This window comes from Symphalangus syndactylus, chromosome 18 (assembly GCF_028878055.3).
Source record: "Symphalangus syndactylus isolate Jambi chromosome 18, NHGRI_mSymSyn1-v2.1_pri, whole genome shotgun sequence".
Taxonomy (NCBI): Eukaryota; Metazoa; Chordata; class Mammalia; order Primates; family Hylobatidae; genus Symphalangus; species Symphalangus syndactylus.
In genome coordinates this window covers 93,221,219-93,365,397 of record NC_072440.2, presented here as the reverse complement: position 1 = coordinate 93,365,397, position 144,179 = coordinate 93,221,219, and the positions used below count along the sequence as shown (strand labels likewise).

General features: G+C 39.5%; 1 long non-coding RNA gene across 2 annotated transcripts; it reads right to left on the bottom strand.

Annotated features, from left to right (window-relative positions):
* Nucleotides 1-25,605: 25,605 nt before the first annotated feature.
* LOC129468465 (uncharacterized) lies at nucleotides 25,606-95,130 on the bottom strand. 2 transcript variants are annotated; one of them, XR_008652669.2, is made up of 6 exons: nucleotides 72,706-72,782; nucleotides 71,024-71,111; nucleotides 70,347-70,554; nucleotides 69,663-69,727; nucleotides 65,356-65,509; nucleotides 25,606-27,856 (listed from the first exon to the last, which is right to left on the bottom strand). It is a non-coding gene; the product is annotated as an uncharacterized lncRNA (long non-coding RNA). The 2 variants fall into 2 exon arrangements; XR_010116956.1 differs by lacking the exon at nucleotides 72,706-72,782 and adding an exon at nucleotides 93,948-95,130 and having other exon boundaries at nucleotides 70,347-71,111.
* Between the last annotated feature and the right edge of the window lie 49,049 nt (nucleotides 95,131-144,179).

Here is a 144,179-nt window from a genome sequence, read left to right as displayed (position 1 = left end):
TTATTGCAAAAGTCACAGAGTTAAAAAATTAAGAGGTATATGAATTTAAAAAGTTACAACAAACTAACGTTATTACTGAAGAAAGAATTTTTTCATGAATTTAATGTTGCCTACATGTACAGTGTTAATAAAGTCTACAGTAGTGTACATTAGTGTCCCGTGTATTCACATTCACTCACCACCCACTCACTAACTTACTCAGAGCAACTTCCAGTCCTATAAGCTTCATTCATAGTAAGTGCTCTATGCAAGCATACAATTTTTTTATCTTTTATACTGTATTTTTACTGTACCTTTTCTATATTTGATATGTTTAGATACACAAATGCTTACCATTGTGTTATATTTGCCTACAGTATTCAGTACAGTAACCTGCGGTCTAGGTTTGCAGCCTAGAAGCAATGAGCTTTTCCATATAGCCTAGGCATGTAGTGGGCTATGCCATCTAAATTTGTGTAAGTACACTCTGTAATGCTTGCATGAGGATGAAATTGCCTAACAATGCATTTCTCAGAATGTATCTCCATTGTTAAGCAATGCATGACTATATTCCTAAAGCTTTCTCTGTTCCCTTTCTGGTACAATACCTCCGCAGAATCTAAAAATGAAGGTGATCCAACGCCCTTTATTTGTGCCACAGTGTTGCAAGAGTATCTAAATGGGCCATATGGCTTAGGAGATAGGAATTTTCTTGGCCTTCATGCATTTTGGTTAGAAGAAAACAAGAGGTGTCAGAGTCCCGAGCACCCTCTCAACACAAAAGCTCCCTACTCTAGGGTTACATCTGGTATCACTGAATCACTCTTTCAATTATGTCTTCTTCCTGCCTTATTTGACCTTTTCATCTTCACACATAGATGGCTTTCAAAGCACTTGTAAATTAAAAATTGGTAGGCAAGTATGAACTGGATTGTTATTATAGTATTAAAATGAGATCCTGTCTCTGTTTCATCCAAGACTTTCAGACAAAAATCTTAAGAACAACATTCTAGAGAAAGTTGTGAAGCAACCCAAACAAGACTATGTGTGAGCTACTGGAGAGAGTATTAACCTGGGATTGTCTTCAGTCCTGCCCAAGAGGCCACCCGGAGGGAAAGGAGGCTCTGAGGACAGAGGCTGGAGGTTTTCTTGCAGATGGCCTCAGGCTGAAATGTGAGGTTTTAGGTACCAGCCGGAAGAGAACTGCAAGGAGAGATCATTAGTGATGGGAGAAGACCCTCCAAAGATCCCACGGAAGCATCCAGAAGAGAGAATCCAGAGAGTATTGACAGCAAATCCAAGAATACCAGTCGAATAAGGCCTTTCCTGCCATTTACCTCACATCTCTTTCCTCTCTCCATTCCTGGGGGAAGAAATCCATAGCCTTGGCTCTCAGCTAGAGGAAGAAGGGTACACACAGAAAGCAGGAAACTAGAGAAGACACCCACCACACTTCCCTTTCCCACTGCAAGGCCTTGCCTGCCAAAAGCCCAAGCTGGGAAAGGATAGCTGCAACTTTAAGTGAAATTTGGAGTTTTGACTACTACAAATGACTTAACATTTTACTTACTGAAACAATACTGTTTTGTGGCTAGCAGCAAATTAAGGAATTTTCATTAATGACAAGTGCATAAGGAAAGTCATGGGCTGTGCCAGATTTCATGAAAGGAACAGGGAAGAATGAGTCCTGGGGAGCAGGTGTGTCTGGGCTGTGTTGGGTGGACTCTCATGCCGCCTAGTTTAGAGCATTGTATAAGCACCAAGGGTTGTAAATAATGAGCAGAGCAAAGACATGGACTCAAATGCTCCCTGTCTTCTCTCTCTCCAATGGCACAGAACTCTTGCTGCCCTCAGCACAATGATTAACAGCAAACCAAATTGGTTAGGAGATCTGTGATTACATCTGCTGATGGTCCTTCAAGCAAATGAATGACAGGTAATAAAGCTATCTTGCTCACCTTCAGGAATGCCTCCTTTACATGGAGGCTCTCATTTGATATTTTAAAGATTGTCTGTCCCAGAGAAATAATTCAAACACTATCCGTTGGCCTTAGAGAAATAATTCCTTTTGAAATGATTTCACAAATACCAAGGGAAAGACTTCATTTAGATGGAGTAAAAGCTTCCCAAACCCTAAGGGAACATTCCTCGCAGGGCTGTGATTTCTGCTGAAGAAAGGGAGGTGTCTGAGATAAGCAGCGCAGACTGTGCTGGAAGAAACAAACATGTTTGTTGTTCCCCTGGCGCATATATTTCCTAATATAGTCCTGGGCCTTGAGAACTCTGGCTGCCCCTGCGGCTACAGAGAAGCCCAGAGCTATGTCCTGAGGAACCCCGGGGCCTGTGCCCACTGAGAATCCCTGAGCTGCCAGGAAGACCTCCTGAGAACAAAAGAGATGATCCAGAATGGGCCGGCGCAGGGGCAGTGCATCGCAGATTCTACGTGGGTGAGGACCACCGTGGCTCTCAGCACAGCTGAGGTTGAATTGATGAGATGACCATCTTGCTTTCTACCCCTTTCTTTGGGCCTTTAAAGAGGAAAAGCTTACTGCATTGAAATGCATTCCTTAAAAACTGTTCTGCACTTTTATCAACTTTCAGCAGTGGGATGTGTTCAACACTCATGGAGCACCTGGGCACTAGATACAGCAAGAGAGGAAAAGGAGTGGACATTGTTGGTAGATAATTTTAATACAACATTTTTAAAGATAATGCTTTTTATTCTTGCCTTGTATCAGCAATTCTAAGCTACAATGGTGATAAAATACCCCTTCCTGAAGCAAAAATTCTCTGGGTCTAGATTCTAAATAATTGCTGTGATTACTGTCGGATTTTAATTATATATACATATATAATTATATGCAAATTGCATATATAACTATACATTAATTATATGTTTATAATTATTTACAATTTATATTTATTAAATATACAATATGTTATATAATATTTAATACATATTAGTCATGTATGGTATACATAATATATATTGTAAAAGTTTTTTAATTTTAAAAATGTAAACCACATAATTAATATTTATTTACTTAAAATAAAATAAAGCTTTTTAAAAATAAATATATGACATGTATAACTATATTATAAAGTCCACTTATATATAAAAGCTTAAAAAGTGCATATTTATATTAATTTTCCTTGAATAAACATTCCATTCTATGTACCTTAATTCAGAGAATACTCAGTTATAAGTTGGTGTTGATACACATACATTCAGCTATATGTGTTTGTTTTGCAAATCTGTGAATAGAGACTCAGAATTGTTGCAGTTCATTTTAGGTATAATTTGTATCCATCTCCTGTGGTACTAGCCATTCTTGCATTTAAATAGCAGATTTGAAATAAATAATGATAACCAATGATTTTTATTACTTTTTTTGCTTCTTATTGTCTTTTTTATTACACTTGAAGTTCTGGGATACATGTGCAGAACATGCAGGTTTCTTACGTAGGTATACATGTGTCATGGTGGTTTGCTGCACCCATCAACCCATCATCTAAGTTAGGTATTTCCCCTAATGATATCCCTCCCCTAGCCCCTTACCGCCTGGCAGGCCCTAGTGTGTGATGTTCCCCTCACTGTGCCCATGTGTTCTCATTGTTGAACTCCCACTCATGAGTGAGAACATGCAGTGTTTGGTTTTCTGTCCATGTGTTAGTCTGCTGAGAATGATGGTTTCCAGCTTCATCCATGTCCTTGCAAAGGACATGAACTCATGCTTGTTTATGGCTGCATAGTATTCCATGGTGTATATGTACCACATTTTCTTAATCTAATCTATCATTGATGGGCATTTGGATTGGTTCCAAGTCTTTGCTATTGTGAATAGTGCTGCAATAAACATACATGTGCATGTGTCTTTACAGTAGAATGATGTATCATCCTTTGGTTATATACCCAGTAATGGGATTGCTGGGTGAAATGGTATTTCTAGTTCTAAATCCTTGAGGAATCACCAGACTGTCTTCCACTATGGTTGAACTAATTGACACTCCCACCAACAGTGTAAAAGCCTTCCTGTTTCTCCACATCCTCTCCAGCATCAATTGCTTCTTGACTTTTTAATGATCGCCATTCTAACTGGCGTGAGATGGTATTTCATTGTGGTTTTGATTTGCATTCCTCAAATGACCAGTGACAATGAGCTTCTTTTCATATATTTGTTGGCTGCATAAATGTCTTCCTTTGAAAAGTGTCTGTTCATATCCTTTGCCCACTTTTTGATGGGGTTGTTTTTTTCTTGTAAATTTGTTTAAGTTCCTTATAGATTCTGGATATTAGCCCTTTGTCAGATGGGTAGATGGCAAAAATTTTCTCACATTCTGTAGGTTGCCTGTTCACTCTGATGATGGTTTTTTTTTCTTTAGTTTAATTAGATCCTATTTGTCAATTTTGGCTTTTGCTGGAATTGCTTTTGGTGTTTTAGTAATGTATTCTTTGCCCATGCCTATGTCCTGAACTATATTGCCTAGATTTTCTTCTAGGAAATCCAGGAGTTGGTTTTTTGAAAAGATTCACAAAATAGATAGACTGCTAGCCAGACTAATAAAGAAGAGAGAAGAATCAAATAGACACAATAAAAAATGATGAAGGGGATATTACCACTGATCCCACAGAAATACAAACTACCATCAGAGAATACTAAAAATGCCTCTACACAAATAAACTGGAAAATCTAGAAGAAATTGATAAATTCCTGTACACATACACCCTCCCAAATCTAAACCAGGAAGAAGTCAAATCCCTGAATAGATCAATAACAAGTTCGGAAATTGAGGCAGTAATTAGTAGCCTACCAACTAAAAAAAGTTCAGGACTAGACGGATTCACAGCTGAATTCTACCAGAGGTACAAAGAGGAGCTGGTACCATTGCTTTTGAAACTATTCCAAACAAGAGAAAAAGATGGACTCCTCCCTAACTCATTTTATGAGGCCAGCATATCCTGATACCAAAACCTGGCAGAGACGCAATAAAAAAAGAAAATTTCAGGCCAATATCCCCCATGAACATCGATGCGAAAATCCTTAGTAAAATACTGGCAAACCAAATCCAGCAGCACATAAAAAGCTTATCCATCATGATCAAGCCGGCTTCATCCCTGGGATGCAAGGCTGGTTCAACATACGCAAATCAATAAATGTAATCCATCACATAAACAGAACCAATGACAAAAACCACGTGATTATCTCAACAGATGCAGAAAAGGCCTTTGATAAAATTCAACACCCCTTCATGCTAAAAACTCTCAATAAACTAGGCATTGATGAAACATATCTCAAAATAATAACTATGACAAACCCACAGCCAATACCATACTGAATGGGCAAAAGCTGGAAGCATTCCCTTTGAAAACTGGCACAAGACAAGGATGCCCTCTCTCACCACTCCTATTCAGCATAGTATTGGAAGTTCTGGCCAAGGCAATCAGGCAAGAGAAAGAAATGAAGAGTATTTAAATGGGAAGAGAGGAAGTCAAATTGTCTCTGTTTGCAAATGACATGATTGTGTATTTAGAAAACCCCATTGTCTCAGCCCAAAATCTTCTTAAGCTGATAAGCAACTTCAGCAAAGTCTCAGGATACAAAATCAATGTTCTTACATTTTTTTAATTTTTATTTTAAATTGAGTCAGTAGACATGCAAATGTTTTATCTGGGTATATTACATGATGCTAAGGATGCATTAATAATGATCTCATTGCCCAGGTAACTGAGCATAGTACCCAATAGATAGTTTTTCAACCCTTTTTCCCCTTCTTTCCTCCCCCCTCCAGTAGTCCCCAGTTTCTACTGTTGCCATCTTTATGTCCGTGAGTACCCTATGTTTAACCCTCACTTATAAGTGAAAACATATGGCATTTGGTTTTCTCTTCCTGCATTAATTTACTTAAGATAATGACCTCCAGCTGCATCCATGTTGCTGCAAGAGACATGATTTCATTCTTTTTATGGCTTTATAGTATTCCATGTTATATAGGTACCATATTTTCTTTATTAAATACAGGGCGTCTAGGTTAATTCCATGTCTTTGCTATTGTAAATAATGCTGTGATGAATTTGTGAGTGCATGTGTCTTTTTGGTAGAATGATATGTTTTCTTTTGAATATATACCCAGTAATGGGATGGCTAGGTTGAATGGTGATTCTGTTTTAAGTTCTTTGAGAAAGTTCCAAACTACTTCCCACACTGGCGAAATTAATTTACAATCCCACCAACAGTCTATTTTTTTTTCCCAAAGCTTTGCCAGCATCTGTTGTTTTTTGACATTATAATAATAGTCAGTCCTACTGGTATAAGATGATATCTCATTGTGATTTTGATTCTCATTTCTCTGATGATTAGCGATGTAGAACATCATTTTTTCAAACATTTGTTGGCCAGATGTGTGTCTTCTTTTGAGGAGTGTCTGTTCATGTCCTTTGCCCATTTTTTAACGAGGTTGTTTTGTGCTTGTTGAGTTTATAAATTCCTTATTAGATTCTGGGTATTAGACCTTTGTTGGACTAAGATCTAGCTTGTGAATATTTTATCCCATTTTGTATGCTGTCTGTTTGCCTTGTTAATAGTTTCTTTTGCTGTGCAGAAGCTTAGTTTAATTAGGTCGCACTTGTCAATTTTTGTTTTTGTTGCAATTGCTTTTGAGGACTCAGTCGTAAATTATTTCTCAAGGTTGATATGTCCAGAATGGTATTTGCTAGTTTTTTTCTAGGATTCTTGTAGTTTGAGGTCTTACATTTAAATCTTTAATCCATCTTGAGCTAATTTTTGTATATGGTGAAAGTTAGAAGTCCAGTTTCAGTATTCTGCATATGGCTAGCCAGTTATCCTAACACCATTTATTGAATAGGGACTCTTTTCCCCATTGCTAATTTGTGTCAACTTTATCTATCAGATAACTGTAGGTGTGGTGCTTTATTTCTGGGTTCTCTATTATGTTCCATTGGTCTATGTGTCTGTTTTTATAACAGCACCATGCTGTTTCGGTTACTGTAGCCATGTAGGATAGTTGGAAGTAGGATAATATGATAACCCCAGTTTTCTTTTTTGTTTTTTACTTAGGGTTGCTTTGATTATTTGGGCTCTTTTTTCAATACCATATGAATTTTAGGATAGTTTTTTCTAGTTCTGTGAAAAATGATATTGGTAGTTTGATAAGAACAGCATTTTATCTCCAGATTGCTTTGGGCAGTCTGGCCATTTTAACAATATTGATTCTTCCTATGCATGAGCGTGGGATGTTTTTACATTTGTTTGTGTAATCTGTGATATCTTTGAGCAGTGTTCTGTAGTTACCCTTGTAGAGATCTTTCACCTCCTCCATTAGATGTATTCCTAAGTTTGTTTTTGTGTGTGTGTGGCTATTGTAAATGGGATCACGTTCTTGATTTGGCTCTCAGCTTGAATATTATCGGTGTATAGAAATGCTACTGACTTTTGTATATGGGTTTTGTATCCTGAAACTTAATTAAGTCATTTATCAGTTCCAGAGCGTTTTGGCAGATTCTTTAGTGTTTTCTAGGTATAGAATGATATTATCCACAAAGACAGATAATTTTATTTCTTTTCCCATTTGGATGCTTTTTATTCCTTTCTCTTGCCTGATCACTCTGGCTAGCAGTCCTTGTAACTATGTTGAATAGATATGGTGAGAGTGTTAACTTGTTCAGTTTTCAAGGAGAATGCTTCCACTTTTTCCATTCAGTATAATATTGGCTATGGGTTTATCATAGATAGCTTTTATTATTTTGAGGTCCTATTGACACATAGTTTCTTGAGAATTATTATCATGAAGGAATTTTGGATTTTACGGAAAGCTTTTTCTATGTCTATTGGGCTAATCTTATGATTTTTGCTTTTAATTCTGTTTATGTGAAAATCATGACTTTTAAAAGCAAAGAGACAAAATCTGAGTCATTCCTGTGACTGCTTGGAGTATTTATTTATTTATTCATTTATTTATTTTTAAAATTTAAGGCCATGGTCAGAATACAAACTGTGAAGTGAGACATGATATTTCTGTTTGATAAGTACACATTAGTTCACATATGAATATATAAATATTTTACTGAATTTAAATTGTATCTTCATAGCTAAACTTTATTCTTTAACATTGTTAATTGTTGCAAAACTAAAGAATATGTCCATAAAATCAAACGTTAATCAATGGCATGACTTAATTGTACCTTTTAAGATATTTTGTTTTTCTTAAAATTCATTTATTGGTTATTAGATAATTATTTACACAATATTTTTATATCAGGCTGCAACCAAAGAATCAAAGTTCAAACTCTTAGTTACATATAATAACTGTTAAATAAATAGTTATGCAGAATTGGGTTTTTTGAACTATAATATTAATTTATATTTTTAATAATATGATTAAATATATGAATGAAATAAATGAGTCAGTGTCTGCTATTTTTGGCTCATATTATCATTTGCCTTATTTCCTGACTATAAATTAAAATAATTTTGTCATACAGAGGAAATGGATCTAAAAAATGATCTCTGTGTCTCAAATGCACTAGCCATGCAACTGACCACAATATTATCAACACTGACCAATATTTACTAAGCAGCTTCTGTTGGTTCTAGGGTTTATTCTGAGGTTTCTGATACAACAGTAAACATAACAGACAAAATTCTTATCTTTGTTGAGTTCACATCCAAGTGAATGGGGGAAAATAAATAATAAATACAATAACAAGATACATCACGTAATATGTTAAGAAATGACACATGCTCTAGAAAAAAAGTAAGGCCGGGAAAGAGGATCAGCATGTGTTCTGGTGGGGCTATGATTTCAAAAAGGGCCAAAGTAGATCTCAATGAAAAGCTGACATTTGGCCAAAGAATGAAGGAAGAGACAGAGTGAGACTCCACTGTCCTCCTCACAGATCTCATGGTCAGTGTCCCATATGTCATCTCATTTACCAAGCTCATCCTGTTTGCTGTAATTGGTATCCATGGATAGGACTTAGCTGAATAGCAAAGTATAACTATATACTATACCAAAGGAACACAGTGCTGTAAAGAGCAGAAGGAAGACTAAGTTAAACCTGGCATCTAGACATAGGAGGAGGCTTTGTGAAGGCAACTGTGTTTTGGTCTTAAAACATACCTAGGATGTGTGTAAACAGCGATTAGTCCTGTGTAGAGGCTATTTGTGCTAAAGCACAGAGGTGGGAACCTTGAATATTTAGGAAGTCAGAATAATGGTCTGTGGATCTTCAGCTGAGACAGAGACAGGCAAGTGATTAAGATTTGGGAGAAATCAAGGACTCTTGCTAGGTTGTTGGCATTAGGTCTGAAAAAGATAGATTAAATCAGAAGAGTGTAGTGTTCATTGTATGGTTTATCACAAGTAGACATGTGTTTACTCACTGATGAAAATCAAAGGGTGGCTGTGTTGAAGTTGGCTGAAATACGCTAGATTTAAGGAGGCTGAGGATAAATGAGTTGGGGGCAGGGGTGGCCATCAATATGGAGTTTAAGTTCAATGAAGAGGACACCAGAGGAAAGGCGGGAAGAGGAGACTGCAAATCTAGCACTGGTGTAAGTGAGAAAGGTGGAAAAATATCCTAATCTTTTTATGAGTAGTGAGAGTGAGAAAAAGAGATAATTATATTTCAACTTTTAATTGGTGGTTCCTTATAGGGTAAGACTAGTGACCAACCTGCTTTCTTTAGTTTGGTAATTCCACTGTGTTGATTTGAATTGGGAGGGAGAAGAAGGGGAGGGGGAGAAATTGGGAAACATACATTGTTCACAATATGAGATTCAGTAAATGTAAAACTCAGAGGTGAAGTGGTGCCTGCAGTTAAACACCAATTGACTGAAAAGCGCAGAAACTATCAAGACGCAGTGTGTGTTCTCAGAGATCCCCCAATATGTGCATATGATCCAAAGCCAAATGACAAAGGATGTGTTTCATAAACCAAAAATAGTCATTCTCCACAAATACGACCCTCTAGGGAAACCCCAGGGGACCCTTGCACAGGGCAAGGTTTACATAAGAGGCTATAGAGTCTCTGCCCTATCTCTTCTGGAAAGATGTGTAAGGAAGGATTGTCTCTGAACACTTGAGTACATTCCCTTGGCAGTACACACTACATGCTCTCCCCAAACATATTGTTCTTCTTCCAGGACAGTTTAAATATTGTAATTTTCTTATCCAGCTGAATAATATCATTTAGGAGGACAGAGTAGGGGCTCTTGAACTGAGAACAGATGTATTAGGCGCTGAATTCTAGGCCAGCCCTCTGCAAATTGGTAGGGGAAATATCATCTTATTTGCAGAGAGACCATTTATTTAGAAGTCCACCATTTGGTGAAGCATCCAATACGCTCAGTATATAGATGTTTTATTAATATTTCCAGGCTCTATCAAAATAGCTCTTTCAAAGCAATTCATGACCAGGTTAGAGGAAAGGTGTCATGTTATGATAAAAAAAATAGAACCACATAACAATGACTTCAATGACTTTGAAAACTGAACTGTCACTTGGCATGAGCAGAGGCCTCAGAACATATGGTTAAAGGAGAATGCTCTTCAAAGTACCAGCTCTCCCCACCGCAACACACACACACACACACACACACACACACACACACTCATCTCTTTTCTCTTCTTCCTTTATTAAGGCATGTAATTTAAGTGTCCTTCACAGAAGCAGAAATGGCGTTTGGTAGGGTGTCTCAAAACCTTTTCAACATTTCTTCTCTTTGATGTCAGGATTAGCACCTCAAATATTAGATGTGTAACATTTTCATTAAAACCAGGTTCAGAATTCAGAACAAACAAGAGCAAGTTCCCTAGGGAAGTCCTAGAGATCCATTTTTGGAAGAGAATGTCTGTGTTTATACTTCCAGTTTATAAAACATTTACCAATCACTTGGCCTCAGAACATGTTTACAGAGGAAAAACGCACCCACAAAACAAACAAACTGCTTCTTTCACAGTGTGGACCAATAGTCCTTGGCTCTTCCCTTTTGAGCATTATTTTTTCCTGCCTGATAGAGGGATTCACTGTCCCAGTCACGTGGTTTCTGCACAACATCCATTCTTATAGCCACAGTTAGGTTCTGATTCCCTCCTGTCTTATGTACTGACAACTGGTTAAAATTAGAAAGAAAGCTTCTTACCGATGAGTGCCCCTCACCAACTAGCAAACCTTGGATGTTTCACCCTGAGGCGGCATCCTGGGCAGTGTGGACAGTTCCCTGAGGCTGTTCTGCAGAAGAACGTGGAAGCCCTATTATCATGGTTCCAGCTCTCGGCCTGGTCCTCTGTTCAGATTAATAGATAATTGAATTAGTAGTGCCCACTTTGATGCAGTCCCTCAATAGGAGCATGGAATCCAATTTACCAGTAATTTCAACAATAAACTTAAGTCCTACTTTGTGGGTCCTAGCGAACAGATTGTTGGGGGATGCATTAAGCTGGTCTCATCCAACAGTTAGTTTATAAAAACAAACAAAGAAATAGAAGTTAACCTGTTTCTTTTCTGTGAGCAGAAAGTAAAGTCAAACCAAGATGAAAACTTGTGAGAAGGAGATCAGGAATTAGTGACAATTAAGTTATGGAGGTCAGAGAGTAAGGTTGAAAGGGAGAGCTGTGAGGACTAACTACAGAGTAATCAGAGTTGTGCACAGGAAAAAGTGAGGATGCCCCTAGCCTGGGTAGTTCACAGGTCTTTCATGTCAGACTCAGCAGCTCTAACCTTTTCGTTAACCTGAGTTAGAATTTTGAGCTTTTAGCATGCAGCAATCAGCAACTCCCCCAAACAAATTGCAAGGAGTCATGCTTTATGCAAACCTGTCACCTTCATGAGTCATTAGGAAAATATCTTGTGTCAACCTTGCCAGCTGTATAGCTTCATATGAACTCACAAATCTGTATTATTTGAGACCAAATCTCTTCTGCAGTCATTGCTGCTGGGGCATATTGTTAAAGTTTGAGTAACAACTGTTTAAGACCATTCAAATTCAAGCACAGGGACTCATGCATAGTTGGGATTCAGTACATGTTTATTAATAAATTCATCAATTAAAATAATTTCCTGGTGCTGGAAGAGGAGCCATGTGTAAGTGGTGTGAAGTTGTTACCAATGTCTTTATATTTTCTATAAATATATCTTCTGAGTGTTGGTTTGGTATACTATGCTCAGGTACCTATGAATTTGTTATTTATTATCAACTTGGATTTGTTTTACAGAAGTCCTGCTGAATTTACAGGTTACACATAGGAAGACATTTAGGAAGACTCTTTCTTTCCATTTCCAAAGATGAATGTTATTGTCCTCATTAAGATAGAAAAACTTTTTGAATCCTAGTCTTCTCCAGGACCTTTCTCCCATTGTAATACGAGCCTTTTGAGGGTTAAAAGTCATGTTTGTCTGTTCCATTACTACCCTTATACTTATCCCAGTGCTTTACACCTAATCAGTGCTTAATAATTTTTATCACTTAACAGCATTTAATATATAAATATTTAATACTATTTGTTGAATGAATAAAGGAATAAATGAACTGCCACCCTTGTGAAACACAGCTCAGTTGGGTCTTGAAATTGCTTTCCTACATACTAAGAAATTATCTTTCTAAATCCTATGTTCCTCATTTTCTTGCTATATTTTTATTACATCTCTATATATTGTTTAAAATTCTATATATTTTTACTGCATCTGTATATGTTCTTTATTTAGTTCAATAGCTTTTAACTTCACAGAAATGTATCATGCCATGCTATAAGAAAAATTTAGTGACTTATTTAGCTTCTGCTTAATATCTTAATATTATATTACTAAGGTGAATCCCTATTGTAAATTGCTATACTTCATTTGTTTGGATTGTTGTGTGAAAGTCCTTTGCTGAGACCTTGTGAATTCTTCTGTTGATGAGTACCTAGGCTTTAACTGTTAAAAATAAGGCTGTCGTGAACATTCACACCCATATTGCCTCTCGTGTGTGTGCAAGTGTTGTTGGGTACGTATCTAAGAGTATATTTGTTGTGCCATAAGATATATAAATGTTCAAATTTAAAAGGTCATGTAAAGCTGTTTTACAAAGTGGTTGCACCAGTTTTGCAATCCCATTAGCAAAGTTTAAAATCTTCCTCCAATTTATCCTTTCAAACACTCGGCAATATCAGACTTTTAAAACACGTGCTAATTGCAAAATGTATCTGTTTGTTAAATAATACCTCAGTGTGGTCTTGATTAGTATTCCCCTAATCACGAATGACATTGATCAGCTCTTTATGTGTTGATGAGTCAGGAGATTGATGTCGGTGTCAATGCTTCCTTTCTGGATTCCCACGATTTGCAAGGTTTTGGTTGCTTTTGGTCATTCTTTCTCCCAGGTCGTCCTAGCCTAGTTGATGATTGTTTGCCTGGGACAGGGAACAGACTTGTTTCAGTTTCTTTCTCTTGTGGACAGTCCTTTCAAGTTCTAATTTCTAGTCTCAGCTCCATGACTTCTAGCTTGAGCATCTATGACAAATGGACAAGATTTGTTGTCTTAGGTTTCTCATCTGTAAAATGGGGGTAATAATAAAACCATCAGGGTATATGATGGTCATATACTTATATCAAATGACATTTCTATCAACACTAGGTCTGTTTTGTACTTTGCTTCTCCCTCATTGCCAAGCTCTTAGATTTGACTTCTTCCATCCCTGCTTCTAGAATGGCCTGTATCAAGTTTCTACTGGCCTGCTCTACCCTATGTTTGTAACTGCTAGAAAATAATTAAGATACTATAATGATGATGATACCTAACAGTTTGGCAATTAATATGTGCCAAAGATAGTACTAAGCATTTTATAGATGTTACTTAATTTAATGCTTATAACCACTACATAAAGTAAATACAATTAGTATTCTTATTTGTGTATTTTCCCTAGAACAGTGGTCAGCAAATTTCATGTATAAAGGACCAAATAGTAAATATTTGGGGCCTTCAAAGTCCTTGGTCTCTGCCATTATTCAAACCTGCTATTGTAGTATGAAAGCAGACATTGACAATATAAAAATGAATATTCCAATAAAATTATTTACAAAAAGAGATGGTGGCAGACAGACTTCGCCTATGACCTATAACTTGCCTGCCCTAGAATGTTGCCCTTTATGCAGGAGTGAGAGCTACATCTCAAAATTGTCATCATGCCTGTAGGCTTACCTAAGGAATGGGATGATTTTTTAGAACCTGCAGCAAATGTTCTTGTTTAACTTTGTCAAATATGTATTGAGTATTCAGGGCGTGCTAAGCACTACACCAGGTGCTAAGGATACAGAAATAAATTAAGGCACATTCTGTGTCCTCTAGGCTCAAAGAATCATGGTAGGAAATTCAGGTAGACAAACATGGAATTCATAAGTACTATAATATACATACACAGTCAGTGCCACAGGAAAACAGACAAGTGGCTCCATGAGTTCACAGTCATCACAGGGCACCTACTATGTTCCAGTCACTAAGATGGACCCTGGGGATACCGAATACATGAGGCAGACACAACCCTCACCCTCACTTAACTAGGAGTTTAGTGGGAAAACTCTGTTTAAACAAATAATTTAGCAAATATTTACAAGTGTGCAAAATGCTGAGAAGAAGTAGTAAATACTATGAAAGCATATTGAACATGTGGAATCTGGGACTAGGGAATTTGTCTGGTATGACCGGATTATGAGGTGGTGGAACATGAACTGAAAGGTGAATTAGGGCCAGACCAGAGGGTTTTGAACACCAAGTTTAAGAACTTGGGCTTTATTCTGGAGACACCTGGTAGGCATCAAAGATTATTGAACAGGTGAATGACAAGACTAGTCCTTTTGAAAGAAAACTCTGGCAACCATATGTAGAGTAATTTGAATGTAGAGAGAAATGAAGTCAACAGACTCAGTCTCACCATAGCCTTAATGGAAAATCATTTAATGAATGCATGAAGATAGCAGAAGAGAAGATGCTGACAGTTATTTGGCTGTTTAATAATTCCAAAAAGAGAAGTGGGTGCTCCCTATAAAGGCTTTAGTAAACATTTTAGTGAGTAGCATATTAATTGTCTGTATTATTTTTGGTATGGTAGTGGGTCATTACTTATCTATAAATAATATTATTTGCCAAAATACACTGAGCTAAACTTTTAATCTTTTAAATATCTCAACATAATACTTGCCGAGTATTGGCCTGTTAATTTTCTTCAAATCTACTTTCTGCAAGTACTGTTCAAAACCAAAATGATCATAAGTCAGTGTAATTACAGACCACAAGGTAGTGGCATCCAAATCATATGAGATTTGCCCTATGACATGACTATTTGTTATTCTGGGTCAAATACTTTATAAAAATGATAACAATGGTGTGTTTTCCTGCTCTATCAGACTTAATAATGGAAAAGATTTCTAAAGGTGCTTCTCTAATTCAGTGGCTTCACCATTGATACGATCACTAAAACTCAACCCTTAGAGTAACATTTGATTCTTTTCTACATTTATTAACAGTTACCAAGTGTAGTTGATGGCCCATTTAAAATGTTTCTCCCCTTAATCTTTTCTGTTCCATTGTTACTTCCACTATTTCAAAGGATTCACAAATTTTGTTTCAGGAGCATGTCAGAAAAAACAGATAGTGAGAGACAATAAGAGTCTTGACAAGGACAGTGGCTTCTGGAAAAAAGGCTTTGGCCCAAGCAACGCCAAGGCTGTCATCTGCCTGGTGACACCAAAGTTTCATTGTAAATATATAGCAAAGCAGGAATCCTCTTTGGAAGCCAAAATATCTCACAGGCAGCAAAACAGATGGAAGAGCTGTGAATAATAGAAGGTCTTACAGGACTGAATCCAGGAAAGGGAGGATGCCTGTAGGTGAGGAAAGGGTTACAGGTCCTCCACGGCTCTGTTCAGCCACACATACAGGAACAGGGTATACACAAAAACACCATCCTAACTGACAGGCAGCTGATCATTTCTGCAGCAGACATTGGTCTTAATATCTGCATCCTAATTTATTTGACATCTGCAGAACATCCAAAGACAATATTCAAGTTTGGGATGGGCAATCCGGCTGCTTTCTGAGTTCATCAAATATCTCACACTCCTTTTTCAAATGTTTTCAGTTTTGAAAAACTCAGAATGCATTTTGCCAAACATGTTCTCTGTTAATGTTTATTTAGAAGGGAATTTAATCCGTATGCTGCTGGTACATTTACACTTAACTCATCGAAATGTTTTACTAGAGTCATTTGATGTCCAAGAAACCTTTTGAGTCTTTTTTATAAGCCTCTTCAAGCCCATTTTGCTTCGAAACAGGAAGTCGCCTGTTACTAACCATAAACGAATGCACTCCCCAGAGGATTTGGCTTCATTTAAGACACTGAGAGACCACAAGGTCTCAGCCTACCCTGAACTCTACAGAAAAGATTTTTTCCTGAACCTACCGAGAATGGGCCATGCACAGATGAGGTGCTGTTATTATTTTCCAAAACAAAATCCTTTATGAAGAGACATCTTTCATACAACTCCCGGGAAAGACAGTTACCGAAACAGAGCGCTAAATCATTGGCTTTGCGAGCTGCACCTGGTCAATGTCACTGTCTCCTATGAATCCACTTACCATTCAGAGCTCTTTTGCCAGTATTAATAGAACAAATAAAATGGAATGGGAGATAAAGATACCGGCCTAGTGATTTCTTGCTTCAGGAAAACCTTCCTGAGTTACAGACCAATACAATGTTCCCAGCCACAAGCCAGGGAGCCAAAGCTGATATAAACACAGCATCCAAGCCACAGAACATGACTTGTTTAAGGCTTAATTCTGTGAAGTAAGGCAGGAAACAAGATTTATCCTTCTGGGAAACTTTTGGCATTTGCCTCGGGCTGGGCCTGATTACTCTCTGCCGTCCTCACCATCCGTTACAGCTATCTGAAGGACATCAATTTTTTGCCCAAACTAAGGCAAAAGAGAAATGTCTCCATCTGAGTCCTGTAGAAATCCTTGTGTTTGACGTGGCATTAAACAACCAAGAGCAAACTGCCCTGTTGTGTGTTGCTGCGAGGATCATCGTTGCTATCTTAGGCCTTTTGGCTGTGAAGGGGAGTGAAATTAGTTGGGCTAAAGCCATTTTACAAACATAGTAAAAATAAATTACTACACTTAATAATTGAATCTTAAACTTGTCATTATGGCAAACTAAATTATTCCAAGAGCCTTCACTGAGACTTGGCAAAAATATTGGGTGCTGGAGGTCAGTTTTCATGTATGAAATCCAGCTTAGGTTATAACTGCACAGGCTACAGAGTAAACGTTCAAAGGATGAATGGGCCATTGAGAAGTAAATCAGACTCCCCGAGACTCTTAAATGAGTGCTGGAAGATTTCAAGCCATCAGTGTGGTGGGCTACCAATAGAATTGAGTTGTTAATAGAAGATAATTTGGGGCTGTTTAATATCAAGCTTTTTTCTTTGTCGTGTGTGTGTAAGAGTTTGTTTTTCAACGCGTCTTGTGTCTTTATGTCATGTTATTTTAGTTGTTTTAACTGCATGCTGATTGGGCACCGAAAGCTGTGAGTTAGTCCTTGGCCCACACTGTAATTCCTGGGCACAAGGCTGGAGTGTTTACACTGCAGGGGGATGTTCAGACTCTGACCCAACTGGGAGACATTTCAGTTAACATTTGGCTTTACTTACTTGTCCTAAATACTACATTATTAATGGGATATTAATATTAGATCATTTCATTGGTTCCTTTCTTTTCTCTTTAAAATCATATTTTAAAGGCCACTGTCCTTAGAATAAGGTTTAAACCTCTCTTTAATGTCACTGCGTCAGAATTTGGCATACATAAAACTTCTCAGGACGCTCAAGAAAAAGAATTTAACAACTCAAGCAGAAAAATAAGAAATAAAAGACAAACAAATATATATCTTTTCAGTGACGTTGGAAAAACAAATGAGTTCATTCTTCAAATTGCTTATGTAAAAACTTTTATATCCAAATTCTGGTGTCACTGCTAATAGTTCATTAGGCCCTGAGAAGTGACCTGATTACATATAACTCTAATGCAGTGGCCAGAAGTAAATATTTTACAATTATTTTCCATTTTGGTCTTATGAATTATTTTTCAAAACAGGTCTACACAGTCTCAATTGCCTTATTAATTTATGTAAGATCATTTGTGGTTCAAAGCTACATACATACATATTTATTGATTCAATGCCAGTGTACTCTTGCCAGAATAAGTCATGGAAACATCATGCCTAATGGTAGAAATGGTCTCAACTGGGAGACTATTTTATGAATTTACCAAGTTCATCACAAACACATAACCATGATATCTAAATGTAACAGCTTCAGAAAGCATGTGAGTGTCTTACATCATGGCATAGATGGTATATATTTTACTACCTGGGTATGAATGATTAGAAAATGACCCACTTCATTTTAGTGCCATTTTGTTACCAGAGAAATCATTGTTTGCTTTGGGTGCTACTAGCAATTCAAGCTTGAATGTGTAATTTTGTCCCCATATCTTCTTCTCCTATTGTGTCTTCAGTTTTTGTTAATGGAGGTATCAATGCTGCCATTAACTTTGATGTCTCCCAATTTGAAGGTCAATAAAAGAAATGGTTCCTGTTGCATAGAATATAGAATCCAAAGACACTTTCTAAGTGGCCCCATTCAACATTTCATTTTCCTTAGTGACCAGAATTTCTATTTTATCTCTCACTAGCATTATTAGGTAAGCAATTTGTGTATGGGTATATTAATATATATTATGATTTTTATGTGCATTTAGAGATATATGTGCATAGAATGCTATACTTGAGCAGCTTTTTATGAGTGCACTCAAAACAGCAAACCAAAATTATCAACAACAAAAATAATAATAATAACGAAGTGCTATTCAGTGTTGTTTTCTTATATGTAATTCTAATCAATCCTCATTTAAAAAATCTGTGATTATTTTCTGCTTTTCATTCCCCCCTCCTCCTTTTGTTTATTTTGTGTGTGTGTGTGTCTTCTCATTATTATTCTACAGCTTTGCCAAATAATATATAGAGGTTCAGTTAAGATTAGGTAGCGAGAGTGAAGTTAGGCTTTGATGCCAATTAGATCTGACTCAGAGCCAAGTTCTCTTCACCAAAGCCATACCTTCTTTGAGGTTGAGGAAGGAGGTGGCATCTTAACTCTACTATTTTTATGTTTTTGTCACCATTGTAGAGGGCCATCCTGGAGGAATTAGCCTCTTAGTATGCATACACACATGTGGCTCTTGTTTATGAATAGCTATGGGAGAAACAAAGTCAATGTTTATTTCTATGGTGGAAATACAGATTTTGCAAACATGCTTCATAATACCATCCAATTATGGCAGCTTCTAGGATGAGAGGAGCAAAGCATCTGGGACACAGTTTAAGGAGGCACTCACTCTCAGGGTCCTACAAGTGCAGGGTCCACAGCTGAGAGTGAGTGGTACCTTAAATTTTATAGGCTAAGTACCTCACTTGCCTCACCCCTAGTCCTGGGCCTGCATTCACGATTACCATATGCTCCAGTTCCACTGAAGTTAACGCTAACAACTTGGAGATGTATTAAACATCTACCATGTGCCCTCTCTTGTAGGGAAAGTAAAAATAGTTCCAATCACATTGCAAAGGACTGTATTAGAGAAAAATGTCATCCAACTGGACAAAACAAGGCTTGCACTTAGGAAACAATCAAATCAGGTACGTCATCAACTCCATAAACTAGCATGACCACATGAGATCACAGAATGAGGGAGTCAGTATGGTGGGATGTGGAGGACTTTCTTGAAGAAGTCCTGAAGGAAAAGCCATTATGCTGCAAATTGGGGTGAGGCAGAGCCTTGCTGGGGAGACTATGGATCTCCAAGCAGAGGCTGATTGATGTTGGCTGTAGGAAGCCATTTATATGTTTGAACAGGGGAACAATGTGCAGAAAGCTCTGAAATGGATTATGCATCATTTTGCTGGAGTGGGTCAGGGTAATGAATGGATGGTGGATCCATCCAAAATAAGAACACTGTTTTAGAGTGGGCGCCTATTAGTTTAAAATTCATTTTAAAGTGATTACTGCTACGAAGTGGTTTTGATCTGTTACAGGGAAATTGAAGTTGGAAGAAAGGAAACAGTGGAGGTTGAAATATCCAAATCAGGCATCTTATTTATACCATTTTGTCATATTCCCATTTCTCTTGAAGTTGGCTCTATGATGCACTTAGCAGTTGCTGTTGGCTCTGAACTCTATTGTCTGGACCACGTGGCTGGCCACTCTGTCACAGGCTGCCTGTTCACTGAGCGGTTTGTGTGGGTGACTCTCGTCTCCCAGACTAGCTCACAACCCTGTAAAAGCTCATTCTGGATGGTCTGTGTCTGTAAACTCTGGCAGCAACTGGGTACAGAGAAGGCAATTAATACAGGTTTCACAGCTGTCTGCTTTAGAGGAACAATGTGAAGAGAAATTGAACTTGATTACCAAATGTGGAAAGGTCTGCATTTGTTGTACTTCGCAGCGTTTAGACTGACCTGAATGAAATTTCCAATGACTAATTTCATTTCTAAGCTATACATGAGCCAGAAAACTCCATCTGCAGGGGAATTGTTTTTAATTGCCTTTCTTTTGAAAAGGGTGAGCACCCCATTTCCTGTCAACAGGAGTTGCAGTAATAAGCAGGGATTGGCTACTTCTATGACAGTGGTGGTTGCTTAGGAAGAAGCCCCAGGACTCAGGCTTCTGTAAAAGGTTTTGGCTTAAGGTCAAACCAGAATGAACAATGCGAGATCCACATGCCTCTTGATATACAGATATCTGAGCTGGGGACACCGAGGCCCAAGACAGTTTACCAAAAAGGTAGAATTATGTAATCCTGTCCCTCAACAGGGCTTCTTTCCAGTTCAAGGTATCCTGGGACTAAACAGTACACATAGCAACAAAACAAACTTAACATGGACACTCTTTGCATTGTTAAATAAAATACACTCCCCGTAGTAGTGTGCAAATCAACAAAAGTATAATGGAGTGATGTGTCATTTATTTACCATCACTAAGAAGTGGACAATTTATTACAGATCAATATTACAAATAACTAAAGCCTGTGAATTTAAGTGCCAAAACTTCCAAAAATGTTAACCACATATGATGAAAATCATTCTAAACATTCCCTAGTGTCTTAAACATAGTCCTCACAATATAGTTTGGCCTTCAATATGTTTACAGGAGAACAAATGGAAAAAGAAATGGCCAGGCACATGGCCAGATGTTTTAATGCTGAGAACTAACTAGGAGAAACAAACTTCTTCTAGTCTGATTCCATTTCTTATTTTTATTTCAAGAGGAAGGTATCCTTCTGTTTTTATATTTATTCTTTATTTCTCTCTGCTCTTAGCTCTTCAGTTATTCTCTTTCTCATTGGTGGTTTTCCTTATACATTAGATGATTCCTGGCTGTCACTTCCTTCTTCTCCCTTCTCACAGTTGAGATTCCCTGCTTGTCTGATTACATATACTGTTTTTATATTGTGCAAGTAGTTCTGATATTTTGCGAAAAAGGCAGAGCATTCTAAAGAGAGGGCAAATCAGTAAGGCCACCAGTATAAAGCTCCTGCTTGTAATAAATCTCTTGAATAATGTCTCATGGAATGTGTTTCTCTGGTCTCTGAACTGGCACCGGAATGCTCATATCCATGAGCCCAGTTTCTCACTTAGACACTCCTTGCCTGCACCCTTCCTCCTCTCTGATTCCTCATGGTCACTCAGAGTTCCTGATTTCAAAATATCAGAGGAGAGTTCTGCAGTTCTGATCAGCAGGCGAAACAATTGATCTTTTCCTTTATATGCCTCACTTACTGCCCATTATGAAGAGACAGAAAAGGGGATGGATATACAGGAAACTTACGCTTGATATATAAAAGTGTACGCTGAGATGATTTCCAAAAAGTGAGCACTCTTACTAAATAGACTAATTTATTTTTTCCTTTTAGAGTTAAGCTGCATGCAGTTCTTGTAGGTATGTATACAGTGGCCTTCTCTGTCTCCCTGTTACAGGTTTTAATTCTGGAGGACTTCTCAAAACCTCTCTCCACAGGTATCCTCATGTGTCTGAGTGATTAGGAACATTGGCTCTAGAGGCAGATAATTTTAGACTTAAATCTCAGGTCTGCCTTTAACTCATTATATAGCCTTGTGCAGGTCACTAACCATTCTTTGCTTCAGTTCTCTTATCTGTTAATTGGAAAAGACAATATGTCCGTGCCTACCGCACAGGGTTTTTGTGAAGATGAAGCATGAAAATGCATGTAAACTGCTTAAAACTGATTAGAGTGTGACAATTGCCATGGAAATGTAGATGCCATTTTTATTTTTTATGTAAGACAAAGAAGGGGGTTAAAATCGTATATTATCATCTAAATAAAATGCCAAGTGGTTTAAAATACAATAAAACTTTTATTTTTATTGAGAAAATCTTAAATATAAAATATACATAAAACATGATAAGTAATACTTTACTAACCTGACAAACTTCACTATGCTTAGTTGTGAAAACCTAAATGATATCCATTATATTTAGAAACAAAACACGCATACATGCTCTGCCCTTTAGTACTCAATGGTTATAGAACTTGTGGCTGTTACTATAAGATATTGAACACAAGTAGGAATACAATTTCCATAAGAAATAACAACTAGAAAACTCAAGAAAATTAACTGTAACCACTTAACATTAGTAAGAATTCAGTAGAATGTGTGGATACTAAAAGTAATCAACAAGAAAATATAATGAGAAAAAATTAAAAGCCATCCAAAAACAGTAAAAGCATTGCAAAATCCAGAATATTAAGGAAAAAACTAAAACATCTAGAAACATAAAGGCAATTTTAGTAAGTCCTTAAATGAACCTTGCAAAGATTTTGAGGCAGCTTAGTAACTTTCAGAGGCAACATATCTCAGTGGTGACAGAGCCCCAGATTTCTGAAGATAGATGGACTAAAGTCAAAACTCAGTTCCAACTAAATACTGAGTGTTGGTAGCAAATTACGTAACATATCTATGCCTCTTGGATTCTCCGCAAAAAATGGTGATAATAATAGCACGTACCTCATAAGGCTGTTGTATGATTTAAGCTGATGAGTTACGTCAGTCAACTCAGTGCCTGGCACAAAGCAGACACTCAAAGAGGTGTAGCTACAGGGTTTTTTTTTTTCTTGTTTTTGTTGTTATGATTGCCATCGATGTTGTTGCACCAGTTATTCCCAACTTCACGTGTAGGTCTTCAACTTTCCTATGCAAAACTCCTACAAGACTTTTCAAGATATAGTACTGAAAATTTTACTAAATATTTCATGAGATGTTCACTTAAATCTCAAAATCATTGTCTATGCAATAGTTGAAAATCAAATAATAAAAATTTAAATAAAAATAAATTAAATACATCTCTGTACAGAGATTTATAATCGTATACTTACAAAACAGAATTTAAAAATAGATGTGAAGCTAGGAAAAATATTTGTAGCCCAATATGATAGATAAAAAATTAAGTTTCTTCATGACGGTCTCAAATATTGATCAATTTATGCTATATCTGAATGTAAAAAAATACACAAGTGACTGGAAAGTTCGGTTGTATCAGTTTTACTAACAAGCATAGAAATGAAAATCAATAAGCAGTCCTGTTTCCTTCCTTACAAATTTATTGATGATAATGATGATGATGATGATGATAAGAAAGCGAAGAAGACTCTGCAGAAGATGGTGTGATAGCACAGAGCCATTCATCTCCTACTTCTATGAATGAATAGTAAAGCAATATTAAATATCACAATATATGGCAGGAGTTTTAAATGTTCATTCTGTTAATTTCACTTCTGAGACTCTATCTTAATCAGAAACGTAGACAACAAATGTACAAAAATAGGAAATAAAACATTACTTACAAAAGTACAGTAATTTAGTCTGAGCGCCAATAATTTGCTCACACCTGTAATCCCTGCACTTTGGGAGGCTGGGGCGGGTGGGTCACCTAAGGTCAGGAATTTGAGGCCAGCCTGGCCAACATGGTGAAACCCCATTTCTACTAAAAATATGAAAATTAGACGGGCATGGTGGCATACACCTGTAGTCTCAGCTACTCAGGAGGCTGAGGCAGGAGAATCGCTTGAACTCAGGAGATGGAGGTTGCAGTTAGCCAAGATTGCACCATTGCACTCCAGCCTGAGCAACAAAGTGAGACTCCATCTCAAAAATAAATAAATAAATAAATAAATAAATAAATATTTTTTTTAAGTATGATAACTTAAATATTGGGATGTGGTTAAGTAACCTATGGTTTATTTGTATTATGAGCCCTCATTGAACCTTTTAAGTTGGTATTTCGATAGTTAAAAATGTTTTTGTCTTATATTTGTTATAAAAATAAGGCATATTATTATATAATGTGATCTCAAATATATAAATATGGCATAAAATAACTAAATATATTAATATACCTTTTCTGATGTTATTTTATATATTTTAAAAACTTTTTCTTTATGTGTATTTTTATACATTTTTAAGTGTAGAAAGAATAATATAAAATAAAATACTATCTTAACCATTTTTAAGTGTATATTCGGTAGTGTTGAGTATATTCACATTATGGTGCAATGTATTTCCAGAAATTTTTATTTTGCAAAACTGAGACTCTACATGCATTGAACAACTCCCCGGTACTGCCTCCCTGTAGCCCCTGAAAAATCACATATTATTTTTGGTCTCTATGAATTTGACTAATCTGGATAGCTCATATTAGTGAAATCATACAGCATTTGATTTTTTGTGACTGGAATGTTTTACTAAAAATAATGTCCTCGAGGTTCATCCATGTTGTAGAATGTGACAGATTGCCTTCCTGTTTTAAGATTGGGTAAGATTCCATTTCTTATTTTGTTTGTCCATTAACACCCTGATGGACATTTGGGTTTTGCATCTATAAACAAGGGCATGCAGATACCTCTTCCAGACCCTGCTTTCAGTTCTCTTGGATATATACCCAGAAGTAAAATGACTAGATCATGCCAAGATTCTATTTTTAAATTTTTGGAAGAACTGTCATGTTATTCCATAGCAGTTGCACCATTTTACAAGCCCACTAACAGCACACAAGGGTTCCAGTTTCTCCACATACTCACCATTCGGTAGTTTCTGGTTTCTGCTTTGCTTTATATTAGCTGTCCTCATAAGTTTGAGGTAATACCTCATTGTGGTTTTGATTTACATTTAATGATTCTTCAAGTTATCTTTTCATGTGGTTGTTGGCTCCTTTATGTATGTTTGAACTTGTCAAAATGTTTAGAATTAACATGTACTACTTTTATATCATATAAACATAATTGGTATCAGTTTTATGATATAGTAAGAGTAAAGAAGCTTCCTTCTTCTGGTCCCTCAAATCCCCATCTGTGAAATAAGGAGGACAGACTAGCTAATAATCCCATCTGTGAGTTTTTAATAAAGGAAATATTTCCTGATTGCTATCAGTGTTGTAAAGATAGTACTTACAATTTCCTAAATTTTGGAATTATTCTGAAAGGAACAAGCGGGTGGGTAAATTAACGATTTGGTGGTGATTTCTCAGCATATATTCTTTTACTTAATATTTCTAGAGCTCCAACTTTGTGGTAGGCATTGAACCAGGGGCCCAGAATACAAACATAATGCAGTCTGGATTTTGCCTTGTTAAGTTGCAAGTCTATTTGGGGAGGCAGACTTGTATGTAAATAATTACAATAAGGCTTGAAGTTGATATAGTGCATGTATAAATAAGGTTTATTGGTGCTGCAAAGGAGAGGACATCTGCTTCTAAGTTGCTAAAAATATGAAGATTCATCTAATAGTCAGAAAAGGGTCATAATGGTTTTCCCCCAGACCTTGTCGTTTACAAAATCTGTGACATTTAAACTTAGTGAGAAGAAATTTAATATTCACTAGCAAAGACAAAGCAGAATGTCCATGAGCATTTAACCATTATATTTTCTTTTAAACTAACAAATGGCTAACCTGTTTTCTATTCAATCAAATGGTATTTTAGAAATTGTGGTCTACACAAAGGATGTCTCTTGCTGGGCAGAGTAATATAATACATTCTGTGTGAAGTAGGAAACTTTAATGATATATGCAGTTTTGTTATTAAAACTGAGTTATATATTTTGCTCTGCTCTGGAAAATTGTGACCCAGTATAACATATCTTCACATTGTTTATAACTTGAGGAAAATCAACATTTTGGGTTCCCAGTTCACACAGTAGGAATTACATTTGTTTTGGCCAAATATAATTTATATAACTGCAAGGAACAATAAAACATGAACTCTACAGTGTTTTCTTACCTAAAAATAATATAGACCTTGTAAAATGGAAAAGATTATTATTATAAAGAAGAAGACAGTAACTTAAAAGGCTGAAGCTCATTTTACAATACTTTTTAATGCCTGTGCAAATAGGCAGACACCTGTGTCCCCATTTTTCTTGACCCCAGCCACAGGAGTGAGATTCCACACAGTAATAAATAACCTTGCAAGTAAAACTTTGAAATAGAATTTGCTTGATCAAGCCCAGTCCTTCCATGTTCAAAAGTCACTTTCTATGTGACTTCTTAAAATGATTCAGTACTCTTTATTGCTCTGCCTACAAAGATTTTTTGGAGGTGATAAAAGTACCTGGTCCGTCTTATTAATATAAGAACCCCAGTTAGTGAAGGGGCCATTATGGATTTAAGAGTTGAAAATGAAATGAATGAATGAATAAATGGTTATTTCTCATTAAAGTCAACTAGCCTATTCAGGAATTGACTCTATTACTTCATTATCAAAATAAAACTATGATCCCATTCTCAAAGATATGTGAATGATAAAATGAGAAAAATATTCAAATTTATTTTTATGAGATACATGCAAGAGTCACATTGAATGCATATTATAAACCTATTGAATGCATTATTATTAAATTGCTGATTGCAAAATCAATCACACAACTAGAAAAATAGTAACATTTTGGGGGCAAGTACTTTGTTCAAGGAACTAGTCCTTTGTATCCTATGTAATCCTCTAAAGTCTAAACAATTCCATTAAGTTGGCAAAATCATCACAATTTTACATGTGAAGAAGCGAAGGTTCATAAATCTTTTGTGATGTATTCCAAACCACATGGCCAAATGAGTAGTAGAGCTGACTCCAGACTTTGAGTCTTATGATTCTACATACCATGCTCTTTCTACTGCACCACTTGATAATTTACTGGGTGAAAACTACAGGCTAGTATCAGGCACAGCATAATCAGATGGCTGATGGGTCTAACATTCCTACTAGACAACCCCTATCTACTCTTGCTAGTCTTAATTTTCCTCAGTTCAAAACCATTTCACATACAAATCAGGATTTTTCTTCCTAAGATTTTAAATTTTGCCAATTCCAGTGTAATTTTCAACGTGTTATTTTAAAACCTATTGTCTATTTTAAAATGGAATTTAAATTGCATTCAATATTATCACTGTTTGTATTACTTTTTCTACAGCAATCCATTTTTAATCCTTATTTAGAGAGACATTCCTAAGGCATCCTAAATGATGCCGACTTGCTTCTCATGAGCAGACATGAGTCTATTTTACTTTTAAAAAGTCTGTAGCTTCTCCAGGCGTTGAATCATCTGGCTTGGGGCCAGACACTAGAGGGTGCTTTAGAAATATTATTTGATGATGAACTCAGATGTTAGCCACTTGCTTTTCAGAATTCATTCCTGTAAATCATGGCTTTGAAAACTTGTCAGTATTTTGCTTTTTCTTTTGTGGATTTCTTCAAAGGGAGAAGGAATGTCTGAAAAGTAAATATTCAACAGTCATAACTACATCCCAAGGAAGGTGGAATAAAAAAATATTATAGAAATTTATAGATATATAAATATTTCTGTGAGATAAAAAGAGAACCCCCTGGATAACTCACAAAGAGCCTACTGGAACTTTATCAGTCGACAGGGCTTTGTCAGAAGAAAGTGGGTTCGTGAACGGACAGGAGAATATGTGTTTCTCCCCATTCCAAACCCTCCTTTTCTGGAAGCTTGCTGTAAACAACCATTCACATTTGTATGAGACATTTTGTTTTTTTTTTTTAAGAGGCACTTTTACATATATTACCTTAAGGGATATTTACAACAACCTATGTGGTGAGCATTACTATTTTTATTCTATAGATAAAACAAAAACAAATGACAGGTTTAGTGACAATAATTAACTCACGTAGATCCAGAAAGCAATTTGGCAGAGAAAGAATTTAATTATAGGACTTTATTCTACAGTGTGCAGCAACCCCATCCTTCCCTCATATATGATTGATGTAACTCTATTTCTTCCTTTTCACCTTCAGATTTTGTCACCAATTGTGTCCTTCTCCCCTTTTTATTCTTTTATTTTCTCTTTAATGTCCTCAAAACGTAAAAAAAAAAAAATAAATAAGTAAAATAAAACACACAAACAAAGAAGAAAAACCAGAGGTCATGAAATATGAAAATTTCATGCTTCCCCTGACCTCAAAAAAATAGCATAACCAGCTACTGGAGCAAAAAAAAAAAAAAAAAAAAAAAAAAAAAAAAAAATTCCTCTGAAGACTTACATTTTGAACTCAGCAGTTCACAATTTTTTAAGGCTTATCTGCTCATATATGCTGTGTTCGAATGACTGGACATTCATTGCATCCAGCTCTTGTCACTGAAGCAGAGCTCTGAGTGAAGCACAGCTGAGGCACAAAGTGTGCTCTCAGATTCCAGAGGAGTCTAAGCTCTCACTGGGAAGATTAGAAAAGGCTTCTTAAAAGAAGGGGAAACAATTCTTTATTCTAGGCCTTGAATGACAACTGGATTTCAAAAGAACTCTTGAAGCTTTGGAAATAGCAAAGCCCCCAAGTCAGTGAAGCTCAGAATATATGCAGAAAACATTGAATATTTAACTTATTGGAGGCTGACTTGCCTGAGGAAACCATGGGGAGAAGAGCCTGGCAAGTGAGCTTTGAACTGTGCTTTAGAGCAGATCTATCTCAGAGCTTTCTGAGTCAGTAGAAATACCAGCATCATCCACCAATAGCAGCCATGGGTCGTATATGGCTATTGGGCACTTGAAAGGTGACTGGTTTGAATAAAAAACTGAAAGTTTAATTTAATTTTAATATTAATGTAAAAGCCAGATATGGCTAGGGGCTACCATTTTGGACAGTGCCAATCAAGAGAGACTTGAATTATAGAGTGGCAGGTTAGTATAGAATTGTAGATCTACCCACAGGAAGCAGAGAGGAACTGAGATAATTTGGAAAGGCCAAGGTGAGAAAAGTATAAGATAGATGAATTGGAAGTTGGGATCAAAGAAGATGTCAAGGTTGTAACTGATAAACTTGTGAACTGCTGAGTTTAAAATGCAACTTATGCTCATTTAGCTTGTATGACAGATGTTTGTTCTCCACCAAATTTATGAATTTTTCCAATGTCAAAATGATGTCCATTCTTTCATCTCTCAGTCAACATCCAGAACCCAGCATCATGCCTTACACAAATATATGTTGTGCATGTGATATTTTCTTACAAACTCAACCATAGCTCTCTGTTAATGTTATAGTTAAATTAAATATCTAAGATGGATGAAAGCCACAAGAGTTGGATGTAGTGAATATTCATTTAAACACAATATATGTAAGCAGATAAGCCTTAAAAATGTGTTTTTTTCTATATGTGTGTAAATGTGTGTGTGAGTGTGTGTGTGTGTGTGCAGGTGTGTACTGGTTTATTCTCTCTCAAATTTTTATCTCCAAAGCACTAGGAATTAAAATATATTACCTGTATTATTTTAAGCCCATGAGAAACAATGTTCTTATTTCAGCTTCATTTCTTAATTATGGATAAAATATTCTGTAAAGTTAGCCAGTGTCCACTCCTTCATTCTATAAGCTAAAACGATTGTTAAAACAAAAACAGAAAATTTGACTTCTCCAACTGTAAGGAGTTGATTACCCAAAGGCTTGGGATCAAAATATCAAAATCACAAGTAAAATCTCACATTAAACTTGGTTAAAAAAATTATTTTCCTACAGTATTTTGCATAAGAGCAAAGAAAAAGAATAAAACAACAGCAGCAACAGCAATGCAACTTCTCATCTCCAACGCAACCATTCTAATCACTAATATCTTTGTATCCACAAATGGACTCATCACTTGGGTGACTTCTCAAATAAATCTTAAATTGTTTTTGGCTCAGTAAATCCTCATATGAAGACATTCTGGGAGTGACTAGGCACCAAATAGCCTTCCATAAAATGTGTTATGGGCCAATATTCACTCAGTGACCTGGCTTCTCTTCTACATGCTCATATGACATGAGCAAATGCACAGGCAGAGTTTCAGGAAAAAAACATCAAGAAGTTAGTTTTTCCTTCACATTCATTCAAATGATGCCTGGACTAACCATGTTTCATGAATACAGAGTGGATTTATCCAGTTCTTCAGGCAAGGGCTATGCGTATTCTGTCTCTCTAAAAGTCTCATTTTGGAGAATCCTCAATTCGTCAATAACTCCTGCAGCTATTGCCAAAACCTTCCCCCTCCTTTTTTTAAACCTGAAAAGAAAGTGAAGCCCAGCTGGTGGGGGTGATCAGGTTATCTGGAAGAAGAAACTATGGAGATTTGTATTCTTATGCATTTTTTGTCTCACAAAAATGGAAATCCTTGAACTTCCAGAGATATTATGTTCTAGCATCTTAATCCTCTTAAAAACTCATCTGCATTATCTAACACTTATTTGAAATGTTGGGAGCAGAACTTTGGAAAGGTTTTAGGTCTGGATCTTCCATTTTAACTTTATTGTGTTTTTAAGACTCATTTTTGAGTTTTCTTACACACACATACAGCTCCCACATTTTTCTACATATATATTTGAATATAGGCAATTAGCCATATAAACTCAGGAAAATAAAGCAGTTATCGATATTAGTATATTAATGAATTATCCCTTCATTCACGGAATCCTAAAATCCTAAAATTGACCTTAAAGGAAGCTTAAACCATTCTTACAAACTACTGTACTATTACAAGTATTGAATGCCTGGGATCAGAAATGGGAAGAATGCTTCCTTTTTTCATGTTTTGCTCCTTTTATTTTTTTTCCAAATGTCCAAGTAGCCAAGTCTCTGGTATGTATCAGAGGAACAGTCAATTTTCAGAGTGAAGTCAAGTGAAAAGTATGCAGATGGCAGTGTAAATGTTAGGAAAGTTTGGGGAGAAATATGCCAACTATGTGCTGTTTTGTTACAGTAACTATAGAACCGTCTCTCCAATGCCACGGACAAGACCCTTGCCAAATGGAATACCCTATTTATAACCCTATTGGGAAGAGGAAATGGTGCCAGGAACAAGATAAAACTATTATCTGTATTAGGAAAAATACTTAAAAGCATGTTTGTATTTGAAAATAAATGTTAGTGGTTAAGAAAAAAAATAATGGTAGTTGTAGATCTGGGTGTTGAAACCTGTTGCAAGACTATTAATTAGTCATCATCTTATCTTCACTGCCATGTCTCTGCCAACTTACCTGTTTGAAGTCATAAATGGAGCTCATAAGTGGGTTCTTTGGGAGATATGTAGAAAATAAACAATTTCCCCCACTGGGTAAATAGTTAAGAAATCTCCCCGGGCTCATATGTTTTCCTCCTGTTGGCACTGTTGACTCAGTGTCCATGTGGGATGTACTCCCAAACTGTCCTGCTGCTGGCAATGTTTTCAGTGCCAACTATTTAGCCTGCAGTCCCAGAGGCAACGAAAAAATAGCCAAGTCCAAGGGAGTGCCATGAGCATATGGACCCTGGTCACAAGAGTGTCACACTGGGAGGGGCTTGGACATATGCCATGGGCTGCATCAGGACATATGCCGTGGGCTGCCACCCCAAATAATTTCCTCTTCCCCAGGACCCAGAGGAACAGCTTGTTGAATAAACAAGAGACTGAGAGAGTGGTTGAACTGGCACCAGGCCAGCATCCCTTGCCTTCCCCACTGAATCAATGAAAACTTGGCATATACTACATTTTCAAGGAGCAGGGAAGCATGAAGGCATAATCTCTTTGTCCCTCCTGTGTTTTGTCACTTTGTCTTTTCTCCACCTACTTATCTGTCTTGGTAGAATACAAACACTGTATCATTTGGAATAAGACAAAATAAGGGTTGATTCCTGGCTCTTTTGCTAGCTCTGTGCCCCTAAAGGAAAAACAAAAAAAGAATATTTAACTGATATAAGCCTCAATTTCTTTTCAGTGAATGGTACCTACCTTGCAGGTTTGTGGAAAGGTTTAAAAAGGTGATATGTAAAGTGCTTTGCACTGTTTCTAGCACATGGTAGGCAATAAATGTAAACTTATGTATGGCCAGATGCACACATAAACTCTGGATAGTCCAGTTAATTACTCCATAATATTATTAGTTAATAATCAAATTTATTTATTGAGTTATATTGTAATATAGAATATTGTCCTCTAAGGATATATTTATTAAAATAATCTAATTGTTAACCCTCTATCAAAATTTCTGATAATTCTGTAATTATACACAATTATTAAAGACATTTCCATGTATTATATATCATGTATTGTGTATTTTATACAAACACATTACATATATCACAATATTATGTATTATATGTTTTATATGTCATGTTATATTATGGCTTATATTACATATTATGGATTTGTATGCCTCATGTATATGTCACATACATATCACATTTAATATATATTTGTACTATTATCAACTTATATCAATTACAAATTGTGATATGTAGGCTTATCATTACATGTAAATAACTTAAACTATAAACATATGATTAATATACTATCTATTAGGGGCTTATTAGATTATCATACAGATAGAATTATTTAAAATAATGTAATTTTTACTATTATATATGCTATTTATATAAATATAGGTGTAAACATGCACACACGAATTTAGTTATTTAATGATCTTTGGTGTGCTTAAGCCACAATTCTCCTGGTTTAGAATTATCACAAGGGAAGAAAGTGAGATGTCATGGGAAAACCATGTGTCTGAATAAGAAAAGTTTCAGTTGAGGTCCTGACAGGTGTGTGACCCTGGGCATGCCATTCACCCTCTGTGAATCCTTATTTTCTTACTCTAGTAAAAAGAGGAGGGAAAATTTACAGATTTAAATTGAAATAATATATGAAAATATTAAAATAATCTAATTGTGTCTGCAACACAATTGTTAGTTCATAATTAATCAATAAGTGGTAGATGTCTTTATTATCAAAAACTAATTATCATTGTTGTTTTCATGGAAGTCTCAGAAATAACATCTGAAAAGCAGCCATTCCCTTACTGAGGATTTCTACATGCAGAGTCGGCTACTGCGATTTCTGTTTTGCTTGGGCCTGATTTGGAGAACAGGGCCAGTTGTTCTCACTTTCTAGTGGTTGGAGAATATTCAAACTGATATCCCTTGTGGGATAAGATCTTGGGGACAAATATTTCTTCTATTTCAAGGTTTCTTAAATTTCACATGTGATTTTAAAAAGCAAATAAGCCCCTTAATTGCTTCGTTAAGCTAGTCAACACTAATTAAGAAAAGTCAAGTGGAAAAATATTAGAAACTGCTGTGCCTGACTTTAAGCCTCTTCTCTTCCTCCCAGAATATGTTTTGCTTTGCGGAGGAAAGGGAGTTTGTGATTTTCTGTGATAGAATCCACTCTGACCTCCTGGGTTCTGAGATTGAAATGGAGCTTCAGTCTTTGGGGGTTGATCCTGTTTATTACTAATGAAACATGATTTCCCAACCCCATGAAAAAATGCCTAAGTGCCTTGTAAAGTAGCACAGGGGGTAACCCAAACTATTTTGATGAGTTAGAATTCAACAAGCTTGAAACATCAACAAGCTTGTTGTATCCTTTGATACAGCATAGGAGCTTAAGAACAGTGGGCAAGGGAGATAGCTCAGCCTTGGAGTGGGAGCTCCGTATGTGAATATGTGCACGTATGCATGTGTGTCTGCACCTTTGTGTTTGTGCACCTCTGTGCACATATGCGGTTTTGGGTATGCGGTAGGGAGCTTCTACTTGTCTGTAAGACAAATAGGTCCTGAATTCAGCCTTTTGCTCTTCTCCAAACTTTGGGGCAGTAATTTCTCTTAGTTCTGCTGAAGCTTATAAGAAAAGTGAGTTTTGTTATAGATTTTCCTAGAACTAACTAGGCCATATGTCTGGTTATATCAGCTCCTTTGGAATCTCTCAGATCTAGAGAAAATGATAAAGTCATTCCAGTAACCTGCCTTAACTCTCCTTTATTGTAGTAAATAGCTTATATATATTGAGCGTGTACTGTGTACCAAATGTTGTTTAGATATTTTATAACCATGGCCACATGTAAATCACACGGTAACTCCTCAAGATGCATATTATTATCTCTATTTAATTGATAAAGATATCAAGGCTAAGAGAAATAAATGGCTTATAGCCCCTGAGTTGGTAAGTTGTTGAGCAGAGATTAAAACCCCAACATGCCTCCTGCAAACTCAGTCTGATTTCTTCTTTACCCCATTATTGAAAAGGCTCTCTTACTGAAATCCTCTGAGTCATATCAGAATCTTTCCTGGTCCCAGATGAGAAAAACTCAAATTCCTCTTCACTCTAAAAACACTGCTTGGTACGGTGTCTCTGCTAAGCCTGCTCAGCATGCAAACATCCCCTGAAGCTCCATGGTTGGCTTTACCCACAGCCTTCAGGAGCTCAGCACATGTCAAGCCCTTCAGAGGATTTTGGGCTGCTTAAGGGAATCTTCTGGAAAAGCAAGAAATATGGAGGACTTTGGGATTTGAGTCAGAAGGAATTTTGCCCATATTGACACTTGTGCTGGGGAGACCAGACCTGAGTTATTTAAGGTAATAGGTGATCTGCCCTTGGGGCATCAGCTCCTGTGGATGGCCTTTCTCATTGACTATGGATGAATGAAAAGGATAAGAAACTTGCCTTCATCAGAATAAACTCAACAGAGCCAAAACCATAAGACTCAGTCTATTTTGCAGGCATTGAAGCATGCTGTGACACTGTCATGCCAGACCGCTGTTAACTTCAGTAGGGATGGCACTGGGTTCAAGAGGCTAGAGAAGAGACCTAGAGCCAGCAAAAGAGGCCTATGGTTTTATTTGGGCGAACTTACATACAGGGATGGTCCAGTGGTGGCAGGCTGGACAGGAGAACCACAACTGCTGGCAAAAAAAACCATGCAGTTTATATAACATCCTCACTTAGCACCCTCTCCTCAGCAGCCTCCACATGAGCACCCTCATTTCTTAAATAATTGCTGTCAGGTCCATCTGCTGTACAGGGTCATTCTCAGGGTAGACTTAAGTTATTGCTGTCAGATGTGTCTACCATACAGGCACCAATTGCATGGGCTTATTTGAGGGATAAAAGCTCAGTATGTCTTGAGTGAGGAAAAAGTGTAAAAGCCCTTGTTGGATGTATTGAGGAATCCGGTTGATAGGCTGCAAAAGGGTTCCATTAACTCAGCACTGACGAGTCCTATGAGATTGTGAGTGTTCAATCGGCTTGGTGAGGGATAGCAGCGGGCATCTTCTGCCTGTGGTGGGCATGCTTGTAGGGGTTGAGAGACCTGCCATCCATTAGACTCTTGTGTACTGAAGAGCTACCTCAGTTTCCTTTTGGCCCAGGACTAGTAGGCAAGACAATTCTAGATTTCTTTCATAATGGGTCTGAGCCAGTGGATAGTTCCCTTGCCTTGGACTGAGCAGGATGAAGTCTGCAGGGGTGGGAGCAGCGCCTCTAGCTCTGATGCTTCAGACACATGTACATTCTTATGAAAACAAATGCTCTCTGGCCAGGAACTGAACACAGATAAACTAAGGCACAAAGTGTGCACAATTAAAAAGACCACAACTTTTGTGAAAATGCTGACTTTAATTAAAATAAGCAAATAAAGGAACAAACAACGCTTACATATTTCCTTCAATTTCTCAGTGTTCTGGAGGTTCAGAGCAAATGATTGTGAGGCTAAAAAATTTTATCAGGCAGTTATCAAATAATTCCCATCAAGAATATGAGCTAGCATCATGAGATTCTTTCCCAACATCTTTAATGAGAATAGAATGAGGTCTTTGTAATAACAAACAGCTTTTGATATTTCTGTGGGGGGTATTGCTCTAACTGCTCACAAACCAAGGACGAGAAATCAAGTTTAAGTAAGAAGAATATGTGATGAATGTTTGGGGAATTGAAGCATGCAACACAAATGAGCCTAAGGATACAGGTGTGAGAGGCTGTTGCAACCTAGGTCATAGTTCAGAAGGTGATCTACCCCAGAGCACCTGCCAGTCAGATCAAGAATCCAGGCAAGCGCAAGGCAGGATATTAATACTCCCAGATAAATGAGCTGAGAACTGTGGTCCTGGGGGGCCTGAGACACTTAACAAAGTAGGGGCTCATGACTAAGAAAAATACAAGGCCAGATCCTAGTTCTAGTGACAAGGTCAGGGAGAGTGGAGATGTCAGCAGAGTGACCTGGAGTGTACTAAGCCTCAGACCTCACTGTGGCAAAAAGTGATTAGAATCTAATGAGAGTGCCTGGGTATCAAACCCAGTCAATGGATACTAACAAGGGTTCATGATAGTCTGAGCTCCACTGAACTTCACTGTCCCAAAGATTGAAGTGGTGGAAAGCTCCTGATAACTTTGCCAAGAGCAGAAGTGGTGTGAGTCCTGGGTACCCTTAGGCCTCCTGGAAGCTCAGAGGATTGAGCCTTAAGAATATGAAGAGGAGAATGGCGTGAACCCGGGAGGCAGAGCTTGCAGTGAGCCGAGATCGCGCTACTGCACTCCAGCCTGGGCAACAGAGCGAGACTCCACCTCAAAAAAAAAAAAAAAATAGAATATGAAGAGGGGGCCAGGCACCGTGGCTCATGCCTGTAATCCCAACACTTTGGGAGCTGAAGTGGGCAGATAACGAGATCAGGAGTTCAAGACCAGCCTGACCAATATGGTGAAACCCCGTCTCTACTAAAAATACAAAAATTAGCCAGGAGTGGTGGCACACGCCTGTTGTCCCAGCTACTCAGGAGGCTGAGGCAAGAGAATTGCTTGAACCCTGGAGGCGGAGGTTGCAGTGAGCTGAGATTGCACCACTGCACTACAGCCTGGGCGACAGAGCAAGACTCCACCTCAAAAAAAAAAAAAAAAAAAAAAAAAGAATATAAAGAGGGTGGAAGATTTCGTATGTTAACACCCTGGAAAGTCATCACTCCTAGATTCTTTCCATGAAGGCTCTCTCGAAAGCAGAATGACCCCCATTCTAGAAGCAGAAGGTGAGTATGGCAAAGGCCTGTGGAGGAGCTAGTGTAAAAGGACTGACATGAGGACAGCTACCAACTGGAGTGAGAAAGTCAGGTCTCAACTACAAGAGCACTAGCTGGGCAGGTGAGACCAGTAGGGCCCTGGTCAGAAATGATCCAGATCAGCCACCTATTTTGACATTTTGAGTCCAAAAATGTTCCTATATACTACACTGAAGTGTGTCCCTGAAGGTGGCCCCAGAAATGGCCCAGATGAAGTCCTGGGAAGGCCACGGAGGTCCTCCTCTTTTGTTTCCTTCTTCAACTTGCTCCAATTACCTTGCTCTCCCATTGAATTTCAAATTAGGCCTTGTATCTTCACACCTCAGGCCTTTATCCTAAGCCTTCTTTTGCCTGGAATGACCTCTTTCCTCTCTCATCATTCAATTTCCATTCCACCTTTGAAATAAAGCCTACCTTTCTTGCTATTGTGATTACTTTAGCTGGCAGTGACTTTTCCTGGCTTTAATATCTGAATCTTGTATTCAATAATCATTCTTTAGTAGGTTTTCCTAAGAAAGCCCACGGACAAAAGTCAGATTCACATTAAACTACAGACTAAAGAGCAGGAAGAGCCCCTAGAGATCCCCTAGCCCTATTATTTCTGTTTAGGTGAGCAGGTAAAAATGTAGAAGGAAGTAGTGATTTCCTTAAAGTTACAAGAGAGTCAAAAGCAGAGAATGCATAAATCCATGTCTACTGACTCAATCTGGAATGTCTTCCATGCATTTTTTTAAATTTTTTTTTTATGCCTAAGTAGTTTAACTTGAGATGAAAATACAATTAAGAATCCCATTTCCACAGAAGTGATAAGACATTGGTCAGGGCTCCTTTCTGATGTTTCAGCATGCTATGAGTCTCACTGAAGGTGCCTGTTATTGCACCTCGGTGTGAATCATGGATTTCTGAATGGGTAGGAGGAAACTGAAGCTAAGTGAGGCTACCTCTGGAATCACTGGAAGTCCTCCCAGGAGGGAAGAGAAAGAGACCTATGGCATCAACCTTGAGCTTTCCTTCTTTGTTCCTTTTATGGCCTTCCTCACTTTACGTGAGTTCTGGGATATGAAAGTGCTTAGGGGTAGGGAAAGCTGTAATCCCCAGGGCCTTGCACTATAAACTTCATTTCCTCCCTTTATTGCAGTCAACTGCCCATGAACTCTATTAATATTTTGCAAATTGAGATCCCTAAAACACATGTTACTCTTAATTTTAACCTCATGCTAACTAGGATGTGGTCAAATTTTCACAACAAATTCCAAGGATATTTTGATATGCCTTGGAAAATGCATTTAAAGGTGGCTCTGGGGTATATACTTTTTCTAAGTCTACACATTTTCTTTCAATTCTTGCTGTTTAGGAGCAGGCAGAAGTAAACTGTCTTAGGTGAGGAGGAGCGATAATACAAAGTGATTCACTTATGATACAGGAGTGACAGAAAGAAGCCTCTAACAGACCAAGAGGAACAGTCAAGGAACATCAACTTTCTGAACTTACCATAGTAAAAATCTGATGTCAACAAAACTGTTATACACTTTTGCATACAGGATCAGTTTACTTAGAAACACTTCACCGTTCTATAAACACAATTCTTCCCTTAGGCAAAAGCCATGGGTTTTATAAATTTAATGGGACAAAAATGAATTTTTCCCACCTCCAGGATACCAAATACATTATCACAGAATAGTATCACAAGTGTGACCTCTAAATCTGATGAGCCAGAAGTAGGAAACTCCTTCCTTCCTTCCTTCCTTCCTTCCTTCCTTCCATGCTTCCTCCCTCCCTCCCTCCCTCCCTCCCTCCCTTCCTTCCTTCCTTCCTTCCTCCCTCCCTCCCTCCCTTCCTTCCTCCCTCCCTCCTCCCTCCCTCCCTTTCTTTTCTTTCTTTCCTTCCTTCCTTCCTTCCCTCCCTCCCTCCCTCCTTCCTTCCTTCCCTCCCTCCCTCCCTCCTTTCCTTCCTTCCTTCCCTCCCTCCTTCCTTTCCTTCCTTCTTTCCTTCCTTCCTTCCTTCCCTCCCTCCCTCCATCTTTTCCTTCCTTCTTTCCTTCCTTCCTTCCCTCCCTTCCTTCCTTCCTTCCTTCCTTCCTTCCTTCCCCTCCCTCCCTCCCTTCTCTCTCTCCCTACCACTCTGCTGCCTCCTTGCTTCCCTCTCTTCCCCTCCTCTCACCTCTTCTTCCCTACCTTTACTTCCCTACCTTTTCTTCTTTCCTGCCTTCCTTTCTCCCTTCCTGCCATCTATTTACTCATCAAATATTTTCTGAGTACTCATGTTGCCAGGAATTTCTCTAGCCATTGCAGATTCATTGATAAACATATCCCTGGAAAACATTAATCAATGATTTCACCTCTGAGATGGGTACTCTTCCCCGAGAACATCAATCTGTTCAAGGCACGCATCTTACAGAAAGATAGGAGAAAATGTCCAGCTATAGAAAATAAAGCAGTGACCATTCTATGAATCATTGAGTCAACAAACTTCTGCTTTTTTAGTTTGTTTCCCCAAATGATTCTCCACTTTCTCTCAAGCATAAAGGTAAGTTGAAATTCACCTAAATCCTTATTGCCTCAAATAAGGAGATGGTGTGGTATATTGACATCATTTTTGTCCTCACAACCAATTATTCTGAGAAAGATTAGGGAGTGCAGAGCCATTGGAGAGAAGGACATCCACCTTCCTCTGCCTCCTGCCCTTCTACAATGCCAAGGCCACACCTGGACCTAAAGGGGAGACACTCCTCTTCCATATAGGTACAGTTGATCTTATTCTTCAACTTCCATTGCTCTCCAATTATTTCTTACCCTTGATTCTAATATAGGTGGCAGCATTCTCAATACCTAAGTGCCAACTTCTCTGAATACATTCAATAGGAATTCAGTTATTTAGGGAGTAGGGCATCTCCTGAGGAAAAAGTAAATATTCTTCCTACCCTTCCCTACCCTCTTTGTGAAATAACCATGCTTTCTCCTTATAATCAGGGTATATTACAACTTCCAGTGCATGAACTATTTTCTTTGCTGGCTGGTCTACGGGTACAGTGGGCCCAAATTGATCAGCAGTGGTCATAGCTTTAAGTTAATGAGTCCTATATCTCCTGGTAGAAACAGCCCTCAGAATCTAAGGTTTCAGGAACAAGAAACAGAAATATCCCAAGTAGGTCACTGGGAGTAATGGTAAGTCCAGCCCCAAGAGTTCCGCCAGAGGAATCAATGATAATAATTCATTCTTCTTTTGAGAAAGCCAAGATCCCATCTTGTACCCTCAGCCCAGTGATTTCCTTGGCATACAGATGCCCCAGCCCCAGAGAAGGGCTGCTGAGGGCTGCTGCAGGGCTGGCTGAGATGCACATGAAGCTCTGCCCAACAAAGAGAGAGAGAGAGATCCTTGAGAGTCCACAGCTGTGTGGGGATCTGGGCTTTGAGCCCCTTCAGCTGAAGTCAGCAGCCCCCGGAGTGTCTCAAACCTGCTGCTGGCCTCAAAGCTCAACTTGCTTGGCCAAGGCCCCATATCACTGTAGGACATCCAGGGCTTCAAAGGAGGGCCCCTCAGAGCAGCCTCCTCCTCCAAAACACTTCTTGCCAAAGCACAGCTGAAGCAGGCTTGAAGCTAAATATTTGGATTGAAAGGGAGGGAGAATGCAGCCCCTCTGAGGGGTATTTTACCCAAGCCATCGGGAGAGAACCAGCTCCCAGCGCAGGCATGCTGAGCCCCACAGCATTGAAAAGCACTGTAATCGCTGTGCAATCAGCTGTACCATGTGCCTGCAAACCTTGCAGAAACACAGGCCCTGCAATGTGCACAGTGATTCCCAGTCTGCCTCCCTCATCTCATTTCACCCTCTTCACGACCTTCAGAAGCTGCAGGATACAATGACTCTCTTCTTTGTAAATGCAAAAATTGAGCATCTCAACAATGGAGAAATGACCTTCTCAATGTTGAATACGAAACAAGGGCTTAAGACTAGACTCTAAGTCGGGCCTTCTGAAGGCAGGATTGACCCCTTCCTTATCAATCCGGGGTTTCTGTTGAATAATAATAATGCCCAACATCAGTACACAATGCTGTAGGGAGGTGGACAGAGCTTGGTTTTTGGAGAGAAAAGAACAGAGCTGAAGGTTCCATTCCAGCCTTTGTCAGTTCTGTGACTCCAGGCCTGTCATGGTTGACCTTATTGAGCCACAATGTCATCTGGAAAGTGGACACAATAATGAGATTCCTCCCCACCCTCATCACTCGACTGTACTGGGGGTCACCTGAGCCAGTGTGCATTTAAAAAGTCCTTTCCACCTGCATGTGCTGTGAACCTGGGAATGATGGTGATGGTGATTATGCCAAAGAAATGAACATCACAGCCTGAAAGAAACTGGGGGCAGAAGAGATCTTCAACATCTTGCCTAGCCCCTTCATTTTATAAATGCAAAAACTAGTTTGTCTAAGTCAACCTAGGAAAATAGTAGCAAAGCCAAGCTTAGACCTCCCAGACCAGTCCTGTGTCATTACCCTTCTTTTTTTTCTTCATGTTCCCAAACACTTAACAAGCACATTTATTCTCTGAGGGAGTAGATAGGAGAGATGATATGTCCTAAGTTTATGGGTGAGGAAATTATGACACAAGGGTTACAAGAATTACATTAAATGGCATGATGAGTAAGGAGTGGCCTGGGTTTCACTCTTAATTTGGCCAAATTAATTTTATTTCAAAATGAAAAACAAAAACAAAACCACTACACTCACACCAAACATTTGCCATCCAAACTGTTCAAAGGGCTGTGTTTATATGGCTCTCCAACCATTGCAGGGATCCCTTTTACACCATCCCTGTCACTTGGGCAGCTCACCTTTGCTTAATGAACTCCTGTGTGGTCCTCATCAGACAAATAATTTCATCATTAAATAACCCTTATTTCAAGCAAATATTTACCAATTGCTTGCTATATGCAGGGGACTAGAAGGATTGATGGCTAGAAAGCTCTCCCACATGCTGGAGCTCCTCTCCCTCGCTAGTAGTCATTTCACCCTCCGACTTTACTACAATGGCCCGCTGTGACTTTGCTATAGAATTTGACGTTGCTAACCATTCCCTTCTTCCTAATGCTCTCTCCTTCCTTGTGTCCTGGTAATCAGGCTCCATATTCTATACCTCTGATTCTTTTTAGTCTCTTTCACTGGCTACCCTTCTTCTCTCTTAGTTCATAAATATCAGCATTCTGGACAGGACTGATTCACAGTCTCAGAGACATGACTCCCAAATATAAATCTGCCCAGACCTCTTTACTGAGCTGCAGACCTGTACATCAAACAGCTGTAAGACATCTCATTTTGATGTCCCACAGGCATCTCAAATTTGGCATGTCTAAAACTGAACTTCCATCCTCTAATCCCCCAGAAACCTCCTCTCTCCTGTATGCTCTTTGTCTCTATCCTGTATACTCTATTATTCCCCATTCGAGCCAAAAACCTGGACATCGTCTTTATTCACCCCTTGCCTTAGCACACCTCCTAACTCCTTAGATCTACACCACACCACCTCTTGAACCTGCGCTTTGTTCCATACCCACTCCTATTGGTTTAGGTTGGACTCCATTTTAGTTCTCCTATAGTATACGATAGCCTTCCAGTTTCCACTGTGGATTCCTTGTAATTAACTCAACACAATAGCACTAAAGTGTTCTCCCTAAAATATGAGATTTGGTCATGCTTTCCCCACTAAAAACCAGCCAGTGGTGCTCCTCCATCAAAGGATAATGTCCTGATTTTATATGATGGGCTAAGAGTCCCTAATGATCCAACCCCTGCCTACTTTCCAGGCTCACTTCCATTTGCTTCCTGCAAAGCTCTCTGCGGTCCTCTCACAGTAAAGTCTAGGCATTTCCTTAAATATGCTGTGCTTTCTCTGGCCTCTGGTCCTTATCAAAGTCTTTTTAACTCCCAGATGTTCTTCACTTCAAAGGATACATTTGATTATTTCCTGCTATCTTTGTGATGCCTTCCCTATCCCCAGCTAGGTAGAGCTGGTCTCTTTCCATGACATACCTTGGCCATAGAATAATCTTATATAACATAGCTGGTTGCTGTGTGTCCTTTTACCTCACAGTGAGCATCTAGATAGTGCATACTCCTTTTTATTGGTTTCTGTATTCTACTGCTTAACATAGGCCTGGAATACAGTAGGTGCTCCAAAGCTGTTTGCTAAATTAAATAAATGAATGTATGGATATTTGTATTTCATGCATCTGCACTATTTCATCTTCTCAAGCTTGCCCTAAAATGGTTTGCTATGACATTTTTTATAGTCATCCAGCCAGCTGAACCATATTTTTATCATTTAAGTGTAACTAGAAAAATCTTTCTATTTACAGCAAGCAATTCAGTGGAGACATGAGTGACCCGAAGAAACTGGAAGACAACTAAACTTTTAAATAGGGTGTTATCTCCTCTTCATTAATTCCCACTCCCCAGCATGTCATGTCTGAAAGGGAATTGTTGCCCTGCCTTTGTATCCCTGCTGCAACCCTAGAAAAATGATGGCTGCAAAGGGACATTCACTTTCCATGGCCTCCCTTCTTTTTCCTGACAATTCCTTTTCTCTATGTCACCAAAGTCATGATTAGTGAATACTGCCTGTTTGCTTCAGCTGTTTTTGTTTTTTTTTTGTTGCCATTTAGGATCTCAGATTTATTTCCAACTAAATTATGATCAGCTTAAGATTGGAAGAAGAAGGTGTTTTTCTACGTTATTCTGTCCTCTGGCCTACAGCAACATTCAGAAGGTGTGCCAAAAAAAAAAAAAAAAAAGTTTGCATTGGATTTGGTTTAGTTTTGATCGAGTTCTAGCTAGATTCTTGTTATGATGTTCCTGTTATACCTGCTGACCTACTGTGTGGTTAAATGTCATAATGTAAGATATTAAGCAACATTTTTTTTTCTCCTTCTATTTACCCCTCATCAACTTGTACAGTTAAGACCATTCATCACAGGGACTATTTCTCATGGTGGGATCAGAGAGCAGAGGAGACAATTCTTATCTTTTAAATTTTTTTGTGTGTGTTTAATATTTATTTATTATTATTATTATTATTACTATACTTTAAGTTTTAGGGTACATGTGCACAATGTGCAGGTTTGTTACATATGTATCCATGTGCCATGTTGGTGTGCTGCACCCATTAACTTGTCATTTAGCATTAGGTATATCTCCTAAAGCTATCCCTCCCCCTTCCCCTCACCCCACAACAGTCCCCGGAGTGTGATGTTCCCCTTCCTGTGTCCATGTGTTCTCATTGTTCAATTCCCACCTATGAGTGAGAACATGCGGTGTTTGGTTTTTTGTCCTTGCGATAGTTTACTGAGAATGATGGTTTCAAGTTTCATCCATGTCCCTATGAAGGACATGAACTCATCATTTTTTATGGCTGCATAGTATTCCATGGTGTATATGTGCCACATTTCCTTAATCCAGTCTATCGTTGTTGGACATTTGGGTTGGTTCCAAGTCTTTGCTATTGTGAATAGTGCCGCAATAAACATACGTGTGCATGTGTCTTTATAGCAGCATGATTTATAGTCCTTTGGGTATATACTCAGTAATGGGATGGCTGGGTCAAATGGCATTTCTAGTTCTAGATCCCTGAGGAATCGCCACACTGACTTCCACAATGGTTGAACTAGTTTACAGTCCCACCAACAGTGTAAAAGCGTTCCTATTTCTTCACATCCTCTCCAGCACCTGTTGTTTCCTGACTTTTTAATGATGGCCATTCTAACTGGTGTGAGATGGTATCTCATTGTGGTTTTGATTTGCACTTCTCTGATGGCCAGTGATGATGAGCATTTTTTCATGTGCTTTTGGCTGCATAAATGTCTTCTTCTGAGAAGTGTCTGTTCATGTCCTTCGCCCACTTTTTGATGGGGTTGTTTGTTTTTTTTCTTGTAAATTTGTTTGAGTTCATTGTAGATTCTGGATATTAGCCCTTTGTCAGATGAGTAGGTTGTGAAAATTTTCTCCCATTCTGTAGGTTGCCTGTTCACTCTGATGGTAGTTTCTTTTGCTGTGCAGAAGCTCTCTAGTTTAATTAGATCCCATTTGACAATTTTGGCTTTTGTTGCCATTGCTTTTGATGTTTTAGCCATGAAGTCCTTGCCCATGCCTATGTCCTGAATGGTATTGCCTAGGTTTTCTTCTAGGGTTTTTATGGTTTTAGGTCTAACATGTAAGTCTTTAATCCATCTTGAATTAGTTTTTGTATAAGGTGTAAGGAAGGGATCCAGTTTCAGCTTTCTACATATGGCTAGCCAGTTTTCCCAGCACCATTTATTAAATAGGGAATCCTTTCCCCATTGCTTGTTTTTGTCAGGTTTGTCAAAGATCAGATAGTTGTAGATATGTGGCATTATTTCTGAGGGCTCTGTTCTGTTCCATTGATCTATGTCTCTGTTTTGGTACCAGTACCATGCTGTTTTGGTTACTGTAGCCTCATAGTACAGTTTGAAGTCAGGTAGCGTGATGCCTCCAGCTTTGTTCTTTTGGCTTAGGATTGACTTGGCAATGCAGGCTCTTTTTTGGTTCCATATGAACTTTAAAGTAGTTTTTTCCAATTCTGTGAAGAAAGTCTTTGGTAGCTTGATGGGGATGGCATTGAATCTATAAATTACCTTGGGCAGTATGGCCATTTTCACGATATTGATTCTTCCAACCCATGAGCATGGAACGTTCTTTCATTTGTTTGTATCCTCTTTTATTTCATTGAGCAGTGGTTTGTAGTTCTCCTTGAAGAGGTCCTTCACGTCCCTTGTAAGTTGGATTCCTAGGTATTTTATTCTCTTTGAAGTAATTGTGAATGGGAGTTCACTCATGATTTGGCTCTCTGTTTGTCTGTTATTGGTGTACAGGAATGCTTGTGATTTTTGTACATTGATTTTGTATTCTGAGATTTTGCGGAAGTTGCTTATCAGTTTAAGGAGATTTTGGCCTGAGACAATGGGGTTTTCTAGATATACAATCATGTCATCTGCAAACAGGGACAATTTGACTTCCTCTTTTCCTAATTGAATACCCTTTATTTCCTTCTCCTCCCTGATTACCCTGGCCAGAACTTCCAGCACTATGTTGAATAGGAGCGGTGAGAGAGGGCATCCCTGTCTTGTGCCAGTTTTCAAAGGGAATGCTTCCAGTTTTTGCCCATTCAGTATGATATTGGCTGTGGGTTTGTCATAGATAGCTCTTATTATTTTGAGATACGTCCCATCAATACCTAATTTATTGAGAGTTTTTAGCATGAAGCATTGTTGAATTTTGTCAAAGGCCTTTTCTGAGGCCTATATATTGAGATAATCATGTGGTTTTTGTCTTTGGTTCTGTTTATATGCTGGATTACATTTATTGATTTGCATATGTTGAACCAGCCTTGCATCCCAGGGATGAAGCCCACTTGATCATGGTGGATAAGCTTTTTGATGTCCTGCTAGATTCGGTTGGCCAGTATTTTATTGAGGATTTTTGCATCAATGTTCATCAGGATATTGGTCTGAAATTCTCTTTTTTGGTTGTGTCTCTGCCAGGCTTTGGTATCAGAACGATGCTGGCCTCATAAAATGTGTTAGGGAGGATTCCCTCTTTTTCTATTGATTGGAATCATTTCAGAAGGTATGGTACCAGTTCCTCCTTGTACCTCTGGTAGAATTCGGCTATGAATCCATCAGGTCCTAGACTCTTTTTGGTTGGTAAGCTATTGATTATTGCCACAATTTCAGAGCCTGTTATTGGTCTATTCAGAGATTCAACTTCTTCCTGGTGTAGTCTTGGGAGGGTGTATTTGTAGAGAAATTTATCAATTTCTTCTAGATTTTCTAGTTTATTTGCGTAGAGGTGTTTGTAGTATTCTCTGATGGTAGATTGTATTTCTGTAGGATCGGTGGTGATATCCCCTTTATCATTTTTTATTGCGTCTATTTGATTCTTCTCTCTTTTCTTCTTTATTAGTCTTGCTAGCAGTCTATCAATTTTGTTGATGTTTTCAAAAAACCAGCTCCTGGATTCATTAATTTTTTGAAGGGTTTTTTGTGTCTCTATTTCCTTCAGTTCTGCTCTGATTTAAGTTATTTCTTGCCTTCTGCTAGCTTTTGAATGTGTTTGCTCTTGCTTCTCTAGTTCTTTTAATTGTGATGTTAAATTTTAAAACACTGATGTTAAAAGACAGAGAGATGTACAAAGCAAATGTGTTTGTAAGAATTCAGATCTCCTGTCCTCTCCACTTAACCCCAGACAATCTGGACACCCACAAACTGGGGAGGAAAAGAAGGATTAGAGAAAGTCACTGGATTAGATATTGGCCTATGACCTGCCTTCCACCCTGAGTAAGCTCCTGGGAAAAGAGAGACACAGAAACCCCCCACATCAGTCTGAGCATTTCGTGGCCATCTTCACCTTCCTCCCAGAAAAAAAATGGTGCATAGCTGAAAAGAAAGCAAGGGTTGGAGAGAAGCTTTGGATAGCATATGATGCCTGAGCAGGCACAGCAGCTCTGTGAGGCACACAAGTCAGCAAGCAGCCTCCCCAGGCCCTGTGGGTCCTTTTTGGCATGGAGAGAGGAGCTAGGAGCTAATTTTCTGTGTTCTGAGAGGGAGTGGGAGCCAAGGGCCATGTGCTCCAGTGACGTAGATTAGATGGCTGGTCACATAGCCAAACATGTGGGCTGGCCTTGCTGCCACTGATAGGAGCTCAGGCCCCCTCTCTGTGGGCCAATATTAGGAAGGTGCATGCATCTAACAATGATAAGGCAACAGTATTCCAATATGGTACCACAGGACCTAGACCAAGATGGAGATGAGTCGACCTCTCCCACCACCAAGACAAGGTTGTAGTTGCATAAGTCTCAGACTTTCCCACTTATTCCCACCCTCCCCCATGCACTGCTCTGCATCTCACACCAGAGCTACCATTTCATCTCAACGCTAGGGAGAATGATAATGAAGGAAAAAATAGTCTTGCTGAGGAATAAATTTTCAACCTGAAATGCTCCCCCTAACCAAAACAACAACAATAAAAAACTGAATTTGATCAAGTTTCTTCTGTAATGTAGAGGTTTATGTTTTACTGAAGAAGTCAAATTGTGGACAAAAAATTCAAAATTATATTGACAACTTGTAGAATGTAACGATGGCAATAGTTTGCACACTTAAACTTGTAATTATGAAGTTCATATATTTTACATACAAATGGAAGTTTAGGTGGGACAACCAGTATGGGTATGAAATTCTTACAGTGAATCTCCTTTCTCTGCAGCAAAACTTCCCAACCACTCAAATTTAAGTCTGGATTCATTTTTGACCCCATTCCTCCATGACCTACATTAGTTAACCAGGAAACCCTGGTAATTTCACCCACACAGTATATTTCTATACTTCCTGTCTACTTCATCCCTACTGTCACTCAATTGGGTCAAGCCTTTGTCACTTCTTAATATTAAAATATTTTAAATTGGTCTCTTTGCTTCTAGTCTTCCCCTGACCCTGCACTTATTTCCAGAATAACTTAAGAAAGGAATGATATGGTTCCAGAACTCTGCATAACACTCTCCTGCATCCACAGATTTAATTTCAATCTCCTTCATCTGACACTGAAGTCCACCCAAAGTGAGGCGCTCTACGAATGGGGAAGACACATTGCCTGACACAAAGCACAGGTGTTAAGAGCTCAGCTTTGGAGTCATATGTCTCTGGCTGTGTGAATTTAATACTATTTAACCTCATTAAGTCTCAATATTCATATATCAAGTGGGAAAAACAGTTCATGTGATCATAGAGATGATGGTGATCTCATGTCTAGCACAGGGTCCAACACCTTAGTAAGTGTTCCACAATTTTCCTATTGATCAAAAGTATGTATTACTCCATTGCTGGCCAATACAAATCAGCTTTCATTATGGCTCCATGGCATGACCTAACCCCCTCTCACACCCACCTTTCCCTCAGTATCCCTCCCTGGGCAGCAGAATCAGATTCCACGTGCTTCTTTATGTTTATGCCGACAACTTTGCCAAGACTGTCCATCAACACAGAACACTTTGAGCGTAACATTTTTATCTCTTGACTTTGACCCTGAGGTCTTCGAATAAAATTATTTCCTTCCGAATTTTGTCAACACTGTTGAATTTCCATTGAAGAAACATTTTCTTGAGTGAACTCCAAGCTAATTAAATTATTAATCTGTATATTCCATTTTTATCTGCATTTTAAATTATTTTCAACTGGTCAGTTAATTATCTCTAAGTAATATCATTAGGGTGTATCTATTTTTTGTCAATAACAAACATCATGTATCATTTCTAAAATCATGGATTTTTTTGTGGTTACTATTTCCATTATAGCCAATTTTCCTGGGTTGTATTTCATAGCCTACTTGATTCTTCTCTTATCAACAGATTTTATCAACTCTATATTTGTATCCTTTGTCAGTTTTGTGTTTTGATTATTATTTGTACCGGTAATATGTTTACATGTTGGAGAAGATCCTGTGGATTTGTTTTTGTTTTTGTTTTTGTTTTTTGAGACGGAGTCTCGCTCTGTCGCCCAGGCTGGAGTGCAGTGGCGCCATCTCTGCTCACTGCAAGCTCTGCCTCCCGGGTTCACGCCATTCTCCTGCCTCAGCCTCCTGAGTAGCTGGGACTACAGGCACCCGCCATCATGCCCGGCTAATTTTTTATATTTTTAGTAGAGACGGGGTATCACCTTGTTAGCCAGGATGGTCTCGATCTCCTGACCTCGTGATCCACCCGCCCTGACCTCCCAAAGTGCTGGGATTACAGGCATGAGCCATCGTGCCCGATCAGATGTTTATTTTTTAGATAATCCATAGAAAAGTAAATGAGGGCAATTTTTGAGAAATGCTTACAGGAAGAAAGGCCAGAAAGAAATGCTAAGAAAGAGAGCTCGATAGATAGAAAAAGAGATATGGGGGCAGGAATGGGGAAGAAGATTCTCCTGAGTTCAAGTTCCACAGAAACACCTAAAGCAAGACTCCTGGGTGAGTGATTTAATAAAGAAATGTTCCCAGGGTGGACCAGTAAAGGAGAGGAGGGAAATTTTTATATTTACAAAAATGTTGAAAAGGCATCTGAAGGGATCTACAGGTAGGGTTGCTAGATATAGCAGCTAAAATGGAGGACTCCCAGCTACATCTGATTTTTAGATAAATAATCAGTAATTTTTAAATATAAGTATGTCTTATGCAAGATTTGTTGTTTATCTAAGCTTTAAATTTAACTGATATTGTCCACTACCACAGCACAAGAGATGGAGTGTGGAGGAGGGAAGAGGCCCCAGCCACTCTTATATCCTGGTTGCTGAGTTCTTAAATGCACAGGGGAGTTCAAAGCAATTTGGGGGCCAAACATTGGGATCATAATGGATGGTAGAAGCCCCTATTCCAATGTCATTTGCCCCTCTCCCAAATCTTCAAGTCCAACTTCAGCTGAGGGTAATTCTTAGACACACTGTGATCTTTAAACACACATACACACACACACATTACTGCCACCAACACCACCACCAACAATGTATTCCTTGACTTCAAAAGTAATGAATGCCATTTTAGAAAATTTAGAAAATATACAGAGTATTTATTAAAATAGATAAAAGATAATTCATTATTACTAGAATGGTGCATTTTTTCTTTCTTTTTTTCTAGGCATTCTATGTATTTTTGTATGTATTCACTAGTATTTTTTTCTTTTCACATGTTTTTTTCAAAACTGGGACAACACTCTAAATATTGTTTTAAATCCTACTTTTCAAAATTAACATTATTATGAGAACTTCCCATCCTTAAATGTAATTTGAAAACATAAATTTTAATGAATGTGTATTTTATCACATGGATAAATTATAATCTATAAACTCCATTATTTTGGACACAGGTTATTTGTAATTTGTGATTAATATAAACAACACTGTGGATAACTACATAAATTTTTATCGGCAAAGCTTATCGCCTTACTCCTCAAGCACTTTACCCTCCATTGTGGACCTATTTTGCCAACCACTAGCTGGAAAGGTAGAGAGCTGTTTCATTACTCGATGCAACAGTTTTTCTATCAGGATAAGATTGTTTTCACTAACCACAAAAATAATATTCAGGTATGAATTGGAGAGTCAATTTATATCTTCAAATCTCTAAAGGTTGTTAAAAGAAAATAAGAAACAACAAGAACAAAATATTCTGGGTGGATCTGAAGGTAGAAAAAGACCCAACTGAAGAGTTACGGGCAGGCAGATTTTAGTTCAACATGAGGAAAGGCATCCTGAAATTTCTGTGAAGCAATAGAAATGGCTCCCTTGAGTGACAGTGAGCTCTGGCTCATGTATGGGGAGCAGAATGAAGACCTATCCTTGGAGAAGTGGCAGAGCACTGTGGCTGAGGGCAGGGACTCTGGTGCCAGAGAGTTGGGTTTTAACCCAAGTAATATGGCTTGAGTGTTGTGTTGCCTCCAAATCTCATATTGAAATGTGATCCCCAGTATTGGAGGTGGGGCCTAGTAGGAGATGTTTGGGTCATGGGGGTGGACCCCTTATAAATGGCTTGGTGCCATCCTCATAGTAATCAGTTCACAGGAGAGCTGCTTGTTTAAAGGACCCTGGTACCTCCTCCTCTTCCTCTCTTGCTCCCTCTCACCATGTGGTACTCTAGCTTCCTCTTTGCCTTCCACCATGATTGTAAGCTCTCTGAGGCCCTCACTAGAAACTGATGGTGGCACCATGCTTTCTGTACAGCCTGCAGACTGTGAGCCAAAATAAACTTCTTTTCTTTATAAATTACTCAGTCTTAGGTATTAATTTATAACAACTCAAAACAGATTAACACACCCAGCTCTGCCATTTTCTGACTGTGTGATCTGGGGAAAGTGGTATAACTGCTTTGGGCTTTAGTGTCCTTATCTGTAGAATGGAAATTATTCCTAATGGTAGTTGTAAGGATTAGATGAAAAATGTCTGTATAGTGCTAGAACTGTCCTAAACATTCAGTAAATGTTAACACTTGTTTTAATTGTTGTTACTGTAGACAAGTTTGATTAGGCAATACAATTGGCTAACAGCTCGCAGAATTTGGGAATCTATACTGATTCTCCCAATGTGACTGTACCACTATAGTGATGTCACTGCAATAGACCATCCTGGCATTCTGCAGGGTACACTCTGGTTCTATTTGTTTCCAGATCTGAGCCTCATTATTTACCTTTTTATGAGTAAAAATAACTTCAGTGCCCTTCATTTTGCAAGCCACGATGGAGGCCAACTCTAGCTTTGTAGCTTATCCATACTAGAATCAAATAGCTGCCTTGTAAAAGGAGTGTTGCAATCTTTAAATGACCATAAATAAGGATTTGAACATTTATCTCACATCATGTGATTTGGTAAAAGTAAACAGAAAGTCTTTTAGTGGAAGAGTGGAAGTGATGACTGAGTGAAATGATATAAAACAGGAGGGTTAGGTTGAGAATGTGTGTGAACCGTAAATAGATGAAGAAGAAAAGTGTGGTTGGTACAAGAAAAGTCAGCTTTCTGTATGGCAGGCAAGGCCAGTTCACAGATGCTGCCAGCTAAAAGAGAATGACCTGCAGAAACTCAGTAAATAGAGAAGGCTCAGTAGCCTCCTCTGTTTATGTTACCCCTAAAAACTTCCCATGTCTGCTCTGCGACCTCCCTCCCATAAGTAGCCAGGAGGATATATTAAAATAAGGAGTTATCTTCCATTTGGAAAACCAAAGCTTAATTGGAACCAGGACTGAAGTCCATGGGACATGGCAGGCCTCCGAAAATATAATCAACTGCTAACTCACTGAAGCTGGACTGAGGAAGGTAGAACACTAGAGCCAGATATGCCCCCAAACTGCCAAAGATTACAGGCAACAGAGGACCCATGTTACAGAGTAGAAAGTGAATATTGGAAAATTGTTTAAAAGACAGCTAATTGTTGGAAATACAAGTAAAATTGTTGAAAATAAAAGCTCAGAGAATGCATTAGTAGCAGACTACACCACGGGGAGTAGACAATAAGGATGGAGAGGCTGAGGAGGACAGGTAGTAAAGATAGGACAGAAGTCACCTTGGTATGATCACGTTCCTCTGAAAAGTCTCCTGCAGCATCTGTTTGTACCATGTATCCCAGTACTGCTTAGAATCAAGAAAAGGGGATCAAATTCACTGTCAAAGATCCAAAAACTTACCAGGGCTTCTGAAGGTGACATCTCTTGTCCAAAGTTCTAGAAACGCTTAGCCCTAAAATATGGATTGTTCACAAGGAATCTTTATAGTCTCTTATTTTGTTAGTGCTCAGAATGCTGAAATGCCTAAGAGATTGCAGCTGGGATTTTTTTCCAACTATACCCTCAGTGCATGTGTTCGGCATGATGGCTGGTGAAAAGAGACCACCTGTTGGCCACTTAAGCTATCAGCTCCCATGACTAGCACCAACTCATGATAAGAATTCTACACTTTATTTTGTCCTGGAGTTTGGTCATAAATATATATTAGAAAAGGCTTAGAAATTTTTTTAAGTAAGCTCTAGATCAACATGTGTATTGTAAGCTTAAAATCCACCTTGCTCTTAGAGACTTTCTTCTAGAAAATACCTGAGAGTTAGATCATGGAATCTGATATATCTTCAATTAAGGATAGTTCTAAAATCTAGAAGATGGGCTAAAGTCAAGTGACCCCAACAGCCCATGAATAGATGAGGAGGTGAACAAGAGAATACCATGGCAAAAGTGGTCATGATAGAGTGGACCAAATCCATGAAATAGTTGAAGAGTTCTTTGCTGAGATTGGTAGAAACATAGGGAAGATGGTTGTGGGTGATTCAGGAGTGATCCCAGAGAAACGGTGGACAAAATGGCAGTACTGGGCATATGTTTGTTGTTGTTGTTTTTCTTAGCCTCAGATTCCCAGTTTGCTGAGCCAGACTTGTCTAAACCACATTAATAACTACAATCATTCTTTCCTCTTCCTGTTGAGGTTAACCATTGATGGATTCTAGTTAGCCTCCCTCCAACCCTCAAAAAATCAGTGGCACATTTAATGGGTACTTTCTTTCTTGAGAGGTAACTCTGGGAACTTCTCCCACCAAGTGAAGAATGCTGGAAATAAATTTTAAAGGAGGCGGAGAAGATTCCTAAACACATTGTGGGTGAAAAGAGTGGGATTAGACTGTGGCACTAGTATAAGCTCCTGTCAGTTTAATTCGACCACTTATTTTAGACCTACTGGTATCCCAAGACTGCGACAGCCTTAATGATTCTTACATGAATAACAACAGCAACTGTTTCACTCAGCATCTTTATACTCTAAAACTTCTTGGGACATATGTCCTTTCAAGTATTCCCACTTTTAAGAGAAATTAAAATGTGGCAGGAAGACCACTGGCTTAATAGTGAATCCAAATTTTGCTACTACTTAACAATATGAATCTAAGCAAGTTACCTCCTCACTCTGAGACAGTGACTATATTTGCAAAATATGGATTATATATATATTTTTTAAATTATAGTTATGAAGGTTAACTATAATGTCTATAAAGCATCTGGCAACTTTTCATGCTCATAGTAGGTGTTCAGTCAATGGTGGTTATCCTCATTGCTGCTAGTTTCCCTGTGGGCCCCTAAGACCATGTGCTGCTGCTTTTGCCACCGCTAAAGCTGCTCTTGCCATTGGAACTGCCATTACTCTTGTTTTTGCCACCACTCAAAGGTATCCCAAATCTTGGAATAGTTATCCTAGGAATTATAGTTGCTGATGAGATTTTTAAAAAGGCTTTCTGGGCTTTCAGGTATTATCCTACAACACAAAAACATCAGGAATCTGCTTCAAGGATAGCCAAATGAAATTGCTGTATTTCATCTCAAGCATTTTTTTTTCTCTGAAATTCCAGTATTTCAAAATAGGGCCTCTGAACCTTACTTAATTCTCTTCCAGTTCAAAGTGAGTTTACTAATTTCTAGGACTTCCTCAGACACTGAAGCAGATTTTTGCCTTCTTTTGTTTCAAGACTGTAACCCCAGTGACCTAGGGTTCCAATACTCAATCCCCAGACCTCCTTTAAACCATTTCTTCCAGATACCTAAATCTTAATAAAAATTCTAGTAGCATGCAGTATGTTCCAGAATTTCTCTGGTTTAAACAGAATATTTCCTAATCCTTGCCACTGTGCCCCTCCATACCTGTGTGAGGTTCTAGAGATAGAAACATGAACTCAAGCCTCATTCCCATGCTCACTCTTCAGTGGATGCATCAAATACTCACCAACTACGTTACAATTGATTTACTGCATGTGTCAAAGCACAGTTGATTATAGGTTCTCAACAGGGATCAAGAAGGAAAACGTAAATCAGGAAAGTCCTCATTAAGTAGGAGCCATTTGAGTAGTCTTGGGGTAAGATTTGATTGGCCAGAAAAGTATGATGGTACTTTCAGCCTTAGGGATCAAAATGCACAAAGTCATAATTCAAAATTGCATGGCACATTATAGGAAATGGCAAGTACTTTTGTAATGAAGGAGCATAGGATGTTTGCAGAAAAGTTATTGAGATGAGCTTACAAATAATAGTTGAATACAAATTGAAGAGGGCCTTGAGTACCATAATAATGAGGTAGAGTCTTTTCAGCAGTGAGGACTTAATAGGTTTTCAGCAAGACAGTGATGTGAGGAATCTAGGAATCAGAAGGGAACTTTATAAAATAGTGATTATCCAAGATGAAATAAGAGTCTAAATTGGGTGGGATAAATAAAGATTCTTAGATAATGCCGTTTTGACCTTACTCTTGAAGAAAGATATAACTGAATTTAAGAGACAGTGGTGACTGGGGGAGAGAAGTACGGCAGGCATAGTAATTGTAGTTGTTCTTTTACAGTGTCTTCTTTGTTCCAATGTTCCTCACTCTTGCTATGGTCATGTCTACTCTTAGGGCATGGAGTGGACACTCTTAGCAGAGTTTGCAGTTTTCATACATGACTCTTGGAAAGAGGTAGAAAATAAGATTGGCTGGGGCTGGAATATGTTATTTCTTTATGAGAAATAAAATGAACTCTAAAGCTCCATGAAGGTGGATGGGAATGGAAAACCTGTTGGAGAAGGAATGAGCCCAGAGGATTCAATGGGACCAAGACTCTGGGGAGGCTGGAGCAAGGGAGCAGGTGAGAGCCAAGATGAGCAAAATTTGATACTTTCCAGCGGGTAAAAATAAAAAGAAAGTGGATTCTATGACAATGATTCTTCCTACTATGAGCCATTCAGAGCAGGAACTCTGTCTCCACTATCACAGTCCTTGGCACCCAAGCACAAGGGCCAATAATTCTTAGTCCAGAAATGAAATAAAACCAGGAGAAGTAACTAAATATTAGCTTTATCTTAAACATACAGACACCAAAATCATGGCAGAAGTTCAGTCTAAATTGCTATGAAAGGCGGTTATATAATTATCACAAAAAAAGTGCCAGAGCAAAAAATCTTTCAGGATTCCAGTAGAAATCATCTCCCGAGCCATCTTATGAACTACCATTCTTTATAGTCATCCCTGGCTTTTGAGCCCAACGTGGTGCCTGGTCTATGTCTTGACTGTGGTAACAGATACACAAATCTAAACAAGTAATAAAATTACAAATAACTAAACACACACACACACACACACATGCAAATAAGTACAAATAAAACCAGGGGAGTTTGAATTAGACAAGTAGTTTGTACCAATGTCAATATTCTGGTTGTGATAGTGTATTATGGTTTTGTAAGACATTGTCATTGGGGAAAACAGAGTAAAAAGTGCCTAGAATTTCTGTATTCTTTTTTTTCTTTCTTTTCTTTTTTTTTTTTTTTTTTTATGAGACAGAGTTTCACTCTTGTCCCCCAGGCTGGAGTGCAATGGCACAATCTCGGCTCACCACAACCTCCGCCTCCCAGGTTCAAGATATTCTCCTGCCTCCAGAGTAGCTAGGATTACAGGCATGCGCCACCACGCCTGGCTAATTTTGTATTTTTAGTAGAGACAAGGTTTCTCCATGTTGGTCAGCCTGGTCTTGAACTCCTGACTTCAGGTGATCAGCCTGCCTCAGCCTCCCAAAATGTTGGGATTACAGGCATGAGCCACCATACCCAGCTTGTATTATTTCTTTATTTTATTTTATTTATTATACTTTAAGTTCTGGGGTGCATGTGCAGAATGTGCAGTTTTGTTACATAGGTATACATGTGCCATGGTGGTTTGCTGCACCCATCAACCCATCACCTACATTAGGTTTTTCCTAATGCTATCCCTCCCCTAGCTCCCCACACCCCACACCCTGAGAGGCCCCAGTGTGTGATATTCCCTTCCCTGTGTCCATGTGTTCTCATTGTTCAACTCCCACTTATGAGTGAGAACATGCAGTCCTTGATTCTCTGTTCTTGTGTTAGTTTGCTGAGAATGATGCTCTCCAGCTTCATCCATGTCCCTGAAAAGGACATGAACTTATCCTTTTTTTATGGCTGCATAGTATTCCATGGTGTATATGTGCCACATTTTCTTTATCCAGTCTATCATTGATGGATATTTGGGTTGGTTCCAAGTCTTTGCTATTGTGAATAGTGCCACAAGAAACATATGTGCGCATGTGTCTTTATAGTAGCATGATTTATAATCCTTTGGGTACATACCCAGTAATGAGATTGCTGGGCCAAATGGTATTTCTAGTTCTAGATCCTAGAGGAATCGCCACACTGTCTTCCACAATGGTTGAACTACTTTACACTCTCATCAACAGTGTAAAAGCATCCCTATTTCTCCACATCCTCTCCGGCGTCTGTTATTTCCTGAATTTTTAATGATTGCCATTCTAACTGGCATGAGATGATATCTCACTGTGGTTTTGATTTGCATTTCTCTAATGACTAGTGATGATGAGCTTCTTTTCTTATGTTTGTTGGCTGCATAAATGTCTTCTTTTCAGAAGTGTCTGTTCATATCCTTTGCCCACTTTTTGATGGGGTTGTTTGTTTTTTTCTTGTAAATTTGTTTAAGTTCTTGGTAGAGTCTGGATATTAGCCCTTTGTCAGATGGATAGATTGCAAAAATTTTCTCCCATTCTGTAGGTTGCCTGTTCACTCTGATGGTAGTTTCTTTTGCTGTGCAGAAGCTCTTCAGTTTAATTAGATCCCATTTGTCAATTTTGGCTTTTGTTGCCATTGCTTTTGGTGTTTTAGACATGAAGTCTTTGCCCATGCCTATGTCCTCAATGGCATTGCCTAGGTTTTCTTCTAGGATTTTTATGCTTTTAGGTCTTATGTTTAAGTCTTTAATCCATCTTGAGTTAATTTTTCTATAAGGTGTAAGGAAGGGGTCCAGTTTCAGTTTTCTGCATATGGATAGCCGGTTTTCCCAACATCATTTATTGAATAGGGAATCCTTTCCCCAATGCTTGTTTTTGTCAGATTTGTCAAAGATCAGATGCTTATAGATGTGTGGTGTTATTTCTGAGGCCTCTGTTCTGTTCCATTGGTCTATAGATCTGTTTTGGTACCAGTACCATGCTGTTTTGGTTACTGTAGCCTTGTAGTATAGTTTGAAGTCAGGTAGCATAATGGCTCCAGCTTTGTTCTTGTTGCTTAGGATTGTCTTGGCTATGCGGGCTATTTTTTGGTTCCATGTGAAGTTTAAAATAGTTTTTTCCAATTCTGTGAAGAAGGTCATTGGTAGCTTGATGGGGATGGCATTGAACCTATAAATTACCTTGGGCAGTATGGCCATTTTCATGATATTGATTCTTCCTATTTATGAGCATGGAATGTTCTTCCATTTGTTTGTGTCCTCTTTTATTTTGATGAGCAGTTGTATATAGCTCTCCTTCAAGAAGTCCTTCACATCCCTTGTAAGATGGATTCCTAGGTATTTTATTCTCTTTGTAGCAATTGTGAATGGGACTTCACTCATGATTTGGCTCTCTGTTTGTCTGTTATTGGTGTATAGGAATGCTTGTGATTTTTGTACATTGATTTTGTATCCTGAGACTTTGCTGAAGTTGCTTATCAGCTTAAGGAGATTTGGGGCTGAGACAATGGGGTTTTCTAAATATACAATCATGTATCTGCAAGCAGAGACAATTTGACTTCCTCTTTTCCTATTTGAATACTCTTTATTTCTTTCTCTTGCCTAATTGCTCTGGCCAGAACTTCCAATACTATGTTGAATAGGAGTAGTGAGAGAGGGCATCCTTGTCTTGTGCTGGTTTTCAAAGGGAATCCCTACAGCTTTTGCCTATTCAGTATGATATTGGCTGTGGATTTGTCATAAATAGCTCCTATCATTTTCAGATGCATTCCATCAATACCTAGTCTTTTGAGAGTTTTTAGCATGAAGGGTTGTTGAATTTTGTCAAAGGCCTTTTCTGCATCTATTGAGATAATCATGTGGTTTTTGTCATTGGTTCTGTTTATGTGATGGATTATATTTATTGATTTGTGTATGCTGAACCAGCCTTGCATCCCAGGGATGAAGCTGACTTGATCCTGGTGGATAAGCTTTTTGATATGCTGCTGGATTCTCTTTGCCAGTATTTTATTAAGGATTTTTGCATCGATGTTCATGAGGGATATTGGCCTGAAATTTTCTTTTTTTGTTTTGTCTCTGCCACGTTTTGCTATCAGGATGACGCTGGCCTCATAAAATGAGTTAGGGCGGAGTCCCTCTTTTGCCGTTGTTTGGAATAGTTTCAGAAGGAATGGTACCAGTTCCTCTTTGTATCTCTGGTAGAATTCATCTGTGAATCCGTCTAGTCCTGGACTTTTTATGGTTGGTAGGCTACTAATTACTGCCTCAATTTCAGAACTTTTTATTGGTCTACTCAGGGATTAGACTTCTTCATGGTTTAGACTTGGGAGGGTGTATGCGTCCTGGAATTTACCCATTTCTTCTAGAGTTTCTAGTTTATTTGTGTAGACGTGTTTATAGTATTCTCTGTTGGTAGTTTGTATTTCTGTGGGATCAGTGGTGATATCCCCTTGATCATTTTTTATTGCATCTATTTGATTCTTCTCTCTTTTCTTCTTTATTAGTCTTGCTAGTGGTCTGTATTTTGTTGATCTTTTCAAAAAACCAGCTCTTGGATTAATTGATTTTTTTGAAGGTTTTTTTTGTGTCTCTATCTCCTTCAGTTCTGCTCTGATCTTAGTTATTTCTTGTCTTCTGCTAGCTTTTGAATCTGTTTGCTCTTGCTTTTCTAGTTCTTTTAATTGTGATGTTAGGGTGTTGATTTTAGATCTTCCCTACTTTCTCTTGTGGGCATTTAGTGCTATAAATTTCCCTCTACACACTGCTTCAAATATGTCCCAGACATTCTGTTACATTGTGTCTTTGTTCTCACTGATTTCAAAGAACATCTTTATTTCTGCCTTCATTTCATTATTTACCCAGTATTCATTCAGGAGCTCATTATTCAGTTTCTGTGTAGTTGTGCAGTTTTGAGTGAGTTTCTTAACCCTGAGTTCTAATTTGATTGCACTGTGGTCTGAGAGACTGTTTGTTATGATTTCCATTCTTTGGCATTTGCTGAGGAGTGTTTTATTTCCAATTATGTGGTCAATTTTAGAATAAGTGCAATGAGGTGCTGAGATGAATGTATGTTCTGTTGATTTGGGGTGGAGAGTTCTGTAGATGTCTATTAGGTCCACTTGATCCAGAGCTGAGTTCAAGTCCTGAATATCTTTGTTAATTTCCTGTCTCATTGATCTATCTAATATTGACAGTAAGTGTTAAGGTCTCCCATTATTATTGTGTGGGAGTCTAAGTCTCTTTGTAGGTCTCTAATAACTTGCTTTATGAATCTGGGTGCTCCTGTATTGGGTGCATATATATTTAGGATAGTTAGCTCTTCTTATTGCATTGATCCCTTTACCATTACATAATGCCCTTCTTTGTCTCTTTTGATCTTTGTTTGTTTAAAGTCTGTTTTATCAGAGAGCAGGATTGCAACTCCTGTTTTTGTTTGTTTTGTTTGTTTGCTTGTTTTGCTTTCCACTTGCTTGGTAAATATTCCTCCATCCCTTTATTTTGAGCCTATGTGTATCTTTACATGTGAGATGGGCCTCCTGAATACAGCACACCAATGGGTCTTGACTCTTTATCCAATTTGCCAGTCTGTGTCTTTTAATTGGGGCATTTAGCCCATTTAAATTTAATGTTAATATTGTTATGTCTGAATTTGATCCTATCATTATTATGCTAGCTGGTTATTTTGTCCATTAGTTATGCAGTTTCTTTACAATTTGGTATGTTTTTGCAGTGGTTGGTACCGGTTGTTCCTTTCTATGTTTAGTGCTTCCTTCAGGAGCGCTTGTAAGGCAGGCCTGGTAGTGACAAAAGTCTCAGCATTTGCTTGTCTGTAAAGGATTTTATTTCTCTTTAGCTTATGAAGCTTAGTTTGGCTGGATATGAAATTCTGATTTGAAAATTCTTTAAGAATGTTGAATATTGGCCCCCACTCTCTCTGGCTTGTAGGGTTTCTGCTGAGAGATCCACTGTTAGTCTGATGGGCTTCCCTTTGTGGGTAATCTGATGTTTCTCTCTGGCTGCCCTTAACATTTTTTTCCTTCATTTCAACCTTTGTGAATCTGACAATTATGTGTCTTGGGGTTGCTCTTATCGAGGAGTATCTTTGTAGTGTTCTCTGTGCTTCCTGAATTTGAATGTTGGCCTATCCTGCTGGGTTGGGGAAGTTTTCCTGGATGATATCATGAAGAGTGTTTTCCAACCTGGTTCCATTCTCCCTGTCACTTTCAGGTACACCAGTCAAATGTAGATTTGGTCTTTTCACATAGTCCCATATTTCTTGGAGTCTTTGTTCCTTCCTTTTCATTCTTTTTTCTCTAATCTTGTCTTCTTGCTTTATTTCATTAAGTTGATCTTCAGTCTCTGTTATCCTTTCTTCTGCCTGATCAATTTAGCTACTGATACTTGTGAATGCTTCACGAAGTTCTTGTGCTGTGTTTTTCAGCTCCATCAGGTCATTTATGTTCTTCTCTAAACTGGTTATTCTACTTAGCAATTCGTCTGACCTTTTTTCAGAGTTCTTAGCTTCCTTGCATTGGGTTAGAACATGCTCCTTTAACTCGGAGGAGTTTGTTATTACCCATCTTCTGAAGCCTACTTCTGTCAATTCGTCAAACTCATTCTCTGTCCAGTTTTGTTCCCTTGCTGGCAAGGAGTTGTGATCTTTTGGAGAAGAAGCTGGTTTTTGGAATTTTCAGCCTTTTGGTGCTGGTTTCTCCCCATCTTCGTGGATTTATCTACCTTTGGTCTTTGATGTTGGCGACCTTCGTATGGGGTCTCTAACAGTCAGGCTCCTCTGCTGCAAGTCTGCTACAGTTTTCTGGAGGTCCACTCCAGACCCTGTTTGTCTGGGTGTCACAAGCAGAGGCTGCAGAATAGCAAAGATTGCTGCCTGTTCTTTCCTCTGAAAGCTTTGTCCCAGAGGCACACCTGCCAGATGTCAGCCAGAGCTCTCCTGTATGAGGTGTCTGTCAGCCCCTACTGGGAGTTGTCTCCCAGTTAGGATACATGGGGGTCAGGGACCCACTTGAGGAGGCAGTCTGACCCTTAGCAGAGCTCAAAAGCTGTGCTGGGAGATCCACTGCTCTCTTCAGAGCCGGCAGGCAGAAACATTTAAGTCTGCTGAAGCTGCAGCCACAGCCGCCCCTTCTCCCAGGAGCTCTATCCCAGGGAGATGGGGGTTTTATCTGTAAGTCCCTGTCTGGGGATGCTGCTGTTTTTTCAGAGATGCCCTGCCCAGAGAGGCAGTCTGGCTGCAGTGGCCTTGCTGAGCTGCAGTGGGCTCTGCCTAGTTCAAACTTCCAGTTGTCTTTGTTTACACTATGAGGGTAAAACCACCTACTCAAGCCTCAGCAATGGCGGACACCCCTCCCCACACCAAGCTGGAGTGTCCCAGGTCGAGCTCAGACTGTTGTGCTGGCTACGAGAATTTCAAGTCAGTGGATCTTAGTTTGCTGGGCTCTGTGGGGGTGGGACCTGCCAAACCAGACCACTTGGCTCCCTGGCTTCAGCCCCCTTTCCAGGGGAGTGAACTATTCTGTCTCTCTGGCATTCCAGGCACCACTGGGGGTTGGGGGGGGAAAAAAAAAAACCTCCTGCAGCTAGTTCAGTGTCTGCCGGGAACAGTTGCCCAGTTTTGTGCTTGAAACCCAGGACTCTGGTGGTGTAGACACCAGAGGGAATCTCCCGGTCTGCAGGTGGCGAAGACTGTGGGAAAAGTGCAGTATCTGGGCTGGTGTGCTCCATGCCTCAGGCACAGTCCATCACAGCTTCCCTTGGGTAGGGGAGAGAACTCCCCAACCCCTTGTGCTTCCAAGGTGAGGCGATGCCCCACCCTGCTTTAGCTGACCCTCCATGGGCTACACCCACTGTCCAACCAGTCCCAATGAGATGAACTGGTTACCTCAGTTGGAAATGCAGAAATCACCTGCCTTCTGTGTCAGTCGCACTGGGAGCTGCAGAGTGGACCTGTTCCTATTCAGCCATCTTGCCAGCAATCCATATTATTTCTTAAATACTTACTTGCATGCAAATCTAAAATTATCTCAAAATAATTTTAGTTTTTACAAATGAGTCATTGAAAAATTTTTGAAAATCACCTTTCAAAAATTGGTTGAGATGAAGTAGCCACTTTGACAGACCAGTTCGATGGTGCTGTTCTGAGAGTCTTTCATGGAAGTCTGCCTAGAGCCTTTCAAAGGTTTTCTAAGCACACAGTTCCCTGCATCACATTCGTTTTGCTTGAGACAGCTAGAGTGGGTGTTTGTTTTTGTTATCTGCAACTGAACCCTCATGCTGATGCCCTGTTACTTCATAGTTCCATCACAGCTTTCTATCTTAAGTGGGATGTCCTCAGTTTAAAAGTCTAAAACTGTCCAGAGATAGTTAGCTAAAGCACAGAATGGTCAGTGGGCCTCTCTCAGCTAGGACCCTCACAGGTATTGTCTGAAAGTGAAAGAAAAAGCGGGAAGAAACAATGGGGTCTTGGTTATGGGACATTTTTAGTGATTTTGCTGCTGCAGAGATTGGGGTATTCATGATAGTATAGGTTAAAAGTCCCAAGGAAACTTTAGGAAAACCTGAGCAGTATTTCAAATTTCTAATACATTTAAATCCTTTGGAGTTTTAATGGAGACTTGCTCTTAGTGAAAAACTTGGTGAGATTGCATTGTGTTTCCCATAGGAAATTAAAAGCAGCTGAGAGATTTTTTTTAAGCTCCTATCTATCCTCCTCTCCATTTCTCAAAGGCTTAAGAAATTCCCCTCATAGTAAATAGAACGACAGAGAAGTGTCCCGGACCCAAGGTGAATGAATTTGCTAGGCCATGGTCAGGTGCTATTGCAGCAACTGGAGTTGGGCAATGCGGCGCTCATGTTTAGAAAGTGTGAAGCCACAGCCACAGAGCTCTAGGGTAGAGCTGTCTTCTCAGTGGCGCTAGCCATCCTGTGCTCTGCCTCCTTTTCCCTTTCTCCCCACCCACCTTTCATCATCCTCAGAAGCCCATGTGTGTGAAAGGCAGCGGAGGAATGTGGGTGGGTTGACTTGTATAATTAAATCCATGTTGCATCGTGTTCTTTAGAATTAATAAGGAATTCTTCCCATTGAAACTCACCATGACATCTTCCCTCTGACTCAGATTTCTTTTTTGCTTTTCTCTTCTTTCCTTGGCTAAAAGCATTAGACATGGGGCTATGGTTCAAATTAGCATCCTACATGTCTCTTCTCTCTGTCTTTGCTTAATTGAGCTTTTCTGTTCAGTGAAAAGTGTAGTTTGTTTATATTTCATTTTTCTTAAATTCCACTTATCTGTCTTTGTCCCTTTTCTTTCTTCTTTTAGAAAACTTAGGAAAAGAGAAAACAAGAGAGTTTTTCACCTTGCGTATGACTGTAAGGTTGGAGAAAGTGCACTGCTGGCCAAACCATGACGATCCAGGTGTTGTTCTTTGAGGTTCTTTGTTCCCTGGATCTTCAAATCCTGACACCAGGAAAACTGTGCTCTCATATACTTATCCACTGAGGCCAGGAGAGCTGTGAGACGGGGAGAAATAGTCAACAAATGGTACTTCTAAATTCCTGGGTCATGTTGCGAAACGCCTTTTTATTGGGGGTAATAACTTGACTTCATTTCCTTATAAAAGTGGATTTATGTGATGGATATGTGATATATATTTTTTGCCACCGTTTTTGCAGGATAATGGTTGTATCAGTTAGGATTAGATTCAACTGTGAATAACATAAACCCAAAATAACAGTGGCTTAAACCTGATAAAAGTTTTTCTTTCTGCTCATGTAGAAGAACAGCTGTAGCTGTCCTGGGCTAGTGTGGTGGCTCCACTCCATGAAGGCTTTCTCGGAGACCCAAAAGAAAGCAGCTCAGGGTGTCACTCTCAGCTTCACGGTCCATATCGGCAGTTATTATGTCATCTTCAGAACAATCTTACAAACCCTCTGGAAGAGTCCATCTCCCTCCTTTACAGGCTCCTGACTTTTGACCACATGGAGGGTCTCAGTTTAGTTTCATTCATGAGATTCAGGGTCATGGCACATATTTGAGTCTGAGCTGTGCTGCCTATTGTGCTGCAAATCTGGGCAAATCACTAAACTTCTATGCATCTATATTTTCATCATATGGAAAATTTATAATGTATAACTCCTAGAGCAGTATAGTATAAGGATAAAAGACAATATATAAATAAAAATTGGTCTTCTGATTAGCATGAAAATGAATATCATTTTACAGTTTTTAAGTTTCTTATTGAGCATTTTTTTTTATTTTTAAAGAAAACCAATCCCATATTTAGAGACTGGTGATTTTTTTCCTGGTGAGAACATCCTCAAAAAATGGGCTTTATGTCCCCTACAAGCCCTTCTCCCAAGTGGAAAGAAACCTGATGTGCAGCGGGACAACTTCATTGTTTGTTCCACCTCCAATGAGGCTTTCACTATAGGTTTCATCTATGGGGGATATGGTGGATTTATGGTCAATATGCACTACCCTCTCCTTCCAGTGGAGTGTTTTTTAAACTGTGGATCGAGAGATCCATTAGATGATAATGAAGTCATTTTAGTGTATCATGACCAGTATGTTTGAATGAAAAAATAGAATGAAATAGAATACAATAGTATAGTTAGAAAAAAATTAGGCCATATCACAACTAATCAATGTAAGTTTTTCATCAAACACGTTTCACATATATGTGCATACACATGTATGTGTATTTTAGGTTATGAAGTAAAATGTGTTTCTTCAAATGGATCATGAGTTTTGAGATAGAATAATAAATTGGGAGGAATTACTCTACCTGACATAAAAGCGGACTATATAATCACAGTGTTTAACACAATGTGTTCTTGGCAGAGAGATAGACACATTGATCAATGGAACAGAATAGAGAACTCAAAAATAGACCCCCATATATAAGCCCAGCTGACTTTTAACAGAAGTGGGAAAGCAATTCAATGAAGAAGAAATCAATTAGCCTTTTCAATTCAACTTGGCCTTGTCAAAAAGTGGCCCAAATGGGTAGACCTCTCATTTGCATTCTAAGTAGCAGCAAGAAGACAAGAGATGCCTCCACGCATGCCAGAGGTCTTTTAAGAAAAACATCCAGGAGCAGCCACAATCTTTAAGCTGAAGTCTCATTGGCTGGAACTTAGTTTCATGGCCATACCAACTGTAAGAAAACCTGAGAAATTCATCTTCCTTCTGAATAGTCACATGCCTGGCTTAAATGTCTATTATTATATATAAGTAGAATAAGATAGATATTGGGGCACAGTTAACTATCTGTCAGTGTTACACTGTTGTTTAGATTTATCCAGAGATGCTGTGCAAGTGCAGCATTCCATCTCTCCAGAACACACAAACAATCTTTCCACAGCACATATTTTATCCCCTGGTTAAAAACCTCAGATGCCTCCAATGCACATAGGGTAAAGACCAAACTCGTTTGTACGACATTTAGATTTTTGAACATTTAGCTCAAGCCATATTTCTACCCATCACTTGCCCACTGCATTCTCCCAAATGCTAAGACTCTCTGCTACCTAAACGTTCCTGCTCAAGTTCTCCCCTCCCCTGGAATGCATTCCAACTCCTGCCCCACTCCATGTATCTGACCGATGATGCCTCATCCATGCAGACCTTTATCAATCATTATCCTCTCTCTCTTTCTCTCTCTTTCTCTCCTGCCCTTCCTGACTCCTCAAGCCAGAGGAAGTACCTGTTTCCTTCTCTAGGCCTCATTAATTCAGACGTACACTGACGATGGCACCACCCTGTGTCTTTGTTGTTGTGATATTTTTGTTTTGCTGCAGACTAGAGGCTCCTCCAACACAAGACCTATCATCCCGAATTCTGTTGCCACAGATCTCGGGGTCCCTCCACACCCTTAAAATTCATCATTGAATTATTGAGAGGTTTCTCAGCATCAAAATATTGACAGAAAGAAAACAGTATCTATTTATGACAGGTGTGCTCTGAATGGGCAAAGCTGTTATTTCACAGGTTCAGTTGTGAAGAAATGATCTGTGATGAGAACCGTTTGAGAAAGCTAAGGTGAAAGAATGATTTTTGACATCTGGAGATCCCTATTTCATTGTCATGAGTGAGCCACACTCACAGTAGACCACAGCAAAGTCAATCTCCTTAGACCCCATGGCCCCTTATTAGGAATATCTGCCTGCTTGAAGGAGAGAGATGTCTTTTGATTTCAGCATGCAAAGACACAGTAGCAAGGACAACTTTAACAATATCATTTCTCTAGTTACGTATTTGGAAAATAAATCTTCTCTCTAAGGAAAAATATACATTCTATTCTTGGAAACTCTGCCTTCTTTTATTGTATGAAATGCCAGGTGACATTCAAGTATGGTCCCACCCTACTCTTTTTTTTTTTTTTTTTTTTTTTTTTGAGACTGAGTCTCACTCTGTTGCCCAGGCTTGAGTGCAGTGGCACAATCTCGGCTCACTGCAAGCTCCGCCTCCTGGGTTCACGCCATTCTTCTGCCTCAGTCTCCTAAGTAGCTGGGACTACAGGTGCCTGCCCCCCATGCCTGACTAATTTTTTGTATTTTTAGTAGAGACGGGGTTTCACTGTGTTAGCCAGGTTGATCTCGATCTCCTGACCTCCTGATCCACCCGCCTCAGCCTCCCAATGTGCTGGGATTACAGGTGTGAGCCACCGCTCCCGGCCAGTCCCACCCTACTCTTAATTGGCCCTCCTGAGCTGCAGTTTCTTAAACTGTGAAATCTAGCTTCTCTACTGTGGATGATTTGGGTTACCAGATGTGTATATGTTCCTTTATATTTCCCTGCCTTTCAATTACATCAGGTTATATGATATTTTAAGCAATGAACTGTGAACAGAAGTGTCAAGATAGGTATCATTCAGAGTGTCCCAGTCTTTCTCTTCCCATAAAGAACGTGTGTTTGAGATGGTATAGTTACAAGGTGAAGGAGGATTTTACATATGCAGGAAATACGTCTTTACTTTGTTAAGCCCCTGAGATTGGGGAGTTTGTCTGTTGCAGCGTCTAGGATTAATAATTATACTAACATACTGAGAGTGTGAAGTTCTTAGTAGGATTAAACAGGTTATTTCCATACAAGCATGAGCACAGTGTCTGAGAGACACTGTGACATCAGTCACTGTGAAGTAAGATTGTCATTAAGATGGATAAATAATTTTACAAAATCCAATAGTTATATTGAAAGAAAAAATGTATGGAGAACAGAAAATCTTGGTTCTAGAGTTGTACAATTTTAGACTTGGACTTAGAAGCTATTTAATCTAGTATTTTCCAAACAGTCTGGTTATAAACAACAGGTTCTTAAGCAGAAAATACAGATTTCTGGGCCCATCTCCACTTACAATGAATCACAATCTCTAGGGAAGAAGTGTTGATTTGAATTGTTTTGTTGGTTTCCAAATGGAAGGAAAGTGAGGCCCGGTAAGTTGATGACTTTTCTAGGGCCACAGAACTGATTATTGACATGTTGGAACTAGAACCCAGCTTCCACAGAGCTGCGTGCTTTCCTTCTGGGATTACATAATAATAATGTCCTAATAGAGTGAGACCAGGACTCACCCTTTGTCCCTCTGTCTCTGATAAATCATGTCAAGACCTGCAAATGATTTTACCCCTTAACAATGAAAAGAAGATGTAATTTTTAAATTACCTTGGATGTACAGTGAAAGCAGCATTCCCATAATCAATCATCCAAAATCACAGGGTTATTTGGAGCTATTTGAAGGAAAGTAAATTGAAAACATGTTGTTAAACAATGCACTAAAGAGTTATCAAATCATAAACATCTAGATTACTTTAACATGTTGATTATTCCACATTTAGGGTCTCCTTACAAAGCAACTCTGGCCATGAAGAGACCTGGAAAATTCAATGAATCTCTTTCTAAGTTGTTAACTGTACTGAGTTGAATCATTTGGCTATGTGGGAACATATGTTAAAGTAAAAAAAAAAATACTATATATTACATATATATTCTTTTTGGAGCTATTATTCACACTTTTCACTAAGCAGAAGACACAGAGGTCTGCTATTAGGACATGTCTCTGAGGATACAGAAATAGTTTGGGGAGTACGCTGGTATAATATTGAACACATTAAAACCTATCTGGAGCTTTGGAAATCAAATATACAGACATTCCATAATGACTCTTGGGTTTTAGCATAATTCCTGAACCTGAAAATTCATAACTAAATAATGGCAGGACATTTATGACATAAAATACCTTAAACCATTTGTTTATTATTATATGTGGATTTTGAGTTTTATGTTTAAGAAAATTGAAAGCCTACCCTTTCTTTTTTTTCCACTTTGGAAGAGTGATATACCAATTACCTTTGAGAGACTTTGTTTTTCTTCCTGGAAGAGAGCTAAACCAGGACTGAAGTTTACGTCAAGGAATCCATTTGGTTATCAAATCTGTGATCATGTGCTTTTGTTAAACTAAACCAAATTAAATTAATATTTGTTGAAAAATAAATGATGTAATTCGTGAAGAACTCTGTTTTACTCCCAGGATGGTGGCCTGTTTCTTCAAAGTAGCCTGTGAGAAAACAAAGTCTGAAATAATTATTTAAACTGAAAAGAGGAAATTGTTTTGAGTGTGACAGGTGTCTAGAGGGATCACTACCCTTGAGTGATCTTTGATCTTGGGGTTATCGTTATAAGACTAAATTATATATGCAATTTTCCTGAGACCAAATTCAATGACTGAACTCTAAAATTAATCTGGATATTATTTCTTCTTGGAGTTCTAAAACAAGGCCAGGGAAGATTAGAAGCCACTCATCTGACGAGACGCATCCTCTGACTTTTCTTGGAATGGATTCCTTATGTGGACAAAATGTGATTTGAATTGCATCTGGTTACTGTTTTTAGAAAATTTTGTTGAAATTCAAACTGAGCCTGTGTACTGTGAGCTGATTTATCAGTGCCTGCCCATGTGAGAACCAGAAAGGAAATAGGAGGTGTAACTGTGGGGAGGTCGCTCTGGGGTCTTTCATCCAGCTTACCTGTTAAAGGGGCAGGTCTCCAGGCCAGAAGGAGCAAATGCAGTACACTCCCAGAGGGAAAAGCCTTCTCTTGAGGCTCTGAGAACTGCTAGAGAAGAAACAACAGCAGCATGGTGGAACGAAGACAGAATTTGAAATCAAACACAGTTAAATCTTAAGCCTAACTCCACCATGTATGAGATATATGACTTTTTAAATTAAGTTTTGTAACCTCTCAGCCTCAGTTTTCCTACTGGCGAAATAGGAGTAATATTGCCTGCTTTGTTGCGATGTAAGAATTAACAGGGGACTTTATGCATAGTATCTGACATCTGGTAGGTCCTCAAAAATTGAAAAAAAAAGTACATCTGCAATCACCTCATCAGCAATTAACATATATTGAATATTTATTATGGGTCAAGCACTATACTCCTTTACCTCCTGTTGATATCTACCTGGACACCTAGCATTAGTGGATACTCAAAAATAAGTCATAAACTGACAAAATGATGGATGAGTCTCCTTTTCCTATTGGCTTTCTTTGGCTATGAAAGTGCAAATAGGCAAGACCAGAGGAGAAACGTCCACGTGTTCTGCTGTGGATCCCTCAGTGCACGCAAAGATGTGGGTTTCCAGAGGAACGGTCCCCTCATCACTTCAGTTTCCTGCTCTTAGGTGGATCGCAATGCCCCGCTACTGGGGTAGTAGCCTTCATTTCGTGTACTGTGGTCTTGCTTCTTCTGAATCCAGAGGGCAAAAACTCAAACACCGTCTAAAAATGTCAAGTTCTATTTTGCTTCAAGAGCTCCTGAGGGCTGGGCAGAGGTTTTGCAGTTTCACCACAGGCATTTACAAGGGCCGCACACTTTGGCAGAACTAAATCTCCAGATAGCCTAACCTCTCCAGACCTAGAATGCAGCTGAATTTTAGGGGTCGAGAAAGGGGGAGTTTCTGGGGGGTCCTGGAAAAGACTAAGTCAACCTTGGTTCATCATGATGCTATGCTCAACGCCCGCCCCACCCCCCGCCCCTCCATAGTCAGGGCTTGCTTGGTTTCTGGTTTCAAAATGAAATTTTCACATGGCCCAAATCCCAACCCACCCTAATTTAAAGAAACAGGCACTTGGCATGTGATACAGATAGATCAGCAGTTGCTCATATACAGCTGTGCACATCTGGCACACAGGTATGTGATTTTGCATGAAGATAAATTGTGTGGGGACCAAACGCACAGTTGTTAAACTAAAAATGAATCGCTTCTTGGAAGCAATCTTCCTGCACAGCAGGGCCTCTGTGTGAGCTTGATCCTTTTCATTAGGCCTTTCTCAGAAAGCGCAGTCTTCTCCAGAAGGCCCAAGATGGAGGAGGGGGCATGCCCACACCTGCAGTCGGCTCTTTGCTGCTCCCCTCAAACAGCACTTGGACATAACCTCTGACTGCCATGATTGGACAGCCTTCCCAAGGGCGTTACTCAGAGCCCAGGAGAAAGGAAGAGGCCAGGTCCTTCGTTGTACTGCTTCACTTTCCATAAATAATGTTGCATTCAGGATCCTATGCTTCAGGGAGAGTTCTTTTGTATACCATTGCTGAAGGATCCAGGTGTATTACCAAACTTGCTGGACCAAGAAGTCTTCCTCCCTTGGGGGCCTCCTGGAGTCAGTGGTGTCTATCCCTGTGTGCACATCTTGCCTATAATTCACGTACTTGTAACTCATGGGAGCACTGCATGCTCAAATGCTGTTCAGATCAGCTGGCTCCACTTGAAGACGCTTTGCTGGCACTTTGGAGGAAACAGAAAGAATGAATCCTGCTCTAGGCAATCTCTTGGATTCCATGAAGCACCATACTGAATCAATGGCATCAATGACTAAGGCTGATATAGAATGTTCCATTCCAGGCTTAGTTTCACAATTTCAATAACAGGAAGTTGCTAGGTGTTACTAGGGGTTGGCACAAATGAATCAGTGACTTTGAAGGAGATTTTTCCCATCTGTCTTTTAGTGTGGTAATAATGTAAGCAAGGGTCTAGCAAATTTACTTTTATTCTTATTTATCTCCCTATCCCACTCTGCCCTTAATTCTTTCCTCCTTATATATTTATTTATTTCTCAAAGCAAACAACAAATCCAATAGGTGAAGGGAAAATTGCAATGGCTTCAGAGGGAAATATAAACTACACCTTATCCCAGTTGAGTTAGAGTAATAGATTAACTATAATATGTATTCTGCAGTATTGCATATGCTGTGTCTTTTGTCTGTTTATTTTTTTTACCGTTTCCTAGATTGGTGAACCCTAGATTATTCCTTATAGCTCAACTCAGTTATCACCTCTTGTATGACTCCTTCTCACATGGGAGATGATTTTATTCTCTATGCTACTATTATACTGCATGCATACCTGTCTGCTTGCAGCACACCACTTTGTGATTGCCTGTTTCCATGTCTACTTTCCCACCACAATGTGGGCTTCTCCACAGCAGGGATTATCTATTTCTTTCTATTTCCAACACTGAGCCCTATTTTAATAAATATATATCTGGCAAATGAATAGCAATGCTGTTCTTTCTTTTCCTGAATAACTTTGTTAGAACACCAGGTATTCTTCCTTTGTGAACTCCAAGATAACCCAGGATGAGAATATAAAGGGTCCTCCATAAAGCTGGTTGGGACCTGACCCAGAGAGCAAACAAAAAACAGCCCTATTCTGAGGTAGCCTGCAACTGCCAGAATTACCTGGGATCTGCCTCAGGGGGTCCTGGCAAGGGATAAAATAAGAAGAAACATGTGAATAAAAACAGGACTGATTATCTTTGTTCTTAAGGAAAAGAAAATGCAAGTATTTTCAGGCCTCAATGCTGAGACCAGGGTGAGAGTACAGAGGTGCATGTCATTGTGGGAGCTACCAGAGGTGTTTGAAACCAGCCACTGCAAGAGTTCCCTGGTGGGACTCTCAGTCCAGGAATCATCAATAGCAAAGTCTCCCAAGGATCTGTCTCTATCAGCACTCTTCATTTGCCCATTTGTCCAACCTTGCCTTGCATTGGTGGTTTAGAATTCTCTCGAATCCCAGAATCAGCAAAAGCTTTGAGTGAGGAGGTTTGTCTTTTTTTTTTTTTTTTTTTTAATTATACTTTAGGGTTTTAGGGTACATGTGCACAATGTGCAGGTTTGTTACATATGTATCCACGTGCCATGTTGATTTCCTGCACCCATTAACTCGTCATTTAGCATTAGGTGTATCTCCTAATGCTGTCCCTCCCCCCTCCCCCCACCCCACAACAGTCCCCGGAGCGTGATGTTCCCCTTCCTGTGTCCATGAGTTCTCATTGTTCAATTCCCACCTATGAGTGAGAACATGCGGTGTTTGGTTTTTTGTCCTTGCGATAGTTTACTGAGAATGATGTTTTCCAGTTTCATCCATGTCCCTACAAAGGACACGAACTCATCATTTTTTATGGCTGCATAGTATTCCATGGTGTATATGTGCCACATTTTCTTAATCCAGTCTATCGTTGTTGGACATTTGGGTTGGTTCCAACTCTTTGCTATTGTGAATAGTGCCGCAATAAACATACGTGTGCATATGTCTTTATAGCAGCCTGATTTATAGTCCTTTGGGTATATACCCAGTAATGGGATGGCTGGGTCAAATGGTATTTCTAGTTCTAAGTCCCTGAGGAATCGCCACACTGACTTCCACATGGTTGAACTAGTTTACAGTCCCACCAACAGTGTAAAAGTGTTCCTATTTCTCCACATCCTCTCCAGCACCTGTTGTTTCCTGATTTTTTAATGATGGCCATTCTAACTGGTGTGAGATGGTATCTCACTGTGGTTTTGATTTGCATTTCTCTGATGGCCAGTGATGAGGAGCATTTCTTCATGTGTTTTTTGGCTGCATAAATGTCTTCTTTTGAGAAGTGTCTGTTCATGTCCTCTGCCCACTTTTTGATGGGGTTGTTTGTTTTTTTCTTGTAAATTTGTTTGAGTTCGGATGCAAGGCTGGTTCAACATACGCAAATCAATAAATGTAATCCAGCATATAAACAGAACCAAAGACAAAAACCACATGATTATCTCAATAGATGCAGAAAAGGCCTTTGACAAAATTCAACAACACTTCATGCTAAAAACTCTCAATAAATTAGGTATTGATGGGATGTACCTCAAAATAATAAGAGCTATCTATGACAAACCCACAGCCAATATCATACTGAATGGGCAAAAACTGGAAGCATTCCCTCTGAAAACTGGCACAAGACAGGGATGCCCTCTCTCACCGCTCCTATTCAACATAGTGCTGGAAGTTCTGGCCAGAGCAATCAGGCAGGAGAAGGAAATAAAGGGTATTCAATTAGGAAAAGAGGAAGTCAAATTGTCCCTGTTTGCAGATGACATGATTGTATATCTAGAAAACCCCATTGTCTCAGCCCAAAATCTCCTTAAGCTGATTAGCAACTTCAGCAAAGTCTCAGGATACAAAATCAATGTACAAAAATCACAAGCATTCTTGTACACCAATAACAGACAAACAGAGAGCCAAATCATGAGTGAACTCCCATTCACAATTGCTTCAAAGAGAATAAAATACCTAGGAATCCAACTTACAAGGGATGTGAAGGACCTCTTCAAGGAGAACTACAAACCACTGCTCAATGAAATAAAAGAGGATACAAACAAATGGAAGAACATTCCATGCTCATGGGTTGGAAGAATCAATATCGTGAAAATGGCCATACTGCCCAAGGTAATTTATAGATTCAATGCCATCCCCATCAAGCTACCAATGACTTTCTTCACAGAATTGGAAAAAACTACTTTCAAGTTCATATGGAACCAAAAAAGAGCCCGCATCGCCAAGTCAATTCTAAGCCAAAAGAACAAAGCTGGAGGCATCACGCTACCTGACTTTAAACTATACTACAAGGCTACAGTAACCAAAACAGCATAGTACTGGTACCACAACAGAGACATAGATCAATGGAACAGAACAGAGCCCTCAGAAATGATGCCGCATAGCTACAACTATCTGATCTTTGACAAACCTGACAAAAACAAGAAATGGGGAAAGGATTCCCTATTTAATAAATGGTGCTGGGAAAACTGGCTAGCCATATGTAGAAAGCTGCAACTGGATCCCTTCCTTACACCTTATACAAAAATTAATTCAAGATGGATTAAAGACTTATATGTTAGACCTAAAACCATTAAAATCCTACAAGAAAACCTAGGCAATACCATTCAGGACATAGGCGTGGGCAAGGACTTCATGTCTAAAACACCAAAAGCAATGGCAACAAAAGCCAAAATCGACAAATGGGATCTCATTAAACTAAAGAGCTTCTGCACAGCAAAAGAAACTATCATCAGAGTGAACAGGCAACCTACACAATGGGAGAAAATTTTTGCAACCTACTCATCTGACAAAGGGCTAATATCCAGAGGAGGTTTGTCTTTTGCAGAACCCAACATAAATTCTGTACTAATGTGGGAACAGAAAGCTGAACAGAACCAATAAGCATGTATAAATCTGCTGATATACATAATACATACATATAATATATATCACATATATATCATACATGTGATATATATGATAAATCATACACAGACACACACACAATTTGCCAGCTGTTTTTCCATCTAGTTTTTATTATACGAATAAGACTCAAAAATATTTACCAAAATTAATGACTGATAAAATAGTCAATCTCCCTCCTCCTGGTAGAAGAATGTTATCTTAGGGCCCAATAGTATAATAAAATCGCATTACTGGGATAGCTCAGAGAAGAGGGTTTCTAAGATGGGCTTCTCACAGTTTCTTGCCTTGATTCTGAAAATGCTGGTGCTGCTATACCTTGCTCCCTTGTCCCTGTTCTTCACATCTGAGCTCCTGTTCTCTCCCACCCAGCCTCTATGGCAGGATGCCCCGAAGCAGCCTGCTTCTCTCCCCTCATGATCTGCATGGCGGCCAGGTACCAGCACATCGAGGGACTGTCCTGTTCCTTACAATGTGTGGGAAAGACACAGACACCTGGAGGGAAGGGAAGAAAGAATCACACCACAGCTCTATGATGGCTTCTGTGGGAAAGTACATGTGGGAAATATAACCCTCTGTAGAGGTGACCAGAATGTTTAGTCATATAGAATTTTTTAATTGCTATGTCAACCAACCAAAAAACAGCCTGCATTTTCAACTGAGGGAATAAAAAGCCTAGTTGCTCTGGTGCAGGCAAATGATAACTTCCTGTGCACTTTCTCCTGGCCTCATCAGTGCCTCAGTACAAAGAAACTCAAAACTGTTACCAGTAGCTCAGGAAGGCAATAGGAAAAGAATGAAGATTAGGAGAGAAAGGAGCAACATACTAGACTTGGAGTTTAAAAGTTGGAATTTTACTCAATTTTTTACTCTGTTACTTCAAAAAAGTCCCTTCTCTATCTGAGCCTAAGTTTCTTTAAATATAAAATAAGAACAACTAGCCATACAATTCTAATATGCATGTATTTTTTTATTTTCTCATCTTCTAGGATCTTTAAAAAACTGTTTTTGTAGAAACCGAAATTTGTGTTTCCATTGCTAGAATTCTGGGTTTATATTTTTTCTTATTTACAGAAATTTTGTTCAGAAAGATATTTTCGTGTTGGATTAACTTTCAACCAATGACCAAGTTTGCTCCCTAGAAGCCATATGAATCTGGATGGGCCTTATACCCAAAACTAAGTCTGTTTTCATGTTTGTGTTACTGATCCATCTAGTGTAGGTGTTCATTAAATATTTGCTAACTAAAATAATCAATCATCTTATAAAAACAACATTGACAAATGTTATTTCTAAAAGTTCAACCTGTAGTGAAAAATCCTCAACATCCTGTGGTTGAAAGCATCTGGTCCACTGTGAATTATTTTTTATGAATTAGTTCCAGGAGGCCTCCTCTGTTGACAAAAGATACTCATTATCAACCGGGTTTGCTGGGCTGGGACTATTTCGGGCATCTGTAAAAGTACCATCTTCCAGATTTACATGGCTTTTACGACACTTACCAATCATATCTTTTGGTCCAAATCACATCATTCTAAACCTCCAAAACTAGTCTCTTTCTTAGTAAATTGGGTGGCTATTGTAAGCTTCTTTCCTCTATTTCTGGGAATGCAAAAATCCCAAGGGCATATCAAGTACAGGGTATATTTGTAATCAGGTATTATGAAATCCTGCTTTGGATAGGGATGGAGTCAGTAGTTATCTATCCCTACTGGCTTTGATAAGTAGTTGAAAAAAGCAAGATAAATTAGCAGAAAAGCCCATGATGTGAAGTGCTTTTTGAAGAACTTATTTCCAACTCTAATCATATATGGCCCTGGTAACTTCTTACACCTGGAACTCAACTCCCAAAACACATATAGGTATTTGGTCCATTAAAGTAGGCTGACATAGAGTTTGCTTTCTCTTTTTTTTTTTTTTTTTTAGGAGCCAACAGAAATATACATTTCATTTATTGTACTGGGAGCTAGGGAGGGCAGCAGGGATGAGCTTACACTTAACAGGACTGTCTTTTATATGGCACTAATTTTTTTTTCTATTTTTTTTTATTATTATACTTTAGGTTTTAGGGTACAGGTGCACAATGTGCAGGTTTGTTACATATGTATCCATGTGCCATGTTGGTTTGCTGCACCCATTAACTCGTCATTTATCATTAGGTATATCTCAAATGCTGTCCCTCCCCCCTCCCCCCACCCCACAACAGTCCCCGGACTGTGATGTTCCCCTTCTTGTGTCCATGAGTTCTCATTGTTCAGTTTCCACCTATGAGTGAGAACATGCGGTGTTTGGTTTTTTGTCCTTGCGATAGTTTACTGAGAATGATCGTTTCCAGTTTCATCCATGTCCCTACAAAGGACATGAACTCATCATTTTTTATGGCTGCATAGTATTCCATGGTGTATATGTGCCATATTTTCTTAATCCAGTCTATCGTTGTTGGACATTTGGGTTGGTTCCAAGTCTTTGCTATTGTGAATAGTGCTGCAATAAACATACGTGTGCATATGTCTTTATAGCAGCAGCATTTATAGTCCTTTGGGTATATACCCAGTAATGGGATGGCTGGGTCAAATGGTATTTCTAGTTCTAAGTCCCTGAGGAATCGCCACACTGACTTCCACATGGTTGAACTAGTTTACAGTCCCTCCAACAGTGTAAAAGTGTTCCTGTTTCTCCACATCCTCTCCAGCACCTGTTGTTTCCTGAATTTTTAATGATGGCCATTCTAACTGGTGTGAGATGGTATCTCATTGTGGTTTTGATTTGCATTTCTCTGATGGCCAGTGATGATGAGCATTTTTGCATGTGCTTTTGGGCTGCATAAATGTCTTCTTTTGAGAAGTGTCTGTTCATGTCCTTCGCCCACTTTTTGATGGGGTTGTTTGTTTTTTTCTTGTAAATTTGTTTGAGTTCATTGTAGATTCTGGATATCAGCCCTTTGTCAGATGAGTAGGTTGCGAAAATTTTCTCCCATTTTGTAGGTTGCCTGTTCACTCTGATGGTAGTTTCTTTTGCTGTGCAGAAGCTCTTTAGTTTAATTAGATCCCATTTGTCAATTTTGGCTTTTGTTGCCATTGCTTTTGGTGTTTTAGACATGGAGTCCTTGCCCATGCCTATGTCCTGAATGGTATTGCCTAGGTTTTCTTCTAGGGTTTTTATGGTTTTAGGTGTAACATTTAAGTCTTTAATCCATCTTGAATTAATTTTTGTATAAGGTGTAAGGAAGGGATCCAGTTTCAGCTTTCTACATATGGCTAGCCAGTTTTCCCAGCACCATTTATTAAATAGGGAATGCTTTCCCCATCGCTTGTTTTTGTCAGGTTTGTCAAAGATCAGATAGTTGTAGATATGTGGCATTATTTCTGAGGGCTCTGTTCTGTTCCACTGATCTATGTCTCTGTTGTGGTACTGGTACCATGCTGTTTTGGTTACTGTAGCCTTGTAATATAGTTTGAAGTCAGGTAGCGTGATGCCTCCAGCTTTGTTCTTTTGGCTTAGGATTGACTTGGCGATGCGGGCTCTTTTTTGGTTCCATATGAACTTGAAAGTAGTTTTTTCCAATTCTGTGAAGAAAGTCATTGGTAGCTTGATGGGGATGGCATTGAATCTATAAATTACCTTGGGCAGTATGGCCATTTTCACAATATTGGTTCTTCCAACCCATGAGCATGGAATGTTCTTCCATTTGTTTGTATCCTCTTTTATTTCATTGAGCAGTGGTTTGTAGTTCTCCTTGAAGAGGTCCTTCACATCCCTTGTAAGTTGGATTCCTAGGTATTTTATTCTCTTTGAAGCAATTGTGAATGGGAGTTCACTCATGATTTGGCTCTCTGTTTGTCTGTGATTGGTGTACAAGAATGCTTGTGATTTTTGTACATTGATTTTGTATCCTGTGACTTTGCTGAAGTTGCCAATCAGATTAAGGAGATTTTGGGCTGAGACAATGGGGTTTTCTAGATATACAATCATGTCATCTGCAAACAGGGACAATTTGACTTCCTCTTTTCCTAATTGAATACCCTTTATTTCCTTCTCCTGCCTAATTGCCCTGGCCAGAACTTCCAGCACTATGTTGAATAGGAGTGGTGAGAGAGGGCATCCCTGTCTTGTGCCAGTTTTCAAAGGGAATGCTTCCAGTTTTTGCCCATTCAGTATGATATTGGCTGTGGGTTTGTCATAGATAGCTCTTATTATTTTGAGGTACATCCCATCAATACCTAATTTATTGAGAGTTTTTAGCATGAAGTGTTGTTGAATTTTGTCAAAGGCCTTTTCTGCATCTATTGAGATAATCATGTGGTTTTTGTCTTTGGTTCTGTTTATATGCTGGATTACATTTATTGATTTGCGTATGTTGAACCAGCCTTGCATCCCAGGGATGAAGCCCACTTGATCATGGTGGATAAGCTTTTTGATGTGCTGCTGGATTCGGTTTGCCAGTATTTTATTGAGGATTTTTGCATCAATGTTCATCAAGGATATTGGTCTGAAATTCTCTTTTTTGGTTGTGTCTCTACCAGGCTTTGGTATCAGGACGATACTGGCCTCATAAAATGTGTTAGGGAGGATTCCCTCTTTTTCTATTGATTGGAATAGTTTCAGAAGGAATGGTACCAGTTCCTCCTTGTACCTCTGGTAGAATTCGGCTGTGAATCCATCAGGTCCTGGACTCTTTTTGTTGGTAAGCTATTGATTATTGCCACAATTTCAGAGCCTGTTATTGGTCTATTCAGAGATTCAACTTCTTCCTGGTTTAGTCTTGGGAGGGTGTATTTGTCGAGGAATTTATCCGTTTCTTCTAGATTTTCTAGTTTATTTGCGTAGAGGTGTTTGTAGTATTCTCTGATGGTAGATTCTATTTCTGTGGGATCGGTGGTGATATCCCCTTTCTCATTTTTTATTGCATCTATTTGATTCTTCTCTCTTTTCTTCTTTATTAATCTTGCTAGTGGTCTATCAATTTTGTTGATCTTTTCAAAAAACCAGCTCCTGGATTCATTAATTTTTGAAGGGTTTTTTGTGTCTCTATTTCCTTCAGTTCTGCTCTGATTTTAGTTATTTCTAGCCTTCTGCTAGCTTTTGAATGTGTTTGCTCTTGCTTTTCTAGTTCTTTTCATTGTGATGTTAGGGTGTCAATTTTGGATCTTTCCTGCTTTCTCTTGTGGGCATTTAGTGATATAAATTTCCCTCTACACACTGCTTTGAATGTGTCCCAGAGATTCTGGTATGTTGTGTCTTTGTTCTCATTGGTTTCAAAGAACATCTTTATTTCTGCCTTCATTTCATTATGTACCCAATAGTCATTCAGGAGCAGGTTTTTTCATCTCCCATCATCTTCACTCACCTTGATGACATGATATTCTTGGCCTTCTCATTAGCAATCAAACTGTTCGTGATTATGCCCCATAGATAACTGTCAAAACCACTTTCTGTAGAAAAAATTCTGAAAATCCATTATGACGAGGAATAGATGACCGAAGGAATCATCATGAGGTACAGGAGTAGTGGCATCATAGTAGAGAAAAAACCATTAAGTGGAAGGAACGGTGACATTACAAGATGGTGGCTATTGGCTGGAAAAAAGGACATAGAGCACCAAAGCCTATGCTAACTCTGGAGGACATAAAACACTAGAGAGTCATGTCTGCCAACATTGGGCAAGGAGTAGGTCTGGTGCATGTGAGCCACTCGGTTCTATAAATAAACTCAGCAAGACCTGCATGTGTTTTCCTAGTGAGCCTGCTTCCTTATAACAGAATTCCTGCTGCTCCTGCAGTCCCTGCTGGTGTTCACTTCCTTTTGGCAAGCAACCCGATTGCCTTCTTGGAGAGATGTCATGTGTGCCTCCTATAGCAGGACCAGGGCCACTTGTCTGTCCACTTCCAAAAACTCAGGCAGAAGGAGGTCCTCTGTGCTCTAGTTGCAGAATGGGGTGCCTGTCTCTAGATGTCTAAACAAATAACCCTGAGTTGAAATGTCTTTAAGAACCTGCTACTGTGAGGGCATAATCCATCATCTCCTAAAGCACAGTTTAAAGTACTATGTGTGGTCTTATTCCTTTGGGTTTATTTGGCCTAGAATTTAATTAAGGACTTTCGGGAAAAAACAATGATGTGAGACAACTGGAGGGTCCCAACAAGTATGTTTTACATATTCATAACTGTATAATCCACAAGTTTGTTTTTATTTATGAAAAATCTCAGTGAGAATAAACCAAGCAGAGAGCATAATAAATGGTGTCTTTATTATAAAGAAACCAGGAAGATTGCACTGGCCATTTGTTTCCTTCTAGGACCTAGGATGAGACAGTCTGCCCATCAAGCAGTTGGCAGAATGGGATCCAGTCAACCCCAGAGCCACCTTCCCATTACAATCCATAGCTGTACCACTTGTCCTCAATTTTGAAAAAGATATTATAATCTCAACCCATCTACACACAGATAAGGCCAATATCCCTAGGAATGATACCTAGGGGTACCTACATCCTATTCCTAAAAATAAGAAACCTGTGTGCTTCTTCTAAGTGGCAGCAGCCTCCATGAAATGGAGAATGTCTGGCAGCATTAGGGACCCTGGTTATGAGATACGGCACCGTCACTTGAGATATGTCAACAGCTTTTTTTGATTCAATGAATAGAAAAAACATTTGAAACACTAGTTATAGAGAAATAAACTTGAACTTACTTTATTTATTCATTGCCAAATCAGGAAAATATAGTAGACGTACTTTAATGGTTCATACTTTTGTGAGTGTGAGGATTCCTTTATGGTATCAAAATACTTCAAAGCTTGTAGCCCCAATTGTGGTCATTTAACTTTTAGTGCTTTGTTTGAAATAAATTAACTGTAGATAAATTAGCATTTTGTTTTATCTCAATAGCATCTGCATTCATTTTAAGGAACTCATTTGTATGTGGAAAATGTAATTTATTCAGACTACAGATAATATTTGGTTGCTTTGAGAATGAACAGATTATTTGTGTTAATTCTGCAGTTCCCAGAGACCACTGGGAGTCATGAAGACCTGACTTTCACTCTGGACTTCACCCAAACACAACTAAGTTTCTCACGATATATTATGAAGACTGGAGAAATAAAGGCTGACGTTGACATGATGGGTGCATATTAGGTAGACTAACTACTTCCAAAAGTGCTGATGATTGCTGGGGAAGAGAGGATGGGATCTCTGATGAGGAGCTATGAGCTCTACCCTTTGGTCTCTCCTCTTCCATTCTTGTTCTGCCACTGAGTGTATGGCCTGGGAAATGTCATTTTTGCTCTCTTAGCCTTTGGTTCTTCATATGAGACATGGCAGGTGGGATGTAAAATAGAACAGCAGTTCTAAATCTTTTGATTTATAAATCTTGAACTTTTTACAAATGCTTTGAGTCATTTTTCTGGAAAATACTTATATAAACAAAATTGACCTACCATTCTGGGGACTCATGGATCTTCTGAAGCCACGGTCAGAAACCCTCGAGCTGATGAACATTTAAATGCTCCCCAGCAAGGACGGGGCAGTGTTAGGGAGTCAAGGACATGACTATGGAGCTGTGGTGATTTCACTTTTATTTCAAGCACCTCTTTTGCAGAAAGTAATGGGAGCCAGTCCCTGGGAGACATCTGGAAAGCATGTCGCCTGACCTCCAGCTGGGTTTGGTTTCAGTCTGTTCCAACTGGTGACCCTGCAGTGCTCTTTCTCTTTCCCAACCCAGACATTCTCTGTCTCCCTGTCTGAGCTGGGCCCTTCCTGGCCTTTCAGGAATGGTGTGCCAAAGACAAGGCAACTCCACTCTGAGAAGGGTCTTACAGCACTGCCTTGTATTACAAGGGCTCCTTCAGTGGACTGTAAGTTCATTCCCTCCCTCGCCACTGAATTTGATTCCCTTTCCAAAGCCCTCTTCATACTTTATGGAAAGGATTCTTTTTACAGGCACCAACCAAATAGAGTGTGTTGACCATTCAGGAGTGGAGTCAAGTCAGGGACAGAAAGCACAGCTATGCATACCGGCATCTTCTGGCTTCCAAGCCAGCTGCAGAACTACATGATCAACATCGCGTGAGGGAGAAATGTGGGAGTTGAGTAGTATGCCCTTTCTGATCTCTGGTCTCACTCATTTGGGCTTATGCCTGTCCCCTTGTCATAGAACGTGAGCAGCATTTCTTGGAATCTCTTTTGGCCATTCTTTTTTCATTATCTATAGCTGTGCTGTCCAGTGCAGCAGCCACCAGTCACGTGACTAATTTATTAAAATTAGAACTTTAGCTCCTCAGTTGCACTAGCCACACTTCAAGTGCTCAATAGTCACATAGGGCTAGTGGCTGTTGGACCAGACAGCACCCATCTAGAACATTCACATCTTCACAGAAAGTTGTATCAGACACCAATGACATATATGCCTTCAGTAAATAAACATTCCCTGCCAGCACTTGACTGAGATTCGAAAGTGTAATCAGGATTGAGATGAGACTCTGCCCTCGAGAAGCTCATGGGTTGTGGAGGAGGCAGACATGAAATTATACCATCATAAAACTCTGAGCTTCCAAGGGAGACAGGAATTAGGTATTCCAGGCAGAGATAACAGTAGGTACAAAGGTACAGAAGAATAAAAATATGACATGTTCAGAGAAGGGGACATTGCTGCCTGTTCACACGTAGATTATGTGTCTCATGAGTAAAGAGGTGGTGAGAGTGATGACTGACCAAGGTGCGAAAGTAGACAAGGATCGGGTTTGATGAAATCTTGTCTGCCATGTCCATTTGGTAGTTGTTTTATAAAGGATAATTTACCAGAACTTCATCTGTAACTAGTTTTGATTTCCTAGAATTTGGTTCCTTGAAATTAAATACCCTTTTGCCCTACTCTGTCAGGATCTTATGACAAAGTCTTTTAAAGAATTTCAAATCCTGAGCTCCTGTCCTCTCTGTGGCACATCTTCTTCTTCTTCCAGGCACTGCCCTCAGGTTCACATTTCTCACTGCCACATCGTATGGTCACCGGAAGATGTAATAATGTATGGATGTTTGTGTTTAGCAAAGCAAAGATGTCCCTTAAACTGACAATAAGGTTGATGACCACAGCAAAATGAAACAGGGCAATGCTTCCAAAGAATCAGTTAGCTAGCTGTGACAAAAAGATCAAGGAAAACTGGTGGAAGAACAAGTGGAAAAGACACTTGCAGAATGCTCTTCAGGAGGCATTCCTGCAGCTCACTGTGGCAAACACGTGCACTCTTCTTTCAAACTACTAAATCCTCACAGCTGAGGTTGAGGTTCATTTCTGCCTGTCCTAAATGTATCTTGATAACCAGTAAAGATGCATACCATAAAAACCATTCAAGAAACGCTAATTGAGCATTTGCTAAGTGTCAGACTCTTGCTGCCTTCAATGAAGACCAACTTCATGGGTCTGCGATGACCATGGGTCATGATCCTGACCTCTGGGATATTCATGATAGATTTCAACACCCTTCCAGTGCTATCTTCTGCAGTCTCAACATAACCCTGCTAGGTAGATAAGACCGTTTTCATCCCCATTTTTACAGATTGCAAAATTAAAGTCCAGGGACACAAGGTCATGTCCCAATATTGCATTGAACAAGGGAGCTAGAGTCAGCTCCAGTATTTCCAATATAGGCTCTTAGAGGTTTCCTCAGAAGGCAAGTTAAATTATTACAGAAAACTCCCCTAAAATTACTTTTTCCTAGTATGTTGGGAAAAAACATCAAATATGAGGCAACAAATACTAGGAGATTCTTGATGATTGCATTTGCTTAAAAACAGATACAATACTCTCAGCAGTTCAAAGCCCCAAATACTTGTAATGATCAACAAAAGCTGAAAGCTGATTTCTTTTGAAAATCATCAAGATTAAAGTGGTCAGGTGGCCACAAACATTCATAGTCTTCCTGTTACACTAAAGAAAAGAAAGAACTTGATGAGTTTAAATGCTTTTTTGAAAGGATTCATTTTATTTTGATGAAAAGAAATACACATCTCTCTTTTCTCATTTCAGTGGATCAGAAGAGTTTGTGGCAAAAATCATACTGGCCAACACTGAGCCAATGCTGCAAGAGCAAACGCTAAATAATCTGTTTTAAGCCTTTATTGAATTGTAACTGCACACTTGCAAATAAATCCCAGCACATGTTGTTTTAATTAATGTAAATAATAAGATAACAGTGGTTATGGAGGCCTAACCAACCATACAGTTAAGCATTCATTTGTTTTCAATTATAGTTAAAATATATTCAACTGAATACAGCTTAAGTGGTAATTACATTCTTTACAAGTTCCTAATAATCCCTGGAATGGCCACTCTAATAAAAATTTGCCTCTAATGGGTACATGTCCTGCTTGCTCACATGTCAAGGCCAGTGGAGTCATTAGGAACAACAGCCGTCCAAGTGTCTGTCTGGAGATTTAGACTTCTGTCCAAAGCCCACACATGAACCACTCACTGTGTACTTAATATGGGAAGCAGCATGGTCATTTGATTGTGGTTTTATGCTCTTTCCCAGGAATGCTTCTCAGGGGGGCAATTCTGCTATTGGAGAGTGGCTATTTGTCATTTCCTATCAGATGAAGCCTTGGACAGACCCTACAGCAGGATGCAAGGGGCTTCACTCAGCCATCCTGGCTACAGGAATTTCACTTCATTTTAAGATAGTCACTAACCTCCACCCAAATTTCCAGGATATCAATCTGTGTTTAATGGGTGGCTGGTTGTGAGACTGAAGTAGCTACAGCATTCCAATCAAAGGAAATATGTCTGGGTGCACACACAGCTTGATAAATTGCTTTTAATGTTTTGAGTCAGGGAAAAAATATCTAACATTATATGTTCCCTTTCTTTTCTCTTCTTTCAATACTCTACTGTGTCTCTCTTCCTCAATTTTCCTTCCTCCTATGCTCCTTTTTCCTCTTTTTCTCTTTCCTGTCCCTTCCTCTCTGTCTTCCCTGTGGGAGAATTTCAGAGGAAATAAAAGAAAGAACTTGCTTTGCGGTTAAGGGTGCCTATGTTGGGTGATTCTGAGCTGCATCATTTCCTCAACTGTCATTCCAACATTCATGTGTCATTCTAGTGGTGCAATTCTGCTGCTCTAGTTCTGGAGAGCAATTATAATTGAAGTGCTTGGCAGATTTTTATTTTCAGCATCTACTTGAAATTGAAAGGAAGCTGATGAGGACTGTGCCCAGAGAGAGAAAAGCATGTCTTATAAATAAGAAGGGACGTCAGTCACCCCGTAATATTAAGAGGACAACCCTGGAAGTAAACATGAACCTACTACTAGCCTTGCTTTCCTAAAAGAAAAGATGCACATTTATGCAGTAAATATATACTAAACAAAGAAAGGGAAGTAGAAATAGTCAAGGAGAACAGATGGCCAAAAGATATGTACTCATAACAAACTTGACAGTGCCCTCTCTAGTAAGTCATGGCAGTGCTTGGATAATTGTTGGGTTTGGATATAAATTTCAAAAGGCAAAGTCAGCCATATTTTGTACCTAATAGAATGTTTAAATAAATCCTTCCTCCTTGATTTGTCAGTTCCGTACATGAGGGGCTGCTGGTTATATCTGGCCCTGTTATCAAGTGACTATGGGACTCTGTATAATTACCTTCTCCTATATGGGTTTTGTTTTCCCCCCTTTTTTTTTTTTTTGAGACGGAGTCTCGCTCTGTCGCCCAGGCTGGAGTGCAGTGGCGCAATCTCGGCTCACTGCAAGCTCTGCCTCCCGGGTTCATGCCATTCTCCTGCCTCAGCCTCTCCGAGTAGCTGGGACTACAGGCGTCCGCCACCACGCCCAGCTAAGTTTTTTTTGTATTTTTAGTAGAGACGGGGTTTCACCGTGGTCTCGATCTCCTGACCTCGTGATCTGCCTGCCTCGGCCTCCCAAAGTGCTGGGATTACATGTGTGAGCCACCGCGCCCGGCCATTTTCCCCTCTTTTAAATTGATCATCTTAAAGGCACCTCTCACCTCTGACAATTGCCATTTAATTAAATTACAGCTCAGATTAATAAAGCTTCTCACGATTGACGTGCTTTAACAATCTCGTCTTTCCACAGCAGTGAGCCATCGATTAGTAATTTGGGAGGATATACATGTATAGGAAACTTTATAGAGAAGGGCCATGCATTATAGAAAGAAACAGGAGACATGCCTTTAAGGCTTCTACCCACCTCAAACTTCCAGAATTCTGTGGTACTTCTGTCTAGCCATAATTCATTCCTGCCTTGTGCTTCTACACTACCTTGTGCTATGAGAGTTTAACAGCTTCAAAGAAAGTGGAGGAGCCCCATAGGAAATCCTGGCAATGGCTGTAAACTTGCACAAGCCAGGCAAGTGCCAGAAAGATAGTATGGGGACAACTCCTACCAGCTTGTGAATATTCAGTCTCCCTCTTACTGTCCAAACTATGCCACGACCATTACCACAGAACATGGTAGTCCACATAGTGTTTCCCAACATTCCCAACATTCAGTTTCTAAATGAAACTGAATTTCATTTAGTTCTAATTTGAATAAGACTACATTCAGTGCATAGATTCTAATTTGGACTAGACTAAATTGTCTCTTCCCAATCTTTTCAGCCTTCCATCCCACCAATCCCCAATATGTACTCAGAGCTCAAACTTAACCTGATAGCTTATAGTATTATATTTCTATTGCTATGCAACAAATTACCACAAATTTGGTGGCTTGAGAAACAACCCTTTACTATCTCACTGTCTACTGGTCTAGAGTCCAGGCATGTGTTAGCTGGATCCTCTGCTCAGGGTCTTACAAGACTACACTCTAGGTATGCCCTGAGCTACTTTCCTTTCTGGAGTTCAGCAGTGTTTTCCAAGCTCATCTGCTTGTTGGTATTAGGTTGGTGCAAAAGTAATTGTGGTTTGGGTGGCTGATGCCTGTAATTCCAGCACTTTGGGAGGCCAAGGCGGGCAGATCATGAGGTCAGGAGATCGAGACTATCCTGGCTAACACGGTGAAACCCTGTCTCTACTAAAAACACAAAAAAAATTAGCCGGGCATGGTGGCAGACTCCTGTAGTCCCAGCTACTCGGGAGGCTGAGGCAGGAGAATGGCGTGAACCTGGGAGACGGAGCTTGCAGTGAGCTGAGATCACGCCACCTTACTCCAGCCTGGGTGACAGAGCAAGACTCTGTCTCAAAAAAAAAAAAAAAAAAAAGTAATTGGGGTTTTTGCCATACTTTTCATGACAAAACCACAATGTAGTTCCTTGGAGTTGTAAGATTGAGGTCTTTATTTTGTGTTGTCTTCAGCTGGGGAATGCTCTCGACTCCTAGAGGGTCCCATACTTCCATGCCAAGTGGAATTCTCACAAATGGCAACTGATTTCTTCAAAGGTGGCAGGAAATCTCTCCCCACTATGCTGAGATGGAGTCTTACATAAAGAAACACAAACACAGAAGTGAATATTGCCGTGCCTTTGCCATATAACATAACGTAATTATGTGAATGACATCCATCACCTCTGACAAAGCAAGCCTAGAGTTCCAACTGCAATCGAGAGGGGGGGCTTATACAAGGATGGGATTCACTGGGGATCAAATTGGAATTCTGCTTACCATAATTATTATACCCAGAGCATTTTTCTTACCCCTTTAGATATGGGTTTTCCTCTGTCTAGTAGGGAACTGCTAGACATAGGGTTTGCCTATGTCTAAAACCATCACCTTCATAGATGACTTGAAGTCCACCCATCCTCCCGTTGAGGTTTCCATTATATGTATAATCCTCTTAGGGCACTTGCTCACTCTGAAATGTGATACAGTTTGCAGGGTCTTCTCCTTCAATATACAGAAATCTTCTTCCAAGCAGGGAACTAGATTATATTCAACCTCACATTTCCTCTCACTCCTCACTCTCTACTGTGCAGCATAGTGCTTTCTACATAGGCAGTAGCTGGCAAACACTGTGAAATTCAATAAATCAAAGCATAGAAATTACAGAATATGCAACCTGAAACAGAGCTTCAGGGTCACCTAGACCGAGCTCCTTCCTTTATTTCTCTTGGCTGGAGGCTATTGGCATCTTTTTGTGTTTGTATGTTCCATCTGCTATCAAACATTTTTATGACATTTATTTCCTCATTACAGTCCTTATTGTGCTTTATTTATATATCTGTGAGGCACAGGAGAATTTCCAATTCTCCTTTCCCCTGCAAGCCTGCTCAGACTCCCAATGCCCATGACAGGCCCCCAGGGCTCCCGTGACAACACTACTCCCCACTTCCCTACATGTCTGTCTCCTCTGTCCCTCCATCATCAATTTCAAACTTCCTGCCCTGACATTCAAGGCCTCCTTACACTTTGAGTCTGTCTGTATCACCTCCCTTATTTTCTCTGGGTCTCATTCCCTAGCTCCCACTCCCAATTCTGGGCATTTCTCCAAGTTTCTCCATATTCCTGGAACCATCATCCCACTCTGTCCCTCCCCCACCTCTCCTATCATCTGTCAAGCCTTCCCCCATTTCTTTTATCTTCCCTAACCCTAAAAATTTTGAAAGAACTGTCTTTTGACACACTAAGTACGTGTAGATTTGATATTCTATGAGCAAATATTGGCCCATGACTGTTCAACCATTGAAACATATACATAGGACAGATGTGAGAATAACTTGGTCTTTGCCACAGTGAAAATCATAAGCTGCTTTTAATATCAGACATGGTAAAGTGGGAAGGAAGCCTACCATCAAACAGAATTAAGCTGTCTTGATTTGCCTGCCTGGCCAACTTAACTCAAGAAGGATACAAATTATTTGGGGCCTGATCTAACACCCTAATAGGTCTTTCGCTATTTCAGGTAAAGGGAAGGCTAGGCGTTGGACAGATTTTTAAGGTGAACTCTCATAGTTACTAGCTGCTGCGATTTTGGATAAATTATATAAACTCTCTAACATTGCTTCCTTATTTCCAAATAGAAATTATCTTAATAATAATATCTGATAATGAAACAAATTAACATGTACAAAAACATCCATAACAAATTGTAAAAGGCATGTAACTGGCACTCGTAACCTTTCATAGCAGCATTTTTGAGTGCAGCTTGTGTCAGATTCTCAGTGATCGACTGTGGGAGAGCCTCCAGGTTCCCTCAGGACCTCAATTTCCTCATCTTTAATATTGGGGTAATAAACTCCTGCCTTGCTTATCTCAATAAGCTGTTTTGAAGATACCCTAAGAGAAAAGAAATGGACAATTTAACTCAGAAAGGTGTGAGTTTGAATCAAATTTTCAGAATTTATCCATCAACCCAACAATCTACTGTGTCATTGAGTGAGTTTAGGGCATAATTTGCTGATTTAGGGAGTTCAGGTACTGGTAACTGATTATGGAAAATTCTGTGATAGACTCTTCTCCATTCTCTTCAAGTAAAGCAACATTGCAATTCTAAATTAGAATACTTTAATAGATTACTTGGGAGTTTTGGCTGCCCTCAGTGCTTGGAGAAGGGCAGGGGCACCAAAGAAGCACAACAGCAGGGAATATTAGTTGTCTGTTGTTGTGTAATGAATTACCATAAACTTACAAGTTTAAGTAACAAATCTGTTATCTCACAGTGTCTGTAGGTCGGAGTCCTAGTACATTGTAACTGGGTTCTCTGCTTAGGGTCTCATGGGAGAAAGTGGGTCTTGTTGGCCAGGCAGGGATCTCATCTAGGGACTCTGGGGAAGAAATTACTCCCAAACTCACCCAGGTTGTTGCCAAGTTAGTTACTTTAGATTGCTGGTTGTTGGAATAAGGTCCCCATTTCCCTGCTGGCTGCCAGTCAGGGGTTCTCTCTGCTCCTATAGGCTGCACATATTCCCCTTCATGCGTTCTATAGGGCCCTTCATCTTTGTAGCAGCCAGGGTTTATTCAGAACTCACACTTCAAATCCCTCCAACTTCTCTTTCAGCCTCCAGCTGGATAAAGCTCTCTGCTGTTAAGGACTCACGTGATTATATCAGACCCACTTGGATAACGCATTATTTATAAAAGCAAATGTATTGTGATGGTTTCCACTGAACTGGGAAACACGGTTCCCAGATTAAACATTATTTCTGTGTGTGTCTTTGAGAGTGTTTCCAGATGATACCAAAATTTAAATTGGTGGACTAGGTAAAGTAGGTGACCCTGCCCAGTGTGAGTGAGCTTCATCCAATCCATTGAGGGCCTGAATAGAACAAAAAGGTGGAAGAAGGGAGAATTTATTCTCTCTCTGCCTGACAGCTTGTGCTGAGACATCACTCCTCTGCCCTCGACTAGAAATTATGCCATTGACCCTCCAGTTCTCAGAATAACAGCACCAATTCCCTGTGTTTCCAGCTTGCAGGTAGCAGATCGTGGGACTTCTCAGCCTCTGTAATTACTTGAGCAGCAAATTCTTTATAATAAACAGATACCAGCTTCTTTTGAAAAGTCAAAAGATCGGCAACACTGTGCCCATTTCTCCCCATGACAATAACAGGCTGGTGCCTCCTTGAAGCAGCTTGTGCAGTCTCCAATTGTTGTAGTTCCATTACTCCAATTGTTGTAGTTCCAGGTGTTGTGTTGCACCTGGTCTATTCACTCTCTCATGTCACTTGCCTGCTCCTTGAAGGCTTTTGGGCTGGCACCCCTTGATCTTGTTTAACGAACTCATTTTACCGATAAGAAAGCTGAGTAACAGAGAGATTAAATAGTATGTTCAGGCAGCAAGGACAAGTCTCCTAACCCATGCCACACCACCAAATTTCTTAGTGTAAATTTTGCTGTAAACAATATCTCTTTTTTAAAAAAATAATTTCAACTTGTATTATAGATTAAAGGGTTTATATGCAGGCTTTTTGTACATTTTCCTATTTTTAAAAGTTTGTATAGGCCAAACAGTATTTAGTCTGTGAGTGGTCAGTTTGAAATCCTTTAAATAAGTATATCTTTAAGCCATCTCCAACTGAAAAAATATATATATTTCTGTTTTTCATTTAGAGATATAAACTTAGGTATGAATACTGTAATACGGAACATATGTATTGCATACATTGGGAAAACATCTCTTTTAAGGTATGGTTGTCCTATGTATGCATAATATTTTTTGTCTTCCCTCGGGTGGTTTGTTTATCCAACACTCCATGTGGTTTAGAAAAACCTCCTTATTTGCTTCAAGGAAATCAATAAAGACTCTCCCTCTGTCTCTCTCTCTCTCTCTTCCTATCTGTGTAAGAATAGGTGTGTATATATATATACATATATATCTCCTATAGGTTCCTTTTTCTGGCACCCCCTGACTAATACATGTACCATATAGCATAACACAAAATCACAAGAATGATATTTCATCATATTTACAAATTTAGGGGATTATGTCAGGATATCTCAGAAAGGAAGAGGTCATTTTAGAAATTCTGCTTACCACACTGAAGCATACATTATTCCAGTTCATGGAGAAGTTTCAGTATCCAAGTGATATTACATAGAAGGTGACACCTCCTCAGAATAAGAAGACTTGGAGTGAGAACGAAGTTTCCAGTAAACAAATGGGAAAACCTTCAACTGCACTAACAAATTTTCTGCAGTTGCTGATAGAATAAAACTACAGGAAAGGCACAGATAATCTAGCAAGGAGAAAAAGAAAGGAAAACATAAACAAAGTTTTGTTAGAAAGGATCGAAAAAAACCAACCCCAAGCTTAAATATACTGACACAAACAACATGAAACAAATGAAAAAAAAACGGAGCCATAAAGGGAAAGAAACCATGCAAGAGAATAATCAGCGAGGAGGCCAAGAGCACAGAGACCAGAGAGAGGATGAATACAGAACAGAGAGTCCTGAATGAGAATTCCAAGATGATAGAAAACACCAAGTAAACAAATACCCAGCTCGGAGTCAAGAAGCTGCTTCAAGGCTAAGAAGTTCCAAGATTTAGAAAGTGGGGGTGGTAGTGATAGGGTGGAACCAGGAGATTTCACTGTAGATCAAGCTAGTTGATTGTAAAGACGAAGTCATATATTAGCTATGAATAGTATAGCAAAATGATCCCATTGAAAGGAAATATAGGCAGCAAGGTTGAAAACTAGACGTCCTACAGTAGGTATCATTTAATCTTCACAGAATCCTGTGCTATTATAACTATTTGTCTTTACCTTCTACCTAATTCAAGAAAAATAAATTATAAGATACTAAAGATGAAAAGAACCCTTAGGGATCAGCTAGTCTAGCCTGTTTTTATAAACTGGTAAACTATGGGCCAGGGAAGGAAATAAAATGGACTGCGTCAAACAGTGAAACTCAAGACAGTCAAGTCTAGGGAAACCTGCCTTTTAATTCCCAGCCCATGCTCTTTCTAGCACAGGGGGCTATGGGCCTCTCTTTTGCTGGATAAGCTAAGCATCAAAGATAAAGCTTATGCTGTTTAGTAGACAGAGACCAAAAAGTAGGTTTCGCCCAAGATTGCATCCTCTGTTAAAAAAAAAAAAAAAAAATCGTGAGTGTTCTTTTAGGAAATTTTTTAAAGTCTATACTTGTATATTTCATGCTACCCCAAACTCTTTCTCAGGAAGAGTATTTATGTTTTCACGCAAAAAATTTTGGAATAAAATTTTGATTTTATTTCAATTATTAATGGCTTTTAAAGTATGAAAACTTCTGTGTTAGTGGGGCTGGAAGTGGGGATCTTTTTTTTTTTTTTTTTTTTTTTTTTTTGAGGCAGAGTCTCACTCTGTCGCCAGGCTGGAGTGTAGTGGCATGATCTCGGCTCACTGCAACCTCTGCCTGCCAGGTTCAAGAGATTCTCCTGCCTCAGCCTGCCTCGTAGCTGGGACTACAGGCACACGCCACCACACCCAGCTAATTTTTGTATTTTTAGTAGAGATGGGGTTTCACCATGTTGGCCAGGATGGTCTCAGTCTCTTGACCTCGTGATCCGCCCACCTTGGCCTCCCAAAGTGCTGGGATTACAGGCGTGAGCCACTGTGCCCGGATGAAGTGGAGATCTTATAAGTTTATGAAAGTGAAAATATTTTTGAATAACTTTATATGGTAAATAAAGGTTTAGCCCCCATCAAATGCTATTATGTGTGAAAAGTGAATAACTGTTAGGCAATGTGTGGTCTACACATGAACTCATACAGCCACTGGATAAATAACTGTATAAAAATATATAAGAACCTCCATTGCTGGACCTCAGTTTCTATCTGTGAAAGGTAGAATTTGAAGTAGATTATTTATACTTCCCATTTTAGGGCTAACATACTATGACTTTAGGAATATGTGCCACACATATGGCTGTTTGGGTATGCCCTGCAAACTTCCAGGGGGCACCATTCTCATTGCAGTCTGCTTGAATGTGCCCCCTGAAGTTATGGCATATGAAAGCTGAGATGTGATACTTAGTGTTATACAGAAAAAAAAATACATCTCAAAAGGGAACAGTATAATATATGGAAGATAGTATTAGACCATCAGCCTAATAAAGCATCATCTCACATTTAGCTTCAATCCTCCAGAACTTCCCTCATGATGGCTGAAAATAGAAGATATTATTTTGTTCTGGCTGAGAAGAGCCCTTTTGCTATTTAGATACCATCCTAATTTAGTGAGAATCCAGCTCCGTAACTGTCCAGCTTGCAGTCAGGAGCATGGGAATGCACCCAACAACAGTTGGAGAAAGGAGAGTATAGTGATGAGCTCAGGCGTCTAAACATAGATATAAGATGAGCCAAAAATTGAGGAGGAGGTTGCACAAGGAACAGTCCAGTGAAAAGGCAGCATATCCTGTGGGCATGCACAGAGGCATGAAAAACTGAGAATTAAAAATACACAACATTAACCCAGCTAACTAATTAACTAATAACTTGAATTTGAGGCATATCCCTACATGGGCATGTTCTTTGGTTTTGATTCATATAATAACAAATACTGTTTTGAGTCATAACCTATGAAAAAGACTCTTTTCAGATTCTGAGCTTACCCAGGGCAAAGTATTATGGCAGGTATTTGAGGTCTCCATTCTAAGACAGACAGAGACATTAGTAGATAGAGTTATAGATTAAGAGAGGGAAAGAGAAAGAGGGAGAAAGGGGAAGAGAGACCCAGAGCAAACATTTGAAGGATCTCTTACAGATTTAACCGTTTTTTTCAGTTTCATAAATGTCAAATCTCTCTCTAGATAAAGTCTAACATGGGCTACTGGAAGAGCACATGCCATTTCCTATGCTGAAGCTAATGACCACAGCAACAACACTTTGCACTCAACAACACTTGCACTCTGGCACCTGAACATAAAGGAGCACTAAAGTAAAGCAGCCACTTAAAAGAAGGAAGGTCGGCCAGGCATGGTGGCTCACGCCTGTAATCCTAGTACTTTGGGAGGCCGAGGCAGGCAGATACCTGAAGTCAGGAGTTTGAGATCAGCCTGGCCAAGATAATGAAACCCCATCTCTACTAAAAATACAAAAATTAGCCAGGTGTGGTGGTGGGCGCCTGTAATTCCAGCTACTTGGGAGGCAGATATAGGAGAATCGCTTGAGCCTGGGAGGCAGAGGTTGCAGTGAGGCGAGATCGCACCATTGCACTCCAGCCTGGGTGACAAAGAGTGAGACTCTGCCAAAAAAAAAAAAAAAAAAAAAAAGAGGAAGGTCTTGCTTTGGTTTGGGGTAAACATCCTTCCTACAGCTCTTTGAGACCAAAAATTAAGTAGTATAAATTCAGCTGAATTCATACATTCTTCTTTTATGTTTCTCAGAATCAAGCACAGAGAAAATAAATCTTTCATTCATTATCAACGATTTTCTCATTCAAAAATGCATGTAATAAAAATACATGTATTATGATCTAGGTGCTGGGAATGAACACAACCTTAGAAAATAGACCCACTCTGCTCATTGAAGTATTGAAACATTGCATAATATTTAATAATTTTTTCAGGAACGTTAACAAGCAATGACACAAGATCTTTGAAGCCATGGATTCCTGCCTTCTGCAGTGGGAGTGATATCTTTAAGTGTTCTTCCCATTGCTGACCTGCAGCCACATGAAGATTAAATGAAATGAGATAACAGCTACAAGATGCATTGCCAAGGTGGCTTCCTTTATCAGTATGGATGTGCCTTGGCGCAACAGAAGTGCTCAATAATGTTAATCTGTTAATTCATGGACTCAAGTATTTTCCATTGCTCAATTCCTTTAATTTACATTATATCTCCTTTCTTACATAAATCTCTTTGCTCATGAAGATGCTAAGCTGTGTGTTTCAGGTACACACATGAAACATCCTGAAACCTGATCCCATTTCAATGAGGCTACACTTTCCCTGCTCCAGACACCAAGTCCAGAAGATGCTGCTTGAAGTTCAGATATGGGAACCAGACAAATAGCTTTAGACTACAAGCAAAAAATCAGTCATTAAGTGCTAGTTGCTGTTTTCCCACCTATTTCCCTTGCCTGAGCCTTCCCATCCAGAACCTCCACCTCTACACCTACCTGGTTAAAAATGTCAGCTTTGGGGGGCATATTTGCTTAGCCATCTACTTCCTGGCTCTTGGATTCTGTTTGCTAGGTCCTGTCGTCATCCCCAGGCTGGAAGCCAATGTTTGCACTGGGTGGGAGTAAAGGGAGGCATAAACAGAATCAACCCGCTTGTGCTTTAAAAAATCAGGCTAGAATTATATACATATTTCATGTCAGAAAAATAAAATGTGTCTTGGCGGTGGATGGGAAGTTGGAGCACTTGGACGGGGAGTAGAGAGTTGGCAGATGTGTTCCCTTTTCCTTGGCCCCCCGCCTGACAATCATTCAACCTTTTACTCTTAGAGTCAGCTCCTTCCCCCTCCTCTGAGGCCTTCCAAGTGCTACAACATCCTTGCCGTCATCCTTCGCATGACTTGAAAAGGAAGACAGCACTTTTACAAAATGGTGTACATTCTCTAAATTATATAAGTCTTGTGTTCATGTCACTGGAGTGAACCCCAATTTTGCTTTAATCACAAAGCCAGGTTCAGAAAACAAGACCAATTCACACAAGAATGAGGTTATCTAAATGTGAACATGTTTAGAAATCAGCCGCTTAACCAGAAATGGAGTTCCCATTTCTCAGGTTCATCAAGTACTAAGAAGACTTTTTAATTATTTATTAATTTATTTTTTTTTGAGACAGGGTCTTGCTCTGTCCCCCAGGCCTGGAGTGCAGTGGTACAATCATGGCTCACTGCAGCCTCGAATTTCTGGGCTTAAGTGATCCTTCCACCTCAGCCTCCTGAGTTGCTAGGATTACAGGCATGAGCCGCCATGCCCAGCTGAAGAGTATAATTTGCAAAAAATTTAACTACATTTCTCTTAGCTCCTTTGTTCTCTTTCAACTCAAGTGGATCTGTTTCTCAATTCCTGGTCTTTCCTGAGACCACCCAGGATTGCAGTGTCTCCTGAGTTTTTATCAGCACATCCTGTGGCCTTTGTCCTAATCCTGCCACCTCTCCTTTCACAAGCCAGCTCCCCGTGCTTCCCATGGGATTCCTAGGAAAGACCACTCCACTGTCCTTCTCCTATATCTTCAAATTCCTGAAAGTGTTCTTTCTCCTACACTATAGTTTCTGGAACCCTGTAGACTTGTGGTGATGGTGTTGCTTGTGTTGATGTGACCCCTGAGGCCCCATGGTGGTTGTAGGAGGTACTGAAAAACATTTTATGCACCTACATGACAGCTTCTAGACCCTTGCTTTCCCACCGTCCTGAACATAACTCTCCTTCATTGAGGCTCATGACACCAGCCAGCTCTCCTCATCCATATGTTGATCATCTGCCAGACTCTATGGAGTACATTTTCTCATGCTTGGCACCCCTTTGTAGTCTGGCGGGAAGTCTGGCTCCCCATCTTCAATCTTGAAACCGCTTTGGGAAGTTTCACCATCCACAATCCTAAAACCTTGCTAATTCAAATGGCTTTAGACTCTCCTCTAACCTAAACAATCCACTCCAAAAACCATAAGCCAGATCACAGAACTCTTCAACTCTTAGAAAGCCCCTGACTTCCACCAAAACACTATATTTAGAAACCTGACCCCACTAGCTGTGTTTAAACAGTGCAACAATCTGGTTTACTCTGGAAAGAGATTTTTCCAATTAAGGTTGTGTGTTCAGAGTTTCCTTCTTCTGATATTAAAATAAAAACAAATACTATAGTAAACCCCAAACAAAATACTTTGTCTGGGGAGAAGGAAAGCAATGGGCACCACAGAAAAAATCAGGAGTGTAGGGGGCCTTTCGTCCTATATGAATCGCTCACCCCTCTGTAATTGTAAGAACAAATTCAATACTAAACAGCAAGTACTTTGGATGCATCTCATTTCTTCTTCAGGAAAAAGATAGCATTTCTGCTGAGCCTCCATGAAGTGGGAGGGAAGGATAAAGCGAGAATCTCTATATGCTATGATTTCCTGGGTTGTCTGTTGTGAAGAACACAGTGTATTCCAGGTCCCAGTCCCCTCTGTGGTCAGCCATCAGATGCAAGCTGAAGGTGGCATGTTCTGTCACACTAAAAATGTACGTGCACTATTCCTGTTTGCTGTACTTTCTTTTGACATGACTGAAATAGGAGGCTGGGAAACTTGCCTTATCTAGAATTGAGTCCCAGATCTTGGCATTGTCTAAAGCAATCCAGGAATTTAAGTTACACTAATGTAATTTTACCTCTTGTGCCAAAAACAACTTTTGATTGGGTCTGCTACACTTACTTTGTAGGCCATACATTCTCCCCCAAATGTGACCACTGATGAACTAGCTTCAACTAATTTCTGAGAACTTTCAGGCCAAGGGAATAGCCCCAAACACTCCGAATTTAACTGACTTTTTTTTGAAGGGCTATGCCTCCCTTGGCTCTGTGTGTCAGCAGAATTAACCAATGCTATATCATTTTTTATAGATTGTGAACAAGAAGGACCTCAAGTGTGACCCCTGTTGGGCCCCAGTAAATCTCACAGCACCAAGTTAAAGACACTCCTCTGGGCTTTGTTTTTCCACCAGTCTATCATCTCCTCCCATGCACTCTGGATTTTAGCAAAACTTTTCATCTGAGATTCACAGTAGGATTTTTTTTTAACATCTGCTGATGATCCAAATAGGTTATTGCATAGGATCCAATTTGTCACTTGACCTCCAGGAACATCCCACTGTTCTGCATTAAAACAGAATTCTGTCCTCTCATAAAAGAGTCTATATTTCCTTCTTGCATGTGCCTAGTAGCATTTTCCTTTTTAAACACCAATCTCATGGGATTATTCCTTCTAGACTTCTCCTTCCTAGAGAAAGTATACACACTTGTTCTTTATTTCAGTCTGAAAGAAAGTCATTCGAAGCAGGAAATTAGGCAATCACCAGTTCTGTCTTCATTTATTTGAAGCTACTTTGTTTTCATTTGGTTTAGGGACTCGGGATATTAATTTGAAAATCAAGAATTTGTTTTGTAAAATGGTATACTCCCATATACTTTCACATAACTATTATATTATTCTTATATTAAAACCAATACATAATGTTATCAAATAGAATGAGAAATAAACTTACATGCATTTTGCAAAGAGATCAAGACTTCCAAAGTATTTTCAATATGTAGCTGTCAACTTCAGCCTTTCACCCCAGAAACTCTAGTTACATGTTTTGTCTTCTCTTCAGGAAGCGGTAGGAGAAGCACATCTTTAAAAGTTTATCACAGAAGAAATGAGGAAGATGATGAAACAGAGGATCATGATGATTATCATAAACTAGCTGGGGATCCCTTGGACTTTAACTCAGAGCTCCACCCTCTTATTCTACAGAACAAAGCAAAACAAAACAAAACTGACAAATATAAAGAAAATTATAACTCATAATTCACAACCATGGGTAACTATTATTCATATTTTGGTGGATATCAGTTTTTATTATGAAAAATTGTATATCATTGGGATCATAATTAAATAATTTAATATTGGCTTTTTACAGAGAATAATATAACACAAGTATTTTTAATGTGGATAAAAATCTTAATATGTTGATAACCTATTGGCTTATTAACAAATATACCATAATTTAATGAATTACTTTTATTTTCCAGATTTTTAATATATTAAATGATGTAAAATGAATACCTCTCTTTATACTTCCCCTCATCCCCCATATTTCATAACTGACTCTTAGGATAAACTCCCAATGATCTGGATTAAGAGTATGACTATTAAGGTCCTTGAACATTTATTGACAATTGTTTTACAGATAGCTTGTTAATTTACATTTACTCTAGAACAGAGTAAAGCAAATAACTGATTAGACTATCATAAGCATTAGGTTCTCTAATTTTTTAAAATATTTTATTCTGAAAAAAGTTCAAAACTACAGAAGCAATCACAGGAATAGTGCAATAAACACCTCTAGGATCTTTATCTGTCTTCACCAATTATTAGCATTTTTCATGTTTGTTTTTAACACATATTCTCTCTGACTATATATTACAATATTATTGTTTGCTGAACCATTTGAGAATAAGTTGCAGATATCATAATTCTCTACCCCTAAAGATTTCCATTTTTATCTTCTGAGAAAAATGCTCTTATATTTTTATATTTTAAAATTAACTACGTTTAACATTGATATAATATTATTACCTAACATGTAGTCCCATATGTATAGTGTCCTAATGCTGTCCTTCATAACATTTTGTTTTCTGATCTAGAATCCAATCCAGGATTTAGTCGTCTGTTCTTTTTTTTTTTTTTTCAAGTTCTTGGGGGAACAGGTGGTGTTTGGTTACATGAATAAGTTTTTAGTGGTGAATTCTGAGATTTTCGTGCACCAATCACCCAAGCAGTATACACTGTACCCAATGTGTAGTTCTTTATCCCTCACCACCACTCACCCTTCCCCCCAAGTCCCCAAAGTCCAATGAATCATTCTTATGCTTCTGTGTCCTCATAGCTTAGCTCTCATATATGAATGAGAACATACACTGTTTGGTTTTCCATTCCTGAGTTACTTCACTTAGAATAATAGTCTCGAATTCCATTCAGGTTGCTGCAAATGCCATATATATATATATGATACATATATCACATTTTCTTTATCCTCTCATTGATTGATGGGCATTTGGGCTGGTTCCATATTTTTACAATTGTAAATTGTGGTGCTATAAACATGTGTGCAAGTCTGTTTTTCATACAATGACTTTCATATAATGACCTTTTTCCTCTGGGTAGATACCTAGTAGTGGGATTGCTGGATTAAATGGTAGATCTACTTTTAGTTCTTTCAGGAACCTCCACACTGTTTTCCATAGTGGTTGTACTAGTTTACATTCCCACCAATAGTGTAAAAGTCTTCCCTTTTCATCACATACATGCCAACATCTATTTTTTTTTATTTCTTTATTATAGCCGTACTTGCAGAAGTGAGATGGTATTGCATTGTACGTTTTGATTTGTATTTCCCTGATAATTAGTGATGTTGAGCATTTTTCCATATGCTTGTGGCCATTTGTATGTCTTCTTTTGAGAATTGTCTATTCATGTCCTTACCCCACTTTTTGATGGGATTGTTTTGTTTTTTTTTCCTGCTAATTTGTTTGAGTTCTTTGTAGATTTTGGATATTAATTCCTTCTCAGATGTATAGGTTGCGAAGATTTTCTCCCACTCTGTGGGTTGTCTTTTAACTCTGCTGATTATCTCTTTTGCTATGCAGAAGCTTTTTAGTTAAGTCTCATCTATTTGTCCTTGTTTTTGTTATATTTGCTTCTGGGTTCTTGGTCGTGAAGTCTTTGCCTAAGCCAATGTCTAGATGGGATTTTCCAATGTTATCTTCTAGAATCTTTATGGTTTCCGGTCTTAGATTTAAGTCTTTGATCCATCTTGAGTTTATTTTTGTAGAAAGTGAGAGATGAGGATCCAGTTCTATTCTTCTACATGTAGCTTGCCAATTATCCCAGCACTATTTTTTGAATAGGGTGTCCTTTCCCCACTCTATGTTTGTGTTTGCTTTATGGAAGATCAGTTGGCTGTATTTGGCTTTATTTCTGGGTTCTTTATTCCATTCCATTGGTCTATGTGCCTATTTTTAGACCAGTACAATGCTGTTTTGGTGACTATGGCCTTATAATATAGTTTGAAGTCAGGTAATATTGATGCCTCAAGATTTGTTCTTTTTGCTTAGTCTTGCTTTGGCTATGTGGGCATTTTTTGGTTCTATATGAATTTTAGGATTTTTTTTAGTTCTGGGAAGAATGATGGTGGTATTTTGATGGGAGTTGCTTTGAATTTGTAGATTGCTTTTGGCAATATAGTCATTTTCACAGTATAGATTCTACCCATCCATGAGCATGGATTTTTTTTATTTGTTTGTGTCATCTATGATTCCTTTCAGCAATGTTTGTTTTGTAGTTTTCCTTATAGAGCTCTTTTACCTCCTTGGTTAGGTATATTCCTAAGTATTTTATTTTTTTGCAGCTATTGTGAAAGTGGTTGAGTTCTTGATTTGATTCTCACCTTGGTCATTGTTGTTGCATAGCAGAGTTATTGATTTGTGTATATTAATTTTGTATCCTGAAACTTTGCTGAATTCATTTACCAGTTCTAGGAGCTTTTTGGATGAGTCTTTAGGATTTTCTAGGTAAACAATTATATCATCAGCAAACAGTGACAGTTTAATTTCCTCTTTCTCGATTTAGATGCCCTTTATTTCTTTCTCTTGTCTCATCGCTCTGGCTAGAACTTTCAGTACTATGTTGAATAGAAATGGTGAAAGTGGGTATCCTTGCCTTGTTCCAGTTCTCGGAGAGAATGCTTTCAACTTTTGCCCGTTCAGTACAATATTTACTGTGGGTTTGTGGTAGATGGCTTTTATTACCTCAAGGCATGTCCCCTCTATGCTAATTTTGCTGAGGGTTTTAATCATAAAGGAATGCTAGATATGTCAAATGCTTTTTCTGTGTCTACTGAGATGATCATGTGATTTTTGTTTTTAATTCTGTTTATGTGCTGTATCACATTTATTGACTTACACATGTTAAACCATCCCTGCAGCCATGGTATGAAACACATTTGATCATGGTGGATTAACTTTTTGGTATGCTGTTGGATTTGGTTAGCTAGTATTTTGTTGAGGATTTTTGCATCAATTTTAATCAGGAATACTGGTCTGTAGTTTTCTTTTTTTGTTATGTCCTTCCCTGATTTTGGTATTAGGGTGATACTGGCTTCACAGAATGATTTAGGGAGGATTCCCTCTTTCTCTGTCTTTTGGAATAGCTCAATAGGATTGGTACCAATTCTTCTTTGAATGTCTGATAGAATTCAGCTGTGAATCCATCTAATGCTGAACTTTTTTTGTTGGTAACTTTTTTATTACCATTTTAATCTCACTGCATGTTATTGGACTGTTCAGAGATTTTATATCTTCCTGGTTTAATCTAGGAGGGGTGTATATTTTCAGGAATTTATCCATCTTCTCTAAGTTTTCTAGTTTATGCACATAATGGTGTTCATAGTAGCCTTGAATTATCTTTTCTATTTCTGTGTTACCAGTAGCAATATCTCCCATTTTGTTTCTAATTGAGCTTATTTGAATCTTCTCTCTTCTTTTCTTGGTTAATCTCACTAATGGCCTATCAATTTTATTTGTCTTTTCAAAGAACCAGCATTTCGTTTCATTTATCTTTTCTATTTTTTTTTTTTTGAGACGGAATCTCACTCTGTCGCCTAGGCTGGAGTGCAGTGGTGCAATCTCGGCTCACTGCAAGCTCCACTTCCCGGGTTCACGCCATTCTCCTGCCTCAGCCTCTCCGAGTAGCTGGGACTACAGGTGCCCGCTACCATGCCCAGCTAATTTTTTGTATTTTTAGTAGAGACGGGGTTTCACCATGGTCTCGATCTCCTAACCTCGTGATCCGCCTGCCTCAGCCTACCAAAGTGCTGGGATTACAAGCGTGAGCCACCGCGCCCAGCCTATCTTTTCTATTTTTTGATTGTTTGTTTTATTCAATTTCATTTAGTCCTGCTCTGATCTTCCTTACTTCTTTTCTTCTTTTGGGTCTGGGTTTGGATTGTTCTTGTTGTCCAGTTCTGTGAGGTGTGACCTTAGATTGTTTATTTGTACTCTTTCAGAGTTTTTGATGTAGGCATTTAATGTTATAAACTTTTCTCTTAGCGCCGATTTTGCTATATTCCAGAGGTTTTGATAGGTTATATCACTATTATAGATAAGTTCAAAGAATTTTTAAATTTCCATCTTGATTTCATTGTTTACTCAGTGATGATTCAAGAGGAGGTTAATTTCCATGTATGTGCATAGTTTTGAGGGTTACTTTTGGAGTTGATTTCCAATTTTATTCCACCATGGTCTAAGACAGTATTTGATATAATTTATATTTTCTTAAATTTACTGATACTTGTTTTAGGGCCTATCATATGATCTATCTTAAAGTTGAAACCATTCCCTTGTCTGCATTATACTGGCCAGAGCAAGATTTCCTAGGTAGTGGAGGGACATAAAATCTTTATTAGTGGCAACAGCAGTGGAGTATGGAGAGAAGAAGGACATGTCTGAAGTCAAAGGAATGTGTTACAATGGAAAAACTATCTATAAAAGAGATAGGGAAGAATTATCACAGAAACAGTTGTATGAAGAAAGAAAATGTTCTTTCTCCAGCAGTACCAGTTGAAAGAGAAATCATAAGTTAGCATGGCAGTTTGTAAATGACTACTTTTATGAAAAACTACTATGAGTTTGAAACATTCTATGGACATATATGGATGGGAGAGATTATCCCTCTGATTATTATTTAGAAAAAGCATGCACTCCTAGAAATACCTTAATGATCAGGTGATCACTCTTAAAATGAAAGTATAGTGTGATGTTTATTTATTTTTTTTAATTTTATTTATTATACTTTAGGTTTTAGGGTACATGTGCACAATGTGCAGGTTTGTTACATATGTATCCATGTGCCATGTTGATTTGCTGCACCCATTAACTCGTCATTTAGCATTAGGTATATCTCCTAATGCTGTCCCTCCCCCCTCCCCCCACCCCACAACAGTCCCCGGAATGTGATGTTCCCCTTCCTGTGTCCATGAGTTCTCATTGTTCAATTCCCACCTATGAGTGAGAACATGCGGTGTTTGGTTTTTTGTCCTTGCGATAGTTTACTGAGAATGATGTTTTCCAGTTTCATCCATGTCCCTACAAAGGACACGAACTCATCATTTTTTATGGCTGCATAGTATTCCATGGTGTATATGTGCCACATTTTCTTAATCCAGTCTATCGTTGTTGGACATTTGGGTTGGTTCCAACTCTTTGCTATTGTGAATAGTGCCGCAATAAACATACGTGTGCATGTGTCTTTATAGCAGCATGATTTATAGACCTTTGGGTATATAACCAGTAATGGGATGGCTGGGTCAAATGGTATTTCTAGTTCTAGATCCCTGAGGAATCGCCACACTGACTTCCACAATGGTTGAACTAGTTTACAGTCCCACCAACAGTGTAAAAGTGTTCCTATTTCTCCACATCCTCTCCAGCACCTGTTGTTTCCTGCTTTTTTAATGATGGCCATTCTAACTGGTGTGAGATGGTATCTCACTGTGGTTTTGATTTGCATTTCTCTGATGGCCAGTGATGATGAGCATTTCTTCATGTGTTTTTTGGCTGCATAAATGTCTTCTTTTGAGAAGTGTCTGTTCATGTCCTTTGCCCACTTTTTGATGGGGTTGTTTGTTTTTTTCTTGTAAGTTTGTCTGAGTTGATTGTAGATTCTGGATATCAGCCCTTTGTCAGATGAGTAGGTTGCAAAAATTTTCTCCCATTCTGTAGGTTGCCTGTTCACTCTGATGGTAGTTTCTTTTGCTGTGCAGAAGCTCTTTAGTTTAATTAGATCCCATTTGTCAATTTTGGCTTTTGTTGCTATTGCTTTTGGTGTTTTAGACATGAAGTCCTTGCCCACGCCTATGTCCTGAATGGTATTGCCTAGGTTTTCTTGTAGGATTTTAATGGTTTTAGGTCTAACATTTAAGTCTTTAATCCATCTTGAATTAATTTTTGTATAAGGTGTAAGGAAGGGATCCAGTTTCAGCTTTCTACATATGGCTAGCCAGTTTTCCCAGCACCATTTATTAAATAGGGAATGCTTTCCCCATCGCTTGTTTTTGTCAGGTTTGTCAAAGATCAGATAGTTGTAGATATGTGGCATTATTTCTGAGGGCTCTGTTCTGTTCCACTGATCTATGTCTCTGTTGTGGTACCGGTACCATGCTGTTTTGGTTACTGTAGCCTTGTAGTATAGTTTGAAGTCAGGTAGCGTGATGCCTCCAGCTTTGTTCTTTTGGCTTAGAATTGACTTGGCGATGCGGGCTCTTTTTTGGTTCCATATGAACTTTAAAGTAGTTTTTTCCAATTCTGTGAAGAAAGTCATTGGTAGCTTGATGGGGATGGCATTGAATGTATAAATTACCTTGGGCAGTATGGCCATTTTCACAATATTGGTTCTTCCAACCCATGAGCATGGAATGTTCTTCCATTTGTTTGTATCCTCTTTTATTTCATTGAGAAGTGGTTTGTAGTTCTCCTTGAAGAGGTCCTTCACATCCCTTGTAAGTTGGATTCCTAGGTATTTTATTCTCTTTGAAGCAATTGTGAATGGGAGTTCACTCATGATTTGGCTCTCTGTTTGTCTGTGATTGGTGTACAAGAATGCTTGTGATTTTTGTACATTGATTTTGTATCCTGAGACTTTGCCGAAGTTGCTAATCACCTTAAGGAGATTTTGGGCTGAGACAATGGGATTTTCTAGATATACAATCATGTCATCTGCAAACAGAGACAGTTTGACTTCCTCTTTTCCTAATTGAATACCCTTTATTTCCTTCTCCTGCCTGATTGCTCTGGCCAGAACTTCCAGCACTATGTTGAATAGGAGCGGTAAGAGAGGGCATCCCTGTCTTGTGCCAGTTTTCAGAGGGAATGCTTCCAGTTTTTGCCCATTCAGTATGATATTGGCTGTGGGTTTGTCATAGATAGCTCTTATTATTTTGAGATATGTCCCATCAATACCTAATTTATTGAGAGTTTTTAGCATGAAGGGTTGTTGAATTTTGTCAAAGGCCTTTTCTGCATCTATTGAGATAATCATGTGGTTTTTGTCTTTGGTTCTGTTTATATGCTGGATTACATTTATTGATTTGTGTATGTTGAACCAGCCTTGCATCCCAGGGATGAAGCCCACTTGATCATGGTGTATAAGCTTTTTGATGTGCTGCTGGATTCGGTTTGCCAGTATTTTATTGAGGATTTTTGCATCAATGTTCATCAAGGATATTGGTCTAAAATTCTCTTTTTTGGTTGGTTCTCTGCCTGGCTTTGGTATCAGGACGATGCTGGCTTCATAAAATGTGTTAGGGAGGATTCCCTCTTTTTCTATCGATTGGAATAGTTTCAGAAGGAATGGTACCAGTTCCTTCTTGTACCTCTGGTAGAATTCAGCTGTGAATCCATCAGGTCCTGGACTCTTTTTGGTTGGTAAGCTATTGATTATTGCCACAATTTCAGAAGCTGTTATTGGTCTATTCAGAGATTCGACTTCTTCCTGATTTAGTCTTGGGAGGGTGTATTTGTCGAGGAATTTATCCATTTCTTCTAGATTTTCTAGTTTATTTGCATAGAGGTGTTTGTAGTATTCTCTGATGGTAGATTGTATTTCTGTGGGATCGGTGGTGATATCCCCTTTTTCATTTTTTATTGCATCTATTTGATTCTTCTCTCTTTTCTTCTTTATTAGTCTTGCTAGCAGTCTATCAATTTTGTTGATCTTCTCAAAGAACCAGCTCCTGGATTCATTAATTTTTTGAAGAGTTTTTTGTGTCTCTATTTCCTTCAGTTCTGCTCTGATTTTAGTTATTTCTAGCCTTCTGCTAGCTTTTGAATGTGTTTGCTCTTGCTTTTCTAGTTCTTTTAATTGTGATGTTAGGGTGTCAATTTTGGATCTTTCCTGCTTTCTCTTGTGGGCATTTAGTGCTATAAATTTCCCTCTACACACTGCTTTGAATGTGTCCCAGAGATTCTGGTATGTTGTGTCTTTGTTCTCGTTGGTTTCAAAGAACATCTTTATTTCTGCCTTCATTTCATTATGTACCCAATAGTCATTCAGGAGCAGGTTGTTCAGTTTCCATGTAGTTGAGCGGTTTTGAGTGAGTTTTTTAATCCTGAGTTCTAGTTTGATTGCACTGTGGTCTGAGAGACAGTTTGCTATAATTTCTGTTCTTTTCCATTTGCTGAGGAGAGCTTTACTTCCAACTATGTGGTCAATTTTGTAATAGGTGTGGTGTGGTGCTGAAAAAAATGTATATTCTGTTGATTTGGGGTTGAGAGTTCTGTAGATGTCTATTAGGTCCACTTTGTTTAGAGCTGAGTTCAATTCCTGGATATCCTTGTTAACTTTCTGTCTCGAGGATCTGTCTAATGTTGACAGTGGGGTGTTAAAATCTCCCATTATTATTGTGTGGGAGTTTAAGTCCCTTTGTAGGTCACTCAGGACTTGCTTTATGAATCTGGGTGCTCCTGTGTTGGGTGCATATATATTTAGGATAGTTAGCTCTTCTTGTTGAATTGATCCCTTTACCATTATGTAATGGCCTTCTTTGTCTCTTTTGATCTTTGTTGATTTAAAGTCTATTTTATCAGAGACTAGGATTGCAACCCCTGCCTTTTTTTGTTTTCCATTTGCTTGATAGATCTTCCTCCATCCCTTTATTTTGAGTCTATGTGTGTCTCTGCACATGAGATGGGTTTCCTGAATACAGCACACTGATGGGTCCTGACTCCTTATCCAGTTTGCCCGTCTGTGTCTTTTAATTGGAGCATTTAGCCCATTTACATTTAACGTTAATATTGTTATGTGTGAATCTGATCCTGTCATTATGATGTTAGTTGGTTATTTTGCTCATTAGTTGATGCAGTTTCTTCCTAGCCTCGATGGTCTTTACAATTTGGCATGTTTTTGCAGTGGCTGGTACCGGTTGTTCCTTTCCATGTTTAGTGCTTCCTTCAGGAGCTCTTTTAGGGCAGGCCTGGTGGTGACAAAATCACTCAGCGTTTGCTTGTCTGTAAAGTATTTTATTTCTCCTTCGCTTATGAAGCTTAGTTTGGCTGGATAGGAAATTCTGGGTTGAAAATTCTTTTCTTTAAGAATGTTGAATATCGGCCCCCACTCTCTTCTGGCTTGTAGAGTTTCTGCCGAGGGATCAGCTGTTAGTCTGATGGGCTTCCCTTTGTGGGTAACCCAACCTTTCTCTCTGGCTGCCCTTAACATTTTTTCCTTCATTTCAACTTTGGTGAATCTGACAATTATGTGTCTTGGAGTTGCTCTTCTCGAGGAGTATCTTTGTGGCATTCTCTGTATTTCCTGAATCTGAATGTTGGCCTGCCTTGCTAGATTGGGGAAGTTCTCCTGGATAATATCTTGCAGAGTGTTTTCCAACTTGGTTCCATTCTCCCCGTCATTTTCAGGTACACCAATCAGACGTAGGTTTGGTCGCTTCATGTAGTCCCAAATTTCTTGGAGGCTTTGTTCATTTCTTTTTATTCTTTTTTCTCTAGACTTCCCTTCTCGCTTCATTTCATTCATTTCATCTTCCATCAGTGATACCCTTTCTTCCAGTTGATCGCATCTGCTACTGAGGCTTCTGCAATCTTCACGTAGTTCTCGAAACTTGGCTTTCAGCTCCATCAGCTCCTTTAAGCCCTTCTCTCCATTGGTTATTCTAGTTATGCATTCTTCTAATTTTTTTTCAAAGTTTTTAACTTCTTTGCTATTGTTTTGAATTTCCTCCCGTAGCTCAGAGTAGTTTGATCGTCTGAAGCCTTCTTCTCTCAACTCATCAAAGTCATCCTCCATCCAGCTTTGTTCCGTTGCTGGTGAGGAACTGCGTTCCTTTGGAGGAGGAGAGGTGCTCTGCTTTTTAGAGTTTCCAGTTTTTCTGCTCTATTTTTTCCCCATCTTTGCGGTTTTATCTACTTTTGGGCTTTGATGATGGTGATGTACAGATGGGTTTTTGGTGTGGATGTCCTTTCTGTTTGTTAGTTTTCTTTCTACCAGACAGGACCCTCAGCTGCAGGTCTGTTGGAGTTTACTAGAGGTCCACTCCAGACCCTGTTTGGCTGGGTGTCAGCAGCGATGGCTGCAGAACAGCGGATTTTCATGAGACCACAAATTCAGCTGTCTGATAGTTCCTCTGGAAGTTTTGTCTCAGAGGAGTACCCGGCCCAGTGAGGTGTCAGTCTTTCCCTACTGGGGGGGTGCCTCCCAGTTAGGCTGCTCAGGGGTGAGGGACCCACTTTAGGAGGCAGTCTGTCCATTCTCAGATCTCCAGCTGCGTGCTGGGAGAACCACTACTCTCTTCAAAGCTGTCAGTCAGACAGAGACATTTAAGTCTCTGGAGATTCCTGCTGACTTTTTGTTTGTCTGTGCCCTGCCCCCAGAGGTGGAGCCTACAGAGGCAGACAGGCCTCCTTGAGCTGTGGTGGGCTCCACCCAGTTTGAGCTTCCTGGCTGCTTTGTTTACCTAAACAAGCCTGGGCAATGGCGGGCATCCCTCCCCCAGCCTCGCTGCCGCCTTGCAGCTTGATCTCAGACTGCTGTGCTAGCAATCAGCGAGACTCCGTGGGCATAGGACCCTCCGAGCCAGGTGCGGGACACAATCTCCTAGTGTGCCGTTTTCCAGGCCCGTTGGGAAAGCGCAGTATGAGGGTGGGACTGACCCGATTTTCCAGGTGCCGTCTGTTACCCCTTTCTTTGACTAGGAAAGGGAACTCCCTGACCCCTTGCGCTTCCCGAGTGAGGCAATGCCTCGCCCTGCTTCGGCTCGCGCACAGTGCGCTTCACCGACTGTCCTGCACCCACTGTTTGGTACTCGCTAGTGAGATGAAACAGGTACCTCAAGAAGAAATGCAGAAATCCCCAGTCTTCTGTGTCGCTCGGGCTGGGAGCTGGAGACTGGAGCTGTTCCTATTCGGCCATCTTGGCTCCACCCCCAATAAACATATTTTTAAAAAGTTGTTTCTGTTGCTGGTTCTCTGAGCAACTGTAAAATGTTTGACAATCAGCTGGAGACATTGGTTTGCTTAATTCCAGTTCTGGAGGTCAGAAGTTCGAAATTAAGGTGTCTGCAGGGTTGGTTCCCTCTGGAGGCTCTGGTGATATTTAAATAGCAGATACTACTTGGGGTCATGTATATCAATCATAAACTCACTCACATACTGGGCTGGGTGCAGTGGCTCACATTGGTAATCCCAACACTTTGAGAGGCCAAGGCAGGAGGATCACTTGAGCCCAGGAGCTCTAGACCAGCCTGGGCAACATGGTAAAACCCTGTCTCTACAAAAAATTAAAAATTTAGCTGAGCATGGTGGCACACAGCTCACCTTGTGAGGCTGAGGTGGGAGGACTGCTTGAGCCCAGGAGGTTGAGGCTGTAGTGAGCCATGGTTGTGCCACTGCACTCCAGTCTGGGCAACAAATAATCTGGATATCACTGTGAAAGTGTGTATCGACACCTTTGGAGAACACTTTGGTTGTGTGTACCATATCTTTGTCCCAGCAAGTCTACTTCTAGAAACTTTCTGCGCTCATAGCCATAATGGCACTACCACTGAAGATGCACTCTTTTACCAATGGTATTAGCAAGACAGCATATCTCATGGTTTCATTCGATTTTTATCTGGTTACTAATACAGTTTTTTATTTACATTTGAGTGTGTTTAGTATGTGTGTTTTCCATTTTCTCTTTATACCATTTGAGCATATTTTATATTCAGGTAATAGACATGAGAACTTAAAAGTAAAAAAATCTTCATTTTCAGAGCACCATAAATAAAACTGCTACATATGTGACAAACTGGACAGGATTTACTATAAACATGGCAGTCAGGGAAGACGTACAAATAATTTCCCTTTATGTTAGGAAGACTTCAGCCCTCTAAGATCCCATAAACATTCTCTTACATTTTCTTCCACTTCCTTAAGCTATTTATTTATTTATTATCTTGTTTATTCAATTGTTTTTATCCAAACAAAACATGTATATGAATTTAAAAAGTCAATATCACAAGGTTTATTTAAACAGCAGATCCGTGCCCTGTGTTTCCCAACTCATAGCTGTACTGCTCAACTGTTTGGCTAGAAAATATTTCTTTTATTTTTATATTGTTCACATTTAGGTGTTATCTATTGTCTTTCTGTTCTGAGGGATGAAGAATAACTTCTTGCTCCAAAATCTTCCCTCCTCAACAACCTCACATATGTACTCTACTGCCTCTCACATCTTTTGAAAACTGTTAAAAGATAATTTTTTGTTAAAGCAATATTTATTGCATATATCACTAGGATCATATTAATAGGATTTGCAGCTGATTCTCATATTCTCTAAGAGTCCTCCCACTCTGTGCCACTTTTGATGTTCTCCCACATTTTTTTTTGTTATTATTCTTATTTGCTTAAGTTTCTGTGGACTTGTCTACAAAAAGAGAGATGTTCTGAAGATACTGTGGCCAACAGGGAACACATGAGCTTTCAATGCTATTACTCTTAAGATTGATTTGGAGATGTTTTGTGTGCTTCAAAGGTTGACAATTTACCCAAATGATCTTTGCTCTACATTTTCTCCCAGTTCACCCTAGTTTGGTTTCTAGGCCCATGGGATAAGCCAAAGGATTATTCTAGAAACCAAAAGAATGATAAATGAAAATTCTTTACCTCTGTTATTTTTGACAGAATTTCTCCAGAAACACCAAGAGTCAAAAATTATAATATGAACTTCATCCAGTTGTAATTTAAATTTTCCTTGGTTAGTGGAATTTCAGCTGATCTAAAATATTTATTTTTATTTTCTAATGTTTAACATGATGAGCATTTGCCACCTTGTAATAAAAATCAAGGCATGAAAAATAAAATAAAAATACTATAATTTCTTTTTTTTTCTCATCCAGAACTAAGTTCCTAAAGTGGAATAGTTGCATTAAAAATGTACCAAACCATTTATGGAGAGAAACAAAAAGGCAAACTGGCAGAAACTGCTGGCACCCTCCCTCAAAACTCAATTCTGGAAATAAGACCAGAAGGATAGGGTTACTAATTGTCACAGACCCGGTCTCAAAAACAAACTGAAAAACTGTGACAAAATCTTTTCAAAGGCAGAGATGATTGGGAGAGACCTTGGGTTGTGTTGTTTCTCCCTCTCTCACATTGCCCTGGGGGGAGCAAATTCTGCCTCGCTGTTGTCATGGCATAAGAACGCACCTGAGCCAGGAAAAGCAGGAGAGCTCAAGCTGCCAGTTGCCTGGGGTAGCAATATAACAGCTATGCTAAAGGTGGGCAGCTAGCCCCAAATCATTACTCGCTCCCACCTCTTCTCACCCCACCTTAACTGCCTCCATAGGAGAGAAGAGATTAGGGCAGAGGTACTGAGAGATTCCCTGGGGAAAAGGACAGAGAACAATTGAGCCCTGATAGCAACACCAGAGGGTTTCCACCCTGAGGCATGCTCCCCACCCTTTGAATCTCCTTGAACACAAGCAAGGGTCTATTGTCTTAATTCTTCCTCCAGTTAGATGTTAGTAGACATGATACCTGATAGCAGCAAGGAAATGAAAAATGGAACATTTAAGATATATGAGAATGCCAAACAGAATAAAAGAAAAGAAATGATGGCACAATCTCTACCAGAGGAAAGCAGTACTAATGAAATAAAAAGATAAGAATTGAAAGTAAACACAATAAAATATTTTTGGCATAATAAACAAGGACACTGAAAACATGAAAAAGAACTAATTTATTTTGTAGAAGAACCACTTGGATATTTTGGGTATGAAAATATAATTGCTGAAATTAAAACATCAGTGGGTAAAAGAAATAACAAAACAGAAATTGCTGATCAAAATAGTTTCCCGGAAGGCATAAAGATGAAGAAGAAAACATAAGAGAAGAGAAGTGACATAGATGATCTAAGTAGTTGATATTTATAATAAATGCACCAGAAAATAATCTGAAAAGATTAAAGAAGCTTGTTGAGTTTTAAACACGGTAAGTAACAGTGAAAAAATTAACTAGGTATTTATTCTAAAATTTCAGATAACCAAAAAGAGAGGTTTTCCAAAAGAAAAAAGTGAATCCTCTCCAAAAAAATAAGAATCATCAGATTTCTCAATAGTGAAGCAGAAGGAAAAAGACAATAAAGCAATATTTTCAAAAAAAATTGACCCTGAAATTACAAATCCAAGTAAGTTAATATTTAAATCTAAGGGCTAAATAAGAATAATTTTAGTCATCTAAGGTTTTTAGAATGTTTACCACACATGGGATCTCTTCGAAGAAACTCTCGGAGAAAATTACTTCAACAAGAATAGGAATTAGTCCAGGAACAAACAAGAAGATAAGGAAGAAAAGGTGAACAACTTTTATGAAGATTACCATTAATACTGTCTAAACCAGGAGGGTTGACAAACATTTTCTATAAAGGACCAAATAAGAAATAATCTATAACTTATGGTTTGTATGGTCAATCTAAACTATGCAAATCCACCACTGTAGCATGAAAGCAGTCTTAGACTAAAGTAAATGAATGAGAATGAGCATGCTGTCCATCAATAAACTTGATTTACAAAAACAGGTGATGAACTAGAAATCCCAGTATGCTATTTTATAAATATCGAACAACTAAATCTAAAGTAAACAACTGCCTAATCCAAAATCATGAAGATTGACTCCTATGTTTTTTCCATTTAAAACTATAAAAACCATTTTTACAGTTTTAGCTGTTGTATTTATGGCTAAGGTCTATTTTGAGTTAATTTTTGTATTTATGGCTAAGGTCTATTTTGAATTAATGTTTGTACATGGTGTGGGATATTCACCCAACTTCATTATTTTACAGGTAAATATCCAGTTGTTTTAGCACCCTTTGCTGAAAAGACTATTCCTCCCTCATTGAGTTGTCTTGGCACATAGACAAAAGAAAATTTAAGGCATAAAATTTTTATGTGGTTTTAAAATGAAGGAAAGCATCTCATACTGATAAAAAGAAAAAGAGATTGTGAAGCTATAGTAATCAGAAATATACATGAACCTAATATATTAGCCTCAAAATACAGAACGAGACAATTTAGAAAAATATGGAGAGATAATAAAAAATTATTGTAGTTGGATATTTTAATGCAACCCTATCAAGAGCTGATATATCAACAAGACTTTAAAAAAGAAAAAAAGGGATTTTTACAGTGAAATACAATTTATCTAAGAGTTAACTTTAGAGATGCTACAGTCAACACAGAAGAATGCACATCATTTTGGAGAATATCTTGAACATTTCAAAATGAATCACCTATTGGCCCACAAAGAAGGCCTACAATAAAATTATAATCAATAGTAAGTAATACAGAATAACAGAAATCAATAATAAAACAGTTGGCTTTCAGTAATCATAAACAGATGACTTTCAAATCCCTTGTTTCTATAAGCCACTGACTACAAAATTCCTAGATTAAAGCAGAAACTATAAAGAAAATTATTAAGTGCTAAAAGGTAAATCACAATGACAAAATAATATGCAAAAATTTCTGGGATGTAGCTAAACCAGACTGTAGGGGAAAATTTACAACTGTAAACATATTTATCAGAAAGTAGGAGATAAATGGAAACAAATGTATTAAGGACCTAAATTCAAAATCTAGACAAAGAGCAACAGAGTAAATCCAAATAAACAAATTAATCAATCAGATAGCAAAGGAGAAAAAAATAAACCACAATAAATATCAATGGACATGATTAATCAAACCTAAAGCTACAACTTTGAAAATAATAATCAAACAAGCCTCAGCCAAAAGAGAACTAAGAAAATTAAGTAAAAACTCTAAAGGAGATTACAGATGAGTCTTTTATAAATTATGAATGAAGAGTATGGTGAGCTATTCTGGAGTTTCTTGGGTTCATAATCTGGTTATACTATTTACAGTTTCCTCATCTATAAAATAGAAATAACAGTCTCTATTTCTAACACTAGTTTCTTTACAGACTTGTCATGAATATTAAATAAATGTATCCATTCAAAGAGCTTAGAACAGTGTAAGGTACATAATACGTGCTTTATGTAAGTGCTAGATGTTATCCTAGCAGAAGAATCTTCAGTGGTGAAAGAAAAATAAAATGAGATTTAGAGCCCAATACCATTTCATAATTAATTGTATTCTCCATACCTTCAGAAAAATATGTCTACCCTCTAACCACCATCAAAGCAAAAACATATTCTATTTTTCTGGTTGACCCATATTGTGAAAATTATAGAGATGATGTTTTGAAAGCGTTCTAAGCTAAGACTGACTTCCTGTTCATCAAACCCATTTCCCAGACTGCCTTGCAGTTAGCTATGGCCATGGACCAGAGTTTTGGCTGGTGATACAGGAAGGAATGATGTAAGCTGTTCTAAGCCTGGCTCCTAAAAATCTATACAAGTCTCCACTTTCTCTGTTCTTTCTGGGTAACCCTGGAAAGCATGCATTGATGCAGATCTCCCTTGGTCTAAGTTCCTGGATGACTGTGTGAAACAGCCCCTCCCCAGTGCTTCAAAATGCATATGTATGTATTTGCATATGCATGTATGCACACACACACACACACACACACACACACACACACACGCATATACACACTGAACTTTAAATGAACAAAAAATAAATTTCGGCTTTGTTAGCCACCAAGGTTTCAGGTTTATTTGAAACAATAGATAGATAGCAGTTCCCTAACTAGTACAGTTATTCTAGGTAAGAAAGTTGACTGACAGAGAGGTTAATGTACTTGGAAACTTGGAAATGAAAGGGTGGTGGGTGAAGGAGAAAACAGAAGGTATAGTAAACTAAGAGGAGGCCATGGATGGACTTATAATAAGTGGGCAACCCATTTTTGCGCACTTGAAATCCAAATATACTTTAAATAGTTAACCAAGGATTGAGAAATCACAGCCTGTTAGTCAATCATTTCATCTGTATGTTATTTCAAAAAGTATTTGCTAATTGCCTGCAAGTTGTTAGAGCATGGGATAGGTACCAGGGCTATATCAAGAATTAGGAGGTGGTTTCTTACCTCAGGGTGTTTATGGATTGTTGGGAGAAAGGTGGGTTTCTTTATCATTCTGTCATCAAAGATAGCTGCTTTCTACCTAATCTTTCTGGGAACAAGGAAGGATTAAATGAGGAATTTTAATAATTTCACATTTTATTAAGCCTATTTTGTTTTTGTTTGTTTTGTTTTGTCTTTCCCTGATAAACTACTTAGATTTAAAATGAATTGGCCTACATTTTTGCCAATTTTTTACCTCTAACTTCCCAAAAAATTCTAAGATCAGTAAAATTGATTAAAGTTATTAAACAAGTAGGGAGGAAAAGACACATTTAAGAGCCTGGATAAAACAGTGATGGGAAAATCCACACACTTGATTGACTTACTTAACTGTATTTAATTAGGAAAAAACTCTAGAATTTGGAGGAAACTGGAATTTTCATCTGAGAAGCTCCAGGTTGTTTACAGTTCAACTTGCCTCAGTTTGCCTCACTGAGCCACTGAGCCATGCTGGTATAAAAGGAGCAAAGGCAAAGAAAAACAAGGACCTCACCTAAGGGAGAGATAGGGCAGAAGCCATGTGCTCTGTGTGCTATATCACAGGGGGATCCAGATCCAGCCACCTGCCTGAGCAAGAGGAGCTGTTTGCTGTGGGACTCTAAGCAAAGAGTAGTGACTTACCCATGACCTTTCCTCTTCACGCTTCCTGGGACTGTCTCCCCTTTTCCATACTGTGGAACTGTCCCTTTCACATAAATCCAAACTTGGATCGCGATTTTTGCCCCTCCAAAATGGGCCGGAAGACACATCCCTGACCACATCATAACCCTGAAAGCCAGATGCTGATGACACACTTTGCAGCCAAGATCTCTTTGCCTTGGTATCTGGGACCACAACTAAGTACTTTCCAACTGTATTGTTACCTCATTATTATTCAAATTACATCTGTATTGGCATGTTAATGAAGTAAAGATTTGGAAAAGAATTGCGCATATTCTTCAAATCTAGAAAAAGTTTTGATGGCTGTATTCTCAATGGAAAAGCGGTGTTTTAGAAAGAGGGATGACATTTTATAACATTAGATGGCATTCTCCTGGGTACAGGGGAACAGGAACATATGAATCCTGCCTTAATCTCACAGCTTTTTCCTGTAATGTCCCCATAAAAACAAGGGACCACAGCAAATAAGAAATTAAAGTCCACTTTATTATTAGCCTGGCCAATGCCAAATAAACAAATGCAGAACTTTCTGGTAATTTGCCTAGGACACATGGCATACTCTCAGATCACAGTCCAGACCACCAAACTCTAAATTAAATATCTTATCTTAGAATCTTAGCATCCTTGGGCTGCTCACATGGAACAGGAGACAGAAGTAATAAATAAGGAAAGTATTGCATGGAAAAAGAAATAAAATTAACCTGGAGAAATTTCAGAGACAGGGTCTTTTATTAAAACAAGACAACAAACAAATGAAATGTACTCTACCATAAAAAACATCTCTTCTATAAAAAGTTATCTGTCATCAGGCAGACAGATCTTCTGAACCTAATGTCTAAGTGATAGATAGAGAGGGAGTGTGTGTTCCAGCATAAAACCCTGAGTACAAGAAGAAAAGAGATGGCTAAACTAAGGCCCTGTCACCACTCTAGCCATAAGATTAAAGGAGAAAGTAAATTTTAGCCTATGATGAACTTCCCACTAGTGAATATGGACCACCCCAGCAGCAGAGAATCCAACATAGTTTAGTACCTCAGTTTCTTAGGAAAAAGTGAAGAACAGGGCAAGAGGGTGAAGAAACTGTTTCCCCAACCCTGTACAAGTCAAAGATTGGTTAAAAGAGAAAGAAAGGCTTTTATTTATTTTGAGGTTGTTGTTTTATTGTCGTCATTAATACTAGAGTTGTGAGTCCCTTGCACCTTGGAGGGGAATTTATACAGGAACTCCTGCAACCATCACAATTACATCTTTTTTTAGAGTAAGATATTGCACGAAGCGCACAGGTCCCAGCCAATACATTGAACGGTTCAAGTTAAAAAACTAATAATAATACTAACCCTTGTTAACCTTTGCCTAGCAATCCTGACCCTCTCAGAGTGTGAGAATCCAAGCAAGAATCACAGTGACAGCTATGCAGGTATCAAAAAAGAGCCTCACAAAGATTAATTTGACCAAGATCTCTATATTAGTCTGTTCTCACGCTTCTATGAAGAATTACCCAATACTGGGTAATTTATAAAGGAAAAAGGTTTAATTGACTCAGAGTTCTGCAGGGGTGGGGAGGCCTCAGAAAACTTACAACCATGGCAGAATGTGCCCTTTCACAGGGTAGCAGGAGAGAGAATAAGTGCCGAGCGACGGGGGAAGCCTCTTATAAACCCATCAGATCTCATGAGACCCACTCATTATCGCGAGAACGGTGTGATGGAAACTGCCCCCATGATTCAATTATCTGCATCTGGTCCTGCCCTTGGCACTCGAGGATTATTACATTTCAAGGTGAGATTTGGGTGGGGACACAGAGCCAAATCATATCTATCTCACAGCTAATAAATGTGATCTTGGGCTAAGTCCAGAGCCTATGCTACAGTCGTTAAAAAAAAAAAAAAAAAAAAAAAAAAAAAAAAAACTGAGGTCCTCACACCAGAATTGCACAATTAATTACAACAGGTTTTGGAAATCACTTGATTTTTTTTGTCTCATTAGCCATTGCACTTTGGCCTGCATAAAAATATTCAAAGTAGATACTGAATTACTCTGTTTTCTGTATACAAATGGAGCCAAGCAAGCATTGTTCACCATGTTCTTTGCAGCATTCTCTAAATAATTTTTCTTTCAATATTATTTTTGATTGACAAACCATGATTGTATACATTTGTGAGGTACAACATGAGGTTTTGATTTATGTATACAATATAGAATGATTAAATCAAGCTATTTAACATATCTATCACTTCACTTACCTGTCACGTTTTATTAAGACATTTAAAATTTACTCTCTGGCCAGGTGCTGTGGCTCACGCTTATAATCCCAGCACCTCGGGAGGCAGTACTGGAAGGATTGTTTGAGCCACTGGAGTTTGAGACCAGCCTGGGCAACATAGTGAGACCCCATCTGTACAAAGAAAAGTAAAAATAATTAGTCAGGTGTGGTGGTGTGCACCTGTAGTCCCAGCTACTCAGGAGACTGAGGCAGGAGGATTGCTTGAGGATGGTAGGTCAAAGCTGCAGTGAGCCATGATTGTGCCACTGTACTCCAGCCTGGGCAACAGAGCAAAATGCTGTCTCAAAAAAAAAAAAAAAAATTACTCTCATATTTATTTTGAAATATGGGAGACCACAGTCTAAAAGTTTTCTTGTAATCGTCAAGATCAGGAGCTTCTTCACAGTGAGACATTCTTCTGCTTTCCAAAGAAAACATTCTTTCTTGTGAAAATTTATAATCAGCTTAATCATATGCTTGATCACCCCAAGTAGCTAGATAACTGAGTTAAAACAACTATTGAGTTGAAACAATTGTAGGGATATGTAAATATATTTTGTATTAAATATATTATGTATTTATTATAACTGATCTCATTAACAGGTTCCAGAAAATGAGAGTTTCCTTAGTTATGCATAAATATATATAAATGTGCTTTGTAGCTTTTATGTTATTTTACACTCTAAATGTGTGTGTGTGTGTGTGTTTGTAAGTGCATACATCTTAATCCATATTTATAGAAGCACATACTCTATGTGCCACTGGGCACTGGTAAAAATGATGGTCAACGTCTTAAGAAAGTATCCCTTGTGGTTTAGGACTGAACTCTCCTCTATTTCCTCTCCACAAAGGAAAATGATCGTTAATCTATAGGGAAGGGAGGGAGGGCAGAAGCACAGTAAGCACTGTTATCCTTGGACCACAATATTTTATGTTAAATGAGCACAAAATCTCACAAGACACTGAGAAAGGCCAGTGGGAGCACGTCTGCATAGAATCACAGCTTCACAGTAAAACAGCGGGGAGAACTCTCCTTCTTTCCATCCCCATCAGTACCTTTCTTGTGATACTTGTGCTACCATGTAATGTTGTCATTTTGTTAACTTAGAAAATGTTATTCATTTTCCCCCTTCCTGTTCCATCCTAGGCTACTGTGCCTGTACGTATCCACCTTTCCATTTCCTTTGCAGCACTAACCACATTCCCTAATGTTTTCCCTTTGTTTCCTTGTGCTTTTTCTTCTCCCACTAGAACATAAGTCCCACAAGAACAGAGGTTTGTCTATCTTGTTCCTTGTTGTCAGCATCTAATAAATATTTGCTAAATGACAGAATGAATGTTAAATATGTGGTTGATTATGTGTATTGCCATGTCTGTTCCGCAGAGATCTAAGGGATACTCACTGGTGAACAGGGAGAAGGATTTCTCCTGGGGGTAACAACCTTAAGGCCACCTTAGAACTGAACCGAGGGAGGACATGTGCTTCCATACAGAACCAGAGAGGAGTCTGGCTTTTACTCTGAGGTGTGCCATCAAGACAAGATTGGGGTTTGAATACCTGCATTATTTTGTGAGTTGAACTACTCTTTCCCCTAGACTTTTGGCAAGTATTGTTAAAATCTTAGTCTGCTATCAGTGGAGCTGGGAGAGCCAAAGAAAGGACCATTCACTTTCTGAGCCTGGAGGGAAGAGGGAATTCCAGGTGGACATACATGGAGATGACAGTGCCAGCAGAATAACGCTCCCAACAGCTGTTATTAAGGAAGGACATTAAGAACATACCAGCGCAGAGAAGGGGCAGAGCAGAGGCAAGTGGATTGTTGAAGAAAAGGTGAAAGTCTGAGAAATGCCTGCAGATGTACTGAGGGGAGAGAGCACTTCCAGCAGATGGCCAGACAGGGTTCATGCTTTAACGTGGATATTGAAACAATGCCTTGTTTTGTAGCTATGCTTTATAAGGCTGATGTCCTATGACTTTTAGATATGTTTGTTTAAAACCCTCTACAGAGTCTCCTCAGTGTTAATATTGGTGACTAAACTTTTAGGGAAAAAAGTGGATAATCATTCCTTCTCTTTTGAGGCACATACCTTAAAATTCTATGCCAGTATTTCCTCGACTAGCTATGTTAAAATAAATATGTGTGTGTATTAAAAATTATAAATAGATATATATATTTCTTTTCAGTCAAAAAAGAACTTATTTTGATCCCTGATGAAACACTTATTTGAACTCTACAGTACTCATCCATCTAAAACCCTTTCAGGTTCATCGTCACAAAATCAATTTTCCTTTGAATAGTATCAAATAGCCGTGTACTGGCCTAACATAGACAGCCATGGTCTGCACAGTCACCTTATGCTGCGCAGAACCATCCAGGGCCCCATGTTTCTTGGCTCCTGGATGCTTATTTCCCATCTGTCTTAAATTCTCTCCCCATCAGCAAGGCTGTTTCAAAGCTGAGTCCACAGTCTGATGCTGTATTAGTTGTCTGGGTCTGAGTGCCACAAACTGGGAAGCCTAACAGAAATTCACTTTCTTATACTGCTGGAGGCTACAAATCTGAAATCAAGGTGTCAGCAGTGTTGGTTTCCTCTGAGGGCCATGAGGAAGGGTCTGTTCTGTGCCTCTTTCCTGGCTTCTGGTGGTTACTGGCAAACTTTGGCATTCCTTGGTTTGTAGAAGTATCACCATAATTTCTGCCTTCATTTTCACATGGCATTCTCCTTGTGTGGGTGTGTCTCTGTGTCTAAATTTTTCCTTTTCTTAGGACACATTCATACTGGATTAGGGCTCAGCCTAATGATCTCATCTTAACTTGATCTCTGCAAAGACCCTGTTTCCAAATGAGGTCACATTTACAGGTTCTGGCGGTTAGAACTATAATCTTTTAAGATTTGGTGCAACTCAAAACAGGTGGGATGAGGGAGGTGCATACTGAAGATACATCTAACTCTTCCATCCCCTTCATTGTGATTTCCCACATTAACTTTTCATGCTACTGGTGATGTCTGAAACCTCCTGTTTCCTTTTCAAACCTCATCTCTCCTACTTCAAAACACAGAATTTTAACCCTTTTGATAAAACACTCCAGATTATCTTAGTTTGATTTCCTTCTGAAGAAAGAAATCAATCTTCTCTTTCCAAAGAATCTATGATTTGAAATTCTGGGTGATTTTGTCTTTTCCAAAATGTTTGAAAGAAAGGCAGTATTCTGGTGCAGATAAAAGGAAGAGGTAGGAAGTTATTTTGTTTTCCATGCTGCTGTTTTGTTGTTCCTTTTGCCTATTATTCCCATTCTTATAAAACCTACAACCAATTATCATATTCACTTTCTACCACTGTCCATTGTAAATCACTCTTGAAGCACACTAAGTTCCTAAGCAATTCTCCAACCAGAGCATGTTTCTTGTTTTCTTTTCACATGCCATTTCCTCTGTCTGGAATAACCATACCTCCCTTGTTCATCTGGAAAACTCCTACCCAACCTCCAAAATCTCAATTAAGTGCCATCTTCCCCAGATTCCTCAGAGATTTGAACTCTCCCCACCTTCACCCTTTTCAATAATTTATGCAAGCTTCTATCATCACAGCTTCACCATTTTTTGCTGTGATTGTTTTGACCCTTCTGGGCCCTGGCCAGCATTTAATACATGTTTGAGAGACACTTACAGAAAATGAGTATGCAAGTCATGGAGGAGCACTTTACAGCTCTTCATTGCCCTTGGGTGCAAAAGAAGTACTCGTTCTCTGCATTTGTCACTGATCATACAGTCTTTCTATGAGGGAGTTCAAAGAACAGAGAAAGACATTGCAGTTTCGTAAAAGAAACACTGAAGGCTCACAAGAGCCACATCTTTGGAATGGGTATATATTCAGAGAGGAGTTTGAGGAAAAACTGTTGAGGACACTAGCTAACCTCGAAAGAATCTGGGCTTTTGTTCACATGCACCAACCTCGAAGCTGCAATTCAAGAGTCAACACCCAAGCAAAACTGCCTTGGATAAGAAATGCAGTTAGAGGCCAGGCACGGTGGCTCACATCTGTAATCCCAGCATTTGGGGAGGCCAAGGTGGTTGGATCACGTGAGGTCAGGAGTTCGAGACCAGCTTGGCCAATATGGCAAAACCCCATCTCTACTAAAAATATAAAAATTAGCCGATGTGGTGGCACATGCCTGTAGTCCCAGCTACTTGGGAGGCTGAGGCAGGGGAATCGCTTGAATCTGGGAAGCAGAGATTGTATTGAGCCAAAATTGCACCACTGCACTCCAGCCTGGGCGACAGAGCAAGACTCCATCTCAAAAAAAAAAAAAATAAATAAAATAAAAATGCAATTAGAAAAGCAAAGAACCAGGCTCTTTTATCCATTAGGCTTTGGCCCGTCAATATTTTTTGGTAGTGAAAGCAAAAGCTGATCCATAGTTTGAGGTTTGTTTTTTTTTGAGACAGAGTCTCACTCTGTTGCCTAGGCTGGAGTGCAGTGGTGCGATCTCGGCTCACTGCAAGCTCCGCCTCCTGGGTTCATGCCATTCTCCTGCCTCAGCCTCCCGAGTAGCTGGGACTACAGGCGCCTGCCACCATGCCCGGCTAATTTTTTGTATTTTTAGTAGAGACCGGGTTTCACCTTGTTAGCCAGGATGGTCTCGATCTCCTGACCTCATGATCCGCCTGCCTCGACCTCCCAAAGTGCTGGGATTAAAAGCATGAGCCACCACACTTGGCCCATAGTTTGAATTCTGAAGGGAAATTTGAGTCAGTGTTACCCATTCACCAAGCAGAGGGTCACCTGGAATGGCTGGATAAGGGCTTTGTACACTCATCGTTCCTAGTCTGGGTGGGTGCTGCCTCTTGCCTCAAACATTAACATCTAAACAATCAGCAACTTATACCAATACGACTTTAATAAACTCCTCAACATTCTAAATGTAGCATTTGAAACTCCATAAACAGGAGTGAACTAGTAGCAGTCTGAAGTTGTCATCATTGACAGCTTATGATTTATCTTAACTCTCCCTAGCCATTTGGCCATGACTTTAAGTAAACACTTTCCATCTTCCTCATGTTCTCGTTACTGCCACCTCCCACTAATAAGAAAGACTGCCAAGAAAAGCATCCAGACAGTTCATTTACCTCCCAAACTTGCCTGAAAGTAGCCGCCCCAGTTTAGACAAGGGGCAAAGCAACTACTGCACATTTTCAACAGATGGAACAATGCTTCCCAAATTATTTACATTAACATTATTTGCTTTCAGGATGTGTGTGTAATGAATTGGTAGTTGAATAAAATATTATGGTGCAGGCTGAGGCACCAGCAGTTCAGGCGGGCCATTTATGGTGATAGATGGTGATAGGCGGTTCTGCTTTCTAAGAAGCTGGGAAGCTTTAGGCAATCTCTGTTTGCTAAGTTCTTGGCACCATTTTGTTCTATCGGGTTCCCAGAAGCTTGGTCTAAATGTATAGGGAGGTTTCCTATTTTAACCATGGTAGCCAGAGAACACCAAGACTGTTCTCTACTCACCCATCAACAAATGGTCAAGAGAGTTGGGTTGCTCTGTTATGTAGATGGCCACAGAGTGATAGGTGTTTACTGCATTTTCTGTGAGTGTCATGAAACCATGTCTAACAGAAGATGGGAGACTTTCTCTCATTAATCTGATGGAGCCCACATGTGATTCGACATTCCTGAAATTTTAATAGCCTGTCTGCACCAAGCCCAAGGTACTGTTACACACCATGGAGTGTGGGTCATTGGGAGGACCATATGCTTAGTTGTATTACTTTCATATCTTCTAAACTAAACCAAGAGTCAAATGCTCATTGAAGATGACTGAGCACAGTATGTGAAAAGGGTAAGGAGAGCCCTGCTATTTCTGCAGGTGCCCATGCACTAAATACACAGCCCTGGGGCTTACAGCAGTTGTATTAGAGGTGGAAATATGTTGAACACCCTCAATGCCAGAGTTAATCTTGTGGCAGTAGTTCCTGGGTTCTATTTGGGGCCTTACTTTTAATCTATAAGAGTTGTCAGGCTAAAGTGGCAGTTCTCTAGGTGGGATGCCTTAAGTGATCATGCATTTGTTAAGTATTCACTGAGTACATGTGGGATCCAAGGTTCTGTGTCTGGTTCCACAGGGGACACTTTGAGTGCCTCTCCGGAAACTCCCTGTGTAACAGACGTAAAATTCCATTCAATATCTAAGAGGTAGACCTCAAGGGAATTTCTCAAGTTTTTTTGGAGTGGTGAATAAAATGAACATAGGCTCTTTCCTGTTGTTGGTGTTTATTAGAGAACAACAGAGGGTGCACCAGGGGTGGGGCCGTTATTGCTCTGGTAATGAATTTATCATTATTGGATTGGGTGCTAAGCAGACAGATGAGACACCACAGGCTGTGCAAGCCAAGTTGATTAGGGAGCCTACAGAGTAACTTGAGATACAGAAAGAGGTCCCAAGCCCTTTCTCCAGATGTGTCATCAGAGTACTATCTGGTGTTATTTGTTCTTTCTCCTTCTCTGTCTCTTTCTCTTTTCTCTCTCTCTTCCTCCCTATTTTTATCCTTCTTCGTTTCTTCAGGGAGTCTTCACAAATATGTCATTTTATTCTCTAAACTTCCCGTTAATCCTCAGTGACTCCCATTTTCTGAGTCCTGAATTCCTCATTCGCAGTTGAAGTGCTTTCTCTTAAGTTATATCCACCTTTTTCGGAGCAGGGACCCGTGATGGCTTAGCCCAAGTGGGAGACTACCTGATCCCATCCCACACTGAATCTGAGCAGCATTCTCAGACACCAGCAAGCATCACCAGGTCGGAAAGAGGAGACCCACGAGGGAGCCGGAAGGACCATATACCAGGATGTCCAATCTTGGTGTTACTAGTCTATGTGATTTTGCCAGAGGTGGGGAACAACAGCAGCAACAACAACAACAAAAACATTTCACCCTACTGCTTTGATGCATTTTTAAAATATCTTGGATTTTGACGTTATGAAAGGAAGAAACAACGTTTCTGTATTTATCAAAGGGGGTCAATACTTGGAAAAAAGAATAAATTGTTGCCATGCAAGTCTCTTCTCCCCACCCCAACCTGCCCCAGGCTGATGTCTCAGGTAACCTTGACCACAGTGACCACCATTCCTTGACATCTCGTCCTAGGTCCCGCACAAACATTCCTAGGAGCAGGAGCTCAGTTTTCCTAGGAAAGTGTGTGACCCAGGTGACTATGCGTTTCCTAAGTTTAAAGGCTGATTCTTTTCAGTCTCCTAAATCTCCCTCAGCCCTCGGCATGAGACTTTACACAAGAGGGAGATTTTTTTCAACCTCTTTATAGCTACTACTTTTTAACCAACCAAATTTTGTGACAAAGGCAATTATGTTTTTATTTCCCAGGGAAAACATGCCCAGACACATAAGCCAACAACACCCACAGGCATTCACACAAATATATGCATAGATGCCCAGAATGTCCACATAGACAGTCACAGGGAGGTGCACACAAGGATGATGGGTTTATACATGGACAAATGGACCCAGAAACAGATACCTCCTTGGGCTGTGCACACATCTTACCCCATCCTTGCTGACATCACTGTCTTTGCTCAGAGTTCCTGGCTCTGCAGTTTGGGCTCAGTTCCTTCAGGCTGGAACCCAGCAGGGCCCAGCCTGGGCTGGCTGGGCTGAGCTGTACTGGACAAGACGGGGCAGGGCAGGGCCAGCCAGGGCAAAGCCACAGATGAGCTCAGGTGTCAGACTCCGCCCAAGTGGGAGCTTCCTGAATCCAGGATGACTCAGGCCCTGCCATACTCGGGTTACTCCAGCTTAACCGCCCTGAAATGGCCTTGCAGCCCCGCTGACCACACCAGCCCTCCCCAGCTTTCCAGTGGCCAGATGTGTGGTATACATTTCACCCTAAGCCAAACACATGGGCTTGCCCAGCCAAAAGGAACAAGAATCTGTGTGTCACTTCAAGACTCCAGAGAAGGGAGCCCTCAGTGTTTCTGCCTTGGCCAAAGGCTCCTAGGAAGCTGCCTCAAGGTTCTTTCAGGACTGGTTCTGGAGCAGGGACCCAACTGCCCAACTAATTTTTGAATTTTTTGCAGGGACAAGGTTTCACTATGTGCACTTGTGGGTGCACAAGGGACGATTATGCATGGTAGTAACTCTAGCATCCTTTGACGCCTGGGCAAACGGAATGGCTTCCGCTTTTATAAGTCCCAGGAACTCTCAGGCATCCACATTTGGATCCAGGCAGGTTATTTATCCATGGTGTGAGTGATTTTCATCGTTTCACGTCACAAGCACTTAGAGGCCACTTGCCCTGTGGCTGGCTCGGCATTTGTTCAGACCGGGCCTTCTTCCTAGGAAGTTAAGTTTGGCTTGGGGAGTTTGGAAATCAAAAAGTAAAGCAGCAAAAATAACAAAGGCCTGAAGTTCAAACAGAGGGGGAATCAACTCCTGTGTATGCCTCCGACTAGACGTGTGACCAGAAAGTTACTCTAAGGCTCACTTAGCCCCCACTCTGTTCTCAGCTGTAAAGTGGGAAAATCTATTTAACACAGCTTCTCTGAGAATTGTATGAGTTCTGTATATGATAACAATAGTGATAATGACAGATAGAATGGTTATTTCTTATTGAATGTTAACAATATAAAGAAATTGGACCAAACTTGGCAACGTTTATGACTCTCCTCTGAGGTAACTTTTATTTTTATCCTGTTTAACTATAGCTACATTGGAATAATTTGTCAATAAAGTATGGGAAGATGAAGATGGAACTCCATGAGGTATTTAAATTTTACCAGAAGCTCTTGAACAGGAAAATGCTTACAGTTCTCAATGAGTGAATCTCAAATGATGAAATTTTATACAACATGACAGGCAGAAAAGAAGACAATTTTTTTAATGAGACAGTCTCACTCTGTCACCCAGGCTGGTATGCAATGGCACGATCATAGCTCACTGAAACTTCAAATTCCTGGACTCAGGTGATCCTCCTTCTTCAGCCTCCCAAGTAGCTAGGACCACAGGTGCATGCTACCATGCCCAACTAATTTTTGAATTTTTTGCAGGGACAAGGTTTCACTATGTTACCCAGGCTAGTCTCAAACTCTTGGCCTCAAGCAATCCTCCTACCACTCCAGAGCATGTGGTTTGGGGGACTTGCCTCAGATATTTCAGGGGCAATCAGAAACTGGTTGAAGCTGAACAGACTAACCAATCTCACTGGTGCAAGTGATTGGTTCAGAAATGGATCCATCATCCTGCCTGGAAGTCAAATCCTGGGCTTTAGATTGTTGTGAAAAAAAAACTTTTGTTCTGAACTTAAAGTGGGAGTATGTATATTCAGAAACTACTGATCTTGTAATCATTAAAAGAGAGTCTGACCAAGAAAGAAGCCAGCTTACAGGGTCTTATGTTAGATGCGGGTGAAAGAAACTGAGTCACAGAGACACCAGTTGAACCCATGGTCCAGCCTTGCCTAAAGCTAGACCTAGAGTTGGATGTTTCAGTTACATTAAGTAATAAAATTCCTTTGTAGATTTGGGCCAGGTTTTATAATTCTTGAAATCCAAAATTTCCAACTGATGCAATTTTTGGAGCTTTTGCATGGACTAAAACTGATCTTGAATTTTCATATAGTATAGCTGAACTGGATGGATTACAGGATAGATGGGGCCAGGGCAGGAGCAGTGGCTCATGCCTGTAATCCTAGCACATTGGGAGGCTGAGGTGGGAGGATAGCTTGAGCCCAGGAGTTCAAAACTAGCCTGGGCAACAGAGTGAGACCTCACCTTGTTTTATATATATAAAAATACATATATATGGATAGATGGATGGATGGAAGAATAAATTAAAATGTGAATGAATGAATAATGGAATGCAGGACTTTTGTTAAACACTTTCTATATTGTGTTTTGTTAAATGCAGTAACAAGTATTGTGTTAGATCCTTTGTATGACATTGCCAATGGCGTAGACCAAAAACATACCTTGTTTATTCCTTATAGCAATTCTGCAAGACAATTATTGGCATCATTATCAAAGATGAAGAAATTGCAGTTTGAGGAGAGTGAGAGATAAAGTCAAACAACTGATACATAGAAATCAAAGGATTAGTGCAATATCTGTCATATGCCAAAGCCTGTAAGCCTCCTACAGTGCCCCCTGCCTTTTCTGAGCCTCAGCTTTCTTATCTGTAAAATGGCATTGATAATACTTCCTTCCTAATGTTAATTGAACAAAAGAAGGTAGGTGAGTGTGTGTAGATGTGTGTGTATATTTACCTGTGTGTGTGTGTGGTACATGTCTAATTCTTTCCCTGTATTCTTACCATTATTAAGTGATATAAACTTAGCATTCAAGATGGATGGGTTTTTTCATCCTTGAAAATTTTTTCTTTCATTTTCCTAATATCACATGATTATGTGCACAGTGAAATCTCCTGCATCCAAATTTGAATTTACTTTTCACCCTGCATGCTAACTTTGCACTATTATTCAAGGTTTACTTACCTAGAAAATTAAGGAAAATCTATTTTCCCATAGCTCATACTAACTGAAGCCTCTTCTCTGAAATCTCTCTGGAAGTTTGAGTTTCCTCTACATGTGACTTGGAGACCTCATAACCACTACTGCACTGATGACACCTCTACCACTTTCACCACCACCAAAAGCATCTCCTTGACCAATACCTTCCTCCTTCACTACTACCTCCACCAGAACCTCTTCCATCTCCAACACCTCCACCATCACCACCATGATAATCACTGTGATTGTGAATACAGCAGGACCTATAGTAAGCAAGATATGTGACACTTATAATTCCTACTCCACATTAGAATCCTATCAAGGAGACATTTTATTTTGGTTTGCCTATAGGGAAACAAAGTCTCAGAAAAGTTGAATAATCTCTCTAAAGTCTCACAGCTTCTAAGTAGTAGAGCAAGAATTTGACACCAAGCCCATCCAGACCCAAATACTGTGATGTTTTCACTTTAGTAATCTTTTCCTTTGCCCACACAATCATTTCTGTTCTGAAAGGCCAAGCATCATTTTCCTCTCTAGAATATAGGAGAATTCCTCTTTCAGCCTTTGTTGACTGCAGATATTGTGAAGTAATCTCATCTGGGAGTGACTATCTTAATTACTGAAATAACAGGAAGTTAATGCCACTACAGATACTGGGAAGGAAAAGGTTGTAGGGGAGTTGGTAAATGTGGAAGAGTCACATGTCGGATTAAAACAGGTCACAATGATGAGCTCTGACTGCTCTGAAAGGCAACAATGTCTGTTCAGCTAAGGTGGGGGAGAAATAGGGACCTGGCAATGCCACCATCCTTTTGTCAGGATAGGAGTGTAGGGTTGCTGTCACATCAGAAGTGACAGCAGCCTGAAGGTTGGAGTTAGCATTCAACAAGAGGATTGAAAGGACACTTTAAAATCTAGATAGCATATCTAAAGGATGCCTGAGGAGAATTCCAGACTTTTATAGAGGGATAGGGAGATTGAATATGTTTTGCTTTTGAAAGCTTTATATTTGCAACTTTATAGTTCTTTATGCCATAAATTTGAGGTGAAATGGGTATTAAATTGCAAAAACAACACAGTCCATGCCTATTTTTTTACACACAAATACTCTTAGAGTAAACTTTGTCTCAGTAAGCACCTAGCACATAGAAGGGTGTTTAGGTAATGCCTTTATCCAGTTTATCACTAAACTGGTAGTTCTGGCAAAGTAGAATGTCTTTATCCAGTTGCACAGAACTAGTACCTCCTATATCCCATTAAAGAGAAAATTGATTTATTAACTGTTGATATTTACATTTGGGGAATTCATCCGGCTACTTGATCAGTAGAACCAGGAATCCTGCATAGATTGCTGTGGTATAAAGAGAAGATACCAACAGGAAATAGGTGAGGTGTATAGAGTTGAGTGGTTTTGGTGTGCATGAAATGTTAATGCTTGTTCATCATGAAGAATGTCTTATTTCTTAAACCAAGTATGACCATACTCTGTCACTCTAAAGCCTCTAAGGAATATATTTCCACTTTTGTTGTCCCTATAAGAATGTTTTGCTGGGTTCCTGCAAACTTACTGCCAGTCAGAAGGCAGGCTGCAGGCTGGGCATGGTGGCTTTCACCTGTAATCCCAGTACTTTGGGAGGCCAAGGAAGGCGGATCACCTAAGGTCAGGAGTTCGAGACCAGCCTGGTCAACATGGCGAAACCCTGTTTCTACTAAAAATACAAAAATTAGTGAGGCATGGTGGCAGGCACCTGCGATCTCAGCTACTCAGGAGGCTGAGGCAGGAGAATGGCTTGAACCCGGGAGCTGGAGGTTGCAGTGAGCAGAGATCGTGCTACTGCACTCCAGCTTGGGCGGCAGAGTGAGACTCTGTCTCAAAAATCAAACAAACAAACAAAAAGGCAGTCTGCAAATGCAGATATTGCATATTGTTCTTATATGACTATCCAGAGAAAGGCTCTCAGAAACTCCATTGCATAAGAGTAATTGGCTGAGAAATCCAGATTAGCCACCTGATTTTATCTGCTGAGGTGCTCGAAATGATGGGATTTTCATATTTTTTAAAGTCTTCGAAGCATTTTGTGTTTCGTTTCATTTATTAAAGTAAGTAAATAGCCTCATCAGATAGTTTATACATCTCTTTGGATATGTCATACAAATGTGTTCTACAAGAGCTTACATGTGAGTAAATTTAATGTTTAAAGTGTAAATATATAGATAGGGCTCACAAAGTAGTTTTCATAAAATAGTCCCTAGGGCACGATAGCTGCTAACATTGCTGTTTTAGAAGCCTTGCTCTGTTTGTAAATGAGGTAAATTGTCTTATGTGAATAGTGAGAATGATACAAAGTCCTGGTTGTGCAAGTGTCTCTATGAAGGGAGCAGCTGGCCCTTCCTACAGAATTTCCTTCTGTAGCCTGAGTCACAAAGTCAGCACTTGTAGCTCTACTGGCTGCCTTTATCTTCTGCATAATGGATCTGAAGGTTGCATTCACAGTGTTAATGAGTAGTAACTCCAGTGGCCATGGCTGGCACCAAAAATAGAATGTTGATCATTACCTTTGGTCTTAAAGAATGAGTAGCACAGAATGCCTGTGTCCCACCCTACATGAGGCCTTTTCTCCCCTGCAGAGCAAATTGGCATCTTTCTTTGACTTCTTTCAGAGAACGGGTTTCCAAGCCAGCCATGAGTAGCCTCTGGAGCTTTTTCTGAGCCAGACCCTGGTGGGGCATTGGGCTCTGTTCTATTCTGAAAAGAGTAGTTGGCATACAGAAAGAATGAGTTTATTTGTAAACCACAATCACATAAATATGAAGGAAAACACAATGTCTGCCAGCAATGTCTTTGACCTGTGTGTGGAATACACTAGCAAGCAGTGGAATAAACTAGAACCATTGGTGTCAGAGCTGGAAGGGCCTTCAGCGTCATAAGGGCCAAGTCCACAATGATGAACAAGAATAAGCAACCTCCCGAAGGCCATTCCACCATTCAGTGAAAGATCTGGTCACTTCTAACTAACTCCAGTCCAGGTGGCTTTCTATTGAACCAGAGACCCTCAGTTCCCTGACTTGTAAGAGAGAACAATACCTGTCTGGCAGGATGCCCATAATGACTAAGTGGGTTAGCATCTATGCAAGTACCTCACACAAAAATAGGCCCCAAGTAAATGTTTAATAATGTTTCTCTTATCAGATTAAAACCCTGGAGCTTTACTTCCCTCATCATTGTCCATTCTCACCATGATCAGTGCTGATGCTACACTCTTTCCATGTATGCAAAACCTGTTGTGATGCTGGACGCATCACAGTTATGAGTTTCTGCCCCAGGGTTCATTGATGGCACAAAAGTTGAATTAACCCATATAGAAAATGGTCTCTTTAAAAAAATATTTTTATATCAACTTTTCCACTTCCATAATATAAAGTACAATGGACCACACAGGCAGGACAAACGCACAGCCTTTTGACTTAAGGTTTGTTTGACTTGTAGAGCCTTCCTCAGCTCAGATATTCAAGGAGTCTCACTATTCTCAGGAGCATTTTTGTGTCCATTGCATTCCCAATTAAAAGAAACCAACTTCGGAACTCAGGAATTTCATTTCAATACCCAAGGAAAGAAATTCTCAATTTCTTTTCCATTAGTGGAATCAATAACTAATAGGAAGATAACCAAAGCTTTATCATGTAGATTTAGTTTATAGGACAGCTCCTAAGGCTTGTCATTACAACTTTGAGAAAACAGTGTATGTATGCTTATTCTGTATGCTGTGTCCTCATAAGGGTATACAGGTAATTTGAATAATAGCATACCAAGGATGGTGCATAGAAAATGCAGGCAATTAGGGGGTGGAGCCAAGATGGCCGAATAGGAACAGCTCCGGTCTCCAGCTCCCAGCCTGAGCGACACAGAAGACGGGTGATTTCTGCATTTCTGCTTGAGGTACCAGTTTCATCTCACTAGGGAGTGCCAAACAGTGGGTGCAGGACAGTCGGTGAAGCGCACTGTGCGCGAGCCGAAGCAGGGCGAGGCATTGCCTCACTCGGGAAGCACAAGGGGTCAGGGAGTTCCTTTTCCTAGTCAAAGAAAGGGGTAACAGACGGCACCTGGAATATCGGGTCAGTCCCACCCCACTACTGCGCTTTTCCAACGGGCCTGGAAAACGGCACACCAGGAGACTGTGTCCCGCACCTGGCTCGGAGGGTCCTATGCCCACGGAGTCTCACTGATTGCTAGCACAGCAGTCTGAGATCAAGCTGCAAGGCAGCAGTGAGGCTGGGGGAGGGGCACCCACCATTGCCCAGGCTTGCTTAGGTAAACAAAGCAGCCAGGAAGCTCCAACTGGGTGGGGCCCACCACAGCTCAAGGAGGCCTGCCTGCCTCTGTAGGCTCCACCTGTGGGGGCAGGGCACAGACAAACAAAAATTCAGCAGGAACCTCCTCAGAATTAAATGTCCCTGTCTGACTGACAGCTTTGAAGAGAGTAGTGGTTCTCCCAGCACACAGCTGGAGATCTGAGAATGGACAGACTGCCTGCTAAAGTGGGTCCCTCACCCCTGAGCAGCCTAACTGGGAGGCATCCCCCAGTAGGGACAGACTGACACCTCACTTGGCCGGGTACTCCTCTGAGACAAAACTTCCAGAAGAACTATCCGACAGCTGAATTTGTGGTCTCATGAAAATCTGCTGTTCTGCAGCCACCGCTGCTGACACCCAGCCAAACAGGGTCTGGAGTGGACCTCTAGTAAACTCCAACAGACCTGCAGCTGAGGGTCCTGTCTGGTGGAAGGAAAACTAACAAACAGAAAGGACATCCACACCAAAAACCCATCTGTGCATCACCATCATCAAAGACCAAAAGTAGATAAAACCACAAAGATGGGGAAAAAACAGAGCAGAAAAGCTGGAAACTCTAAAAAGCAGAGCACCTCTCCTCCTCCAAAGGAATGCAGTTCCTCACCAGCAACGGAACAAAGCTGGATGGAGGATGACTTTGAGGAGTTGAGAGAAGAAGGCTTCAGACGATCAAACTACTCTGAGCTACGGGAGGAAATTCAAAACAATAGCAAAGAAGTTAAAAACTTTGAAAAAAAATTAGAAGAATGGATAACTAGAATAACCAATGGAGAGAAGGGCTTAAAGGAGCTGATGGAGCTGAAAGCCAAGTTTCGAGAACTACGCGAAGATTGCAGAAGCCTCAGTAGCAGATGCGATCAACTGGAAGAAAGGGTATCGCTGATGGAAGATGAAATGAATGAAATGAAGCGAGAAGGGAAGTTTAGAGAAAAAAGAATAAAAAGAAATGAACAAAGCCTCCAAGAAATTTGGGACTATGTGAAAAGACCAAACCTACGTCTGATTGGTGTACCTGAAAATGACAAGGAGAATGGAACCAAGTTGGAAAACACTCTGCAAGATATTATCCAGGAGAACTTCCCCAATCTAGCAAGGCAGGCCAACATTCAGATTCAGGAAATACAGACAACGCCACAAAGATACTCCTCGAGAAGGGCAACTCCAAGACACATAATTGTCAGATTCACCAAAGTTGAAATGAAGGAAAAAATGTTAAGGGCAGCCAGAGAGAAAGGTCGGGTTACCCACAAAGGGAAGCCCATCAGACTAACAGCTCATCTCTTGGCAGAAACTCTACAAGCCAGAAGAGAGTGGGGGCCAATATTCAACATTCTTAAAGAAAAGAATTTTCAACCCAGAATTTCATATCCAGCCAAACTAAGCTTCATAAGTGAAGGAGAAATAAAATACTTTACAGACAAGCAAATGCTGAGTGATTTTGTCACCACCAGGCCTGCCCTAAAAGAGCTCCTGAAGGAAGCACTAAACATGGAAAGGAACAACCGGTACCAGCCACTGCAAAAACATGCAAAATTGAAAAGACCATCGAGGCTAGGAAGAAACTGCATGAACTAACAAGCAAAATAACCAACTAACATCATAATGACAGGATCAGATTCACACATAACAATATTAACGTTAAATGTAAATGGGCTAAATGCTCCAATTAAAAGACACAGACTGGCAAACTGGATAAGGAGTCAGGACCCATCAGTGTGCTGTATTCAGGAAACCCATCTCACGTGCAGAGACACACATAGACTCAAAATAAAGGGATGGAGGAAGATCTACCAAGCAAATGGAAAACAAAAAAAGGCAGGGGTTGCAATCCTAGTCTCTGATAAAATAGACTTTAAACCAACAAAGATTAAAAGAGACAAAGAAGGCCATTATATAATGGTAAAGGGATCAATTCAACAAGAAGAGCTAACTATCCTAAATATATATGCACCCAACACAGGAGCACCCAGATTCATAAAGCAAGTCCTCAGTGACCTACAAAGGGACTTAAACTCCCACACAATAATAATGGGAGATTTTAACACCCCACTGTCAACATTAGACAGATCCTCGAGACAGAAAGTTAACAAGGATATCCAGGAATTGAACTCAGCACTACACAAAGTGGACCTAATAGACATCTACAGAACTCTCCACCCCAAATGAACAGAATATACATTTTTTTCAGCACCACACCACACCTATTCCAAAATTTACCACATAGTTGGAAGTAAAGCTCTCCTCAGCAAATGTAAAAGAACAGAAATTATAACAAACTGTCTCTCAGACCACAGTGCAATCAAACTAGAACTCAGGATTAAGAAACTCACTCAAAACCGCTCAACTACATGGAAACTGAACAACCTGCTCCTGAATGACTATTGGGTACATAATGAAATGAAGGCAGAAATAAAGATGTTCTTTGAAACCAACGAGAACAAACACACAACATACCAGAATCTGTGGGACACGTTCAAAGCAGTGTGTAGAGGGAAATTTATAGCACTAAATGCCCACAAGAGAAAGCAGGAAAGATCCAAAATTGACACCCTAACATCACAATTAAAAGAACTAGAAAAGGAAGAGGAAACACATTCAACAGCTAGCAGAAGGCTAGAAATAACTAAAATCAGAGCAGAACTGAAGGAAACAGAGACACAAAAAACCCTTCAAAAAATTAATGAATCCAGGAGCTGGTTTTTTGAAAAGATCAACAAAATTGATAGACCGCTAGCAAGACTAATAAGGAAGAAAAGAGAGAAGAATCAAATAGACGCAATAAAAAATGAAAAAGGGGATATCACCACCAATCCCACAGAAATACAATCTACCATCAGAGAATACTACAAACACCTCTACGCAAATAAACTAGAAAATCTAAAAGAAATGGATAAATTCCTCGACAAATACACCCTCCCAAGACTAAATCAGGAAGAAGTTGAATCTCTGAATAGACCAATAACAGGTTCTGAAATTGTGGCAATAATCAATAGCTTACCAACCAAAAAGAGTCCAGGACCTGATGGATTCACAGCCAAATTCTACCCGAGGTACAAGGAGGAACTGGTACCATTCCTTCTGAAACTATTCCAATCAATAGAAAAAGAGGGAATCCTCCCTAACACATTTTATGAAGCCAGCATCGTCCTGATACCAAAGCCTGGCAGAGACATAACCAAAAAAGAGAATTTCAGACCAATATCCTTGATGAACATTGACGCAAAAATCCTCAATAAAATACTGGCAAACCGAATCCAGCAGCACATCAAAAAGCTTATCCACCATGATCAAGTGGGCTTCATCCCTGGGATGCAAGGCTGGTTCAACATACTCAAATCAATAAATGTAATCCAGCATATAAACAGAACCAAAGACAAAAACCACATGATTATCTCAATAGATGCAGAAAAGGCCTTGGACAAAATTCAACAAGCCTTCATGCTAAAAACTCTCAATAAATTAGGTATTGATGGGACGTATCTCAAAATAATAAGAGCTATCTACGACAAACCCACAGCCAATATCATACTGAATGGGCAAAAACTGGAAGCATTCCCTTTGAAAACTGGCACAAGACAGGGATGCCCTCTCTCACCGCTCCTATTCAACATAGTGCTGGAAGTTCTAGCCAGAGCAATCAGACAGGAGAAGGAAATAAAGGGTATTCAATTAGGAAAAGAGGAAGTCAAATTGTCCCTGTTTGCAGATGACATGATTGTATATCTATCTAGAAAACCCCATCGTCTCAGCCCAAAATCTCCTTAAGCTGATTAGCAACTTCAGCAAAGTCTCAGGATACAAAATCAATGTACAAAAATCACAAGCATTCCTGTACACCAATAACAGACAGACAGAGAGCCAAATCATGAGTGAACTCCCATTCACAATTGCTTCAAAGAGAATAAAATACCTAGGAATCCAACTTACAAGGGATGTAAAGGACCTCTTCAAGGAGAACTACAAACCACTGCTCAATGAAATAAAAGAGGATACAAACAAATGGAAGAACATTCCATGCTCATGGGTAGGAAGAATCAATATCGTGAAAATGGCCATACTGCCCAAGGTAATTTATAGATTCAATGCCATCCCCATCAAGCTACCAATGGCTTTCTTCACAGAATTGGAAAAAACTACTTTCAAGTTCATATGGAACCAAAGAAGAGCCCGCATCGCCAAGTCAATCCTAAGCCAAAAGAACAAAGCTGGAGGCATCACGCTACCTGACTTCAAACAATACTACAAGGCTACAGTAACCAAAACAGCATGGTACTGGTACCACAACAGAGACATAGATCAATGGAACAGAACAGAGCCCTCAGAAATGATGCTGCATATCTACAACTATCTGATCTTTGACAAACCTGACAAAAACAAGAAATGGGGAAAGGATTCCCTATTTAATAAATGGTGCTGGGAAAACTGGCTAGCCATATGTAGAAAGCTGAAACTGGATCCCTTCCTTACACCTTATATAAAAATTAATTCAAGATGGATTAAAGACTTACATGTTAGACCTAAAACCATTAAAATCCTACAAGAAAACCTAGGCAATATCATTCAGGACATAGGCATGGGCAAGGACTTCATGTCTAAAACACCAAAAGCAATGGCAACAAAAGCCAAAATTGACAAATGGGATCTAATTAAACTAAAGAGCTTCTGCACAGCAAAAGAAACTACCATCAGAGTGAACAGGCAACCTACAGAATGGGAGAAAATTTTTGCAACCTACTCATCTGACCAAGGGCTAATATCCAGTATCTACAATGAACTCAAACAAATTTACAAGAAAAAAACAAACAACCCCATCAAAAAGTGGGCAAAGGACATGAACAGACACTTCTCAAAAGAAGACATTTATGCAGCCAAAAAGCACATGAAGAAATGCTCATCATCACTGGTCATCAGAGAAATGCAAATCAAAACCACAGTGAGATACCATCTCACACCAGTTAGAATGGCCATCATTAAAAACTCAGGAAACAACAGGTGCTGGAGAGGATGCAGAGAAATAGGAACACTTTTACACTGTTGGTGGGACTGTAAACTAGTTCAACCATTGTGGAAGTCAGTGTGGCGATTCCTCAGGGATCTAGAACTAGAAATACCATTTGACCCAGCCATCCCATTACTGAGTATATACCCAAAGGACTATAAATCATGCTGCTATAAAGACACATGCACACGTATGTTTATTGCGGCACTATTCACAATAGCAAAGAGTTGGAACCAACCCAAATGTCCAACAACGATAGACTGGATTAAGAAAATGTGGCACATATACACCATGGAATACTATGCAGCCATAAAAAAAGATGAGTTCATGTCCTTTGTAGGGACATGGATGAAACTGGAAAACATCATTCTCAGTAAACTATCGCAAGGACAAAAAACCAAACACTGCACGTTCTCACTCATAGGTGGGAATTGAACAATGAGAACTCATGGACACAGGAAGGGGAACATCACACTCCGGGGACTGTTGTGCGGTTGTGGGAGGGGGGAGGGACAGCATTAGGAGATATACCTAATGCTAAATGACCAGTTAATGGGTGCAGGAAATCAACATGGCACATGGATACATATGTAACAAACCTGCACATTGTGCACATGTACCCTAAAACCTAAAGTATAATAAAAAAAGAAAAAAAAATGAGATGAAGCAAAAAACGCTGGATGTAATTTTGATACTTATGTTTTCATTTAAATGATTTTCTTTATGATTTCTGCTTTAATCCAAGAGATTTTTTCAACTAAATTCAGACACAGAATTTTGAAAGTCATCTATTTATTATTTACTCGTTTTTTGTTGCTATTTTATCATAGTTTACTATTTGTTACACATTACTAAATGTTTTCTTATTGTTATTTTGATTTTTATTTTCCCCTGATTTAAAGGAAGAGAGGAGTACTCAGAATAAAAGTTATACTTAATCCAACATGGTTACAAAATAAATCTAAATTACACAATGCAAAGGTTTTACCTTTGTTTGTTTTTGTTGTTGTTTTAAAGCTTGAGAAAGGAGCTGGGCTTGGTGGCACATACCTGTAGTCCCATCTACTTGGGAAGCTGGTGGGAGGATTACTTGAGCGCAGGAATTTGACCTATGGCCACAGAGCAAGACCTTATCTCTGAAAAGAAAAAGAAATAAAGAAAAGCTTTAAAAAGGGTAGAAAAACAGATTGCTTACAAATGATAACAATCCAACCAACAGCAGACTAGCGGACTTCACATCAGCAGCAAGGGATTTCAAAGGACAATTAAAAAATCACTTCAAAGTGCTGAGGAAATATAACTTTTATTATTTTTTTTTTTTAGATGGTGTCTGGCTTTGTCGCCCAGGCTGGAGTGCAGTGGTGTGATCTCAGCTCACACTGCAAGCTCCGCATCCAGAGTTCATGCTATTCTCCTGCCTCAGCCTTCCCAGTAGCTGGGACTACAGGCCCCTGCCACCACGCCCAGCAAATTTTTTTGTATTTTTAGTAGAGACGGGGTTTCACCGCGTTAGCCAGGATGGTCTTGATCTCCTGACCCCGTGATCCGCCCGCCTCGGCCTCCCAAAGTGCTGGGATTACAGGCGTGAGCCACCGCGTCTGGCCAATATATCTTAACATAGAACTCTATACCAGTTAAACCATGCTTCAAGAATGGAAGAAGGGGTGGAGCCAAGATGGCCGAATAGGAAGAGCTCCGGTCGGTCTACATCTCCCAGCCTGAGTGGCACAGAAGACGGGTGATTTCTGCATTTCCGTTTGAGGTACCGGGTTCATCTCACTAGGGAGTGCAAAACAGTGGGTGCAGGACAGTCGATGAAGCGCACTGTGCGCAAGCCGAAGCAGGGCAAGGCATTGCCTCAGGAAGCACAAGGGGTCAGGGAGTTACCTTTCCTAGTCAAAGAAAGGGGTAACAGACGGCACCTGGAAAATCAGGTCACTCCCACCCTAATACTGCGCTTTTCCAATGGGCTTGGAAAACGGCACACCAGGAGATTGTGTCCCGCACTTGGCTCGGAGGGTCCTATGCCCACGGAGTCTCGCTGATTGCTAGCACAGCAGTGTGAGATCAAACTGAGAGGCGACAGCGAGCCTGGGGGAGGGGCGCCTGCCATCGCCCAGGCTTGCTTAGGTAAACAAAGCAGCCAGGAAGCTCGAAGTGGGTGGAGCCCACCACAGCTCAAGGAGGCCTGCCTGCCTCTGTAGGCTCCACCTCTGGGGGCAGGGCACAGACAAACAAAAATTCAGCAGGCACCTCTGCAGACTTAAATGTCCCTGTCTGACTGACAGCATTGAAGAGAGTAGTGGTTCTTCCAGCACGCAGCTGGAGATCTGAGAACGGACAGACTGCCTGCTAAAGTGGGTCCCTGACCCCTGAGCAGCCTAACTGGGAGGCACCCCCCAGTAGGGACAGACTGACACCTCACTCGGCCAAGTACTCCTCTGAGACAAAACTTCCAGAGGAACTATCAGACAGCTGAATTTGTGGTCTCACGAAACTCCGCTGTTCTGCAGCCACCGCTGCTGACACCCAGCCAAACAGGGTCTGGAGTGGACCTCTAGCAAACTGCAACAGACCTGCAGCTGAGGGTCCCGTCTGGTAGAAGGCAAACTAACAAACAGAAAAGACATCCACACCAAAAACCCATCTGTACATCACCATCATCAAAGACCAAAA